Source organism: Lampris incognitus, chromosome 10, assembly GCF_029633865.1.
Source record: "Lampris incognitus isolate fLamInc1 chromosome 10, fLamInc1.hap2, whole genome shotgun sequence".
Taxonomy (NCBI): domain Eukaryota; kingdom Metazoa; phylum Chordata; class Actinopteri; order Lampriformes; family Lampridae; genus Lampris; species Lampris incognitus.
This window is the reverse complement of record NC_079220.1, coordinates 32,484,943-32,629,121: the sequence shown is the minus strand read 5'-3', so window position 1 is coordinate 32,629,121 and position 144,179 is coordinate 32,484,943. Positions and strand designations below refer to the sequence as shown.

The following is a 144,179-nucleotide window of genomic DNA, read 5'->3' as shown; positions in this document are numbered from 1 at the left end:
CGACAGAACCGCAGTCGGCGGGCAGTCCTGTCCCAGGTGAGAGACAATAGGGTGGACCTAAACCAGCCCCAGAAGCAGGAGGTGAGAGTTGTACACCTAGAGTCTGCCATCGCTTACCTCACACGCCAGTGCCATGTGATGCAGGTTGAGGCAGAGAAGCGAACTTTGGAGCTGGCGAATCAAAAGAGGAAAGAGCTGGAGCAGCTGAAGTTTGTGTGCGCAGAACTCAAAGAAGTCCAGAAGTCCCAGCGGGAGATGAAGCTACTGCTTGACATGTACCGCTCAGCACCCAAGCAGCAGAGGGACAAAGTCCAGCTTGTGGCGGCTGAGAGGACCAAGTCGGAGGCAGAGGAGCTGAGGCAGAGGCTGAAGGACCTGGAGGAGAGGGAGGGAAGGGAAGGCGAGAAGATGGCGGACAAAGAGGCCCTGAGGAAGATTCGCTCTGTAGAGGAGCAGGTCAACATCCTCAACAAAAGCTTTCAGTAGTGAAACAGGAGGATGCCTTGCTCAGTGAGATGGATGTGACAGGCCAGGCATTTGAGGACATGCAGGAGCAAAACATCAGACTGATGCAGCAGCTCAGGTAAAAGGACGAAGCCAACTTCAAACTGAGAGAAGAGGACTACCCTCTTGAATACCAACCCAGGATTTGTATTTATGGGAGGGGATGTTACGGCCCCAGTGCTGTGTGTTGTGTGCAATTACCCTCGTGGGGTTTGTATTTATGGCAGGGAGTGTTACGGCCCTAGTGCCGTGTGTTGTGTACTATTACCCTCTTGTGTACAAACCTAGGGTTTGTTTTTATGGGAGGGGGTGTTACAGCCTTAGTGCTGCGTGTCTAATTTTCCCTCTCCAGGTAATGCCCCGCCTCCTGTGGAACTGCAGATTGAGCCCGGGTGACCCCAATTGCTCATCAGCTCGGTATATACCTTGGAGAGAGACACCCAACAGTGCCAGTGGGCCATTGTTGGTAGGCAGAATGAGAGAGAGAGAGAGAGAGAGAGAGAGAGAGAGAGAGAGAGAGAGAGAGAGAGAGAGAGAGAGAGAGAGAGAGAGAGAGAGAGAGAGAGAGAGAGAGAGAGAGAGAGAGAGAGAGAGAGAGAGAGAGAGACAGACAGACAGACAGACAGACAGACGGCCAGCCAGCCAGTGGGCTATTGTTGTCAACCAGAGAGCGAGTGCTTGTGTCGATACCCATTACTCATTGAGACGGAGCGTGAAACTTGTTCGTTTGTTTCTTTTTTGGTTTGATCGTTGTTTTTGTTAGCTAAGCCTGGTTAGATAAGAGCCAGCACCTTCAGTTGCCTTTTTATTCTATATTTCATCTTGGGGTTATTTTTTGTTAATGTTTGTTTTTACACCTGGTTCCACCTCCAACCTTTTTTATTCCCCCGGGACACTTATTTTCTTTGTTACTTCCCCTCATCCCCTGGACTTTTAATGGGGAACGTAACAATGAACATGACGACATGCGGTTTCTCTCAAGCTGTCGGAGTTCTGGGAGTCGTCTGCCTCAGTTTGGTTCGCCCAGACAGGAGCGCAGTTTGCATGTGGCGTGGTCACGTGGGTATGGGGGCATTTGCCTCCCCACTTTTGTCAAAAGATGGTCCTCGAGATTCCTCCAAAACAGAGGAGAAAATGCCTGGGTACTGTAGAATGACTCGCATGGAGGCAAGTGTTAGCGTCTAGGCTTAACATTTAATAATAATTGCAGAGGAACTCAGGTACAGTGTACAGGCATGTAGCTGTTTTTATAATGCCGCCGCTAGGCTGCATGATCACGTGACTACTATGTAAGTACGGAATGCAGGTCGGTACAAACATAATGCTACAAGGTTATCTACATCTTCCTTCTTTAGTTCAGAGCTGTAATTATGTTTTCAAAATGTTCACTGTGTTTCAAAGTAGCTTATATTTAGTAAAGCAGTACTGGCTATCTTGTGCTCGTTTTACACGAACTATGCCTGACATGTAACGCTGCAAAGGAAGCTAATCTGTGTTAATGTAACATTAAACATTTCAACAACAAGAGAAGTATACTTATGACGGTAGGTAGAATTTAACATTTCAACCAACAAGGCAAGTCAGTTCTTGTGTCCATGCACTCTTCATTCAGTGTATTTTGGGTTGGGCTTTGAAATCCTCCCAGATCTTGTGGTATAGGGGGATTGAGATTGTCCAGGTGGCTCCACGACTGGTGGTGGCTCTCCAATGGTCGCTTGAGTGCCATGGTCTGGCTCTCTAGTGAGTACTGATGGAATGCATTCCACTTGAGTGCCATCCTTGTCTGCTCTCTGGTAAGTACTGATGGAACGTGTTCATTTTGGTCGAGGATATGTTGGGGTTCGGATACTGGCAGAATGTGCCGTCGGTTTCTCCTGTATTCCTTTCCTTCCGATTAAGCGATGTATGATCTAGGTTCGTTGCACTTCCTTTTGATCATCCGATCTTGTCATGTCCCTTTGTAGTCTGAAGACGGACCATTTGGGACGGTTCCAGTGCAGGCAGTGGTCTGCTTGACTTGTCATAGTGAACTTTCTGCATTCCCCGTTTCTTTGACAGCTGAGCCCGGACCGTTACAGTGTTCTTTGACGACGGCGCCAACAGCTGCTGGCTGGCAGGTAGGGTGGTGCGTGTTCTCCTAGATAGGAGACGCTGAGCGGGCGAGCCCAGGGTTGTATCTCGTGGCACGTTCCGAATGTTCAGCAGATTCAGAAGTAGCTCTGTCCCATCTCTCTTTGAAGTTTCAAGCAGCCTCTTCGCGCTTCGAACTGCCCGTTCTGCCAGGTCCTTTGCTTGTGGGTATTCAGGACTGCTCGTGGCGTGGTGGAAACCCCAGGTTGTGGCAAACTCACGAAAAGTCTGACTGGAGAACTGGGTGCCATTGTCTGAAAAGACAGTGTCAGGGACGCCATGAACTGAGAAGTGCCGCTTTAGCTTGTTGACCACACTTTGTGAAGAGAGGTTTTTAAGTGGATCGATTTCAAACCACCCTGAGTACGAGTCGACCAAGACCAGGTAGTGGTGACTGTTCCACTCGAAGATGTCTGTGGCGACGGTGGACCAGGGCAGTTTCTGGGATTGGGGTGGGTTGCAGTGGCTCTTTCTGTTGATGTCTTTTTAGACTGTTGCACACACTGCAGGCTTGGACCATGTTCTCAACATCCTTTGCCATGGATGGCCAGAATGCAACATCACATGCTCTGCGTTTCATTACTTCGGCCCCAGGATGTCCTTTGTGTAGAATGGTCAGGTACTCAGACTGTAGTGTTTGGGGAATGACCACTCTTGTTCCTTTCATTACAAGGTCATTGTCGATGGTGAGCTCATCCCGGAATGCAAAGAAAGGTCTTGCTGCGGCTGCAGTACTGCTTGCTCGGTCGGGCCATCCTTGCTTTATAGCGCGGCAGAGAGCTTGCATTGAAGAGTCTGCAGCTGTGTGTTGTCGCAGCTCCTTCAGACGATTTGATGAGATGGGCTGGACTGCCATCACTTCGAAGTCGTTCTGTTCAGTTTGATGCTGTGATGTGCTCTTCCTTGGTGCACGAGACAGTGTGTCGGCCAAGTACATGAACTTCCCTTTCTTGTAGACAAGCGTCAAGTTGAACTTGTGCAGCTTCAGCATCATGCTTTGCAGACACGCTGGTGCGGTGTGGATTGGTTTGTTCAGGATTGTGATGAGGGGCTGATGGTCAGTTTCGACTGTGATTGGCTTACCGTAGACATAGTCGTAGAACTTGAAACATGCAAACACCACCGCCAGCAGCTCCTTTTCTATCTGAGCATATCTTGTCTCAGTCTCCGTGAAGGTGCACGAGGCATATGCAATGGGTTCGCCTCCCTGTTGGCAAGCTGCACCAAGGCCATACTGTGATGCATCACAGGTGAGTGTGACAGGCTTTCTCACGTCGTAATATTTCAGCACCGGAGGGCTTGATATGTGGGCCTTCAGTCTGTTGAATGCATCTCCGTGTTCCTTTTCCCAACACCAGGCTATGTCACATTGCAGCAGCTGGCGGAGTGGTGCAGACAGTTCGCTGGAGTTGGGGATGAACTTTTCAAGGTACGTATGTCCTAAGAATCTCTGAAGAGCAGCCTTGTCTTCAGGTGGGGGTATCTCAGTGATTGCTTTTATCTTCGCAGGGTCAGCTTTGAGTCCCTGGTCTGTGAAGACGTGTCCCACGTAGCTCACCTATTTGAGTCTGAACCTACATTTCACCGGATTCAGTCTGAGCTTCACTTTTCGAGCCCTGTCCAGGACCTTTTTGAGGTTGGCATCATGTTCCTCTACTCCGTTCCCGCCCACGATGATGTCATCGACGATGATCACACATGGATAGCCTGTGAAGACCTGCTGCATTGCTTGTTGGAAGACCTCTGATGCCGAACTGATTCCAAAGGGCCTTCTCAGGAATCTGAACCTCCCCAGGGGTGTGGCAAATGTTCGGATGGAGGATTCTGTGTCTAGTTTGCATCCAGCACCGAAAACACAGTGGCGTCAGACATTTGTGTAGCCACCTCTTCGACCGTGCGCATAGGATGGTGAGGGCGCATTGAAGCTTCATTCAAGTCACATGGATCGATGCATATGCGAATGTTGTCAGTGTCCTTCTTGTGTGTGGCAACCATTGCAGAAATCCATTCTGTGGGCTCTGTCATTGGTGTGATTACTCCCAATGTCACCATCCGATCCAACTCTTTTTTGACTTTGTCCTTCATCACTACGGGGATGCGCCTTGGTGGCCTCACGACAGGTGTGACATTTGGATCGACTTTCATTGTGTATGTTACTGGTAGTGAGCCAATCTCGTCGTTGAACAGGTCAGCATATTCAGAGAATATTTTGTGTGAAAATGTTGAATCCTTGCTGACGTCGACTTGATGTACGTCGTGGTTTAGAGTGATTAAGTCCATCTTTAGGCAGTCTGGTAGGCCAAGTAGTGGTTGGGCATTGTTTTTCACCACATGGAACTGCAGTGTGTGTGTCTGCGTCCTCATTTGACAGTTTAGCAGCGCAGTGCCTTCTGTGTGGATCACGGTTCCGCCGTATGTGACTAGTTTGGCTGTCTGTGTCTTGTCGATTTTCTCTACCTGTTCTATGAAGTTGTAAGTGTCTGAGGAGATGACATTACACTTGGCCCCAGCGTCTACTTTTAGTTTCAATGGTCTGCCATTCACTGTGACGGAGCAATAGATCTCCTTTTTGTTCTTTATGTTCTCCAGGTTGATTGTGCTGATTTCTCTAGTGCAGTGTTTCTCAACCCAGTCCTCAAGGAACCCCTATCCTGCAGATTTTCATTGTAACCCTGCATAGCTCTGCTTGTACTTACTCAACCAATCATCTCACAGCACTTAATTATGCAAGGTGTGCAAACTCTGACATTCACTGCTGAATTACTACAAACAGGTACCTATTCAGGGTTGCAAAGAAAATCTGCAGGACAGGGGTTCCTTGAGGACTGGGTTGAGAAACACTGCTCTAGTGTCTAGTGATAGTCCATCTACATGAAATGAGCCATCGCTGCTGTCTGAGTCCTCTGCTGTGACCAGATGATTGACAGGTTTGTATGCACGGGTTTGTCTAGCGGACCTGCAGTACCTTTTGAAATGGTTGTATTTCTTGCAGTTGTGGCACTGCTGCCCGTATGCCGGACAGTCCCTTGGCGGGTGATTTCCACCGCAATTTCTGCAGTTGGTGATCCCTGTTGTTGAAGTTTATTCACTCTGCGACGTTAATCTGACTCCCTTCTGCTTTTTTCTAAAAGCTTTTGGATATTGGACAGCATCCACGCTGACTGGGCCATGCATTGGAGTGGTCAGAGTTTTGCTGTGTTGCTCAGCTAGTTCACTTATTTGACACATACGAATAGCCTTAGCTAGAGTTAGCTCACTTTCCTTGAGTAGTGCTTTTCTGACACTATCACTGGTAATGCCACATACTAAACAGTCTCTGATCAGCTCCTCCAGGAGAACTCCGAAATGACAGCTTTTAGATTTGATCTTGAATGTACTCACATATGCTTCCACTGTTTCCCCAGGTTTCTGGTTTCTGGTGTTGAAGGAATGCCTCTCCATGGTGATGCCTGTCTGAGGGTTGCAAATTTCCCTGAATTTTCTTTTCAAACATTCCGGGTCTTCTCGTGTCTCTGCCCGCCTTATGACGACCCCATCTTCTGCTAGCACCGTTGGTAAATACGTGAAAGAGCGTTCACGTTCGATCGCCTCTGCTCCTGCTAAATTTAGCAGTATGTATGCTTGTGTTTTGGCGGGTTTGTCATTGTGCGCTGCGGCGATGAATATGTCATATTCCTGCTTGAATATGCGCCAATTCTCTGTTACATTACCATCGAAGGTAAGAGGGTCTGGTCGCCGAAATCCGCCTGCCATTGTCGTCCTTCTAGCGAGTTTTTTCTTCTTTCGTCTTTGTGGAGTTCCTTACGTGCAGAGGGAACGGCTACGTTAGTTAGCCAGTGCCGCTAACTAAACTCACTTTGCCGAACAAGGTGTCGGATCTAACCATGTACCTTTCGAGTCGGGAAAGTATCACGTTTTACTTCTGACACCATGTAGAATGACTCGCATGGAGGCAGTGTTAGCGTCTAGGCTTAACATTTAATAATCATTGCAGGGGAACTCAGGTACAGTCTACAGGCATGTATCTGTGTGTATAATGCCGCCACTAGGCTGCATGATCACGTGACTACTCTGTAAGTACGGAATGCAGGACAGTACAAACATAACGCTACAAGGTTATCTACAGGTACACAGTAAAAAAACGGAGTATTAATTTAACTCCGAGAGTGTACAAATGGATCCTTTCGGGTCCATTTGTGCACTCTGAGTTAAATTAACACTCAGGAAGTTAAATTAACACTCAGGATTTTACTGTGTATAGGTTGAGCAGTGTAAGAATTTTTCGCAGAAATGCTAGAAGAAGATTACGCAAGTGAATTACGTGAAGGCCATTTGTAGCGAAAGTGCTCCTTTCATTTGAGCTAATTGTGAGGTGATGTGAGGTCATACATCAGTATTGGGTTGCTTTCATCACACAGACATTGGAAGCAATGGAAGGTATTCAAACTTTAATCCACAAAATGAGGTGTTTTAATCCACATAATGGGGTACTTTATTGATATAAACTATGACAAATTGACCTGTGTCGGTAGAAACTGCAATTAAATAGCCTTCCCCGTTCAATTTACGCAGTACCACGTGACACATTTATTGTGTTCTATACCTGCACCAGTAGGTGGCACCAATGTTATGAATACCCTGTTGCAGAGAGAAGAGAAGAGAATGAGAAGCGATTGATCATTACTGCTGTATGCCGTGCTTTACTTACTTACTTATACATACACTGCTTACACAACACACATCCAAACAAAACTATTGTATTTAGAAATCACGTCAGGACACAGCGCTGTCGCTCGACACAACCTCTCCGTGGCATTCTTTATTTAGACTGACACAGCATCAAAGGCAGACCCGATCAAACAACCCAGAGCCCGCAGGCATCACCAATCGATCCCAGCACAATAGAACAGCACCAAATCAAATGCAGCACTGTCGATGTGTGCATACATAACAAAAACATTACAGAATTTACGTTTTTAGAATAGAAATGTGCAAATAAAAGGGGAACAAAGGAATGGTTTTTCTAACTTTTCGCAATGGCTCCAAGTACACTTCGTGATCCTACGACAGAAAATGTAAATATCGACCAAGTACTCGCGCTTGGACCCATACGACATGTGCTCGATTTCCCTGCTAAAAAGTATGGAAGTAGGGAATATAGGTTTCAGAAAAAGTGGTACAGTACATGTGACTGGTTGGAGTATTTTCTAGAAAGAGGTGCAATTTACTGCTTCCACTGCAGGACTTTCGGGACTCGTAGTAAGTGACAGTTTTTTTTTTTAACTTTGTTTACCACCTCTTCTTTCTTCAAACTTCGGTTAATCATAGCATGCAAAAGCAGATACACTCACTGAAAAAAATACCAAATGCCATAGTTATCGAGAGCTATACGACACGTATATGTTAATCTGCTTCTCTTTAAAAGTGTATATCATTGTCTACGATGGAAGAGAAATAAACAATGGTGGATAATCATATCAGCTGATTTATAGAGTAACTGTTACAAAATTGTCAAATTTTCCATTTTAGCACTGACAAACATTGGATCAAGAGAGGCCTTCTAAGCCAAAGTAAAGCATGTTCTTCAAAAATTTACCTTTGGGTGCTGATTTATAGAATAACTGAATGGCAAACATATCGGGAGATGCATTCTAAGCCAAAGTAAAGGGCGTGACCCCAGACCCCCTCATTTTTATTATATACCCCCCCACCCACTTCATTTACTCTGGCCACGCCGCTGCGATTACCGCAGACGCCACAAAATACTATTGTAACGTGCATGGATAAGTAGACACGTTGGTCCTTGACTAACGGGGCGGAGCCTTTAGTCGACCGGTTAACGTTGTCGCTTGCGGAGTGGGAGACATGGGCTCGCGCCCCGACCGAGACAGGTCCGGGACTGCCCCCCCCGAACCTGCCACACTGGTGTCAGAAGTGGGATGGTGAGACCGTGAGGTCATCGGAAGCGCTTGCGCCCAGAGGCTTTTTTAAAAAAATATTTTTATTGAACATTGTTCATATTCATGTACAGATTCTTGAAGAAAGTTCATTATAAAACAACCATGGCAAATTTACATTCCATCCAAAAATACATAGATATATCCAAAGTGCCAAAGGGAACAGTATGTAAACATTTCTATACAGTATATCAGGAAGTACATAGAGGTTGAATGTCACATGAAAAATATACGGTAATGTATTATGAAAATAAGGGTACAAACAATAATTAAATACATGACATACACTAATTGAAAATAATAAAACGTAGTCCATCATACAAGGGAGAATTAATAAGGATATCAGTCTTCTATTTCAGTGGGAAAATGTTTTAACACCTCATAAATCTTCAGAGCTTTTGTATCGGTCATTAGTTTCAAAGATTTCAAGCATAATCTAAATTCATTTTAAAAAACAACAAATTTGGGGGATGACTTAAAGTATCTATTTTTATGAATAAAGAATTTGGCTAAGCAGAGGATTACATTACAACGGAGTTCATCGTTTTTGTTTTGCAAAATCATACCAAATGTTATATTGTCTCTAAAAATCGAAGTTGGAAAGGACAAAATCCTTTGCTTTATCCATTTGTGAACGTCAAGCCAGAACACAAGTACCACACCACATGAGAAAAATACATGGTCCGTAGTTTCTATGTCATTTTCACAAAATGAACATATATTATCGTCAAAACCAAACCGTGATCTAAGTAGTTCTTTGGAGGGATATATGTTATTCATAATTTTGAAGTGTGTTTCCTTCGCTTTGGGAGGGATAGGAAATGTTAGATACATTGTTCTCAATTTAATAATTGAATCTTTATCAAATTTGTGTAAAATGTCATTTTTGTTTTGTCTTTCAGGGAATAAGTTTTCAGTGAGACAGTTTCTAATAAAATGATTATCACATTTTTTGTCAAAGATTAAAAACCCTTGAATTGACAGTGGGGCCAATCGTGGCTGTATAGGTTGGTGAGTCATTATATTTGTTATCAGAGATACAAATTCTTTGGGGAGTGCTTTATGTAATTTAGTAAAGTCTGGTTTGGAAGGCTTGAAAGTATGTTTTGTCTGGAATTGTTCATAATTTAATAAATTACCACTAGGATCCCTTAGATCAACTATTGAAAATATATTTTCCTCATACCAATCTTTAAAGAATAAAGACTTGTCCCAATATAATATATATCTATTATTCCAAAGTACAGTTGTGTGGGGCGAAAAGTTATGTACATATAACATTCTCCAATACAACAGTATCTGTTTATGGAACTCTGATAATGAAACAGGAAGTTTATCAATATTATAGTCAGAACTGAGTAGAAATTTCAATCCTCCAATTTTATTGAATAAGTGATTTGGAATACAGTACCAGAAGGATTTACTATGTTTGATCCAAGATTTTAGCCAATTTATTTTTAAAGTTCCATTAAGGCAATCAAAATCAATAACTTTTAGTCCTCCATCCTTTACTTCTTTAACCATATGGCTTTTCTTTATATAGTGTGGTCTGTTTCGCCAAATGAAATTTAAATTAATCTGATTGATTGATTTGATTATTTTTTTTGGAATGGCGTGAGAATAGGCTGGGTAAATACACCTTGATAAGCATTCTATCTTAGTTAAATAAATTCTGCCAAGAATCGATAGGTCTCTTTGGAGCCAGATGTTTAGCTTTGATTTACATTCCTTTAACTTATTTTCTACATTCAAAGACTGACTTCGTTTTTGGTCTTTTGAAAGGAAAATTCCCAGGTATTTGATTTCCGATTTAATAGGAATATTACAGATTTCTTTTAGTGGGGTGTCATGTACAGCCAATAGTTCACATTTTTTTAAAATTTAGTGTTAATCCTGAAGCTTTAGAGAATTTTTCAACTTTTTCAATAGTTGTTGGAATTTGGTGTCTATCTTTTAAGAAAATTGTCATGTCATCTGCTAGTTGGCTGATGATAATATCTGTACCTAATACATTTAGTTGTGTAATGTCATCACAATTTTTGAGGTAAATTGCTAACATTTCTGTAACTGGTATGAATAAATATGGAGAAACCGGACAACCCTGAGGAATCCCTACATTAACCTTAAAACTGGGGGTGGTGCCAGCAGGTAGTATTCACAGCTGGTAATATTCTGATACAGTCCACTGACAAAATTCCTAAAATTAACTCCAAATCCAAAATGTTCAAGTACCAAGATGATGAATGGTTGCTCCACAGAGTCAAACGCTTTATAAAAATCTAAAAAGAGGAGAAACCCATCATCTTCAGTTTGGTTTCTGTATTCAATAATGTCCATTACCAGCCTTATATTGTTGTGGATTGATCTTCTTTTTAGAAAACCTGATTGTGTTTCTGCAGTAAGATTCAAAATCCCTGTTTGAAGACGAGTAGTGAAAATGTAGGTTAGGAGTTTGTAGTCTGAATTTTTAAGAGTGATGGGCCTTCTATTATCTATAAATCTGGGGTCTTTTCCAGGTTTTGGAATTGAAATGATAATCCCTTGTTTCATTGTAGGTGGAAGTGTGCAAGTTTCAAATATTTCCATGAAAACTTGATTTAGTAGTTCTCTAATATCTTCCCAGAAATGTCTGTAGAAGTCACCTGTGAGGCCGTCTGACCCAGGGGCTTTATTTAGAGACAAGCGACTAATAACTGCATCAAGTTCTGCAATTGTTATTTGATGATCGCAAGTTTGTTTGAAACCATCTTCAATTTTGGGAATATAACTTGCTATATCCTTTAAGAATGCATGACAATCCTCATTAGAAAATTTAGAGCTGTAAAGCTGGCTATAGAATTTAAGGATTTCCGAGGAGATTAATTTTTCATCTGTGGTTTCCATATCATCAATTATCGAGGATTTAATGTTATTTTTTTCCTGCCTTCTTTTTTCAAGGTTACAGAAATATGCTGAGTTTTTTCCCCCTCCTCTATCCATTTAGCTCTAGACCTAATAAAGGCTCCTTTTGCTTTCTGAGTGTAGATTTCATCTAAATTGGGTTGAAGGTTTAATATTTTCTGTTTATCGTCTTCAGTGGGATTAGGTTTATTGCAGTAAACATTAAGCTGTTTAATTATATCTAGTTCTTTTCTTTCAAGATCTTTTTTAATTTTTTTACTGAATGAGATGGTGAGTTGGCGTATTTTATATTTTAGGAACTCCCATTTCTTGACAGGCGTTGTTAGTTCTTCAGAGTTTATGATCTCTTGAATCAATAGTTTAATTCTTCTACAGTAATCAGAATTTTTATTTAGACTGGAGTTACATTTCCAATATTTGTGAGAATAAGTACTCCTGTAGAGAAATAATGCTGTGATCAGTAAGTGGAGCAGCCGAGATATCAGAGTTGATATCATAGCACAGCAAGTGGCTTGCAATTAACCAATAGTCAATTCTAGATTTTAAATTTGAATTTGGGCTGAACCATGAGTATCTAAATATTCCTGGATTTAAATATCGCCATGCATCAATCAGATGTTGTTCATTGCAAAAGTTAGAAAATATAGAATTAGGGTGACTGGCAGAATGTCTAAGAGGATATTTATCAAAGAAATTATCCTGGACTAAATTCAGATCCCCTCCAACTATAACATTATCAGTTGAGTATGATAATTTTAAGTTGTCTAATTGTAAGCTTATTTGATCAAATAGTCTTCTGTTTTCTGTGCTATTGTTGTAGCCATAAACATTAATCAGGATGAATTTCAATTCATCTATGTTTAGGGTAAGAATCAACAAGTGGCCATGTTCATCTGCCTTGTGGGATATAACTTGACCTCTGACGTTTTTTAGGAGGATGGCAACCCCTGCTGATCTTGAAGTGCCATGGCTGAAGAAAGCATCATCTCCCCATTGTTTGAGTTTCTTGTAGAAAAACAACATTTGCATTTTTCCCTTTACAGAATAAGTTGAAGCTTTTCCTTTTTGTCATGTCTCTTAGACCCCTTGCATTAACAGAAATGACAGATATATCATTTTTTTAGACTAAACATAGAACACAAAAAACACAGATAATTAACTGAACTGTTAAAGAACAAGAAAAATGGGTTATCTGCTAGTAGTTACTGAACTTTGTGTAACAAAACCCTAAGCATTTTTTCTATTTATAACTCACTTGTTTTAGGAATCAACATTCCAGGTTATTTAGGTCTATGGTGTGACTCTCTGTCCGTTAATGAACGCATATGGGCCACGGAAAAAAGTCTTCATACCTGCCCTCCTTGCTTGCTCAACTTTCGGCCAAACAGCTTGCCGTGCCTCCCTGTCTTCTTTGGTGAGATCTTCTGCGAAGCGGACGTTGAGATTCTTGCAGACTGGGTGAAGTTTGGTGGTTCGCCAGAGTTCATCCCTGTAGAGCCGTCCAGTGAACTGCATGATGATCTGACGAGGGCAGCTGTTGTTGTTCGGCCCCAGACGGTGCACAGAGTCCAGGATGAAATCCATCTTCTCCTTCCAGTGTGGAACAATCTTCCCGATGATTTCAGCGACGAGCTGTCGCGTATTCTCCTCCTTTTCCTCTTTCAGGCCGTTAAGTCTTAAGTTCCATCTTCTCTGGTAGCGCTCCAGTTCTGTAGCTCTCTTTTCCACCTCTGTAGCTCTCTTGTCCAGCTCTGCGTTCTTCACACGGAGTTGTTTTATTTCTTCATCCAACGCTTTGCTTTTAACCTTGCACTCTTTGCGATGTTAGCAATGGTCAGTGTATTTTGTTTCAACTCCGTCTTGAAATCCTCCATCATGTTGCGGAGAGTACCGATGGCAGCTAAGATAGCAGCATTCGAGGTATCCTCGGCATGGGCTCCAGCAGTTGTGGACTCGTCTCCTTTTTGTTTTTTCTGAGGACCTGGCGGCTTAGCCGGAGATGTAAGGGTGTTTTTTGTGCCTTTGGCGTTTCTCTCCATTCTCTGGACCGCAGTGGTCGTGCATTTGGAGAGCCTTTAGCTTCGCGTTAGCTTTAGTCATTTTTAGTTTAGAGTGTGTTTAGAAAGTGACCGAAATGACCTACTCAGTTCTAAGAGCGACTCCGATAGATTCCAACGCAAACAAAGAAAGTTTCCTGTGAGTGTTTTGTTCAAGTTTGTCGGTTTCAGGGTTTGTTACGTGAGCTGTTTATTTCGCGTCCGCCCCCTCCGCCATCTTGCCCTCTTGCGCCCAGAGGCGTGAAGGAGCTGAGATGCTTAAGCGCGGGGACGCGCTTCCCGAATGAGCGGGGGTAGTGTAACGTGCATGGATAAGTAGACACGTTGGCCCTTGACTAATGGGTTGGACCCTTTAGTCGACTGGTTAACGTTGTCGCCTGCGGTGTGGGAGCCACGGGTTCGCGTCCCGGCTGTGGCGACGGTCTCCCAGACTGCCCCCCGAATTCGCTACATTGGTGTCAGAAGTGGGATGGTGAGACCGTGAGGTCATCGGAAGCGTGTTCGCCCAGAGGCGTGAAGGAGCTGATATGCTGAAGCCCCCCCCCCCCCTCCGAAGGAGAAGGGTAGTGTAACGTGCATGGATAAGCAGACACGTTGGTCCTTAACTAACGGGTCGGAGCCTTTAGTCGACTGGTTAACGTTGTCGCTGTTACGGCTCGCCCACCCCGCGCCGTGGCCCGCCCACCCCGCGCCGGCAGCCAATCAGCTCGTCAGGGCCGGGCTTAGTCGTCAGGGCTGGGCTTAAGTTTGCTGGTCTCCCAGTGCCCCTTGTCAGTGTTGAGATGTGACGCCAGTGTATTTGTATGACTATGTGTTACTGTGTACTATTATTTTGTTTACGACTTTGTTTGTCCACAAATGGGCGGTGTTGCGCTTGCATGCGCGGATTGATTACGTCACTGAGACGCTGTTCATTTTCTTCTTCTCCCAAAACGACCGAATAAACGAAGGCTGCATTTTTCCCTCCAGCAGAAGTTCGGTAGTCAGTACGATTCTTTATAACGGTTTAATAATCCACTTCATCTGCGCAGAGATAGACATAAAGTATTAGTCTAGTCTTCTAACAGGTTATGGGCCCAGATAACGTTGGATTATTTAGTAGTTTGATAAAAGAAGTACACGAAGTGTGATAACCTCGGATGGCGGGATGCGCGCAGGTTAGCACGGAGTAGCAAGTTAGCAAGTGTGAAGCTAGTTAGCATCGAGAGAGACTATCGGGAAGCTAACGGAACGCTAAGCTAAGCTAACGCTACCTAGGGAGATGGAGCGGAAGAAGAGCAGGTGGCCCACATTCAACGGACAGGCCGATGAGTATGAACTGTGGGAAGAGCGAATGCTCTGTTGCATGCATGGTGTGGGGCTGAAAACCACCATTCTTACCGAGCCCGTGGGACCTTTGACAGCGGAAGAGCAGGCCCTAGACGAGGAGCGGAACGCGGACGCCTACTGCGCATTGGCGCCTTTATTGGACAACACAAGCTTGGGACTGATCTTCAGAGAAACGAAGAACAAAGGTAGAGAGAGTCTACGGGTGTTGCGGGAACATTACATTGGTAAGGGCAGACCCCGGATTGTCACTCTGTATTGTAACGTGCATGGATAAGAAGACACGCTGGCCGCTGGCTCGCGGATCTGACCCTTTAGTCTAGCGGTTAGCGATGTCTCCTGCGGCGCGGGCGATACGGGTTCGCGTCCCGGCCGCGGCAGTTCCTGTGGTTGCGTTGTCCCCCGAATTCACTCTGTATGTAACATTGACTGGGCTAAAGAAAGCTGATAATGAGACGATAACCGAATACATTATCCGAGCTGAGCAAATCATTACGGCTCTCAAAGAGGCGGGAGAAGCACCGAGTGAGGGACTAATGATGGCCATGGTGATGAGGGGGTTACCCGAGAGATATAAGCCATTCACTCTAATGGTGACACATGGCGACAGTGAGTTGACATTGGGACAATTTAATTGGCCTTAAATTGAGGCGGCTGAAGATGTAGCTAATGCTACAGCATCGGACGAGACGTCCGAGAGGGTGATGAAGGCCCACGCAGCGCCTAAGAAAAAGCCAGTAAAACGCTGTGAGGGAGATGATGAACAAACGGTGTGCTGGCGATGCGGTGACAAAGGCCATCGGAAATCGGACTGTTCACGCAGCGTGTGGTGCAGTCTGCCGGGTCAAGGGTCACACGGACAAAGTGTGCAAGAAGAAGGACCGCGCTGATGGAGCCAGGTGTGCACTTGAGCAAGGTGGCGGCGGTGGTGGTCACGGAGCAGGTCGAGGTCAGGGACCGGGGAATGCTGCGGAAGAAGAGAACTACATCCTCAGAGTGCAGGCTGGAGAGACCAGCTCAGCAGGACCAGGACGACGGCAACAGTTCAAACCAGGATTGATTGTGGACTGTGGGGCTTCTTCCCACATAGTCAATGATAAGAAGAAGTTCAAGACCTTTGACAGCTCGTTCGAGCCAGAGAAACACTGCATGGAGTTGGCGGACGGTAAGCGCACCTTTGGTGTGGTGCAGGGCAAGGGAGATGCTACGGTATGTCTGCTCGACAGTGAGGGGCGACGGTGTAGAGTGACACTGCGGAACGCACTATATATTCCATCGTACCCCCAAGAGCTCTTCTCTGTGAAGTCTGCGACAGCACACGGAGCCAGTGTGTTCTTCGAAGAGGGCAGAGGTGCCTTGATGTCACCGGATGGTACCAGGTTTGACATTTTTGTACAGGGGAAAATGTACTATTTGCAAACTCAATGTGTTGTTGAAAAGTGCCATGTGAGCCATGATATAGAAACTTGGCATGAGATAATGGGCCACTGCAACTATGACGATATCATAAAGCTACAGGATATCACTGATGGTATGCATATAAAGGGTAAAGTGTGTAAACCTGACAAAGAGTGTGCAGTATGCATAGAAGGGAAGTTTACCCAAAACAGGAACAGGAAATCCACAGACAAGGCCAAGACACCACTGGAGTCGGTAAACACTGATTTAGCCGGTCCTGTGGCAAACGAGTCCATTTATGGTTTCAGGTACATGCAGTCATTTACAGATGTGTGCACGGGGGCTGTGTGTGTTTATTTCTTAAAAACAAAGAGTGACACAGTGCAAGCAACCGAGAAATTTCTGGCAGATGTAGCTCCCTATGGGACAGTGAAATGCATAAGGTCGGATAATGGAACTGAGTTTACAGGCAAGGAGTTTCAAACCCTGTTGAGACGGAACAAAATAAGACATGAGACGTCCTGCCCATACTCTCCCCATCAAAATGGCGTTGCAGAGAGAGAAGGACGCACACTATTCGAGATGGCAAGGTGTATGCTAATAGATAGTGGTCTACCAAAGAGCCTCTGGCATTATGCTGTACAGGAGGCAGCCCACACCAGAAACAGATGCTTCAACAAGCACACAGGCACTACGCCATACATTGATTACGTCACTGAGACGCTGTTCATTTTCTTCTTCTCCCAAAACGACCGAATAAACGAAGGCTGCATTTTTCCCTCCAGCAGAAGTTCGGTTGTCAGTACGATTCTTTATAACGGTTTAATAATCCACTTTATCTGCGCAGTGATAGACATAAAGTATTAGTCTAGTCTTCTAACAGTCAGTTCGTGCCGTATGCTCCTCGCAGTGGTTACTCTTCCCTCCCGGTACATTTCTCTCCGAGTTTATCTCAGCCCTTGGTTTATGGTTTTCTTTGTAAAGGTTCCCTGTGGAAGTACCCTGCCGTGTTCCCAGTTTGGATTACCCGTGAGTTTTGTTCCTTGGACTTCCCGTTTTCTTGTCGCTCATTACCCTCCTGTGTTTGACCATTGTACGAGCAAGTAATAAAGTACGCCAGTTTCGGCTAACCCCATCTCTGCCTGGTGTCGTGCGCTTGGGGTCTTTCACAAACCCTAACAGTCGCTTGCGGAGTGGGAGACACGGCTTCACGTCCCGGCTGTGGCGGTTCCCGGACTGCCCCCCGAATTCGCTACACTATTGTGGTGTTGGCCAGTGGCGTAGGCAGAAATTGTATTTTGGGTGGGCCAGTAAAAATTGGATGGGCCAACTTTTCCTAGAAAAAAGGACTTAAAAACTAAAGTAGAATAAACTAAATGAGAAACATAGACAAACTGAGGAAACCGACACTTTTATTTGTAATATTCTGCTTTACAAAATCAATAATAGCAAAACACTGCCTACACAACATGCTCAATCAACAGAGCTCAGGAAAGGCTGTGCACAACACTATAGACAAAAACCTGTCTATTACATCATAGTAAAATATATTTGCTTCTGCAGAAACAGCTCTACAGCGCATGGCACTGTTAACTATTTTATTGCACAAAGTTGCAAACTAAACATGAACACAAACAGCAATTGCATGACATGGCATACATCAGACTTAATTGCACTACTGTAATATATCCCTTGTGCATTAATTACAGCCATTGTCACTTCACTACCATGGACAGCTCACAAATGACAGCAAATATGCAAGCTGTTCTCATAAATCAGCAGTAAAAAACAAAACAAAGAATGAAAACACTCAGCTGAGCATGAGATGAATTAAGAAATAACACCCTCCTTCATTTCTACTAACTAAATCACACATACAGTGCACCCGGAATGTATTCACACCCCTTCACTTTCCCCACATTTTGTTATGTTACAGCCTTATTCCAAAATGGATTAAATTCCTTTTTTTCTCATCAATCTACACACAATACTCCATAATGACAAAGCGAAAAAGGCTTTGTAGAAATTTTTGCAAATTTATTAAAAATAAAAAACTGAAATATTGAATGTACATAAGTATTCACACCCTTTACTCAGTACTTGGTCGAGGCACCCTTGGCAGCGATTACAGCCTCAAGTCTTCTTGGGTATGAAGCTACAAACTTGGCACACCTATATTTGGGGTATTTCTCCCATTCTTCTCTGCAGATCCTCTCGAGCTCTGTAAGGTTAGATGGGGAGCGTCGCTGCACAGCTATTTTCAGGTCTTTCCAGAGATGTTCAATGGGGTTCAAGTCTGGGCTCTGGCTTGGCCACTCAAGGACATTCACAGACTTGTCCCGAAGCCACTCCTTCGTTGTCTTGGCTGTGTGCTTAGGGTCATTGTCGTGTTGAAAGGTAAACCTTCGTCCCGGTCTGAGGTCCTTCGCGCTCTGGAGCAGGTTTTCATCAAGGATCTCTCTGTACTTTGCTCCATTCATCTTTCCCTCGATCCTGACTAGTCTCCCAGTTCCTGCCGCTGAAGAACATCCCCACAGCATGATGCTGCCACCACCATGCTTCACTGTAGGGATGGTATTAGCAAGGTGATGAGAGGTGCCTGGTTTCCTCCAGATGTGATGTTTGGCATTCAGGCCAAAAAGTTCAATCTTGGTTTCATCAGACCAGAGAATCTTGTTTCTCATGGTCTGAGAGTCCTTTAGGTGCTTTCTGGCAAAATCCAAGCGGGCTGTCATGTTCCTTTTACTGAGCAGAGGCTTCCGTCTGGCCACTCTACCATAAAGGCCTGATTGGTGGAGTGCTGCAGAGATGGTTGTCCTTCTGGAAGGTTCTCCCATCTCCACAGAGGAACACTGGAACTCTGTCAGAGTGACCATCAGGTTCTTGGTTACCTCCCTGCCAAGGCCCTTCTCCCTCGATTGTTCAGTTTGGCTGGGCGGCCAGCTCTAGGAAGAGTCCTGGTGGATCCAAACTTCTTCCATTTACGAATGATGGAGACCACTGTGCTCTTCGGGACCTTCAAAGCTGTATGATTTTTTTTGTACCCTTCCCCAGATCTGTTTCTCGATACAATCCTGTCTCGGAGGTCCACAGACAATTCCTTTGACTTCATGGCTTGGTTTCTGCTCTGACATGCACTGTCAACAGTGGGACCTTATATAGACAGGTGTGTGCCTTTCCAAATCATGTCCAATCAATTGAATTTACTACAGGTGGACTCCAATCAAGATGTAGAAACATCTCAAGGATGATCAGTGGAAACAGGATGAACCTGAGCTCAATTTTGAGTGTCATAGCAAAGGGTGTGAATACTTATGTACATGCAATATTTCAGTTTTTTATTTTTAATAAATTTGCAAAAATTTCTACTAAACCTTTTTCACTTTGTCATTATGGGGTATTGTGTGTAGATTGATGAGAAAAAAAGGAATTTAATCCATTTTGGAATAAGGCTGTAACATAACAAAATGTGGGGAAAGTGAAGGGGTGTGAATACTTTCCGGATGTACTGTACATTGAAATCTGGTTGAAATTTAGCTTCTGTGAGGAAACAATTAGCAACTCGTTTAAAATAAACAATGTAGCATAATAACAGCAGGCCTACATGTATGTGGCTACTACACAACGCACCGTTATTTAAAGTGAAATCCCTTCACATCACAAATATGTAGCAGTGGAAAATGAATAAAACAGGCCTACCTTTTGTTTTCATGGCCTACAAAACAAGGCGCACACGCCTGGGTTTTGCATTGAATACAGTGATGATCTCATCATAGTTCAACGAGTCACAGAGTTCCTTTTCAAAGGACAAAATGGACAGGTTGTTGAGACGGGCAGTACTCATGGGTGCTCTGAGGTGCGTTTTAATCCGACCTGCAGTGGAAAACAGTCTCTCAACACTACAAGAAGTCATGGGAAGAGTGGTGATGACTCGAAGTAGTTTATTGAGGTTAGGAAAAACATCAGAAGCACAAATGTCCAAAACTTCCATGAGGAATGGAAATTCAAGCCCGTTGGCTACTTTCCGACGCAGCTGCTCAATGAATACTGTTAACTCAGCATCCTCAACCGAGATGTGATAGTGATCACATGGGGTCTGCAGGGACTCCCTCTGCACAAATGTCTTAGAGTGTGGAAGAAACGTTGCTGCTGCCCTCATTATTCCATACCGATCCTCTTGGAAACGAGTGTCCAGCTCTGTCAGTTGTCTGTCAAGAATGTCATACCAGAGGTGTCGCAGGTCATCATCATTTCTCACACTTGTTGCTTTTCCCAAACTAGTTGTGACCACAGATTCTGCGAGCCTCACTGGGAGCCTTCTCCCTCTGGCCCCGGCTGTGATGTCCCAGCTCGTGATTTCATATTTCTGCATCAGCTCTTCTGTCAGCTTCATCACTTGTTCAAAACCACACTTTGAATTGTCTCTGAACCGAGCAAAGTTCTCTTTTAGTCCCTCAATGAGGTCGATGCACTCAGAAACTGACAGTGTCGGGCTTTGTAAACCCCGTGTAGCAAAATCGCTGGTTTGAAATAATTTCCCTAATGTGACGAGTAAGAATGTGAACTTTTTTGCTTGCATCTGTTGGAGCAGGGACTGCGCCTCAACCTTCGTTGGTCCGCTGCTTTCAGCATACTCAGCGAGTACCTCTAATATTACATCGAGTAACGTCAGTATTTTGCTCACTGCTCCAGATTTGGAGCTCCAGCGCGTGTCTACTGACCGCTCAAGTTCCATGCACGCGCGTCCTCGATGCAGCTCCTTTTGCACCTCCACAAACCTTGCGTGTCTGCTGCTGCCTGTCATGAAACTATGTATATTGTTCACTGTGTCAAAAAAATGTGCTGACATGCCCGGAAACTTTTGATGCTGCACAGCGTACCAAATTCAGTCTGCGAGAATTACAGTGGACATACACAGCCTGAGGAAACGTTTGTTTTAGAATAACACCTCCCTTGTGTCCTGACATAACGGATGCCCCGTCGAAACTGAAGCCAACACAGAGAGATGGGTCAAGCTGCAGTGGTTCAATCACCTGCAATATTTTCTCTGAAATACCCCCTGCGCTCATGTCACTTGTGTCCATGAACCCGATCGCCCGTTCTTTTATTTTTCCTCCGTGAATGTATCTCACACAAACAGCTACGAGTTGACGTTTTGACTCATCCTTGCATTCGTCTGCCATGAGTGCATAATAGGTGCCCGGTTCACATATCTCTGCTTTGATCTTGCGCAACAGCAAAGAGGCAGCTGACTCCAGCAGCTCATTTTGAACATCGGGGCTCATCAAAGTTCCGTTTCTGGGCAGCTGCTCTTGACGACTTTGGATCTGTGGATCATATTTGCACATGAACTTGAACAGCTCAAGGAAGTTTCCTTTATTGAGAGCGTCCACATCCTCCCTGTGTCCTCGCAGGGGGATGTCCTGCTTGGCACAAAACAGTACAATATTCAAAACGATTTTTAGATGCTCCCGATTCCTCTCAATGACTGAATGGTCCATGGCATCACGGTTCATTTGGTTTAGCACATTTCCCCGGCCTGAAGTTTGGTTTGCCCGGTAGCTTAGAAACTTTTCCAGTGAAACTGGGTGAGGCTTACTCCTCTCGTGTTTCTCACATGCCTGACGCAGGTGTTACCAGTCCACAAACCCCTCTCTCACAAGTGGGCCGTCAGCTCCGCTGGGGAAATGTCTGCACATTTTACAGAAAAGCGCGTCCGTTTTCACACTGTATTCCAACCAAGAAAACTGTCCATACCACTTGGATGAGAAGCACCGTGACTTTTCATTTTTAGTAGTGCAGGGAAATTCCTTCAGATTTGGCTGTTCAGGTGGTTCATCAATTGCTGATAAATCGGCGGGTAAAGCCACATTAGGCTGACCGGCAGACAGCACTGGCTGCGGGTAGCAAGTGGCTGGGGTTGGCGCCGGCGAGCTAACCGTCTTGTGGGCCGATGAATCTGTAGAACTGGGCTGGGTGGACTCAGTTGTTGGAGGCAGTTGTGTGGCTTCCTCCTCGACTCTTGCTCTTTTAAAGTAACCCATTAAGGAACTTTGTTTAGCCATTGTTCTGGCAGTGACGCTACGCCAGCTAAAAAATCCCTATGTCACTGTCAGAATTGTTCTGGAGGCTTCCTTCAACTTGTTTCAGCAGTTCCGTTTTAATCAGATGACGAATTAAACACTCATAACAAGTCAACAATAAATCAGTTTTATATTTACTTCTTTTCATATATGAGTTTTAATTTATTTTAAATTTATTTTCTAACAAATTAATGTATTTTGATCAAACATTGATGGTTGGGCCAGTGACTAGTTTGGGCGGCACTGGCCCACCTGGGCCCATTACTGGCTACGCGCCTGGTGTTGGCTCTCGGCAGTTCAACAGATACCAGAGTGGTGAGCCTCCTCAAAAATCCTCCGCAGCAGGATAAATACGAGACACTAAAGGCTCACCTGTTCAAAACGTTTGAACTTTCTATCGCTGAGTGAGCCAGTCGGCTTTTCTCTCTACAAGGCCTCGGTGACAGTAAGCCGTCTGAATTTATGGACAGGATGCTGGATCTCCTGGGAGAGCACAAGCCCGATTTCCTCTTCATCCAACTGTTTCTGCGACAGCTGCCTTCTCAGGTACGGGCTGCTTTAGCCAACACCGCCATCACTGCCTGTCGTGCTCTGGCCGAGGAGGCTGATAAAATTTTCCTGGCGTGTCAACAGCACTGATTTTGGGCCCAAACATTTTCACCACTTCCTGGAGACACAACGGTTGCCGCCGAAGCAGTAGCTCCTCAACGGCGGCAGGACCACGGCTTGTGCAAAGTTTGGACCCAAGGCCAAGCGGTGCCCATCTCCATGCAGTTTCAGCGCGGCGGGAGACGCCGGGGCCGGCGCTCAGTAGTGGCCATGTGCGTCGGCTGAACTGGCAGGCTGCTCTTCATCCAAGATACTATTTCTGGACGACGGTTCCTGTGCGACATGGGCGCGCAGAGGAGCGCCCTGCCCGCATCGAGAGTAGACATCCTGTCCTGCGGATAGCCCCCCCCCCCCCCATGGACGGCCGCCCCATCCGCACTTATGGCACTAGGTACGTGGAGCTGTGTTTCGGAGGACAGCGGTTCGGTTTGTCACAGCAAAAGTGGCCGTCCAGCTCCTCGGCGCAGATTTTCAATGCGCCTATGGGCTGCTGGTGGATGTCAAAAACCACCGCTTGATCGATGCTGTCACTTGTTGCTCTCAGCGGAGCGAACTCCATCAGACTGTCTAGCATGCTCTCCGCCGCAGACGGTTTTCTCCGGCTTCTCGCTGAGTTCCCGGTCCTCACTGTAATGTCCGTAGACGCCTTGTCTTACTGACATAAGAATAATTCAAGAATGAGCCGACTTCGTAGGTTCTTAACTGTGTAGCTTTTACTAGCGTTTCGTTCATCATACAACCTTCATAACATGCGCGTCTAACTTCCTGTATACGTCACACGCACTGCACGTACACCCGTGAGTAGGTCAAGTTAAACACATGACAGGACCTTCAAAATAATAACGTCTTTCATTCATTACATCTCCCCCTCTAAGATGATTTTCTAACCTGTATATCACCCCCCTTTTCACAAAAAAAATAAAAAATCCCCCACAGTACACAAGTCCATACGCCTCACAAATCCAGCCGGATTGCTGGCTTGCTCACCCTGCCAGAGCGAGTAACATATGGTGTGGAAGTTGGCATTTCTGCTGCTCGGGACTCATCCGTGTTTCCATTCTCCCCTGGAGTGACATGGTCAGGATCCCTGCTGACAAAGGTGAGTGTTTTGGGTGTGGCCAACAGGTGGCGCCTGTTCCTTCTGTAATGTTCACCTTGAGCTGTCTCTACTATGTAGGATCTGGGAGTGGAGCTCTAACTGTGAACAACTGCTGGCATTGTCCATGTTTTCTGTCCATCAAGTTTGGTGAGTACTGCGTCACCCGAGTTCAGTGGGCGCAGTGTCCGCACGCCGTCCCTGCGGTTGTAGTAGAAAGCCTGCCTCGATTTGGCTGTGGCGTCAGCGGTTTTGATCAGTTCCTCTTTAGGCCAGGCCGGTTTCAGGTTATGCTGCAATGTGGGTAAGGTGGTTCTGATTCTCCTACCCATGAGCAATTCCGCTGGACTGGCTCCAGTGGAAGAAGAGGGTGTAGCTCTGTATGTCAACAGGGCGAGGAGAGGGTCTTCCTGCCTTAATATGCTTTTGGCTATCTGAACAGCCCTCTCTGCCTGTCCATTACTCTGGGGGTAGTGTGGGCTTGAAGTCACATGGATGAAATCATAATCCTCACTGAACCTCCTCATCTCTTCTGAAACTAGCTGTGGCCCATTATCGCTAACTACAATTTCAGGGATACCAAAACGTGCAAATGTAGCCTTCAGCCTAGCTACAACCTGACTGCTAGTAGTTGTTGGTAGATTTAGGATCTCCAAAAACCTGGAATAATAGTCAGACACTATCAAGTAGTTTTGCTTTTTGTACTCACACCGGTCTATGCCAACTTTCTGCCATGGTCTGGATGGGAGCTCACTTGACATTAAAGGCTCTTTTCTCTGTGTGTTCTTGTGTTCTCTGCAGAATTGACATTGCTGTATCTTTGTTGTAATGTGCTCTGTCATTTTGGGCCACCACACTGACTGGCTAGCTCTCTCTCTGCACTTAACTATCCCCTGGTGCCCGTCGTGTATTCTGTCTAAGATCACCTCCCTCATCTCTGTGGGAATGACGATACGACTGCCTCTGATGACTAAACCATCTACCGCAGATAACTCCCCTCTCACCTGATAAAAGTCTCTGACTGTCTCCGGCAGTTTATCGACATACTCAGGCCAGCCATGTCTGATGAAGCCCAACACTGTCTGGAGCTGCAGATCCCCATCCGTGCTCTGTTTTATCTCCTGCATCCTTTGAGGTGTGGCAGGCACCTGGCACACGATGGCATCGATGTGTGCCGCAACATCATCATGAGAAGCACCATCTCCGTAGCGCTGCTCTGGGCCTCTGGAGAGTGCATCAGCCACAGCTAACGTTTTGCCTGGTGCGTATTCAGCCACTGCATTGAAACGCATCAGCCTCATTAACAGTCTCTGGCACCTAATGGGCACATTATCCAAGTCTTTGCTGTTCATGAGAGGCACTAGTGGTTTATGATCGGTGACAAGTCTGAAATTGTCAAGCCCAAACAAGTACTTCTCGAACCTTTCACATGCCCAGACGCTGGCTAAGCACTCTTTCTCGATCTGTGCGTACCTTGTCTCTGCGTCACTCAGCCGTCGGGAGCAGTAGGCCACGGGCTTCCAGTGTTCCCCGTGCTGCTGGAGCAGAACGCCCCCCAGCCCGTAGCTGCTGGCATCTGCTGACACCACCGTAGTCTTAGTGACATCATAAAAGGTGAGTACCGGGGCGGTGGCGAGTGCTGCTTTAAGGTCTTGGAATGCTGTGTTCTGTGCAGGTCCCCACAGCCACTCTGTCGTTGCTTTAAGCAGTCCATAAAGCGGCTGACCTACAGTGGACAGCTCTGGGACGTATTTTGCCAAATAGTTCACCATCCCGAGGAACCTCTTGAGTTCCGTCACGTTCTGGGGCTGAGGAAAGTTCTCTATTCCGGCCACTTTGTCCGGGTCAGGTCTGATGCCTGCCTCGTCGATGATGTGACCAAGGAAGCGGACTTGTTTCTGTTTGAACTTGCATTTTGCTTGGTTCAGTTTGAGACCTGCTGTTTCAATGACCCCCAGCGCCTCTGCTAGGCGCCGGTCATGGATTTCCTCAGTCTCTCCATGTATAAGGATGTCATCCATGTACACCTCTGTGCCCTCTAGCCCGGTCAGAGTTTCCGCCATCTTTCTCTGGAAAATCTCTGGAGCACTCGTTATACCAAATGGAAGGCGGCTGAAAGCATACCTTCCAAATGGGGTGATGAAAGTGGTGAGCCCCCTGCTGTCTTCATGCAAGGGGATCTGGTAAAACCCACTTGCTGCATCCAACGTTGTGAAGAACTTTGACCCTGCGAGCCTTGGCATTATTTCCTCCATAGTGGGCAGCACGTATTTCTCACGTTTCACCGCTCGATTCAGCCTCCTGAGGTCAGCGCAGCAGCGAACCTCTTTCTTGTTCGGTTTCAGCACCGGCACCATAGCGGTGCACCATTCTGTGGGCTGAGTCACTTTTTCAATAATGCCCTCATTTTCCATGCGCTGCAGTTCTTTCTTAACCAGTGGTACAAGTGGCAGCGGTATCCGTCTGGCTGTATGCACCGCGTATGGCTGGGCACCCTCCACTAGAGCTATTTTCACTGGGTCTGTTTTCAGCAGTCCACTTGAACCGAAAACTCCACTGACTTCATCCACCCGCTTCACTAGACCCATCTCCACTGCCTCTGGACGACTCAGCAGACAGCTGCCTCTCCCCTTGATCACATACACTGGAAAGGAGTATTGTTTCTCCTTGTAGTTGGTTGTGGCTTGAAACTGTCCTATGCAGCTGATGTTTCCACCTGGGCTTATGAAGCATGTGTCAGGAGGTCCCAGTTTTATGTTTGGCTTCAGCTTTTTAAATGTCCCTTGGTTGATAACAGTAGCGTCAGCCCCCGTGTCAATTTTAAAGGTTATTGGTACATCACTTATTGTTAAACTAACAGTCCAATCTTCCTGACTGCTCTCTTTGCCAACTTCTCCCAGAAAGTACAGCTGTTTAACCTCTTCAGTGACTTCTCTCACCACTTTAGAGTGACATACACGCTCCCAATGTCCCTTTTTATGACGCTTGTTGCACTTACTGTTCATTGCAGGACACTTCCGCTCATCGGTGTGCTGCGTCTTGCCGCACCTCCCGCATTCATCTACTTTGTTGGTTGCAGGACTGCTGCCACCATGACGCTGTCCGCCCTTTTTCTTTTGGCGTCCGTCCCGCCGTCGGACAACATTGACGTTAGCCAGCTGGACCTCTGGTTGGTTAGCTTGGAGGCTGAGCTGCTTTGTTATTGCCTCCGCCTGGCGCACTTGTTCAATGACTTTCACCAGAGTAAGGTCCGCTGTGAGCTGGAACTGACGGGAGAGCACTTTGTCTTTTATGCCCACTACCAGACGGTCTCTGATATGTTCATCCCTCTTGTCCCCAAACTCACAGTGTTCAGACAGCTCATACAATGTCCGGATGTACATCTCCGCTGTTTCTCCTGGCTGCTGGCTATGTTGATAGAAGCACGCCCTCTCATGTATGATGTTACGGCAGGGAATAAAGTAGTCGTCGAACTTTTTCAGTACGATATCATAGTCCACTTTATCACCCTCCGCCGCGAAGTCAAACGAGCTGAATATCTTTTCAGCCTCGCTTCCCATTGCATAAATCAGCGAACTCACTTGAATCTCCCCGTCGTCTTTATCCAGCTTTGTCGCGAGCCTGAAGCGCGAAAACCGTTGTTTCCACTCCGGCCATTCAACGGGGCAGTCAAACTTGAATTCACTCGGCGGATTAAACTTCGGCATGACCGCTCGTGTTCAGATACACAGACTATTCTGACACCATGTAATGTCCGTAGACGCCTTGTCTTACTGACATAAGAATAATTCAAGAATGAGCCGACTTCGTAGGTTCTTAACTGTGTAGCTTTTACTAGCGTTTCGTTCATCATACAACCTTCATAACATGCGCGTCTAACTTCCTGTATACGTCACACGCACTGCACGTACACCCGTGAGTAGGTCAAGTTAAACACATGATAGGACCTTCAAAATAATAACGTCTTTCATTCATTACACTCACGCTGCCCACCTTCTCGTCTTCCACCGCCAGGCATGGAGTGGAGAACCACATCGCTACCACTGGCCCACCAGTGCATCATTCGCTGCTCCAACAGCCCGTGGGCTTCACCCCTCCACATCGTCCCAAAGCCTGGCGGCGGGTGGCGCCTGTGCGGTGATTACCGCCGATTCAACAATACTACAACACCAGACCACTAACCAGTCTCACACAGCCAGGATTTTTTCCGCCCACCTAGCTGGAAAAGTCATCTTTTCCAAAGTGGCCCTCGTTCGTGGATACCATCAGGTGCCCGTCCACCCACTGGATGTCCCCAAAACGGTGGTGATCACCCCATTTGCACTGTTCGAGTTCCTGCGCATGCCGTCCGGCCTCAAGAACACTGCGCAGACATTCCACCGCCTCATGGATTCGGTGCTACGGGACCTGCCTTTTGTTTTTGTCCATCTAGATGACATCCTCGTCGCCAGCACCTCCAAAGCGGAACACCTGTCCCACCTCCGGACTCTTTTCGAGTGGCTCAGCCAGAACGGGGTGATCATCAATCCAGCCAAGTGCCAGTTTGGGCTAACAACCATCGACTTCCTTGGACACCAAATCGCCAAAGACAGGGCGGTACCCCTCCCGTCAAAGGTGGACGCTGTCATGAACTTCCCCCGACCGCTTACAGTCCAGTCCCTACAGGAGTTACTCGGCACGGTGAACTTTTACCACCCTTTTATCCTCCGAGTGGCTCAACTCATGCGACCCCTGTATGAGGCCCTGAAAGGCAAGGCCACCAAACACACTGTGGACTGGTCTGCGGAGAGGGACAAGGCGTTTGTGGACACTGAGACTGCTCTGGCTGTTGCAGCAATGCTGACGCACCCGTCACCCAAGGTTCCGATTGCCATTATGATAGATGCTTCGGACTACGCAGTCGGGGTAGCAGTGGGTGAACGACCCTTGGCAGCTGCTCGCTTTCTTCAGTCGACACTTACGCCCCAGCGAACGGAAATATAGCTCCTTCGATCGGGAGCTCCTTGCTCTCTACCTTGCCGTTCGACACTTTCATTCCCTATTGGAGGCCCGCCAGTTCAAAGCATTTGTGAATCACAAACCACTGACATTCACCATGGCCAAGGCAGCTGAGCCGTGGTTCGCCCGCCAGCAATGACAGCTCTCTTACATCTCGGAGTTCACCACGGACATACAGCATGTTGCTGGCAAAACCAATCCTGTCACCGACTGCCTCTCCAGGGCCATGGTAGGGGCCGTCCACTTGGGTCTTGACTATGCCCGCATGGCAGCTGACTTGGCTGCCGACCCGGATGTGCAGGCTTTCAGGACGGCTGTCACAGGGCTGCAGTTAGAGGACGTGGCTTTCGACGACGCTGGCACCATGCTTCTGTGCGACATCACCACGGGTCGGCCCCGGCCATCATTCCCACTCGCTGGAGGCGGCATGTTTTTGACGCTGTCCATGGCCTCTCTCACCCTGGCAAAAGCTCATCTCAAAAGACTAGCGGCAGCCAAATTCATATGGCACGGGCTCAAAAAAGACATGAGAGACTGGGCTGGCACCTGCGTGGAGTGTCAGTGCTCTAAAGTGCACCTCCCGCTGCCTGAAAGGAGGTTTGACCATGTAATTGTGGACCTAGTGGGCCCCCTGCCCCCCTTCCCACACTTTTACTTACCTCCTCACCATGGTGGTCAGGACCACTCAGTGGCCAGAAGCCATCCTGCTGTCATCGACGATGTCCACTGACATAGCCCGGGCATTCATCGGGACCTGGGTCGCCCGGTTCGGCACATCATCTGGCCTCTCCTTGGACTGGGGCTCACAGTTTGCATCTGAGCTCTGGAATGCAGTTGCAGAGAGCATTGGGGTGAAGCTCCACTGCACCATTGCGTACCACCCACAGGCCAATGGGTTGTGCAAGCGGTTTCATCGCTCTATGAAGGCCGCTATTCAGGCCAGCCTCAAGGATAGCAGCTGGTTCGACAGACTCCCGTGGGTCATGCTGGGCCCCAGGACCACCCCTAAGAAGGACCTCCAGTCCTCGTCTGCTGAACTGGTTTACGGACAGCGACTGCAGTCCCCAGGGGATTTTGTCCCCAACACCAGGGTCCCCTGGTCTGCAGCCCATCAATCAATCAATCAATCAAGTTGCATTTTTAAAGCACTTTTCTAGCTGCAACAGCCACTCAAACTGCTCTCTCCCAAGACAGACAATGTGCAATGGATGTTGTATTACACAATTCAACGGACCATGCTCCTGGATATCGCCAGAGCTTTTGTACTGGTCCCCACTTCGCAACACGGCCTCCCACAGTCTCACATCCCTATAAGTCTGCAGTCGGCGGAATACGTTTTCATCTGCCACAACACCCACCGTAGACCCCTGCAGCCTCCCTACGACGGGCCATTCCGCGTCCTGGAGATCGGACAAAAGCACTATGTCATGGAAGTCGGCAACAAGCCAGAGCGCATTTGATTGGATCGCCTCAAACTAGCTCACCTGGACTTGGACTGATCTGTTGGTCTTGCCCAGCCCCCACGGCAGGGAAGCCCTCCTACCCTGCCCCCACCCCCCAACAAGCCACCTAAGGTTCTTCTGCCCAGACCCTGCCGCAGAGTCCCTCAGGCCCCTCCGCTGGGCACCCCGGCCTGTACACCTGTTCGGCGAAGCCGTTGCAGCCGGACCATCTGCCCCCCTTCACGCTGACTTATGTTGAATTCTGGGGGACGTATGTAGCTGACTCTGTGGACATAATTCCCAATAATCGATTCTGGTTGCTTTATGAAAGTGTTTCCGGGTTAACAGGGTGAGCTACGATGATGATTGGTTGGGGCAGCGCCATGTTGCTGGGGCTGTAGATTTTGGAGAGACACACGTTTGTGTAGTCAATGAGAGAAATTATCCATTTCTTCTTTCTTGCAAGTTCCACACCATCTTCTTTCTGCCACTTCTGACACCATGTAATAAACCGTTTTGGTGTTTATTGTTAAAATAATCCAATGTCCATCTTAGGATATTCATTTTGTTAACCTGTACTTAGCGTACGTAACTCAAGCACTACATTCACTTAGCACAGTTGTAGTTCTGCCCACGTCCAACCCCCTTTACGGCTATACCACTCTGTTTTAAATCACCCACACTGTTGCAATCAAGCATACCATTACACCAATGAGTTGTTAAAAGTTATTAGTTATTAAAGTTAAAAGCAAGCAGAGCAACAGACAAAAAAAACCCCGCCTGCTTGGAACCGGATGTTACAGGTCTTAGGGGTCTTGTCTCACTTTGCTTCCTCATATTTCTCTATGCCACGCCACTGGTAAATGCAAATTCTACATGGAGGTTACAACAGTAAGGAACTGCTCAGCAGTAAACAGTGCAACATTTTGTTTCTAAATGTTGAAGGTATAGTTTTTACAGTCTGGGGAGTTTTTGTTTAGAGTGTGAACATTGCTAAGTATAGAATCAAAATTCTCTTATCACTGGATTCTTTGATTTCAGCTTCACACAAAAAAGGGTATTTTTGTTGATTGTCCATTTTTATGTATCTTTAATTTACGACTATTTCTTGGCACTGTATTTAATTATAAATTGTCTAGAAGTCAGTGGGTAGTGTGTGGGTTTTGAGGTTGTTGGTTGGAATCTAAGATTGCTGGTTAACTTTGAAAACCCAGTAAACAAATGGAAGCACTGTGAATGAATGACAAAAAAAAAAAAAAAAAAAAAAAAAAAAAACAAGAATGTTTTCCGTATTAGTCCCCACACTTTCTTTGACACTATTCAAGAGAGTTCAAAGAAGTGTAGTGGTCCATTTGCTAAAGCATGAGGTGACATCAATTTTTAAGTGTTGGTTTTATAACTTAACGTTTGATTACATTTTATTATCATCAACTAAAATTTTGAAACGTGTGACCATTGTTTTATTATAGGCCTGATGGTCTGTTTGAGATAGACATTTATTTTAGATTCATTGAAGTGAGTTGTAGTTTTTGCTCATAGTACAAGTACGAAAGCTTTTATCCACACCAAGCTCTACGTTCACTTTTTGTGTGTTTTGTTGCTCAATTCAAAAGTGAGAAAAAATAAGGGAATGCACACATAATTAAGAAGTGTTTGCCTTATCTAGTGACTTCAGTGCAGTAGATGGTGACACGTGATACAGTAGTTTAGCGCAAATTCTTTCAGAATATGACAGTTTTGGCGTCCACCCTGTTGATTACCACGTGTGGATGTATTTGACTAGTAACATGGGAAAACTTAACAATGAATTGCACATTTGCCAAAGGTTTCTTTGACAACAATTTGTACTTAGTTATTCAGTAGGCCAATAAAATGCAGTTCAGAATTGTTGAGTCTTTCTTATCAGACACTTTGGACAGGTACGTCACCGGTCTATCACAGTACTCAATTGGTACCTAAGCACAATTTATATTGTCCACTTCACCAACTTGCGTGTGGTTGGGGAGAAACCAGAATAACCTGAATATGGGGTGCAAACTCCAGATATGGCTTCGCTAAAACCGAGGAACCTCTTGAGGCATCGGTGCTAACAACTAAGTTATTCTCCTGCCCCAATCAGTTTGCATCTTGAAACACACCTCTCATGTCTCTTCAAAGTTGCAGACAAGAGTCAGTCTGAGCAGGGTTTTCTCTCATCGCTGATTTTGCCAAGCCCGTTCCCTTCCAAAGTTATAAATGAATTTAGACTTCACATAAGAGATTTTACAGTAACGCTTGGTGGCACTCTTTGAGATCTCTTTTACGTCCTCATTGATGTCACCGTGAACGGCTGGGGGTGGAGCAAAAAATTAAAGACCGAGTCGGTGTTTATCCAATCAAATGCGACGACGCGAGTTGTAAATCCGACTGTTCTCCAATCGGAATCGAGGAAATCGAAAGCACAGCTCTGAATCAACCTCCTCCCAAGGTTGTGAAAATTACGGCCCTGTTAAAGTTCCGCGGTGGGGGGAAAGTAAGGGGGGCTGAACTACGAGGGAAAAGGGGACAAACTTGAGCTCAGAGGATACATTTTATTGTTTGAATATTCCCCGGGAGGACTATTGTTCAGTCGAAGTCAAGGTTGGGTAATGATTCATTTGTTAATAAGTTATATTAGCCAGCTACCGTTGGCTAGGTTACTAGCTACGACGGCTTAGCATTGGCGTTAGTTTGAATGTGCTGTTGTTGTACGGCTAGTGTAGCTAACGCGTCAGCTCATTGATTGTCTTAGTCCGCTATCGTTGCTTGATTGTGAGAGGTACTCCCTAGCTAACCGGCGACAAAATGTACTATGTGTTATGATGCGTCGATCATAATCATTCATCTTCTTGTAATTGAAGGTTCATCACAAAACCAAGGTCCTGGTTCCCAGAGAACGTCAAAAATAAAGAAAATGGCGGAGCCGGACAAATTAAACATCGACTCCATAATTCAGCGTCTCTTAGAAGGTGAGGAGGGCCCGCATCTCACAGTCCGAGTACAGTCATGCAGCTAATCTATTTTGTGCATTATTGACTCACATTATTTAAATGTGCATTTCTTTTAGCAATATATTGGTCGGCTAATGTTAGCTGGGGTTCACGGAGGTAGCGTTGACGAAACTCGGTGTGCTCTTACACTCTGGGCGATCATAGCACTGGTGTTGGGATTTGAATTTAATAATGTCGCTAGATAAACACAAACCTTTGCATTTTGTTTAGTGTTATCAGATGTTGGATTAGAAAACTTAGTTATAACGTCTTATTGGTCATTTATGCTTTCGTGAAGCAAGCGATAATGTGATTGCGCTATATATGCAAAACCATTGTTATATGGTGTCAGCCTGTTAGTATTGCAATACCTATTGGTGTTGTAAATGTGAAGACATTTTGAAGTTTCTAGTTTTGTGCTTTCGAGATGAGACTGGGCTGGTGCTCTTATATCGGACTAATATGTGTACTGTACCTTATCAACATGGATCATATCAGTTTTGTTAAGTATGTAAATTATGAGACTGAGGTAATCATTGAGCATGACCTTGATTGCATACTTTGTGCAATGTGGAATTGATGGCCTTATGTAAAACAAATATTTGCACGCACTGATACATGCAGCTTACAGGAGTGTATCCTCTTCATTCATAAGAGTTTTAGGTCCCTTTGTTGCCTTTTCAAATGATTCTTCTCAGTTACACGAGTGGAGGACAGTCACTTTACTTCTATTGCTGGTTTAGTTGCCCTGGGTGCAAATTTTTCCAGGATTTGGCCAGTTTGCAGCGAAAACATTTCTTATATAGAATTCTTGAAGGATGGTTTGATTGGCATGTATTTATTCTTAATGTTTGTTTTGTTTTTGTCTTAATCTGGTGCTCCAGCCCAGTTTCATGAGGCTAAATGTGAAATTCTTACATCATGTTGCTCACCACACAGTGTCGAATTGTATTGCATTAGTTACCATAAGTTATTTTGACATTTCAACTACAAGACATGGGAAAAAAAACATTCCCCTTTATGAATTCATGTGGTAAACAAATCTGCAAAAAAAAAAATTGTGAGAAAGAAACTTGTGAAACCTACTCAAAACTGATTGAAAGATTTGTGACTGACTCTACAAATCCTAGCTGGAGTGTTCTTATTAGTTAGGGAATACAATGTCTGAATGCCCTCTGTACACAAAAACATAGATTTGTCTTGCTTGCAGTTGTATGTATGAGGGGAATACAAGGCAACTCTATCTTCAGATCCACATGATGATAATGATTGTGTAACAGGAGCCATGAGGATATTACTCCCAAGTATAAATGCCCACTTGACTCCACTGTACAGTAAAGAGCACAGGGAATGAGGTTGTGACCTGCTGCAGAATAGATTCCCTCTATTACCTACTTTTCCTATGAAGCAGTTATACAGCGCACTGGTATCATAACAGCTTCACTATTTGTGTTTCCTTATGAGCTTGTTAGCAAGGGCATAATTATTTATGTTTGTCTGTATTTGACTGGAGCAGAAATAATGGGTTTTGTGCACTTTTGGATTAACCGATTCTGTAAAGTTTTGATTTATAATATTTTTACTTACAAAGTTATTCCTGAATGACACAAGTTTCTGAATGATCATTCCTAAATTGAGGTTAGATTTAGTTGTCTTGATTGTGTAGTCATTTAAATTTAGTGCACTGTTGCTTTAATGGGTATAACGCTTTGGTAAATTTGGCCTACACTTTCTCTTATTTACATTTCGAATATACATAGGCAGTAGTCGCTTTGTAGGGTTCAAGGTTAATGCCTGCCAAGGGCCAAATGCGGGTACTTTTTCCCTCTTGACCCCTAAATTCCACAGTCCTGCATGCCACACCCTGTATAAGAAAAATTCGATCCAAAAATCTCTTTGGGGCAAGTGAATCTAAAATCAATGTATTTCTAGAGTGAGGAAATTAAATTGCACAATTAGGGCAAACACCTTGGTCCTCTAGAGAAACCATAGCTTGTTGTTCCTTTGTCCTTTGAAAGATCATTCAAGATCAATGGATTCATATTCTGCTAATGTGTCGGCCAAATGCAAAGGAAAAGCAGACATAATTTGTATTGGTGCAAAGTGGAGGAAACTGGAGAGTATTAAAAATGTATTTGAAGCATTTATGGAATTTATTGAAAATTGCATATTGGACTATCTAAAATAATATGTAAGTGGTATTGCAGTTGAATTGTTTTGCCTGGTAAAAAATCCGGCAGGTCTTTTTTTTTTTTTTTCATCTACCCACCACTTTGGCAAGGAAGCTAAAAACTTAATTTTGGACCCTGTTAGCAAATGACTGGGATTATTTGCAAATATGTATGTGACACCAGGGCCTTGTGGGGATTTGACTTTGACTCTGGGCAAAACCATGTTTTGTACACGGACTGTTTTACTTTGGCCTTGATAAGGTTGTCTGCCAAGCGCAGAAAACAAACAAGCCTGATAATGGCAGTATTTATATCCTCTTATATAACCAGCTGACCTTTTTCTGTCTCCACTTGTGGCTTTACCAGTGAGAACAACTAATCACTTATTGTTCATGTTTTGTTTACCTCATCTTTTCAAGTCTAGAGTTGATTTATTTAATGATAGTTATAACCACCCCACTGCTGGATAAAATTGTGAACTTATCCAATGCCAGCATTAAACTCTGTCGTGGATAGAATGAAGAGCTACCTGTCTGCTGACTGTGCTTAAAGACCAAGCCATTTAAATGTGTTTGGATAGTGAGTGGTTTCAATTGGATTAGCTATGAGGAGTTAGTCCGGCATGAACTCTGGGAGTCTGTCAGTGTTGCTAATAGCATGTCTGATGGCATGACATCATTTAAGCCTACCCAGACTGACTAGCATTTAGTTGGAGGGTGGGGTCTGGGGTGAACGGCTGGGGATTTCAGTGCTCCCTACACCCCAACGGCTGCACCATTATGCTGGCCCTATTTTTTCATTCCCCCCCTGCGATCAACATAGCGGAAAGCCTTTTGTCTGTAACCCACACATACACATGCCTATTCTAAGCTCACTGTTGCCCATTGGCTATGTGGCTAACTTTGGAGTAAGCTTTGTCAGGGCTTAGTCGGCTGTAATCCAGGTTTAAAGTGACTAGCAGCATTGCGGTATTTATACCCACTTTCACTGAGGACCACGTTCTTAGTTTTTGGTGTCTATCAGCAATAAAGTTTGGGGTTCTACTGAACATTCTGTCAATTATTTCTATATAAATCAACCCCACAGGCCACTCAAATGCCCCACCACCAAGTACAGCACAGTGTGCACTTGGAATTGTCCTGTTATTATATCACACATTTCAGGCCTGCTTTGTGTTGCTTATTTAGCGTTTTTGAGCCGTCAGCATTTGACTGTTTATTAACTGTTGAACATCTGACAACTGTTCAGTCATGCCCACCCACGTGTTTATTACAGCAAGCTCAGCTTGCTCCCAGCCAGGGAATAAATGTGATTTGCGTGGTTTGAGGCGATTCTATCTCCAACATGCATGCCTAAAATTATTAAGAGCCCAAGTAAAAACGCTGTAAGAATCAGGCCTTCCGCAACATTAATGCACAGACTCACTCACCAACCTCCTTTGACTGATCATGTATAGCAAAACATAATCAGTCATCTGTGAGAATATCAGGTTAATATTATCAAAGAATGACCATGCTTGGCATCAAAAAGCAGTAGCTATTGGTATTGTGCCACATTTCTGGCATTGATTTCAACAAGCTATCCTAGCTTCAGAGTGTTGGACTCTTACAATAAGTCAAATTTTCTCCGGGTCTTTGCTGATGCTATACTGAGGAAATTAACTTTGTACCAGAGCAGATGTAATGCCCAAATATAACATAAAAAATCATTTACTACATAAGCTGCTTTTATTTACCAAAGAAAGCTGTTGAAAAGCTGCAGTTGCAGAGCTGAGATTGAACTTGAAATATCTGAAGTGGTTTTACTATTGAAACATTTCCAACAATAGCTCAACAACAGCTGAAGATGAGCTTTGTGATTCCCTAAAAGGACTACAAGAATAATAAAGACATCTGAAGGAAAAAAACTGACATGACTTGCTCTAGCAAGGGTAAAAAAAAAAGCTACTGTACTAAAGATGGTGATACTTGCATGATTATTTGTGGGGGACCAATTTAAACAAAAGTTTTGTTGTAACTCATACCAGCCGTTACTCAGTTTGACAGTGGAGATAAAATGGAAACCCCACTGGCCTTATTTGACAAACCCAAAATATTTGGTGAAATGGTTTCTCTCTTTTAGATTATTTTTTTCCTGGTAGGCATTTAGTCAGTTTAGTCCTCCCTAAAATAGACTTACTTGTGAATGAGTTTTTGTTTGAGTAGATCATCCCTGTAACGGAGCTGCACTTGTGATTATTTTATGACTGGGTTCTCCCAGTCGACATCTGAGACCTTGATTCCTGACCTATGCCATATGAATTTAAATTTATAGTTTAATGTATTGCACATTCAATAACTGCTGTTTCTGATTTGAGTGAGGGGAGAAGTGGTTTCAGAATGGACAAGGGAATCTTTTTTTTTTTTAATGCTTTTCAAAATCCATTGTTTAGATCATTCAGTCATGGGTTTTAAATTATTAGAGGAGCAAAATTCTTGTGGCGGTACTGTCGTGTACCTGCTACTTCTTCTAATTTTGCTGGTCAGGACCTTTACAGCACATACAAGCGTACACAGTCCTTTAAATGTAAAGTGTCTGGGTAGAATTGGCTGAGGATGGCCAACTTTAGTTTTTGTCAGACTGTTAGTTATCATCTACCACCAGTTCAGCACAGAGAATTCATAATTATATAATTTAATGTCCGAGTCAGTGTCTCTCCATTGCTGTTCATTTTCTGCAAAAGTATCATTTTAATTTTCTGACAAACAGAATCCCTGACAACATTTGTGTATGGATGATTTAATATTACCTAAGCAAGGGGGACACGACAAACTAGCTGAATCGCCCTACAACTGCCGATAACCACTCATTATTATGTCCGCCAGGTGGTAGCCTGTGTGTGCGCGTGCGTGTGTGTGTCCGCCGCTAATCTCTCATACTACTGGATCCACAGCCAAATAATTTCTGTGCACAGTTATGACTGAATGATCAAGAACCTCTCGTGGTTGTGGTGATTCAAAAACTTTGAAAAACATTTGTTCTCGCTACCTCCACTCCCTCTCTTCATTCACTCTCTAGCTCGCTCGACCAATGCTGCTCCCTGTTGCTGCCCAATCTGAGTCAACTGTAGATGTGAGTTCAGCATGTGCACGGTTGACTCCGATCCGGCAGCGACAGTGTATGGCCCAATCCCAATGTCCACACTCATGGACTCAACGGACTTTGAGGTACATCCCCGCTAAGTCCGTAAGAGCTTTGGGCTATCCCACTGTCAAATCGTCAAGCGCATGAGGGCTCTCTCGCAGACATTTTGAGCCCTCTATGCACACTTTCAATAAGTCTGCATTTCTGCACACTTTGCCTGAGAGAATTACCCAGCGTTCATGGTGTTGTGACATTAAAAACAGGGTTACCAGAGGAAGTCCGGAAGCGTTTAAAAAAAAAGTCAACAAACAAGCATGGAAGGACACAAAGGTGCACTAGTATGCCTAAATTTACAAAGAAACACTACAATAACAAGGATTTAAGATGGTACGTGAAAAAACACATGAAATCAGCGGAATGCAAGCATATGCTAATTTGCACACCTAGTTTATTCATCAACCATGTTTTTTTTAATTGTTGCTCTATTAAGCTGTTTTGACAAAAACAAGTAAATTGATTATTTACTTGTTTTTGTCAAAACAGCTTAAACAGCCCTTAAACAGCTATTAAGCTGTTTTTGTTTACGTCCTGGGTAAGACGCTAAACTGCAACCGCAGGCTGTAGTGGGGTAGCACCTTACCTCAGCAAGGGCCCTTTGGCTAAAGACGATGTCCCTACTGATAAATCTGGTCCTCCTGCATGCCTGTATGGTACTTCTCATGGTTCCCAGTCCAGCCAACACATTGGGACGGAGAAGGGAACTCCTTGTGGGTTGATGCCTGTTTAGGCAAAGGCTAGGAGAAGGTAATTCTGAATTCAAATCTCTGGGCACAGTCTACCTAGCTGTCAGCACCCAGAAAGGGTAAACCATTCCCTGGGCGCTGCACAGCGGCTGCCCACTGCTCCTAGCTACACAGCTAGGATGGGTTAAACATAGAGAGTGAATTTCATTGTATGTATGTACAAATGACAAATAAAGTGTATTCTATTCTATTTGACAATTATCTCTCTTCCATTCTGTAAGGCAGTAGCCTGGAAGACGTTCAAATCAGGCCAAATCAGGCCCTTAAGTGCCTTGGCCGTGAAGAAAGTAAAAAACGTAAAATTAAAAAGTCCCAAACCCACAATATGAAACACGCTTTGGCGTCATCAAGGTAACATGATATGATATATAACGTGATATATCTTCCGCTTCCGGGGTGGGAGGATGGCGCCACGAACTTGGGTTTGCGGCAGCCTCACCCAGTACCATCCGTGCAGTGTCTTGGTCCACATCTGCGTCTAAATTTGTGTCTTCGTTTGATGGCTGGGAGAGCTAGTGCTGGATTGGCTGGGAGAATTTGGTGTGCTGCATCCTGTGGGCCCAGCGACCATGGCCCTGACTGGAGCTGTGCCCAAGGAGGAAACACCGAGGGCGGTCTGGCGGGACGCGGAGGCGGGTTGGGCTGAGCTAGCTGCTAGCCCATGCAGACCGGCAGTTCCGATGACATCAAGAGTGGTCTGGCTGCGGCCTTGCCTAGCGTTGGCTGAGTTTTTGGTGTCGTCATGTGGAGTGCAGGGAGGTGTGTCGAAGGTGTCTAGCTGGGAGAGCTGGCGCTGGATCGGCTGGGAGAGCTTGATCTGCTTCGTCCAGTGGGCCCACGGCCCATGGCCCCTGTTTTGAGCTGTGCCCGAGGGGGAAATATTGAAGGCAGTCTGACAGGAAGCGGGGCGGGCTAAGTTAACTGCTAGCCCATGCAGACCGGCGGTTCTGACTGTCATTCTGGCTGGCGTTTGTTCCCTTGGACAATGATTTTTTTTCTTTTTTTTTTTTTTGGTTTAGTATGTGTTAGTTTGGATATGTGTGTTCTTGTAGTTTTTTGATGTGTTTTTCTCTTTTTGTTGTGCTACTGCTGTGGGCTGGGGCAAACGGCATTTCATTTCATTTCATATAGGGAAGTACATGAAATGAAATGACAAAGTGTTCCTGGTTCCTGATTCCTAACTGCTAGCCCATGTAAACCGGCAGTTCCAACAGTCATCCTGGCGTTTGCCGTCTTGGACAGCGATTTTTTTTTTTTTTGCATATGTTGGCTATATGTGTTTTTGTAGTTTGTATATATGTGTTCTTGTAGTTTGGATATGTGTTTTTGTCTTTGTGTTGCACTGCTGTGGGCTGGGGGAAACACTATTTCGTTTCATCTCGTGCGCAGGTGCAGGGAATGAAATGACAAATGTTCTTGATTCCTGATGTTGCAAAGTGCTGCCCCATTCCTATTTATTTACCATTTAGAGCCCTTGCAGCCTCTCACATTCAAGCACTTACTGGTCGATGTCAATTAAGTGCCGCGAGGGTTCAGGGCTTAGGACTTGGGGAGGACATTGGGATCGGACCTATGAATCTTGAAATTAACGAAAAGTCTACCGTATTTTGTAAGTCAGCAAATCATTCACTACTAATCTCAGCACAGGAGAACTGGAGGAACACTGGAACAGAAATAATAACCTCTGTCTTTATTTTCATAATACAATAAAGCTGGGCAAACTGTTCGCGCTCGCGCATGCGCAACCTCACATCTATAGTTGACTCAGATTGGGCAGCAACATGATCAAAGGTTATTAAAAGAATTTTGATAATCCAAAAAATGCTAAGGTTATAAAGGAACAACTTCCTCTAGGTTGCAGTCATACATGGTTTACTCATCTTTATTATATTATGAAAATAAAGGAAGGGTTAGGGTTAGACTAAAATGGTCGCATAGCAAACCTTCTTTTTGGAAAGTGCAAGTTCATATTATACTATGTCGCATGCATGCGAGGGTCCACCTAGGAGGCTGCACATCCACAGACTGACAGACAAAACATTTTCGTTAGGTAGAATTTTTATCTTAAGTGCTGCATATTAAAAACTTTTTTTTCCTCATGTTTTCCATTCAAACTTTTTTTTTCCATAGTTCCTGTCCAATCGATTTGGGCGCTGTGCAAAAGTCTTATAATGGCAGGAAAAACACTGTTTTTTCTCTGTGTGTGTGTGCGTGAGAGAGAGAGAGAGAGAGAGAGGGAGATTGTCCGCTGTTAATCTCCATACTACCTGGCCTGTCAGCCTAATGATTTTTGTGCAGTTATGACTGTATGATCAAGGACCTCTCATGGTTGCAGTGATTCAGAACTTTTGAAAAACCAGTTTTACATCACAATTGAGGGCTAACTCCTCAGCTGGTTTTTTCATCTTCAGTCCAAGCACCGGAGAAGGGGAGATACACAGGCAATGCCTCTGTATTTTCCGTTCTCCCAGTAGGCAAAGCAAGGGGTTGTTTTGTCGCCAAGCCTGAGCACCAGAGAAAGGGAGATATGGCTGGCGGAGATCTGTACTGTGCTGGGTGCACTATTCTAATTAATTCTGCATTTAACAGTCATTTTCATTTATTTTTTGTCTTTTTATTATAAAATGGTATCACAGCCTTCTTTCCCTTCTCACATGTGAATGTGTAACCATCATAGCTATGGTTACGTCAGCAACTAGCAGCACGAGTTGGTGTAGTTCATATGTTTATCACAGCCTGGCTTTGTTCAGCTATTTAAGCACACAGAACAGCATTTGCTGCAAGCTACCCTTCCATCAGCCCTTAGTCAGTATTGTTCCACAATGATGTCCTCAGCTTAGGCCCGCTAGCTCACTTTCTGGTGTCTGTTGCTCAAAATTGTGCTGTGGCTGAAGTTTGTTGAGAAAAGGAAACTTGTTTTTTTGTTTCTACCAAGACAGATTTTGAACTTAACTAGCCCACAGTTTTAAAAATAGTAATGGCCCTTCAGCAGATGATTGGTTTCCTGTCGTAATAGCTTGCGGACTGAATGTTCAGCCACCTGGCTAGTGTTACCATCCCAGCTTGGTAGGGAAGTGCTCAAATTTTGGTATCAGCCTTTTGATTATTGTCCTTCATGTCTGACACATCCTGCAGCTGTGACTTGAAGTCAGAGCATGTCTGCTTGTGTTCTCCCGCAGACAAGTGGCTTATACCTGTTGAGTATGTTTCCTTCATTTCTAATCCCTGGTCTGTATCTCCTCCTCAGTGAAGGGCTCTCGGCCAGGGAAGAACGTCCAGCTTACAGAGAACGAGATCCGTGGCCTTTGCCTCAAGTCTCGTGAAATTTTCCTCAGCCAGCCAATTCTGCTTGAACTGGAGGCTCCCCTCAAGATCTGTGGTGAGTCCTAATTCAAGGGGGCCAATGAACAGCCACAGTGCTCCAGAACAATGTTTTATGAAGTTTCAAGAGGGTACAGTAACTGCTTGCTCTGTAAACATAAGAAGATAGCTATTGCTTTAAAAGTCTATTATGAATTACGAGACTGACTGCATTTTTAAAAAATATATAATTTCTATCGTATAGCCACCATTTCCCACATTGCTTTTAAGATTTATTGTTTCACTTGTCTCTTTGCTTCGCCCTGTAGGTGATGTTCATGGTCAGTACTATGATCTGCTTCGATTGTTTGAGTATGGGGGCTTCCCTCCAGAAAGCAACTACCTATTCTTAGGTGACTATGTTGACAGAGGGAAGCAGTCCTTGGAGACCATCTGCCTGCTTCTAGCGTACAAGGTTAAATATCCAGAGAACTTCTTTTTGCTGCGTGGCAACCATGAATGCGCCTCCATAAACCGTATATACGGCTTTTATGATGAGTGTAAGTGCAAAGGAACACCATGGGCATGTGTTACACACAAAAGCAAAGCCATACTTTTAACTATTAGGTGCATTCCTCATTTTCCACCCTCTCATTCTCAGGTAAGCGACGGTATAACATTAAGCTGTGGAAGACCTTCACAGACTGCTTCAACTGTTTACCTGTGGCTGCCATTGTAGATGAAAAGATCTTCTGCTGCCATGGAGGTAGGTTTTTACTGCAATGCTTTCTTTTTCCATTGTACTTTGGTTGATTTAAATGTCCTGACACCCTAATTATGTCATGCTGTAAATTGCTCTTATGATGTGTGGTTGTTCTCTATCAAGGTCTGTCCCCTGATCTCCAGTCAATGGAGCAGGTTCGCAGAGTAATGCGACCCACAGATGTGCCAGACCAGGGCTTATTGTGTGACCTGCTGTGGGCTGACCCGGACAAAGATGTCTTGGGTTGGGGAGAGAATGACCGTGGTGTTTCTTTTACATTCGGGGCGGATGTGGTGGCCAAATTTTTGCACAAGCATGACATGGACCTTATATGCAGGGCACATCAGGTAAATGTCGATTAGACGTACTATAAGGCTGGAAGCCTAAAGGGTCTCTGATTGAAAGGCTTTTGTGTGAGGTGATCACTGGGGGTTAATATTGCTCCTCTTGAGAGATATATATAGATGTAGATATATATTTGTTAATCATTTATGATTACCAGTAATGGATTGACTATTAAGTGATTAAGTGCGAAGTATATATTGTTTTCATTCATCCACCCATACATCCGTCCAGTTGGCAGACGAGATTATTGGTGATATCATTAACATATCAAACATCACATGCTTTCATGCTTAGCCACTGGTGAAGGATGATGGAAGAGAATGATGATGTCCCTTTACTGGCATTGGCTTTTGTGTCATTTCTAGCCTTAAATAGTTTTTGTCAGTGAAAGTCACAGGTGCCAAGACGTGAACTAAGATGTAATAACTGTGTGCTATGCAGTGATGAATCACTGTACCAACAAAGAGGAACCTAGTTTATGCTCTTTGTTCTTTTTTTTTTTATCCTGCTTTGTTACATGTCATTTTGACGGCTCTTTAATCTCATTTAAGGTGGTAGAAGACGGCTACGAGTTCTTCGCAAAGAGGCAACTTGTTACTCTTTTCTCAGCTCCCAACTACTGTGGAGAGTTCGACAATGCCGGTGCCATGATGAGTGTGGATGAGACACTCATGTGCTCCTTCCAGGTAAGTCCCATTGGATGGTTTTTCACTCTGAAATCACTGAATCTTTTTCCAGTTTTGTCCCAGTCTCCTGCCTATAATGCACGCCAGTGTTGCGTCCGTGTGCCTGTGTGTTGCCCTGTCAAAGCGTTCCTCTTCTCTGTTTCTCTTCCAGATTCTTAAACCAGCAGATAAGAAGTTGTATTCTTATGGTGGTGGTGGGGCAATGGGATCGGGGAGACCAGTCACTCCACCGCGAAATTCAGCCAAGGCTGCAAAGGCCAAGAAATAGCACCCACCGGATCCCCTCCCCAGAACCGACCAACCCCTCCATTGCCCCAACGTTCTTCCTCTACCTCCCGACTTGTCTCTCCCTCTGACACCAAACGGCAATGAAGTAAACCGTATCCAGGGTTCAGTCTTGTTTCTTTTTTTTTTTTTCCCTCCAAAATATTTTTTAACTTTTTGGCTGTTTGCGTGTATATGTGTGCCCATGTGAGAGAGCGAATGAGAGAGGGGTTTGTTGTATTTAGTTTGTGTGTATGTTTTATTATTTTTCTCTCCTGTACTTCTACTCTGTTTATCCTATCACTTTATCAATTTACTGAGTTGAAACCCCTCAGTGATGTAAATGCACACCTGGGCACTGGGGAGGGTGGAGAGGGGTGGGGTGGGTTGGGGTAGGGAGGAGCCTTTTCTGTTTATGTTAAGGCCCTGCACTGTTTAATGCTAAACACAAGCTTTTGTACATCCTGTCTGAGATGTTTATGTGTTCGTATGGGGGTGGGGGGGTTTGCACGGTCAAGTGGTGACAGCACATACCATACGCCCAGTGCACAGGTGGGTGAGTCCTTAAACATGCGGATTCCCTAAGAGATAGAAACTTTTTTTTCTCTTCCCATTTGAAACCAATGATTTGGAAAATAACAGTCATGGATGTGAAATAGTTTTGTTCTTTTTTTTTCTTTTATCGATTTCTCTTTTTTTTAGATGCATTTAAAAGCCACAAATGGTATGAATTTTGCATTCTTAGTTCTGGAAGTCAAATGATGAATAAAGAGAACCATTTATTTGAAGTATGCTACCATACTGTCCACTGTGTTACCATTGATTTGTCATGTTTATCTCTACTCGGCAATCTCTGGCTTATCGGGCAGACTGGAGAATATATTTACAGTACACTGGTTAAAAACGTATGGCTTACATAACTGGGTTTGAAGAGATATCTAAAGAAAGGGATGTTTAAATGCAGTACAAAAACAGGTGTGAGTGAAGATTTGTTTTTGTCCATCTTGCATTTACAAAACGTTTGCTTCATTGTGCTTTGAGCCAAACAGAGAATCTCATACCATGTGACCCAAACAAGCTTCAGACCAGCCAGCCAGTCGTGGAGACGGCATCTAGAAGTTTGGTTCAAAACCAGATGTTGCCAGTTTTAGCTACAAAACTTTTTTTTTTGTGGATCCCCCCCCCCTTCTTTTTTTTCCCCCCAATTGTACTAGGCCAATTTCCCTAATCTTCCGAGCCGTCCCGGTCGCTGCTCCACCCCCTCTTCCGATCCGGGGAGGGCTGCAGACTGCCACATGCCTCCTCCAATACATGTGGAGTCACCAGCCGCTTCTTTTCACCTGACGGTGAGGAGTTTCACCAGGGGGATGTAGCACATGGGGAGGATCCCGGACAGGCGCCCCGACTGACCAGAGGAGGCGCTAGTGCAGTGACCAGGACAAATACCCACATCCGGCTTCCCACCCACAGACACAGTCAATTGTGTCTGTACGGATGCCTGACTATACCGGAGGCAACATGGGGATCTGAACCGGGAACCCCGTGTTGGTAGGCAATGGAATAGACCACTACAGTATCTGGATGCCCCTAGCTGCAAAACTCTTAAATGGGAAATCTCTTCAATGCCAGACATGAAACGGCTCAATTTTTAACTAGTGTAAATTGGTTGTTTGATTTGACTCATCTTAAGTGATTGTGAAGTCTTGAGATGAAACACAGGTTCTAAAAGCCAGTGATGCTAAAAGTCAGTCACACTTCTTTGTTTCTCATTGTCATCTACTTTACAATGCCAATCAGACAACGTGTAAAGGCTCATACTGCTTATACAGTATGCAGCAGAAATACACAAACGTTAAACACAATCCTAAGTAAAAACAAAAATCAACCCCTTAGTAAAGAACGATATTCTCTTCAGTTTTTTTTTCTTGGATTTTAATGACGTCAAACAGATACCACACAGATATTTGTCATGTAATAGGCACTGATAGTTTGAAGGGGTACCATGTGTGTTGCCTTGGTTTTCACTGCTGTTGCAGAACTGTCAGAAGGAGTCACCACGTCGCCACAAACGATTCGGCCCTCTGCCCGCCAGCTGTCCAGGGTATTGGGGCAAAACAAAGCATCTGTCCTCTGGGCTCTGACGGTGTGGGCAGCCTCAATTCTGATTAAGGGGCCGTGATCAAGACCATCTCAACTGGGTTTTGAAGAGGATGCCAAGACGGGGCCTGTTTGAGTAGGAATCAGAAACCACGACCAAACGCAAGTGGAGAAAGGTGGTGAACACATCTTATTTAACAGGGCAAATGCTTGGATATTATAGAAGCCTGAAAGCTCAATATGAATCTAATTTACTAAATTTCTGTATTAATGTTTTTGCTTTTTGTCTTTTTATTGCAATGAGAAAAAAATTGTGAAAACAATTACTGTACATCAAACTTGTCCTCGTTGAAACTGGCTCTTATTTCGCTTGTAATTTGAGAAAAGTGCCAAGCGTAGTCAGTAGTTTGGAAGGCAGGTTTTTAAACGTTTGCTGATAGTTTTTCTTCAGAGCTGTATGTATGTATGTAGTAGTAATTTATCAGTAGGGTGTTGTTGAACAAACACAAAAGCCATATATTTCTCATAATAAATCTGGGTTGAATGGTGTCAGTTCTGGGAAGAAATCAGACCCCCATGCAAATGGCAAAGCCATGAGAGGAGGAGGTAGAGGAGGATGGACGGAGATGATCCGGCCTGTGTGTTGGCATCAAGATGGCACAAGAAACCCATAGCCCAACAGACTTGAAGGAATATTTTTGTGAACTAGTTCAGGTTCCTACACTGCCCATTTCTACTAACCGAACACAGCTTTTTGTAATATAGACGTGGTGTCTGGCTTCCCCTATTCTGTTTGTCCCAGTGAGAAGCAGACAGGGATGGCTCTGCAGCAAGACATCTATCTGTCTAGCTTTCTCCTCATCCACTGTTTTCCTTCTGCTTTAATCGACACGTTTTCCAACTCAATACCTCAGTAACTGTCTTTTCTACCACAGTTCTCTTTGCTTTTATGCCACTGACAGTAATAGATTTATTCATTTTTTCCCTTTGAATAAATGAATTGCAGCCTCTGTTACCAATGTGAAGTGACTAAAATGAAAATGACTTGACCCGGACTACCACATGAACTTTTGCTTTGTGTGTTAAGGAGTGATGTTTTTTTTTCTTTTAAATGTGTTATTTTTGTACATTATATATAATCCACTCTTTTGTTCTAAATAGGTACAATGTTAATATAGAGTCTGTTGACAAATAACACGTGGATTTGGGAGAAGTATATGAGGGGGGGTAGAGAGCGTAAGCCTTTGGATGGAGATGTTGTAGTCCATCTTCAGTACGGAAATAGTTCATGTTTTGACAGTGCGAAGCCATGGAAGGGTGCTGTGACGTCCAGCAGCACGTCCCTGGGACACGCCCACATGACTCTCGCGCCTTCCGGTTCCCACAGCTGCACAAACCTCTGCTATTGGTCCATATAGGCACTGTTAAGTCTTATCACGAACAATGATGATCCGCTGTGGCGACCCCTAACGGGAGCAGCCGGGAGTAGTAGTAGTAGTAGTAGTAGTCTTATCACGAACAATCTGCATTTGAATATAATTGCTGATTTGTTCTTTCTACCTATTTTTTTCCTAGTTATTGCAAGCTTATTAGTAATTTTATTTTATCAATCAGGGACGTTTTGCAACATGTATTGCCGCTGGAAAGACATGAAATATTAGACTAAAATAACATGTAACGATTGATAAGAAGAATGCTATTTTTATTTGTAACCTGTTTTCAAATGAATACGCAAATTGTGTCTTACAAAGTAGAAATAAAGCTTAGAATTTGTTATACTTGTGTCTGTTTGCCGTTTGTGAACGTTAATGTGTTAATGTGACATAACGGATGGACAACCAGGAGGGTTTGAAAAGTAGAGGTGCAATATGGTGTACAAACGGTGGTGGTTTATAGCCTACGTATATCCATCTCGTCAACTCGCTCCTTTTTTCTTCTGGCCGCTGCTGTCTGTCAAACGCATCAGCTGGAGTCTGCGTGGGTGGCCTCTGTGTGCCTGCTCTCTTATTTATGTATTTATTATATGTCAGCGTGCTCCGGCAGTGCCTCCTTTTCATATCAGAAGTAGCTGCTCTGTCGGAGACATAATCAGTGCATGCAGTTTTCTCTACACACACACACACACACACACACACACACACACACACACACACACACACACACACACACACACACACACACACACACACACACACACACACACACACTTGTTATAAGGCGGTGCAAGGTGATTCCCCATGTGCTTTACCTCCACTTCTAGGTTTAACAGAGCTGCTATCTCTCGTGTCTTTGTAGTCTCTTCTGCTTGCTCGTCTTAATTCTTTTTAAAAAAAAATAATTTGCTAGTATTCCACGTGTGAGGAAGGCTCCAGGTAAAGCTATAAGGTTGCAATGATAATTTTTGGAAAAAAAATCAAAACCAAACGTATGTCTTTTGTAGGAAATCTTGTGATTACAGCCTTTTACAATTGGTTACACTCTTTTCTTCAATACGGGTGATCCGCTGTGGCGACCCCTAACGGGAGCAGCCGAAGGTAGTAGTAGTAGACACTCTTCTTCAATACTCAGTTCACTTTTTCCAAACCCTTCTCACTGTCCTCGTTGCCAACATGCAAAGCTTGGCACTACAGTTAATCTCCCATCCAAAATGCAACAACACCAACACTTCATACATGTCATATAATCATCTCCTACCAGAACACTAGCAGAAGTTCTCTCCCAACAGAACCGTGTCACTCAATACAATGACCTAAAACACTGGCATGTATAGCTTTATAAGATCTATCGTTATTTCTTTGAAGTATGTTTTATTTCTTTTGTGCACAGTTATAACTGTATGATGAAGAATCTCTCGTGGTTGCGGTGATTAAAAACCTTCGGAAAACGTTTCGCTATCGCCGCTCCCTCTCTCCATTCACTCTCTAGCTCGCTCGACCAACGCTGCTCTCCGGCGTTGCTAGGAAACGATCAAGCGCCGTATCAGGGGCTTCAAATGATCCTATTTTGAGGAAAATTACCGGATGCGCGTCATAACCAAGAGGGAAAAAATGGGCGTAAACAAATAAGTTCAGAAAACGCGTATTTATTGAGACGAACGACTTTTCGATACCGCCTACAAATCTATCTATTGTTTTAAAAACTTGCTGACGTAGTTATACGACGCGTGAAAGGGGGCGGTCTTTCGGGACTCCAATAAAAACGTCCCAACATTGAAAACAAAAGCAGAGCTGTTCAATAAACTATGGCTATAATAGTGAACTACAACAAAAAGAGCTGTAGCGAATTCAGCATCTACATGGAAATTAAATAAATAATTTGATATCAATAACTTTGCCCTGTGATGGCCTGGCGGCCTGTCCAGGGTGTCTCCCCGCCTGCCGCCCAGTGGCTGCTGGGATAGGCTCCGGCATCCCCGCGACCCTGGCAGCAGGATAAGCGGTCTGGATGGATGGACATTAATAACTTACCTTAGCTCAAGTTCCACATACCCATCTCTGTAACAGCGGGTTCCGGGGTCGACCTGCAGTTGCCTTCAAACAGCCTGCCGACCCCGTGTCCCTCCGCTGCTCATTTACCATGTAATATCATGACGATAACTGCATTGCACTGGGTAAATATAGTACTGGCCTGCAAGTTACTACATTCAATATAAAATACCTAAAATTTCCGATTTGTAAAAAGGGTTTGATTAATGGTTACGATAACAACAGCCGTGATCGTGAGTCACGTTCATCATCACAGGCATGATTGGCTGGAAAGATGTCACGTAGGAAAAAGATGGTAAACGCACATGTAGGATCCATATTTTAGGAGTCATTTGGTAGTCTGCAGCCCTCCCCGGATCGACAGAGGGGGTGGAGCAGCGACCGGGACGGCTCGGAAGAGTGGGGTAATTGGCAGGATACAATTGGGGACAAAAAGAGGGGAAAATAAAAAAAAAAAAAAAAAAGGATCCATATTTTACTATCCTGGTCGTGTCGGAAAAAGAGATAGCCCTGGACTGATTAAAACAAATAATACTAATAATAATAACAACAACAACAACAATAACAATAATAATAATAATAATCTGCAGGAGTTACAAGATCAAGACGACTGAGAAGAAGTACAAACATCAGCCAAAAACGCCCACTGAGAACAATGACGTCACCATCCCCTGGACACGCCCATCCACAGCCAACAAGCCCGACATCGTTGTCAAGGAGAAAAGAGGTGCATGCTCATCGACATGGCAATACCACCTGGAAAACAATAAAAAAAAATTAAATATTTTTATTGAACATTGTTCATATTCATGTACAGATTCTTGAAGAAAGTTCATTATAAAACAAACATGGCAAATATACATTCCATCCAAAAATACATAGATATATCCAAAGTGCCAAAGGAAACAGTATGTTGTAGAGCCGAAGGAACGGAGAAGACCGTAGGTTCACACTTTAGCCAACTTTCTTTAATCAACGGTAAATCAGAGAGACAACCAAACCACAGCTCGACTGAGCGGAGGCGGCAAGAATAACCAGAAAACTGGCTGAACAACCATAACTTAACCCTGCGTTAACCTGCCAGGGCAACCCTGACTTAACCCTTAGTTCCTGGGGTGAATTCTATCCCCAATACGTGTCCACCACATGAGCCCCCCCAGAATTCGCCCTAGTAATCGAAGTCAGGCAGGCGCGGGGGGATGACAGGCCGTCCGCGGCGGCTCCGGGTAACAGGGGCCGGAGTGTCTCTGGGAGGCATTGACGCGGGCCTGTGGAGGTCGGCCTGAGGAGCAGAAGAGGCAGCGCGGGCCTCCACGAGGGGAAGAGGCGGAGCCGGGGGACGACCGCGACGAGGCGGTTGGGCTAACTCCAACGGCTGCGTCAAATCCAGGTGTGCGGGTTTAACTCGGTCCACTGAAACATGCTCGGCCGTGCCCCCAAAATCCACCACCAGGTGCTTAGTTCCCCGTTCCAGGACGCGGAAGGGGCTGTCATAAGGGGGTTGCAGAGGGGGGCGGTGTGCGTCGTGACGGATGAACACGTAGTCCGCTGACTGCAGACCTGGGGGCACCTGGGACACCGGAGCACCGTGTTGGGCGGTAGGGACGGGTGTGAAAGCTCTGACCCCGTCCAGCAAGGAGGCTCGTTGGTCCACAGCTGACCAGGGACGCGTTGCGTTGGGCATGAAATCGCCGGGGACTCGCAGCGGCGTGCCGTACACCAGCTCCTCAGAGGAGGCTTGTAGGTCTTCCTTCAGGGCGGTCCACAGGCCCAGCATGACCCATGGGAGCTTGTCGACCCAGTTGCAGTCCTTGAGAGTAGCCCGAAGCGCAGCCTTCATGAACCGGTGGAAGCGCTCACATAGGCCGTTCGCCTGAGGGTGGTAGGCGGTAGTGCGGTAAAGCTTGACGCTCAGAGCCTCACCCACAGCATTCCATAACTCTGAGGTAAACTGTGGCCCGCGGTCAGATGAAAGGTCGGAAGGCGTACCGAAACGTGAGACCCACGACCCAATAAAAGCCCGGGCCACATCAGCAGACGTCGTGGATGCCAGGGGAACAGCTTCAGGCCAGCGCGTAGTCCTGTCCACCACAGTGAAGAGGTAGGTGAACCCATGGGAGGGGGGTAGGGGACCAACCAGGTCGACGTGGACATGGTCAAATCGTCTCTCCGGCACTGCGAAGCATTCCAGGGGCGCCTTAATGTGGCGGTGTATCTTAGCCCGCTGACAGGCAACACACGAGTCGGCCCACACTTTCACGTCTCTCTTAAGTCCCTCCCACACAAACTTAGCCGAGGTCAGGCGCACGGATGGCTTACCGCCTGGATGAGAGAGGCCGTGCACAGCTTCAAACACGGGGCGTCTCCAGCTGTCCGGGACGATGGGCCTGGGCTGTCCTGTGGAGACGTCACACAGGAGGGTGACACCTGTGTCACTGAAAGGAACGTCCTGCAGGCGGAGCCCCGTGTCGGAGGTCCGGAGACGGAGGATGCTCGAGTCCGTGGCCTGGTCAGCGGCCATCTGTGCATAGTCCGGGCCTAGGTGGACCGCTCCAATCACTGTCCTAGAGAGGCAGTCAGCTACCTGGTTAGACTTACCAGCGACGTGATGGATGTCAGTAGTGAATTCCGAAATGTAGGAGAGTTGTCGCTGCTGGCGAGCAGACCATGGCTCGGCCGTCTTGGACATGGCAAATGTGAGGGGCTTGTGGTCCACGTACGCAGTAAACTCGCGGCCCTCTAGCAGGAACCGGAAATGCCGGACGGCGAGCCAGAGACCGAGGAGTTCCCTGTCAAAAGTACTATACTTGCACTCTCGGGGTGTAAGCTGGCGACTGAAAAAGGCCAAAGGCTGCCAAGCCCCCCCCACCCACTGCTCGTGAACCGCACCAACAGCATAGTCCGATGCATCCGTGGTTATGGAAATAGGCGCTGTAGGTGAAGGATGCGCTAGCAGGGTAGCCTGGGAGAGCGCAGCTTTAGTCTCGCTGAACGCACGGTCCTGCTCTGCTGTCCAGTCGACCGCCTGGTTGGGGGACTTGCCTTTCAGCGCCTCGTACAGTGGCCGGATGATAAAGGCGGCTTGGGGAATGAAGCGGTGGTAGAATGTCACCATCCCGATGAACTCCCTGAGCGCACGAGCTGTTTGGGGGCGCGGAAAGGCCGCTACCGCTTCCACCTTTGAGGGCAGGGGGACCGCCCCGTCCCCAGTGATGCGGTGCCCAAGGAAATCAATAGCCGTCAGCCCGAACCGGCACTTCGCCGGGTTGACGATCAGCCCATGCTGGCTGAGGCGTGTGAAGAGGGCGTGAAGATGGGACAGGTGTTCTTCCTCGGAGGCGCTGGCGATGAGTATGTCGTCCAAATAGACGAAGATGAAAGGAAGGCCACGGAGCACTGAATCCATTAGCCGCTGAAAGGACTGGGCCGCGTTTTTGAGTCCAAATGGCATTCGTAGGAATTCAAATAGGCCGAATGGGGTAGTCACCGCTGTCTTGGGGATGTCCGAGGGGTGCACGGGAACTTGATGATAACCCCGGACCAGGTGGACTTTTGAGAAGACGCGTTTGCCAGACAGGTTTGCAGAAAAGTCCTGGATATGCGGGACAGGATAGCGGTCGGGCGTGGTGGCGTCATTTAGTCGGCGGTAGTCCCCGCATGGGCGCCAACCTCCATCAGGCTTAGTGACGATGTGGAGTGGGGACGCCCACGGGCTGTCAGAGCGGCGGATGATCCCCATGCGTTCCAGGTGCTCGAACTCAGACTTGGCAATGGCGAGTTTGGCGGGGTCGAGACGCCTGGCTCTGGCATAGACCGGGGGCCCCTTCGTAGCAATGTGATGCTCCACCCCATGCTTAGTGGTGGGTGCAGAGAAGGTAGGCTGGGTGAGGTCAGGGAACTCAGCGAGGAGGCGGTTGAACTTGTCTGCCTCTGAGAGAGAGTTGGCTAGACCTGCATAGGCCGCTTCCCCCTGCGTACATGCAAAGGAGGAGAAGGTTAAGGCGTCGACCAGACGGCTGTTCTGAATGTCCACTAGCAAACCGTAAGCGCACAAAAAATCAGCTCCGAGGAGGGGACGCGTTACATTGGCCATGACGAACTCCCACGTGAAACGTTGTCCACCAAAACACAGTTCTACAGACCGCACGCCGTACGTGTGGATAGGGCTGCCGTCAGCCGTCGCCAACTGGGGGCCCCGCTCCCCGCCCATGATGTCGACGTCAGTAGCAGGGAGCACGCTTCTCTGTGCGCCCGTGTCACAGAGAAATCGCCGATCGGAGATGGTGTCGAGGATGAGGAGTAGCCTGCTCGTATCGCCAACACTCATGGCCACTACTGAGTGTTGGCCCTCTCGTTTCCCGTCGGCCTGTAGTTGCAGGGGGAACGGCACCGTTTAGCTTTCGCATCAAATCGAGCGTGGTACATACAGAGTCCAGAGGGCTTGTAGCGGTCTGACGCTGTGGCGCCACCGTCGGGCCACGCCCGCGATGTCGGCGGGGGGCCAGTGAAGGTAGGAGCCAGCACCCCGGCATGGGAGGAACGTTGTGTAGCGACGAAGAATCGGTCAGCCTCCTTTGCCAGCTCACGGGGATCAGTGATGGTGGAGTTAGCGAGCGCAGTCTGGACGTGGGGCGGCATGTTGCGCAGAAACAGCTCCATAAACAGGAAACATGGCTTTTCTTGACCCGGTAGATTTAACATCCTGCTTATTAGCTCCGATGGTTTGCCATCTCCCAAGGCCTGAATTGCGAAGAGGCGACGTGCTCTCTCCGTTGTTGACAGTTCAAAAGTTTCAAGGAGGAGATGTTTAAGTGCGGCGTATTTACCATCGGCCGGTGGGTTGGTTATGAAACCGCTTATCCTGGAAGCCGTAGCGCACCCCAGCGCTGCCAATACGTAGTAGTACCTGGTCTCGTCTGCTGTTATGTCTCTGAGCGCGAACTGTGCCTCAGCCTGCGCGAACCATGTAGCCGCGGAATACTCCCAAAACTCCGGCAGTTTAATTGCAACGGCGTTCGTAGCCATAATGTGTGTGGTTTCAGAAAACTTATCCGAAAACCCACGTCGGGGTCACCAGTGTAGAGCCGAAGTAACGGAGAAGATCGTAGGTTCACACTTTAGTCGTGTAGGCAACTTTCTTTAATCCACGGTAAATCAGAGAGACAACACAACCACAGCTCGACTGATCGGAGGCGGCAAGAATAACCAGAAAACTGGCTGGACAACCATAACTTAACCCTGCGTTAACCTGCCAGGGCAACCCTGACTTAACCCTTAGTTCCTGGGGTGAATTCTATCCCCAATACATGTCCACCACAATGTGAACATTTCTATACAGTATATCAGGAAGTACATAGAGATTGAATGTCACATGACAAATATACGGTAATGTATTATGAAAATAAGGGTACAAACAATAATAAATTTAATACATGACATACACTAATTGAAAATAATAAAACATAGTCCATCATACAAGGGGGAGTTAATAAGGATATCAGTCTTCTAATTCAGTGGGAAAATGTCTTAACACCTCATAAATCTTTAGAGCTTTTGTATCGGTCATTAGTTTTAAAGATTTCAAGTATAATCTAACAAAACAACAAATTTGGGGGATGACTTAAAGTATCTATTTTTATGAATAAAGAATTTGGCTAAGCAGAGGATTACATTACAACAGAGTTCATCGTTTTTGTTTAGTAAAATCATACCAAATGTTATATTGTCTCTAGAAATCGAAGTTGGAAGGGACAAAATCCTTTGCTTTATCCATTTGTGAACGTAACAAAAAAAAACACCTCAGTGAAAGTCACTGAGAAGCTGGCCAAATACAAAGACCTGGAGATTGAAATCAACAGGATGTGGAGAATGAAGACCGAAACAACACCAGTGGTCATCGGAGCTCTAGGACTCATGAATAAGGGAATGGAAAAGTTCACCAACCGTATCCCAGGCAACATCAACATCCATGCAGTCCAGAAGATCGCCCTACTCGGAACAGCCCACGTATTACGACGAGTACTGTCAATCAAGTGACATCTGCCCTATATAGTTCCTCAAGTCCATAGTTTGGACCTGGCTCTACAGGATGTAAAACAGGAAACACGAAAGAAATAATAATAATAATCATTATGATCATCATTTATTTAAAGGTGCCTTTCATGGCACTCAAAGTCACCTCACATCAAAACAAAACAAAGCAGTAAAAACCAGTGTAATCAACAGTAAAACACGCAAGTGACGAAGAGGAGTCCTGACCAAGCATCCATATGTGACGAGTTGGGAGTGAGACTGTGCTGAATATAGAGCATACATCAGCAGGAGTTAAAAAAAAAGATGAGTTTGATGCAGTTAATGTTGTTAAAGTGAGTACACTCGTTTAAAAAGGTGGGTTTTAAGAGCAGTTTGAATTCTGTAATGGAGTCCAGTATGTGGACGTGATGGGGAATGGAGTTCCAGAGTTTGGGTGCAGCATAGGAGAAAGCCTTTGCACCTATTGCGCTGAGGCTGATAGCTGGTAGTGCCAATAGACCTGCTGGTGAAGCCCGCAGGGAGCGAGATGGATTGTACGTCTGAAGGAGGTCTGTGACGTGAGCAGGAGATAGATTACGAAGAGCTTTGAATGTTAATGAAAATGTTTAAGTTAATCCGCTGTGACACAGCAAGATATTGAATCAGCAGGGGAGAGACGTGGCCAGTGGACTTTGAACGCCTACGGTGGCTGATACCAACTACCAATAATACTGAGTGTCACAGAATAACGACATTATGGGACTTTTGGCTTTTTTTTAACATAAAATTATTTCTGATTTTCCCTTTTTTCTCCCAATTTAGTGGCCAATCGATCCCTATTCTAGTTCAAACACCCACCCTCGTATTGCATGCGTTCGCCAACTGCATCGCTCCTGCCGGCTTCTCGAAGGAGACGCCTCGCCACTTTCGTGACAAGGCGAATCCAGGCCGAACCCCTGCTTTTTCCGATACACAGAGAGACGCATTCATGTGACGAACACAAGCCGACTCCGCCCCCCTCCCGAAGACAGCGTTGCCAATTATCGCTGCTTTATCGAGTCTGGCTATAGTCGGATCTGACAAGACCGGGGCGCGAACCTCGGTTCCCAGTGGGCAACTGCATCGACATAAAGCCGATGCTTAGACCGCTACACCACCGCGGACCCAACTTTTGGCACTATTGATCGTATATCGTACAGATGGAAAAATCACCTTACAAATACGATAATTGTCGTCTTGATGCATGCTCAGTAATCCAGGTAAGAAAATCGCATAATGTTAAATTAGTTCATCTGGATACAACAGATATGTTTCATCACTCATCTAAGTGACCTCTTCAGTCTCAACTGACTGCAGGTATCCCCACCCTTATAAACAATACAGTGGCATAATGACCCAAACCAACGATCAGTTTCATATGCAAATTTCCGTGACCATTAACTAGAATTACGATGTGTACTGTAGCGAATTCGGGGGGCAGCCCGACCGGACCGTCACAGCCGGGACGCGAATAGGATTTCCTGCACCGCGGGCGACAACGTTAAACAGTTGACTAAAGTCGGACCCTTCAGTCGAGCGGTTAGCGTTGTCGCTTGCGGTGCGGGAGCCCCAGTTCGCGTCCTGGCTGCGTCGGTTCCCGAGCTGACCCCCCCAAATTCGCGAATCCAGAAGGAAGGGGTCAATGTAACGATCACGGATGAATAGGCTCGGTCATAGGCCGCGGAATGCATTTCGAATGGGTAGGGCCAAAAATGACGTGACGCCCCCCCCCCAAGCCACACTCGTAACGCATTACTTTATTTATTATTGCCGTTTTTATTTGTCCTGATTATAGCCTACACTTGAGTCACAATCAAATAGTATAATCAGTATGATTAGAAAGCATAAATCATTTGACACATTAAGTCCAGTTGCATAGGATTAGAAAATGTCAACGCTCATGTTATGTATGCACACATCGACAGTGCTGCATATTGTGCTGGGATCGATTGGTGATGCCTGCGGGCTCTGGGTTGTTTGATCGGGTCTGCCTTTGATGCTGTGTCAGTCTAAATAAAGAATGCCACGGAGAGGTTGTGTCGAGCGACAGCGCTGTGTCCTGAGGTGATTTCAAAATACAATATTGGCGACGAGGATGGCTGATATCTCTCTCCCACCACCTGCCCCCTTCCTGGCATTACCTGGCGAGCCTCCGGTACCATGGACTCGCTGGCTACATAGTTTTGAAAATTACATCATCGCCTCAGGGCTCGACGACGTGAGCCAGGCTAGGAAGACGGCTCTGTTGCTACACTGCTTGGGAGCAGAGGGTCATCGTGTGCTCGGGTCTCTGGGGAACGTCACAAGCTTTGCCGAAGTTGTGGGACTTATGAGCACCCATTTCGCTGCTCCACAGAGTGCCCTCCTTCGGCGATTTATATTCCGTCAGCGACACCAACTGCCTGGTGAGTCTGTGCGGCAGTACGTAGCTAATTTGCGAGGGCTAGCTAGCTCATGCAAGTTTGGCGCGCTTCAGGACGAGATTGTTCGCGACCAGCTAATCGAACACACCAACAGCGCAAAGGTGCGTGAGACTCTCCTGCTGGAAAAAGACGATCTGCTGCTGTCCAGAGCAATTACCATCGCACTACAGGTTGAGGGAGCAGCTGAGTGTGCTGCTATGCTAAATACACAGCAAGTGGCCACCTCCAGTCAAGCTGCCAACGACTCCTCCCTCTACTCACGGCTGCCCCTCGGGACGCAACCCAACCAGAGCGAGGCGGGCGCCGACTCCACTGGGGACGTCTTGCAACTGCAACGACGGCGTTCTCGGCCCCGCCCTCAACAGTCCTGTGGTAACTGTGGGTCTCGGTCTCATGTTTCAAGGGCTCAGAACTGCCCTGCCCGTGGCCAGACATGCCGTAGCTGCGGTAAGCACAATCACTTTGCCAACGTCTGTCGATCTTCCCCGGCTGGGTCAGAGGGCCACACCCCCCAGTCTTCAACCGCCGTCATTCACAAGGTGAGCTCTGGGCCAGTGTCATTCAAATCATGCACAGTCAACATTAATGATGTGTGCATCCCCCTGCTGTTGGACACCGGTGCAGGTGTGTCTCTCCTGAATGTTGATACCTACAGTCAATTTTTCGGTTCACTGCCACTGTCCGCACCCTCAGCTGTCCTCTGTGGGTATGGTGACTCCAAAATCGATCTGATTGGCTCTCTCCAACTGACTGTCCGCTATGGAACCAAGCTGGTGCCCAATGCAGTTTTTCATGTGGCACGCCGTGGGGCCAACCTGATGGGCCTGGACCTGTTCTCCGCTCTGGGGTTCTCCCTCTTAGACACAAGGGGGGCAGCAATCCTGACTGTCGCCACACCTTGGCAGCAGAAGTGGCCGTCGCTGTTTATGGGGCTGGAAGCTGGCATCATTGAACCGGTGGACGCGTCACCTTGGGTCTCAAACCTCGTGGTGGCTAAGAAGAAGTCGGGGGGCCTGCGTGTCTGCGTCGATCTACGTGCAGTAAATAAGGCAGTGGTCCCTGATAAGTATCCACTGCCCACCTCAGAAGAACTCACTGCTCAGTTCTATGGCTCTGAGGTGTTCTCCAAGCTCGACCTCAGACAGGGGTACTTACAGGTGCCCCTCCACCCCAGCAGCCGAAACCTCACAGCCTTTGTGACACATGCAGGAGTGTTTCGCTACACCAGGATGCCTTTCGGTCTCAGCTCCGCCCCTAGCTGCTTCCAGAAAATCATGGTCTCCGTGCTGGCTGGCATACTGGGCGTGGCCATTTATCTGGACGATATAGTGGTACACGGGCCCACCAGTGAAATCCACGACAAGCGCCTTAACATGGTCTTCGCAGCCCTGTCCAAGCACAAGCTAACTCTCAATGCTGAGAAATGTGTCCTCTCTGTGCCAGCCATCGACTTCGTGGGGTTCCGGCTGTCAGCGAGCGGTGTAACTCCACTACAATCCAACGTGGACGCCATTCAGGCCATCCCTGAGCCCAGCTCGGCCGCCCAGGTCGCCTCCTTCCTGGGTATGACAAGTTACTACCTGAGGTTTCTTCCCCAGTACTCTGCGACCACAGCCCCCCTGCGCCAGCTGCTGCGTAAGGACGAGCCATGGGTGTGGTCAAAGGCATGCAGTGACGCTGTGCGTGATCTCAAGACTCAACTGACTTCACCACCAGTGTTGGCTCACTTCGACATTTCCAGCTCCACCTTTGTGACCTGTGACGCATCAGCCACAGCGATAGGGGCCATGCTGTCTCAAACCCAGAACGGTGTGGAGAAGCCCATTGCCTTCGCCTCCCGTGCCCTCAACCTGACCGAGCAGCGGTACTCCGTGGGTGAGCGTGAGGCGTTAGCCTGTATCTGGGCTTGTGAAAGGTGGCACCTCTACCTCTATGGCCGCTCCTTCACCCTCAGGACAGATCACCAGGCCCTGACAGCGCTGCTGTCCACATCTGGGACAGGCCACAAACCCCTGAGGCTGCACCGCTGGTCTGACCGCCTCCGCCAGTACAACTTCAGCCTGCAGTTCACCCCAGGCAGAGGCAATGTTGTCGCCGACCTGCTCTCTCGCTCTGTCTCCACCCCAGCTCCACAGACGGACACTGACTGTGTGGAAAAGGACATTGTCCAAATGCTACACACACCCCTCCAGGCCAGTCTCTCTGCAGGAGCTGAGGGCAGCCTCCGAACAGGACCCTGTCCTCTCCCAGCTCCGCACCTACATCCAGAACGGCTGGCCTCACAAGGTCCCAGAGGAGCTGGCTGCGTTCGCCCGAGTCAGACAGGAGCTCTCCTGCTGGAACGACACCTGCGTGGCACGTGGGTTTTGCACAGTGGTCCCAGCTGCTCTCCGTGCACGTGTTTTGAATATGGCGCATGAAGGCCACCTGGGCATTGTGAAACTGAAACAGCGCTGCTGAGACCTGGTGTGGTGGCCGGGGATAGACAGAGATATTGAGGCTCTGGTGAAGGACTGTTCTGCCTGCCTTGTGAGTGGCAAGACTGGCCACCAGGCTCCCCCACCCCTGCAACCTCTCGCCTGGCCCTCTCAGCCCTGGGAACACCTGCAGTTAGACATTTGTGGTGAGATCCATGGAGTTCCCCACCACCAACGCTTCATGGTGGTCGCCTACGATCTACACTCAAAATGGCCTGAACTCACCACTTCCGGCACTGTGACCTCACAGATCATCATCGACTTCCTGGACTCTCTTTTCTCTCGCTGGGGCCTCCCAAAGGCCATCACCACTGACAATGGCCCTCAGCTGGTCTCTGCTGAGTTCACTGCTTATCTCGAAAGCAAGGGCATCCGGCATATACGCACTGCGTACTACCACCCCCAGGCCAATGGCGGCGTTGAACGTTTTCACCAGTCACTGAAGAACGGCCTCAGAGCACACATGGCCCAAGGGTGCTCTTTCTCGCAGGCCATCCGTCACACTCTGCTGCACTATCGGGCCACACAGCACTCGACCACAGGCATCTCCCCAGCCTCTCTCATGCTAGGCCGGGAACTGTGCATGCCCCTTGACAGGCTCCGCCCCTCCACACCTCAGGCACCTCCCTCTGGGGTCAGAGCCTCAGTCACTCGTCAGCAGACGCGGATGAAGCAACGGTTTGACCAGTCAAAACGAACCAAGGTGCCAGACATCAATGTGTCAGACTGGGTCAGGGTCCGCAGGCCCCACAGGGACAATAAAATGGCTTCATACTGGTCCTCTCCTCTCCAAGTCACCCGTCAGCTGGGCCCAGCCACTTACCTCCTCAGCGATGGCACTCGGTGGCACTCCAGTCGTCTACGGAAGGTGTCAGCTCCGCCCCACACAGCTGGTGACACAACCATAGCCATTCCCTCAGCATGGCGAGACGCCCCGGGGCTTCATGCAGCTCCTACACGGGCCCCAGACATTTCTGGGCCTCAGCTTCCCCTGCCATCTCCCTCCCCACCTCGGCCTGCCCAGCCTCAGGCCGCCCCGTGACCTGTTCGCACACGTTTACGCCCTGGCCACCTAGAGGACTTTGTGTCAACCTTTCATGTTTGAAATCCTGCCGGGGGGGGGGGGAAATGTTATGTATACACACATCGACAGTGCTGCATATTGTGCTGGGATCGATTGGTGATGCCTGCGGGCTCTGGGTTGTTTGATCGGGTCTGCCTTTGATGCTGTGTCAGTCTAAATAAAGAATGCCACGGAGAGGTTGTGTCGAGCGACAGCGCTGTGTCCTGACGGGATTTCAAAATACAATAGCTCCCCACCCCGTCTTAAACGTTCCCAAAGAAGTTCCTCCGTCTCTCGTTGTGCTGGATGACGTCACTGGCAATGGCGAGACCATCCACATTGGCCACAGCATCCCTGTGTGTGTGGCTGCACATCAAGTCATTGAGTCTCCTTTGAGTCATTGTTGACCTTAGATAAGTCTTCATACGACGAAGGGTTGAGAAAGACCTCTCGGCGCTGGCAGTTGACACGGGAATTGTATAAACCAAATTTCAACAGCCTGTGTACATCTGGCGATAGGCTCATAACATTGAGGGTAGCAGCGACAGTTAGACATTCTACTTCTGGTTCCTCACAGGGCTCATTGAGGGCTGGAGTGACGGTGGTTTTCTCAGCTACCTTGGTTAACTTTGACCCGAGGAAATCAGTTATTGTTCGACGCTTCATCATTCATTTTAACGTTACTATTGCTTAAAGTTTAGCGAACACACTAGCAGTTAGTCTACTTACATAGAGCGCTGGTATTTTGTTCCGTGAAATTCACGTCCGTGTGACGCTAAGCTCACGTGACACAAATAACCAATCACTCATTAGGAAACGGAGTTTGTTGCTTGTGATAGGCTACGTACTGTACGTAGGCTTACAGCTAGTGGACATTAGCCCGGGAAGCGCGCAAAAGTGCAATATATTAAGAATGTAACGTCTTTGCAATTTGAATTTTTACACGTTTATGTTTGATGCACGCCAAAGTAGGTATGGCCATGGCCCTACTGGCCATACCGGTTCCGCGGCCTATGGGCTCGGTAGCCTTTGGCTAACGGGTCAGACTCTTTAGTTGACTGGTTAACGTTGTCGCCCGTGGTGCGGGAGATCCAGGTTCGCGTCCCGGCTGCGCCACTTCCCGAGCTGCCCCCTGAATTTGCTACAGTACTATTCAGAAAGTATTGGGAATAGTTGCAATCACAGCATTATAAAATAGTGACGGATGTACTCTTACCCCCCCCCCCCCCGGTTTAGGAACAGTTGCTCTCTTTTCCCTTCAAAGAGGTCATTTATGCTTTTATAAGGGTGGGGACACCTGCAGTCAGTTGAGACTGAAGCGGTCACTTAGATGAGTGATGAAATGTTTCTCTCAATAAATGTTATGTCTAGATGAACTGATTCAACTTTCTGCGATACAATTATTCATCTTGCAATGCTGCTGTTCTTTGTCGCTGCCCGAGGGAAGGCAACGATGCGCATGCGCGACTCACATCTCCGGTTGATTCGGATCGGGCACCGGCGTGATCAAACGTTATTAAAAGAATTTCTCTAATCCCAATTATCCAAAAATGCAAAATTTATAAAGGAACAACTTCCTCTAGGTTGCAGTCAAAACAGGATGTGTTGCATATTCTTGTCGCTGCCCGATCTGAGTCAACCGTAGATGTGAGTCGCGCATGTGCGAGCATAAATGGTTTACCCAGCTTTTATTCCATCCACCATTATCCAAACTGCTTAATCCTACTCTCAGGGTCGCGGGAATGCTGGAGCCTATCCCAGGAGTCATTGGGCAGCAGGCGGGGAGAGACAGGCCTTCAGGCCATCACCCACACCAACACACACACACACACACACACACACACACACACACACACACACACACACACACACACACACACACACACACACACACACACACACACACACACACACACCTAGGGACAATTTAGTATGGCTGATTCACCTGACCTACATGTCTTTAGACTGTGGGAGGAAACCGGAGCACCCGGAGGAAACCCACGCAGACATGGGGAGAACATGCAAACTCCACACAGGACGACCTGGGACAACCACCAAGGTTGGGCTACCCCGGGGCTCGAACCCAGGACCCTCTTGCTGTGAGGCGATCACCGTGCTGCCACTTACCCAACTTTATTATATTATGAAAATAAAGAAAGGGTTAGGGTTAGACCAAAATTGTTGCACAGCAAACATTTTCTTATTGTGAAGTACAAGTTCATATCAGACTTGGTCGCATTCGTTTGAGGGTCCACCTAGGGGGCTGCACATCCACAGCCTGACAGACAAACCGCACATTAACCCCCCCCCCCCCAATATTTCCCATTCAATTGACTTGGGCAATGCGCAAAAGTCTTATAATGACAGGGAAAACACTGGTTTTTCTGTCTCTCTGTGTGTGTATCTGTCTGCTGCAAATCTCCATACTACTGGGCCTGTCAGCCTAATAATATTTGTGCACAGTTATGACTATATGACTAAGGACCTCTCATGGTTGCAGTGATTCAAACCTTTGAAAAACCTGTTTCACACCACAGTTATGTGCTGACTCCTCAGCTGTTTTTTTTGTGTTCGTGTTTTTTTTTTTTTTTTTTTTTTTTTTGACGAAGTCCAAACAACGGAGAAGGGGAGATACGCCTGGTGGAGATCTGTACTCTACTGAGTGCACTCTTCTAGTTACTGTATACCTAGGACCAGGATAGACAGAGTAGTTTATTTTATAGGAATTAATTAAAAAAAATGCTGCAGTATGTCTCAATATGCTTTATTTTTCCCATTTTTGGCATAGAGTAACTCCAAAATATACAAAATGAAACTACAGTAGTTTCATTACTGTACTGATAAGTATAGCTATAGATAGGCAGGCAGGTCCGACAATGGGGGGGGGGACTTTTGGGGCCCAGCTGCTGCTGGGGGAGGGGTATGGAGACCAGCAATAATCATGTTCATCCTAAATATAACATATGACAATGGCAGTACTTGCCATTGTGTGAGAACTGGCTAAACAGATGGACTTTAAAGACATTCCAAGATAGATAGATAGATAGATAGATAGATAGATAGATAGATAGATAGATAGATAGATAGATAGATAGATAGATAGATAGATAGATAGATAGATAGATAGATAGATAGATAGATAGATAGATAGATAGATAGATAGATAGGTGTACTTTTTTAATTCCCTTGGGGAAATTCATCCTCTGCATTCATGCCATTCCATCACACATGCTGGAAACAGTGGGCAGTTGCAGCGCCCGAGGACCAACTCCAGTTCTTCTTGCCATGCCTTGATCAGGGGCACAGACAGGAGTATTAACCCCAACATGCATGTCTTTTTGATGGTGTGACTGCGCATTAAGTAAGAAAAGGAAGGCAGCTGTTTAAGAGACAAAGATGAAGCCATAAAGTAAGAAATTGCATTTTCTACTAAGAAATGTGTGGTGTAAGTGTAGCAGGTCTTTGTTGACCTTGGTGTGTTAAACACTAGAACAACCGGAATTTCACTCCTACCTAAAATGACCATGGGCAGTCAACATAACCACCAGTTTTTAAATCAGGTCAAGTTACGTCAATTTTATTTGTATAGCCCAATATCGCAAATTACAAATTCGCCTAAGTGGGCTTTACAGCAACACAGCATCCTGTCCTTAGACCCTCTCATCGGATAAGGAACAACTTGTTAGGAAACTACTGACACCAAAATTAACATTTTGACGACTTTACTACCATTTTTAACGAATTTAAAATGGTCGCTGTCCAACACCTGTAAACACTGCAACGCCTCCTTGGTAGTTATTGTGCGTCTGAAAAGGCGTCTGTAACCACACATGTTGGCTACTACTACTATTTCCGGCTGCTCCCGTTAGGGGTCGCCACAGCAGATCATCTGTTTCCATTTCTTCCTGTCTTCTGCATCTTCCTCTGTCACACCAGCCACCTGCACGTCTTCCCTCACCGCATCCATAAACCTCTTCTTTGGCATTCCTATTTTCCTCTTCCTTGGCAGCTCCATATTCAGCATCCTTCTCCCAATATACCCAGCATCTCTCCTCCACACATGTCCAAGCCATCTCAATCTTGCCTCTCTTGCGTTGTCTCCAAACTATCCAACTTGAGCTGTCCCTCTAATATAATCGTTCCTAATACTGTCCTTCTTCGTCACTCCCAATGAAAATCTTAGCATCTTCAACTCTGCCACCTCCAGCTTTGCCTCCTGTCTTTTCGTCAGTGCTTCTGTCTCCAAACCATATAACATAGCTAGTCTCACAACCTTCCCTTTAACTCTTCCTGGTACTCTTCTGTTGCAAATCACTCCTGACACTATCTTCCTCACATCTCCCCTGCACTCCCCTAGCTTTGGACAGTTGACCCCAAGTATTTAAACTCATATGCCTTCGTCACCTCTACTCGCATCCTGACCATTCCACTGTCCTCCCTCTCATTCACGCATATGTATTCCGTCTTGCTCCTACTCACTTTCATTCCTCTTCTCTCCAGTGCATACCTCCACCTCTCAAGGCTCTCCTCAACCTGCACCCTACTCTCGATACAGATCACAAGGTCATCCGCAAACATCATCGTCCATGGAGACCCCTGCCTGATCTTGTCCATCAACCTGTCCATCACCATTGTAAACAAGAAAGGGCTCAGAGACGATCCTTGATGTAATCCCACCTCCACCTTGAACCCATCTGTCATCTCAACCACACACCTCACAATTGTCACACTGCCCTCATACATATCCTGCATCACTCCTACAGACTTCTCTGCAACTCTCGACTTCCTCATACTATACCACACCTCCTCTCTCGGCACCCTGTCGTATGCTTTCTCTAAATCCACAAAGACACAATGTAGCTCCTTCTGGCCTACTCTATACTTCTCAATCAACATTCTCAAAGCACACATCGCATCTGTGGTGCTCTTTCGTGGCATGAAACCATACTGCTGCTCGCTAATCGTCACCACTCCACTTAACATAGCTTCTATTACTCTTTCCCATATCTTCATGGTGTGGCTGATCAACTTTATATCTCTGTAGTTGCTACAGTTCTGCACAACGCCCTTGTTCTTGAAAATCGGTACCAGTGTGCGTCTTCTCCACTGTGCATCCTCTCACTTTCCGAGATTGTGTTAAACAATCTAGTTAAAGTCCGCGGTGGTGTAGTGGTCTAAGCATCGGCTTTGTGTCGATGCAGTTGCCCCCTGGGGACCGGGGTTCACCTCCCGGGCTCGTCAGATCCGACTATGGCCGGACTCGACGAAGCAGCAATAATTGGCAACGATGTCTTCGGGAGGGGGGCGGAGTCGGCTTCTGTTCGTCACATGAATGCGTCTCTGTGTGTATCAGGAAAAAGCAGTGGTTCGGCCTGGAGTCGCCTTGTCATAAAAGTGGCGAGGCAGTGTCCTTCGAGACTGTCGGCTGGAGAGACGCAGTTGGCGAACGCATGCAGTATGAGGGTGGGTGTTTGAACTAAAATAGGGATCGATTGGCCACTAAATTGGGAGAAAAAAATCAGAAAATAAATTTATTTAAAAAAAACAACAAAACACTGCCATCTCTCCTAAACATCTCCATGCCCCCACAGGTATGTCATCAGGACCAACTGCCTTTCCACTCTTCATCCTCTTCATAGCTGTCCTCACTTCCTCTTTGCTAATCCACTGCACTTCCTGATTCACTACCCCTACATCGTCCAACCTTCGCTCTCTCTCATTTTCTTCATTCATCAGCCCCTCAAAGTATTCCTTCCACCTTCTCAGCACACTCTCCTCACTTGTCAGCACATTTCCATCTCTATCCTTGATCGCCCTAACCTGCTGCACATCATTCGCAGCTCGGTCCCTTTGTCTAGCCAATCGGTACAAGTTCTTTTCTCCTTCCTTAGTGTCGAACCTGTCATACAACTCACCATTTGCCTTTTCATTTGCCTTTGCCACCGCTCTCTTCACGTTACGCTGCATCTCCTTGTACTCCTGTAACAATAGGAACTATTGTTAGGAACCATTGTTTAGTTCCTTGTTTACACAGGGGTCGTTTAGGTTGTTGCACCTGGAATAACAGACCGAGCATGATGCATAACCTTACGTGCCGAAGTTGTTATTAAAGTTTATAGCCCAGTGGGGTTGAAACGAGTTGTAACGTCTCATTTGTAGAAGGAAACAACACACTTTAACATGGTGGCAGCGGCGGACGACTCGGTTTGAAGTTTGGTGCGGAAAAGTTTCTAGGAGCGGGAGAGCGGTTAGTGTTCCTAAGCAACGTTCAGTATATGTTAGCATTAGCTGCTAGCGTCAGACTGCCGTGTGACATGGATGGGCTAAAACCACCGCAAACGTTATGTCTGGACTCAAGCAACCTTTCGAAGACATGGAAGGCCTGGAGGGACGAGTTTGCTCTGTATGTGGATTTAGCCATGGCTGACGCCGATGACAAACAGAGGGTGAAACTGTTCAGCTATCTTGTCGGGGAGAGCGGCAGGGAACTTATGGACACGTTGCTGGGCGACACACCGAAGGATGCATGGAAGTTAGATGACGTTATCAAGAAGTTTGATGATCACTGCGACCCCAGCGTTAACGAGACTGTGGAACGTTATCGTTTTTTTACAAGAAACCAGGGCACCAGTGAAAATATAGACCATTATGTCATGGAACTGAGAGTGTTGGCGAGAACATGCAACTTTGGGACAGTGAGAGACTCGCTCATTCGGGATCGGATTGTGTGTGGAGGTAACAACACAATCGTAAGAGAAAGACTGCTCCGAGAGAAAAACTTGACACTGGACACATGTTTGCAGCTGTGCAGAGCCGCTGAGCTCTCAAAGGACAATGTGAAAACCATCTCGGGATCAATGGTGGAAGAGGTACATGCAGTGCAAGGAGCACAGTATCGGAAACAGACGAGCAACACTGTGGAGTGCAGATATTGTGGAAAAACGCATGAGAAAAGTAAACAAAAGTGCCCAGCGTTTGGGAAGAAGTGCACAAAGTGTGGAAGAGAGAACCACTTTGCAGCAAAATGCAGAGTAAAACCGGAACTAAGGAAAAAGAAATATGTGAGCAAAATAACAACTGAATCTGAGAGTGATGAATATGAAGATATTATCACCTGTGTAAAAGAAACTGAGAAAATGAAGAAAACTCAGCTTCTCTATGCTGGCATGCTTCTAGGCAAGGACATGATCAAATTCCAAATAGACTGTGGTGCCAGTTGCAATATCATCCCAATTAACCTGCTGAATCCAGATGCCAAATTAGAACACACGAAGAGTGTACTAGTAATGTACAATAAAACCAAATTAAAACCACTGGGAAAATGTAAAGTGAAAATAAGAAACCCGAGAAACAACAAGCTATATCGCTTAGAGTTCCAGGTGGTGAATGCAGCTGGTACAGTGCCTCTGCTGGGTAGGAGAGCCAGTGAGGCCATTAAATTGATAAAAGTGCAATATGAAAACATCATGACAATAGACAGTATTGTCACAACAGAAACAACAACAGGACAGTGGATAATGGGACAAATTAAAGATGAGTATGCTGATGTGTTCATTGGCGATGGCTGCCTCGAGGGAAAATACAAAATAGAGGTGGACAGCACAGTGAAACCAGTACAGCTGCCAAAGAGGCGGGTCCCAGTCGCCATGATGAAACCACTGAAGGACGAGCTACAGGACCTACAGCAAAGAGGGATCATAACACCTGTGGAATGCAGTACAGATTGGATCAGTGCAATGGTGGTGGTACAGAAACCAAGTGGGAAACCAAGAGTGTGTATCGATCCCAAGCCTTTGAACAAAGCTCTAAAGCGCAGTCACTTCCCACTGCCAACCATTGAGGACATTTTACCGGACTTGTCAAAAGCAAAAGTGTTCACAGTGTGTGATGTCAAGAGTGGATTCTGGCATGTGCAGCTGGAGGAGGAGTCTAGCTATTTAACAACATTTGCCACTCCATTCGGACGTTACAGGTGGCTGAGGATGCCAATGGGGATAAGTCCGGCCCCAGAAATCTTTCAGAGAAAGCTCACACAAGCGCTGGACGGTGTACCGGGCTTGTACATTATAGCTGACGATGTACTGATCACAGGCCAAGGGGAAACACAGGAGGAAGCTGAGCATGACCATGATGGAAAACTGAGACTGTTTCTTGAAAGATGCAGACAAAAGAACATCAAGCTGAACAAAGACAAATTCAAGCTGAGACAAAAGGAGACCACATACATTGGACACCGCCTGACGGCTGATGGACTCAGGGCGGATCCAGAGAAAGTGCTTGCCGTTGAGAAGATGCCGGCACCGACTGATGTGAAAGGAGTGCAAAGGCTGCTAGGTATGGTAAATTATCTAGCCAAGTTTTGTCCCCACCTCTCAGACCAGTGCATAGTGTTGAGAGATTTGACACACAAAAACAGGGAGTGGAACTGGACAGCACAGCACGAGGAGGCTTTCCTCAAATTGAAAGAGACTATAGCAAAGGACCCAGTACTGAAATATTACAACCCAGATGAGGAACTCACAGTGCAGTGTGACGCTTCAGACACAGGCTTAGGCGCAGCGCTCATGCAGATGGGTAAGCCAATAGCATTTGCAAGCAGAGCACTCACTCAAACAGAGCGTTGGTATGCACAAATAGAAAAGGAGTTCTTAGCAATGGTTTTTAGCATGGAAAGATTTCACCAGTACACATACGGCCGAAAAGTGACGGTGCAAAGTGATCACAAGCCGTTGGAAACAATAGTGAGAAAACCTCTACTAAGTGCACCCAAAAGGCTGCAGGGAATGATGCTGCGCATACAAAAGTATGATCTAGATGTAGTATATGTGCCAGGTAGAGACATGCTGCTAGCAGACACTCTGAGCAGAGCTTATCTTCCTGAGAGTGCACCGGATCTAGAACTAGAGACTGTCAACATGGCACAACACTTACCTATCGCAGCAGACAGGCTACATGATATACGATCTGCCACAAAAGAGGATGAAACACTGCAGCTTCTCATCAAAATGATGCAGCAAGGATGGCCTGACGATAAGTCAAAAACACCAAGGGAAATCAAGCCCTACTTCTCATTCCAAGAGGAGTTAAGCCACCAAGATGGAATAGTGTTCAGGAGTGAGCGCGCTGTCATCCCTGATGCATTGAGGAAAGACATCACTTGCCGCCTACACGCATCACATCTGGGTGTGGAAGGATGCCTACGGAGGGCTAGGGAGTGTGTCTATTGGCAGGGCATGAACGACCAAATAAAATCATATATAGCAAAGTGTGACATCTGCAGATCAATGGACATTAAGCAACAAAAAGAAACACTAATGTCACATGATGTGCCAAGCAGGCCGTGGGCAAAGGTGGGCACGGATCTGTTCATGTTTGAAAACAAAGACTACCTCATAATTGTTGATTTTTTCTCAAATTTTTGGGAAATAGATTACCTGGCAGATACCAAGTCAACCACAGTGATACAGAAGCTGAAAGCTCATTTTGCCCGCCAAGGTATCCCAGATATTGTAATCTCGGACAATGGCCCACAGTATTCGTCACAAGAATCCCAGAAGTTCAGTCGACTGTGGGGATTTCAACATAAAACCTCATCACCAGGTTACCCGCAAAGCAACGGCAAAGCTGAGTCAGCCGTTAAGACAGCAAAAAGACTCTTGCTCAAAGCCAAGGCTGCTGGACGGGATCCTTATCTCGCCCTTCTGGACCACCGCAACACACCATCACAGGGTACTGATACCACACCAGCACAGCGGCTGCTCAGTCGCCGTACCAAAACACTACTGCCAACCAAGGCAAGCCTGTTACAGCCGAAAGTTGTGCAGGTGAAACAGGATTTACAAAATAACCAACAACGGCAGAGGGCATACTACGACAGGTCGGCTAAAGACTTGGACACGCTTGCCCCAGGTGAATGTGTGAGAGTTCAGCCTCTCGCACCCCACACTGGCTGGAGAGTGGGCAAGGTGCTGAGGCCGGTCGATAGGAGATCCTATGAGGTCCAGCTGCACACGGGTGGTGTCATCAGGAGAAATCGCAGACACCTCAGGCATGCACCAGGGGCAATCTTCACTGACACTATGGACATGGAGATCAGCAGCCCCAGTCAGCCAGAGAGTGTTGAACCCGGACATTCAGAGAGTGTTCCTTCTCGCAGTGTCTTAGCAGGAAACAAAACCAAGGACACTGGTGACAGGGCCAACCCTGTTACCACCAGATCAGGCCGCTCTGTTGTGCATCCGCAGCGATACAAAGACTTTGTGACCTCACACAGATGAATGGATCTGTAGCACTAATGGACTTTGGGGGGGTATGAATGAAAAAAAAAATGAAAAAAAAGTGAATCACAAATGTTGTGCAAATGTATTAAAGATTCTAAAAAAAAGAAGAAACTGAAAAGAGAAAGGATGTAACAATAGGAACTATTGTTAGGAACCATTGTTTAGTTCCTTGTTTACACAGGGGTCGTTTAGGTTGTTGCACCTGGAATAACAGACCGAGCATGATGCATAACCTTACGTGCCAAAGTTATTATTAAAGTTTATAGCCCAGTGGGGTTGAAACGAGTTGTAACGTCTCATTTGTAGAAGGAAACAACACACTTTAACAACTCCTGTCTACTTTCTTCATCTCTTTGACTATCCCACTTCTTTGCCAACCTCTTCCTCTGTAGAATTTGCTGTACATCCTCATTCCACCACCAAGTCTCCTTGTCTTCCTTCCTCTGTCCTGATGACACACCAAGTACCTTCCTAGCTGTCTCCCTCACTATTTCTGCAGTGCTTGCCCAGCCATCCGGCAATTCTTCACTACCACCCAGCGCCTGTCTTCACTCCTCCCTGAACTCCACACAACGGTCTTCCTTTTTCAACGTCCACCATTTGATCTTCAGCTTTGCCTTCACTCGCTTCCTCTTCTTGGTCTCCAAAGTCATCCTACAGACCACCATCCGATGCCGCCTAGCTATGTTCTCCCCTGTCACCACCTTGCAGTCTCCAATCCCTTTTAGATCAGGCCTTCCACATAAGATATAGTCCACCTGTGTGCATCCAAAGGAGTTGAATCAAGTGCAACTGGACTTGGTATATATCCGTGGAGACGTTTCGCCTCTCATCCAAGAGGCTTCCTCAGTTCTTGCCTTTCTGACTAGACACAAAAGAGCCACTCATATCTATGGCTCTGTTAGCGACGGGCGTTGGTAAACATCGGATCACAAAGAGCCACGCATATCAATAGCTCTGACAACGACTCCTAGAGGATAAATTCTGAGTCTCATCACCAGCCAGTCAGACTAGCTTGGTCTAATCAGAAAGGCATGAACTGAGGAAGCCTTTTGGATGAGAGGCGAAACGTCTTCACGGATATATACCAAGTCCAGTTGCACTTGATTCAACTCCTTTGGATAACCATGACCTGGATGAATGAGAACATTCACAGACACCTGTGTGCACTTTCCTCCACTCTTGTACATCACACTGTGTTCCTCCCTCTTCTTGAAACATGTATTCACCACAGCCATTTCCATCCTTTTTGCAAATCCACTACCATCTGTCCTTCCACATTTCTCTCCTTGACACCATACATACCCATCACCTCCTCATCACCTCTGTTCCCTTCACCAACATGTCCATTGAAGTCCGCTCCAATCACCACTCTGTCCTCCTTGGGTACCCTCTCCACCACCTCATCCAACGCACTCCAGAATTCTTCTTTCTCTTCCATCTCACACCCAACTTGCAGGGCATATTCATGGATAACATTCAACAATACACCTTCAATTTCCAGCCTCATACTCATCACTCTGACACTCTCTTCACCTCCAGCACACTCTTGACATACTCGTCCTTCAGAATTACCCCTACCCCATTTCATGTCCTATTCGCACCATGGTAGGAGAGTTTGAACCCACCTCCAATACTCTTGACCTTACTCCCCTTCCACCTGGTCTCTTGCACACACAGTATGCTTACCTTTCTTCTTTCCATCATATCAGCCAGCTCTCTCCCTTTACCAGTCATAGTGCCAACATTCAAAGTTCTGACTCTAACCTCCACACTCCTACCCTTCCTCCTCTCTCGCTGCCTCTGGACATGCCTTCCCCCTCACCTTCTCCTTCACCCAGTAGTAGCATAGTTTCCACCAGCACCCTGCTGGTTAACAGTACCGGTGGCAGTCATTGGTAACCCGGGCCTCGACCGATCCGATATGGACCAGACATGTTGGCAATAATCAAAAATCGAGTTTAGACTATTTCTCTGCACTTGAGAACACTAGTGTGTTTCAAGTACAGAGCAATGAACTTCGCAAAGGAAATGACGTGACCAACACACGTCATAAATAGTGACATGACATGCACGATCACGTGGAGATTATGAGCTGTCTTTTTGACCACTCATGGTCATTTTTGGTAGATCTTATCATAACTTTTTTTGGTGCAATTGATTTAAAACTAATTTTATTGCACATATATGCAATTTTAGGAGCATTCACGGACGACAGGTCTATATATTTTTTTCACAAAGTTATTAAACTTTGAAAATCCAAAACGGCCATAATGACCGTCTTGGTGTGTATCCCAGATAGCAAAATTGCTGTGGCCGAGACTCATCCCACACCCGACACTTTCATCTGGCCCACATACCTTGTGGAATGATGGCACTTGGACGGTCCGCTCCTGTTTGCCAGATCTGGGCCAGAATCAAGCCATAGCAATACCACAAGTGCCACATATTTGCCAAAGGTGGCCCATATTTGTTTTGTGATATTTGGGCCATATTCACCATTTACCACATGGGCCACCTCAGGGTCACTTCCTTTTTTCAGGGCCAGAAGAAGGCCATCAGTGCCACGTCATTGCCTGAAGTGGCCCACATCCGGATGCTATCTTCTATTATGGTGCGTGTGTGTGTGTGTGTGTGCGTGTGTGTGTGTGTGTGTGTGTGTGCGCATGCGTGTTTGTGTGTGTGCGTGCGTGCGTGCCTGCCTATGCCTATGTAAGTCAGTTAGCCCCCGTTACTGAGTAAGCCTCTCTCAGTTTACATTTATGTGTTTAGTAGGAGAGAGGACATGTGCATGCATTATGAGTAAAGCGGTTGTGGGGGGGGCATTCACTGGACCTTTTCAGGGGCCAAGCTATTTCTGTGGGTGGGCCTGTATGTAGGTATATAGATGCAGATACAGATATATGCTAGTCAGCCTTGTCTTTTGCATTTGACCACAGGTTCTCATCTACATCACATCCCTGGCAGTCTTCTGTAGATATGTCCAAGCATCCAGCCTTCAATGTATCCAGTTGGGAGATCTGAACATGTGGACAGTGGTCATAAACTTTTCACCTCCACGAGGAACAGAATTCCTCTGTGGGGTTGAGGAACAGAGAGTAAGGTGGGAGAAAAAGTGACACCGTCCTGGAAACAGCTGCAAACCACTCTGTGACAGTATGAAAGAGGGGAAAAGCCACAGCAGCCTCTCTTGTTGATCAACCATGATTTATGGCATGATCAGTTACAGCACGCTTAATTTCCTTTGAGATTGCAGCTCTTGGTCTTACTCTCAGGCATACAAACTCCTCTCACTCTCCAAGCCCTTCTTCCTCTCTGTCAGCCACTTCTCTATCTCTGGCTTGGCCTCATGTTTATAATAATAATAATAATAATAATAATAATAATAATAATACCCCTCCAAGAATCGCCACCTTAACATGGTGGAGGGGTTTGTGTGTTCCAGTGAACCTGGGAGCTGTATTGTCGAGGGCAAAAGCCCCTAGTAGGGTCTCCCAAGGCAAATTGGTCCCAGGGGAGGGGCCAGACTAAGAGCGATTCCCAAGAAACCCAATGAAATTACACCAGCAGAGTTACAACACCTTGCCCGGAAAAGGGAAACCGGGGCCCCCTCCTGGAGCCAGACTTGGGAGGGGATCTCACCGGTGAGTGTCTGGTGGCCAGGCTTTTTTCGGGCTGGGCTCGGTCAGGCCCAGCCCGAAAAAACAACATGGAGCCACTACCCAGTGGACCCACCACATGCAGGGATATGGTGTAATGCAGGTCCGGCAGCAAGCAAATGAGGGGACCGGGGGCATGCTGACTTCCGGTATCGCAGATTGGTCCTTGGGACGTGGAAGGTCACCTCTCTGGCAGGGAAGCAGCCTGAGCTGGTGCGGGAGGTGAAGTGTTACAAACTATATATAGTTGGGCTCACCTCCTGGAGAGGGGCTGGACTCATTACTTTTCCGGAGTTGACCAAGGTGAAAGGCGCCGGGCGGGTGTGGGAATACTCACAAGTTCCCAGTTGAGCGTCACTGTGTTGGAGTTTTCCCCAGGGAATGAGAGGGTCACCGCTATATGCCTGCGAGTCACTGGGGGGAAGGCTCTGACTGTTGTGTGTGCTTATGCACCGAATAGCAGTTTGGAGTATCCGGCCTTTTTTGAGTCTCTGGGTGGCGTCCTGGATAGGGGCTCCGCCTCGGGACTCTATAGTTCTGCTGGAGGACTTCAACTTATTGGACTTCTGTGCGAGTCATGGATTGGCCATAACAAACACTATGTTCAAACATAAGGTAGTTCATAAGTGTAATTGGTACCAGAACACCTTAGACTGAAGATCGATGATAGACTTCGTGGTCATATCATCAGATCTGCGGCCATATGTTTTGGACACTCAGATGAAGAGTGTAGCAGAGCTGTCAACTGATCACCACCTGGTGGTGAGTTGGATCAGATGGTGGGGAAGGCTGCCAGACAGACCTGGCAAACCCAAACGTGTAGTGAGGGTGGACTGGGAATGTCTGGTGGAGGTTCCTGTTCATGAGGTCTTCAACTCCCACCTCCGGAAGAAGTTTTCGTGTATCCCGAGGGAGGCTGAGGACATGGAGTCTGAGTGGGCCATGTTCAAAACCTCTATTGCAGATACAGCAGGCAGGAGCTGTGGTCATAAGGTCATCGGTGCCTGTCGAGGTGGCAACCTAAGAACCCACTAGTTGACACCGGTGGTGAGGGAAGCCGTCAGGCTGGAGAAGGAAGCCTTTCAGGCTTGGTTGGCCTAGGGGTCTCCTGAAGCAACAGACAGGTACTGGGAGGCCAGAAGGGCTGCCGCTTCGGCGGTCACGGAAACAAAAACTTGGGAGGAGTTTGGCGAGGCTATGAAGGAGGACTTTTGGTTGGCCTCAAGGAAGTTCTGGCGAGCCATCCGATGACTCAGGAAAGGGAAGCAGGGCTTGACTCAGGCTGTGTTCAGCCGGGGAGGGGAACTGTTGACCTGGACTGGGGATGTTGTAAAGTGGTAGAAAGAACATTTTGAGGAGCTCCTGAACCCAGCTAACACATCCTCAGTGGAGGAGGTAGAGTCTGAAGACTCGGGGGAAGCTCCACCCCTATCCCTGGCAGAGGTCTCTGAAGGAGTTAAGAAGCTCCTCGGTGACAAGGCGCCGGGTGTGGATGAGATTCGCCTGAGATGCTGAAGGCTCTGGACACTGTTGGGCTGTCTTGGCTGACACACCTTTTCAGGTCGGGGACAGTACCTGTGGAGTGGCAGACTGAGGTGGTGGTTCCCATGATTAAAAAGGGGGACCAGAGTGTGTGCTCCAATTATTGGGGCATCACATTGCTCAGCCTCCCTGGGAAAGTCTACTCTAGGGTGCTCGAAAGGAGGCTCAGACAGATTGTCGAACCTTGGATCTAGGAGGAACAATGCAGTCTCCGTCCTGGCCAGGGAACAACGGACCAACTCTTTACCCTTGCAGAAGTGTTGGGGGGGAGCATGGGAGTTTGACCATCCAGTCTACATATGTTTTGTGGACTTTGACAAGGCTTACGACTGTGTAACCCAGGACTCTCTGTGGGGAGTACTGTGGGAGTGTGGGGTATGGGGCAGTTGCTACAAGCCATCTGGTCCCTGTATAACCAAAGTGAGAGCTGTGTCTGCATTCTCGACACAAAGTCAAACCCGTTTTCGGTGGGTGTCGGACTCTGCCAAGGTTGTACATTGTCTCCGATTCCGTTTGTGATGTTCATGGACAGGATCTCAAGGCGCAGCCAAGGTGAACAGTGTGTCCATTTTGGGAACCTCAGAATTGTATCTCTGCTCTTTGCAGATGATGTGGTTTTGTTGGTTTCATCAGAATGCGACACCTAGCATGCACTGAGGTGATTTGCAGCTGAGTGTGAAATGGCTGGGATGAGAGTCAGCACCTCCAAGTCCGAGGCCATGGTTCTCGACCAGAAAATGGCGGATTGCTCCATCCGGGTTGGGTATGAGTTGTTGCCTCAGGTGAAGGAGTTCAAGTATCTCGAGGTCTTGTTCACGAGTGAGGGTAGGATGGAGTGGGAGATTGACAGGCGGATTGGTGCAGCATCAGCAGTAATGCGGATGTTGTATCAGACCGTTGTGGTGAAGAGGGAGCTGAGCCGGAAGGCAACGCTCTCAATTTACCAGTCAATCTTCGTTCCAACCCTCACCTATGGTCATGAGTTTTGGGTAGTGACCGAAAGAGTGGGATCACAGATATAAGCGGCTGAAATGAGTGTCCTTCATAGGGTGTCTGGGCTCCGTCTTACAGATAGGGTGAGGAGCTCAGACATCCGGAGGGCGCTCGGAGTAAAGCCACTGCTCCTTCGCATCGCAAGGAGCCAGTTGAGTTGGTTGGGCATTTGATTAAGATGCCACCTGAGCGCCTTACTTTGGAGGTTTACCGGGCACTGCCAACTGGGAGGAGACCCCAGAGTAGACCCAGAACTCGCTAGAAGGGGTACATGGCCTGGGAACGACTTAGGATCCTCCAGGAGGAGCTGGAGGGCGTTGCTGGGGAGAGGGACATCTGGAGTGCTCTACTTAGCTTGCTGCCACCGCGACCCGACCCTGGAGAAGCGGCTGAAGATGAATGAATGAATCAATGAATAATAATAATAATAATAAACTTTATTTATATAGCACTTTTCTAAACAAGGTTACAAGGTGTTTGGTACTTTGAATGTTGTGTGTCATTAACAAACCCACTAATGTGTTAATCAGAACCCTAACTGCTTAAAGGTAGGATGGATTACCAATAAGTTTATGCAAAAAAATCAGTTCAACTCATTCCAAAGATGTCCCTTTTTGTAGAGGTGGTAATAAAATTGAAAAACAAGAAAAATCTACCTGGGCATGTCTTGAGCTAACATGGGAATGAGCAGCAATTTGATTTATTTGATTTATTTTTCTAATTTAATTTTTCTACATTTTAATTTTGATTCGAATGATATGAATCATATGATATGATATGAATTTTGATTCGATATGGCATCTCTGTAGAAATGTAGTAAATTGCTGTCTGATGGAATTTTGTATTGTTAGGTTTTGAACTTAAATTTAACAGTTTCGAAAAGAGTATGTAAATGTGCAAAATGGGCTGTAGACAAATAGAGTTTTTGTGGTGGCTGAGTTTGAGTGAGAAATTAATTAATGAATTTTGAAAGATGTGGAAGGTATTTTTTGTCAAAGCAATTAGAAATGATCCACAGTTTTGTTCGCATTAACTGATGTGCTAGTTGTGTGAAAGGTTTTGAAAAAGTAAACTCGGTATCGAGGAATGCATGTAACCAATTTAAAAAAAATGCAATAGTACTAAACCCTGCTGCATTCTGCAGCCTAGAGGCCCAAATATATACTGAAAACTCATCGATTTGCTTTCATGCATTTCTTCATAAACAAGAAATTATGTAAAATAGAACATTTAGAAGTGAAGAGGGAGCAAGCTGAGGATGGTTTTGTTATCATAGGAATGGTTAATGGTGATAATGGCTGCAGGTTATAACAGCATTGCAATGATAAGCAATGATTCCCTTTGTTAACCCATCCAGTGAGATTGTGGGATACTTAAATATCCTCTTGTATAGGGAACAGGTCACAGAAAAGGTCTTGTGGGATCCTTAAACATAATGTCTTTTCATAAGATAAGTTTATACTTGACAGTGAGGATATTTCAGTTGTAGGCTATATAATTGATTCATTTTCATTCATTATCCAAACCGCTTATCCTGCTCTCTGGTCAAAACTCTGGCTGTGTAAGCAGAGACAGACAGACATCATCGGATGAACACCAAACTGCTTGCAGCTCCGGCTACCGACTAAGTAACTAACCCCTCCTATGATGTCAGTCTGCACTTCCTAATAACAACACATTTTCCTATATGTACGGCAGGTAGCATGCTTGGTTGCATTCCTCATTATATCACCAGAGTGTATCACTTTCAGGGTATCTATCAGTAAGTTTATTCTTCTTTCAAATTCCTTTATCTGTATGAACACCTCTTCAAATGAACCTGTTATATTTCAATACTTTTTAAGTATGCTGCCTTGTGCAACAGTTGATGTTATGTCTTTGTGATCTATGTTGCCTCTACCATTTTGTATATGAAGTAAATTTAGCTATTGCAGAACATGAACCCCAAGTTAACACATTAATTGCATAGAGCTACAAATATAAGTGATAGAGTTGCATCATGACTGACAAATTTCAGAGGGAACCCTCTGCAACTGGGTGCTGGACTTCCTCACGGGGAGGTCACAGTCAGTGCAAATTGGCAAGATCACCTCCAGGACCATCACACTGAGCACTGGCACTCCACAGGGCTGTGTATTCAGTCGCTCTTGTTCACCCGGCTGACTCACGACTGCACAGCATCATCCACCTCCAACCTGATTATGAAGTTTGCTGATGATACCACAGTGGTAGGGCTCATCAGCAGCAGTGATGAATCATCATACAGAGCAGAGGTGGATCAACTGGTAGTGAGGTGCAAAAACAACAACCTGTCCCTAAATATAGGAAAAACTAAGGAAGTCATTATTGACTTTAGAAAGACCAGCACCCACCATACCCCTCTGACCATCAATGGTATGGATGTGGAGAGAGTCAGCAGTGTTAAGTTCCTTGGAGTTCACATCACAGAGGACCTCTCCTGGTCCTCACATGTCACTACGCTCTCCAAGAAGGCCCAGCAGCATCTTCACTTCCTGTGGTGGCTGAAGAAGGCGAGTCTCCCCCCACCCATCCTCATCACATTCTACAGAGGCACCATAGAGAGCATTCTGACCAGCTGTGTCTCTGTCTGGCATAGTAAATCAAAGGCCTCCGACCACAAATCCCTACAGTGAAGACAGCTGGAAAGATCATAGGAACTGCTCTTCCATCCATCCAAGCCATCTATGATGCACGGTGCACCCGGAAGGCTCTTAGCATCGTGAAGGACCCCACCCACCATTCCCACATCCACTTCACCCTCCTACCCTCTGGCAGGAGGTACTGGAGCATCCATACTGCCTCCACCGGACTATGCAAGTTTCATTCCTCAGGCTATGAGGTTCCTCAATAGCCTGAACACTTGGACCAGGGGTGGCTAACCATGTGCCATGGAAAGTCATGTGTATGCAGGTTTTCATTCCAGCTGGACTCGACACCAGGTGATTTCACTGATTAGCAACGCTTCAACCTAAGAGGAAGAATGTATCAGTGAAATCACCTGCTGTGGAGTTAGGTTGGAATAAAACCTGCATACACATGGTTCTCCATGGCACATGGTTAGCCACCACTGAGTTAGACCTTCCATAAAATGACTTTTTGACCTTCTTACTTACTGTCCAGGTCAGGTGTGCTTGTGATGTTTAGGTCTGTGAAGTAATATTAGTTTTTAATGCACTTTTTGTTTTTAATATTTATTGTGTGTCATTTGTTTTTATGTGGCACTGAGGTCCATGTGAAACATAATTTAATTCCCTTGTATGTATGAGACATGCATAAAAGGCAATGACAAATAAAAGCAGTCTAAGTCTAAGTTTAAGTTTAAGTAACTAATTGTATGAGACACCATTTGCCCCACAGACCAATTCAATATATCATGTCTTTGTTTTTTTATGGTGCACCTGTTGGCTTTGTTTTATTTAAAATTCAGATAAGACATATAACTGTTAAAACAACTGTCCCATACCATAATGTTAACCGGCAAGAACATGAAGAGGCTGTCAGGAAACACTGAACAGTAATTCCAACATAAACTTCATATCCACATGCCCTCCCGCACTCTCAGATCCTCTTCTGCTCTTCAACTCACTACACCTTTGGCCTGCTTGACTACCATGGGGTCTAGCGCCTTCAGTCATTCTGCCCCCCGCCTATGGAAGATATTCACAAAATTGACTCTCTTTCAACCTTCAAATCCAATCTCAAAATGTACCTTTTCAAACCGGCATATTCAGTCTGATCCATGCTTCATTGAGTTTTGTGCAGATGATGATTTTATACTTATCTGTTATATTAACTTTTTATTGTCTACCCTGCTTTGTTTAGATTTTATGCTGTCTGATACAGTGCTGCTTGTTTTTTTTTATTAACTATGTTCTGTAAGGTGTCCTTGAGTGCTCTGAAAGGTGCCCATAAATAAAATGTATTATTATTATTAATAATACATTAATAATAATATGTCTTTCAGCTTCCATCAAATGGTGGAAGTTGAAGAAGGAAGACTGTTGTGTGGAGTTCAGGGAGGAGTTAAGACAGGTGCTGGGTGGTAGTGAAGAGTTACCATATGGCTGGGCAGGCACTGCAGAAATAATGAGGGCGACAGCTAGGAAGGTACTTGGTGTGTCATCAGGACAGAGGAAGGAAGACAAGGAGACTTGGTGGTGGAAGGGGGAGGTACAGTAAATTATACAGAGGAAGAGTTTGGCAAAGAAGAAATGGGATAGTCAGAGAGATGAAGAAAGTAGACAGGAATACAAGGAGACGCAGCATAAAGCGAAGAGAGAGGTGGCAAAGGCAAGAGAAAAGTCGTACGGTGAGTTGTATGACAGATTAGACTCTAAGGAAGGAGAAAAGGACTTGTACCGATTGGCTAAACAGAGGGACTGAGCTGCGAAGGATGTGCAGCAAGTTAGGGCGATCAAGGATAGAGATAGAAATGTGCTGACAAGCAACAAAGGTGTGCTGAGAAGGTGGAAGGAGTACTTTGAGGGGCTGATGAATGAAGAAAATGAGAGACAGAGAAGGTTGGATGATGTCGGGATAGTGAATCAGGAAGTGCAGTGGATTAGCAAGGAAGAAGTGAGGGCAGCTATGAAGAGGATGAAGAGGGGAAAGGCAGTTGGACTTGATGACATACCTGTGGAGGCATGGAGATGTTTAGGAGAGATGGCAGTGAGGTTTTTAACTAGATTGTTTTACACAATCTTGGAAAGTGAGAGGATGCCAGAGGAGTGGAGAAGAACCATACTGGTACTGATTTTCAAAAACAAGAGCGATGTGCAGAACTGTAGCAACTACAGAGGTATAAAGTTGGTCAGTCACAGCATGAAGATATGGGAAAGAGTAATAGAAGCTAGGTTAAGAGGAGAGGTGATGATTAGCGAGCAGCAGTATGGTTTCATGACACGAAAGAGCGCCACAGATGTGATGTTTGCTTTGAGAATGGTGATTGAGAAGTATAGAGAAGGCCAGAAGGAGTTACATTGTGTCTTTGTGGATTTAGAGAAAGCATATGACAGGGTGCCGAGAGAGGAGGTGTGGTATTGTATGAGGAAGTCGGGAGTTGCAGAGAAGTATGTAGGAGTGGTGCAGAATATGTATGAGGGAAGTTTGACGGTGGTGAGGTGTGCAGTTGGAAAGACAGATGGGTTCAAGGTGGAGGTGGGATTACATCAAGGATCGGCTCTGAGCCCTTTCTTGTTTGCAATGGTGATGAACAGGTTGATGGACAAGATCAGGCAGGAGTCTCCATGGACGATGATGTTTGCAGATGACATTGTGATCTGTAGTGAGAGTAGGGTGCAGGTGGAGGAGAGCCTGGTGAGGTGGAGGTATGCACTGGAGAGAAAAGGAATGAAAGTGAGTAGGAGCATGTCTGTGAATGTTCTCATTCATCCAGGTCATGGTTATCCAAAGGAGTTGAATCAAGTGCAACTCTACTTGGAGCAGTAGGAGCAAGACGGAATACATATGCGTGAATGAGAGGGACGATAGTGGAATGGTGAGGATGCAAGGAGTAGAGGTGACGAAGGCTTATGAGTTTAAATACTTGGGGTCAGCTGTCCAAAGTAATGGGGAGTGCAGAGGAGAATTGAAGAAGAGAGTGCAGGCAGGGTGGAGAAGAGTGTCAGGAGTGATTTGCGACAGAAGGGTACCAGCAAGAGGGAAGGGAAGGTTTACAAGATAGTTGTGAGACTAGTTATGTTATATGGTTTGGAGACAGTGGCACTGAGTTGGCAGAGTTGAAGATGCTAAGATTTTCATTGGGAGTGACAAAGAAGGACAGGATTAGGATTAGAGGGACTGCTTAAGTTGGACGGTTTGGAGACAAAGCAAGAGAGGCAAGATTGAGATGGCTTGGACACGTGTGGAGGAGAGATGCTGGGTATATTGGGAGAAGGATGCAGCCAAGGAAGAGGGAAAGAGGAAGGTCAAAGAGGAGGTTTATGGATGTGGTGAGGGAAGACATTCATGTGGCTGGTGTGACAGAGGAAGACGCAGAAGACAGGAAGAAATGGAAACAGATGATCCGCTGTGGCGACCCTTAATGAGAGCAGCCGAATGTAGTAGTAGTAATATATATATATATATATATATATATATATATATATATATATATATATATATATATATATATATAGTGCTTTGTTCCGAACCGTCAATGGTGTGTAGTGCTCGACTAATGAGGAGGGGAATATCAACACGGATACAGGAAAAAATATTTTAATGCATAGCAGTACAGCCCTGTTTCGTGATGAGTGCGAGACACACGAAACAGGCCTGTACTGCTATGCATTAAAATATTTTTTCCTGTATCTGTGTGTATATATATATACACACACACACACACTTGGGAGAGACACTGAAAGCTCCCCATGGCAGAGTCTTGTTTCTGGAATGGTGAGGAGCCAAAGTCAGTGGACCGGAGACTACGGAAAGGAGACGTGGAGGATGTTGGATAGGTATGACAGGGCAAGGCCATGGTAGGCCTTGCAGGTGTGCAGCAGGATCTCGGATTTTAATAGGGCGGCAGTGGTGGTGCAGTGTAGTGGTGATGTTTTTCCAGGGTTTGGAGCATGTGATAACCCTGGCTGCAGAGTTCTGGATATAGTGGATACTATCCAGGGTTTTGCCTGACACCCCAAATAAGACGCCTTTGCATAACTCCGGGCGAGATGCAACAAAAGCATATATAATCCTCGTATAACAACTCGTATAACAGACCCTCCGCTGCAGGGTCTGTCGCAGTCGGGAAATGTTACGGAGATGGAAGAAAGCAGATACGGAGACAGACTTAATGTGGGGCTCAAACGATAAATAGAAAATATACAGTCATGGAGAGAGGAGGAACAAAATCACCCCTACTATGCATCAACAGTGCGAAGACTAACCATATATCGCCCAGCCCACATTTAACATAACCAATCAAAACACCGGAAGCCACGTTCTGGGGTTGTCTGTAAAACTGACACCGGCCTGAGCGAATAGCGCGGCGCAGCTGCGCTGTCAATAGTAGTTTGGTTACGCTGTGTACGTCGCTCGTTAACTTCTGGTACAGACCAGCCAGGAGCTAAGCTAGCTAGCTAGCCTTATAAGAAACAACATTCTTTCATCGGTTGTTTTTCTGGGGGTTGATATCGTTCATTTGTCATTCATAACGCTATTTACAATAGTTAGGTAAGCAACACAAGTGAAGAACAGACGGGAATTTTACTTGACTGACCAGACCAGCCAAAAACGGCAGAAACTAGCTGGTCAGCTAGCTTAGCTAGCTAACGTTACCTGTAACGCTAAGACATTGCAGCCATTTGTCTTGTGTGACCTGACGATAATTCCGCTGACATCCAAAGACTCCCAGGTAGGCTGCCACACAACCAGTTACAACTAATATGCCACATTACGTTAATCTTTTGTTGAGCATCCCACATATATGCATCTTTTTGGGTTTTATGTGCAAACTGATGCAGTTAGGTAGCTAACGTTCCCAATTAGCCTCAGCTAGCTTCCTCATTCCTCAGCTGATCCCTTAGCATATTTTCTTATCAAGTTGTCTTGATAAAACCATGTGCTCCGCTAACGGGACGACGTTATATCGTACAGCATCTTAAATCACGCTTGTATATTGCAATAAACAGCTCAGCTACATTATAGCGGTAATGGCTAATGTTTGCAAATATGGAAGTTTGCGGACTTTGATTTCAGAGGCCATGATATTGATACTCACCACAGATAACAAATATATATAGTTAGTATCTAACGCAAGTTTGCAGCAGCGCCATTCTCAGCTGTGGTTTAAGGTTGTCATGTAATGTACAGTAAAGTTCTTTGACCCCTGTGCTTTCAGCATGCTGATGGTGGGAGGCGATGGACGGCTGCACTAGAATGAGTGTGAAGGAGCTGTGTGAGACTGATGACCTGGCTACCCGTCTGGTGCTGGACCCCTTATTGGGGTTTAGCACCCACAAGATGAACATCAGGTAGTTAATATTTTCTTATTCACCAAGATGTCAAATCCAGTAGTATCGAAATTCTAGAAAACGTTGGTCCAGTGCGACGGTATTTGAAATGTTTTTTCGTACTTAATGATAACTTTATAGTTTGTATCTGTATAGCACACATGTTCATTCATGCTTTCTTTGCACTGGCGAGTGGTAGTTTGGCTGGATGGGTTATCAACATCTCTTCAGTCTCTGACTTAGCACCAGGTGTCCACGTCTCTGTACACACAACTGCTGAAGGTAGCCATTAATTTGAATGTAGGTTACATAGCAAAACCAAAATATGTAACTGTTGTTGGTCAGTTCTTACAAGTTTTGACACTTTGCTGTTATTATGTATGTATGTATCTATCTATCTATCTATATATATACTTTATTGACAGCTGATGATTGCTTATGGCATGAAACAGGCTTGTACTGCCTCAAAGAATTTACTTGAATCACTGGATTTTATATATATATATATACACACACACATACATATATAACCCAGTGCACTATACTATAATCACTATATATATATATATATATATATATATATATATATATATATATATATATATATAATCCAGTGATTTATATATATATATTGTTTGTCTCCAACATGGCCACCTCACTTCCTCACTATCCTCTTTCGGTGTTGTATTCTGTGAATTATGTAAACAACATCCATTGCACGTTGTCCATCTTGGGAGAGAGACCCCTCTTCTGTTGCTCTCCCTGAGACTTCTTCCTATTTTTTTCTCCCTGTTAAGGGGTTATTTTAGGGAGTTGTTCCTTATCTGATGCAAGGGTCTAAGGATAGGATGTTGTGTTGCTGTAAAGCCCCTTGATGCAAATTTATAATTTGTGATATTGGGCTATACAAATAAAATTGACTTGACTTCATGCACATTAAATACAAACACACACACACTGTCTCCAAAATTTTTATACCGTACTACACTCCAATATTGATGCACTAAGCCCCTCTTGAACTGTCATGAAGTCTGTTTTGAACTACATGAATCAGTCACATAAATGCCTGTAGATTGGTTGCTCTTTTGTTCATGATTAAGTTGTTTCTGTTTCTGTCTTTTATGAAATCTGTTTGTCTATTTCATCTGGCCAGTCGCTGGAGCCCCTTTCACACACAAAACTTGTTTATGACATGAGCTACCGAGCACAGATTCACACTGCATAGCACCCTATAGTCACGGGTAAATACCTGGTCATTTGTGTTCACACAGAACCAGGATCCACAACTTTAGTTCTACACACATCACTGCTAAACAGTGGTTGCATTTCGATGTAAAAGTAGTCGTTTTAATGTTTTTGTTACAGTGGAGATTCAACATGGCTAATGGTGTAAATGATCCGATATATGGTTATGCAGTTCTTGAATTTGCAAGATGTTGTTTTTTTCTTTTACCTTATAAAAAGTTAATGCAACAACATCTGGCTCATCTGAACTTTTTGTATTTATGCCATGTTAGTGTACCTCAGACCATAAATTTCTTGATAAAAATGCACATAGAGCAAACCCATGTTCCCTCTTTTTATGCCAAAGCCAAGCAGTGTCAGACTAGTGCCAAGGGTTGCAGATCGAGGTTAGATGACTTAGGTTTGGTGGTATAACAGTGATATGGTATCCTGGGGTATTTAAAAATAACAATGGTATTCATTTCAACACTGATGTACAATTTCTGCACCACATCTTAACTATAGCCTAACTCAGAAAGTTGAATCAGTTCATCTGGACACAACGTTTATTGAGAGAGAAACATTTCATCACTCATCTAAGTGACCTCTTCAGTCTAAAATGACTGCAGGTATCTCCATCCTTACAAACAGTACAATGGCATAACGACTGAAAATTGTCGGTTTCATATGCAAATTGCTTTGAGCATTAACTAGTTTCAATCACCATGTGTACTATTCATAAAACATTTGGGAATGGTTGAAATCACAACATTGTAAGATGGTGAAAGGTATACTCTTAGCCCCCCCCGGTTCAGGGATGGTTGGGTCCTCTTCACATAGATGGTCTCTTTGACACCCCATTCAAACCAGCGTTCCTCCCTATCAAGGATGTGCACATCCTCATCCTTGAAAGTGTTGCCATTGGCCTGTAGATGGGTGTAGACTGCAGAGTCCTGGCCTGACATGTTTGCTTTTCTGTGTAGTGCCATCCTCTTGGCCAGCGTCTGTTTGGTTTCCCCAATGTACAAGTCACGGCAATCCTCCTGGCACTTAACAGCTTACACTATATTGCTCTGTATAGACTAACTGTTTGTCCATTCACCATCTATAACAGTGCTCACCTGTCTATTTGGTCAGAGAATTACAAATGTTTCACTTTCTAATTTCAGCTTGGACCTTTACAACCAACTATAATAAGTGCTTTCACAAAAACAACTAAATACAGATGGAACAGTGTGCAATGGAAAACCTGTACTGTTGGTGTTGCAAAATGTATTACCAAAGAAATAGCAACATTACACATGGTGGACAAATCTACATTTAAAGCCATGATTTAAACTCTTGATCCATTTTATGCGCTACCTAGGAGTAATTTCTTTTCCAAAACCGCCATTCGCAAATTTGACAGGATATCCAAGTTTATAAACAACTGTAAAAAATTGATGATTGCCATGACCAAATTTGCATGTTGGTGTTGCAAAAATGGTTCCTTCTGACATCTTTTTTTCTTTAAATGTCTGTTTGTTTGTTGGTTGGTTTTAAAGCTGGTAATACCGCGTATATATGTGCATATATATATATATATATATATATATACACACACACACACACACACACACACACACACACACACACACACACACACACACACACACACACCCTGGTAATATTAAGAGATTGTTTGATGGTATAAAAAATAGATACTGCCTAACCCTAGGATGACCCATTCATACCAGTGGCAAACAGGTTATTGCTTGGGTGTGAAAGAGTTATAGATGACTGAAGTAAAAATGAGTGATGGGGTTCTTTCTCACATTTCATGGTTATCAATGTTGGATGAAACTGAGTCCAGGGCACTTTGAATTTCAAAGAATATAGTAATTTAATGGGGCTATAAAACCACACGTTATTGTTTGCACAGGCCTAGATCAATGAAGTGTCCATTGTAACAGATGAGTGATATAACCCATTGAGTGATGAAACATATGTCAATAAACATTGTATCCAGATGAACTGATTCAACCTTCTTTGATTTTCTTACCTGGGTTATTGAGCATGCATCAATACATTGTAGTAGATGTTTTTCAACCCCAGCACTTTCATCCTCCAATTAATCACAGAAAGTTGAATCAGTTCATCTGGACACAACGTTTAAGGGAAGCCTTTTCATCACTCATCTGTTCTGTTTCCCAGATGTACAAGTCACGGCAATCCTCCTGGCACTTAACAGCGTACACTATATTGCTTTGTTTGTGTTGGGGGACCCGATCCTTGGGGTGTACCAATTTCTGGGACATCGTGTTCTGGGGTTTGAAAGCAATAATAGTACACATTGCCATTGTAATTCTAGTTAATGGTCAAGGCAATTTGCATATTAAACTGATCGTTGTTTTCGGTCGTTATACCAGTGTATTGTTTATAAGGGTGAGGATACCTGCAGTCAGTTGAGACTGGAGATGTCACTTAGATGAGTGATGAAACATTTCTCTCAATAAAGTTCTGTGTACTGATGAACTGATTCAACATTCTTTGATTTCCTCACCTGGATTATTGAGCATGCATAAAGACGTCCTCTGAATAAGTTTGGATACATTGCAATATATATATATTTTTTTTAAAAAAGGTCTTGTCTTCAGGAAAGTGTCTCCAAAAATTGCTTTGGAATTAATATATTAAACCTATGTGATGGACACACCTTGGTCTAATGCAGAATGCATACAGGTTAAGATGGTACACTCCAGCTGTGAAGTTTCATGCCATGTGTGGTTATGCTCTCTCCTGTTCCTTATAGTCCGCCTCCAGAGATCCGTCGTTGGGGTAACCTCAAAGAGACTTTGTTACGATTCCAGCGTACACATGACTTCCAGGCAACATTTGAAGCACTGACGGTTGGGGAACTGGCGGGTGACTACTTCACTGAGCTGGGAACCCATCGGCAGGAACTGCTGAGACAACATGTGGGTTAACTTTTTTTGTCTGTCTCCAGATATGGTTAAGTTTATGTGGACTGGTGTTACAACAGACAGCCTTAACTATTCATGGTGTTCACAGGTGTATCGTTACCTCAGTGCCTTCCTATTGGACAGTGGAGTCAAAATAGAGTCTTGTGACAGATACTCCTCAGAGACCAACGGAGCAAAGATAACTTCAACAAGGCACTGGTAAAGGCATATAATATTCCATGCTACTGAAAGCTTGCTATGCTCCAGTCTGTAAATGGTAGACAATGGACAATTGACATTTGAATTGTTGACCACAGGTTTGTGGGTGAGCGCGTGGAGGTTCTGTTGGGCTGTGTAGCGGAGCTGAGCCCTGCCGACAGCGCCGTTCTTCGGGCCGGAGTTAATGACTTCAGTGTTATGTACTCCACACGCAGGCGGTGTGCACAGCTCTGGTTGGGACCTGCAGCTTTCATTAACCATGGTGAGTCATATTACTATTTACTCTCTAGTCTCGAAACGCATATATACACAAATGTATCATACACATCTTGCTTTTTTGTATTCCTCCATGTTGTTTAGGTATACTCGAAGCTGAACATAACAGGCAGAATCTTGTTCTGACAATTTTTTCATAGTTGTATTGCCAAAAGCGCTCTAGATATCAACATTTTAAATTAAGGCTGGGCTTTTTTTTTACACTCTCATAGGCTAAAAAGGCAAGCATTAGCTAACTTGTTTTTGTGGCATTAGCTGATTTACCTCTCCATCTGATTCCATTTGATTGTTTCTAGTTTTAAGAATCACAGTATACAGATAATTGCAAATGGCTTTTCTCCCTGACAAATTATGCAGACTCTTTTATACTTCTTGTAATTCAGCATGTGTTGGAGCTGCCACCAGTAAGATTCTGATTAAATGTAGTCTTTATAATTCACATGCTCTTTCGGTGCTTGCCGGAATATAAGTCAGTGTTTTTTGGAAAGCTGTACCAAGGAGAAATGCAAGCTCGGAATGTCAACTTAGTGCATCACAACATTCAAACAAATGTAAAACAAAATCTTATTTTTTGTGAGAGTCAATTTACCTGGGCAAGCTACCAAAATGGTATAAGCATATCGGAAACACTGTACAGGATGGGCACAGTGCAATGGCTTCGTGGTTAGCGTTGTTGTCTCACTTTAAGCAGGTCCTGGGTTTAATTCTAAGCATTTTGGTGTGGAATTTGCATGTTTTTATATTTGTGTGACTCTCCTCTGGCTCTTTGTGCTGTCTTGTACAGTTCAAAAGACATTCTCTTAGAGGCATTGAGACTCAAAATTGCCCATATGTATGAAAAAGGGTGTAAAAGATTGTGATGGTCACTCCTCATTCATGCTCAACTAGAGCTAGAGGCTGTATAGACAGCAGACAACATGGCTTGGAATTAGATATTGTCCTGTGACTCTGGGTTTGATCACAGACGGAAGCTAGTTCCTATCTTTTATCCAAGTGCTCATCATAAAAAAAGATCTTGAATGCCAATGTGTCACTCCCGACCTCCCGTTGTGTTACAGCCTCTTTGTACCAACACATACAAGTTATACGTATCTGTTTTGGCTAAAAAGATAAACAAATTAAAAAAAGAAAGCAAAGCCCTTTATTTTTTTAATTCTTTATTGTTCACATCAGTATATATTACACATTGTATATCAAAACAATAACAGTTTCATTTTCTTCTGCCATTCAGGTTTTTTTTTTATTTACAAGAGAAAGTAAAAAAAACAAACAAACAAAAAACTATATATATATACACACACACACAATTACATACACACACACACACACACACACACATATATATATATATATATATATATATATATATACACACACACACACACATACACATAAAAAAAGGCAAACTTTACGAACTTTATACAATTTGGGAGAGGTAACGTGTGTATATAAGACTATATAGGAGAGAGGTGATATGAGGATTCCCAGTTTGTGGTAGGGAGAGCGTGAAGGTTCCCAATGCATGGTAGGGAAAAGGAGTGTGAGGGTAGAGAGAGAGGGTGTATTAAAATCTAATTAATTCGATATCTCCACAAAATCTTGCCTTAAGGGCCTCACATATTTGACCCACTTGGTCCAGAATTTAACAAACTTATTTTTCTGAAGATGGAGGGAAAAAGTAATCTTTTCCATAACATAAATGTCATTTACTATATCTATCCACTCCTGTATTGTGGGGGGTTCAGGAAGTAACCAATGTCTTGTGAGTGCTTTTTTTTTACCAGCACATGTCAAAATACCAAATAATTATTCATCCGGCCGTCCTGCCTGGAAATCGGCATTTCCTAAGAATATTGTGGAAAATTGCAAGGGCAGATCATTATTAAGTATGCTTTTCAATGCTTTGTGAAGCTCTGCCCAGGCATAGCCCTTTATTATGGTCAAAATATGTAATTATTTGTTCTATCGCATGAGTCAAAATGGGCTAAAATATGTAATTATTTGTTCTATCGCATGAGCCATCACTACCAATAAACACAAGAAGCCTGCTTTTTACAGAGCGTGTCATTAACACGAGAACAACCGGGATTTCACTCCTACCGAAAATGACCATGGGCGGTCAAAATGACCGGCGGTTTTAAACTCTATATTCTGTCAAGATAAATACCCAGTTGAGATATTAATGCATTGCATATGTTAGTATGTCTGTTAGGAAATGACTGACACCAAAATTAAAATTTTAACAACTATTTTTAAACAATTTAAACTTCAGAGACACATATCAAACTTGAAAAGCAAAATTGAAAAAGTGAAAATATTACCTGAAAAACAAAACGGAAAACACATATTGCTAATCTACCAAACGCAACAAGGCCTATAAAACGTGAAATGTAAAAACAGTACTGAAAATAACCATTGAAACAGTTCCAAACAATGACTGGAACTTAAAAACTATGATAACGACCATGGGCCGTCAGAATGACCGCCACGGTTTTTAAACTCTATATTCTGTCACGATAAATACCCAATTGAGACATTAATGCGTTACATATGTTAGTATGTTGGTTAAGAAACGACCGGCACCAAAATTAACATTTTACCAACTTTAATACTATTTTTAAACAATTTAAAATGGCTGCTGTCCAACTCCTGTAAATACTGCAATGCCTCGGTGGTAGCCATGGTGCGTCTGCAACGGCGTCTGTAACCAGACATGTTGGCAATAATCAAAAATCAAGTTTAGAGTATTACTCTGCACTGGGGAACGCTAGTGTCTTTCTAGGACAGAGCAATAAATGATGTGACCAACACACATCATAAATAGTGACATGACGTGCACAATTACGTGCAGTTGTTTTGACAGCTCATGGTCGTTTTAGGTAGATCTTATAACTTTTGTTTTTGTGCAATTGATATAAAACTCATTTCAATGCAAATATGTGCAATTTTAGGAGCATTCAGGGAGCGGCAGGTCTGTGTCTTTTTTTCCCCCCACAAAGTTATTAAACTTTGAAAATCCAAAACAGTCATTATGACCACCTTGGTCATTCTAGTGTTAATTGTGTAAACACAACATCCATTGCACGTCTGTCCATCTTAGGGGAGAGATCCCACCTCTGTTGCTCTCCCTGAGGTTTCTTCCTATTTTTTCTCCCTGTTAAAGGTTTTTTTTTTTGTTAGGGAGTTGTTCCTTATCCGATGTAAGGTTCTAAGACCAGGATGTTGTATTTCTGTAAAGCCCCCTGAGGCAAATTTGTAATTTGTGATGAGCTATACAAATAAAATTGACTTGACATTGTTGTCTGTACAGAATTTTATGTAGATTAAAATGTCAATTGAAATTCTTGTTTTGGGTGGTGTCCTGGTTGCTCAGCAAATTAAGTGCATAACATGAAGGTGCAGGCCTGATCGCAGCATCCCGGGTTGGAATGCAGCCACAGGACCTTTGCTGCATTTTAGGGCATATTTGCTCCTATTCTCCTCACCCTGTGTTTCCTGTCTATCTCTGTCCTGTCAAGTAAAGGCTGAAAATGTCAAAAATTGTAAAAAAAAGAAAAAAAAAGGGGGAATTGATAATCCAAATAAACTCCTTTGGGTTCATTTTGAAAAATTTACATAAAAATTTCTCACTAGGTCAATGTTTTGGCACATGTTTTGCTTATGCTTTGGAGTTCAGCTTTGAGTTGGGAAATAAATCACAAGCTGGATCATCAGTAAAGTGCTGCAGCTCTTATTTATATGTGTACTTTTAGACTGTCTAAACTTTTAAAGTCTCTCTCTCTCTCTTTCTCGTGCTGCCTGTCTCTCTGGGTTGAAGACTGCAGACCAAATTGCAAGGTAATCGTCAATATTCATTTATCAGTTTTATTTTAGAGGTTGGAGAATTATTTCAGTTTGGCATATAACTGGCATATAACATGCTGTATTTGCTAATCTCTTATTCATGCTCTTGTTCTTGTTTATGATTATATAAATAAGTATGGAAATAAAAATCTCATCGTTTCCATTCACTTTGTTTTCTCTTTCTACTTTAGCTGCTTTATCCCATAGGCCAACAAAATATCACATTTCTCTTTGTGTGTGTGTGTCTCACTCTCAGTTTGTCCCTGGTGAGAAGAATGGTGCTTGTGTTGAGGTGATCCGACCTATCTCACCTGGGGAGGAGATCACGTGTTACTATGGTGCCAGTTTTTTTGGTGAAGGCAATGAAATGTGTGAATGCTGCACCTGTGAAAGGTGTGTAGAGCATCAGCTCACAATCCTCTTATTTTGCTTACTTTTTGCTGAAGTTTGTTTGAGAAGCTTTTGCTGCCAGACATGATCACAACATTTGTGAGTAAAGTGGTTGTCTAATTTACAAACCTTTTCTTTAGGATTGGAGAAGGTCACTTCAAACACAGAGGGAAGCAGCCGGATTGTGAAGAAACAAAGGACTCTCTGGGGCAGAAGTACCGTCTGAGAGAGCGATATCTTCGTCAAAACAGAGAGAAGGTTCACTGTCCTACAAGACCCACACTTCCAGGAACACACTCAGGTATCTTTAAAGGTAACCAGTGCAGGATTTCCATTAGAGATATCTTTATCAAATAAGGTGTTTTGAATACAACAAACCCATATTACCACTATTATTAATAGCAACTTGTACAGAACTGACAATTTTACAAAGAGCTGTTTACATAAATGAAACAGCTCTATTACAGAAACCATTGCAGTCCACTCAACCCAGCACAAGTATCGCAACACATTTAAACGGGAATTTACCCTAACAATGGAAATGCATACTAGAACAGTGGTTTGTAGCAGTAACAAGAATTGGCGCTAACACCTTAAAGAGTAAAATCATCCCTCAGTGTCAGTTGTGTGCCGTACCTTTTTATCTTTGAAAAATGTTCAGAAATAGGGCGGTTTGTGTGGTTTGTTTGTGCTCATGGAACAGACAGAAAGGGAGGAGTGGTTTGTTGGGATCAGACTGTCTCTTCCATCAGTGGGTGTGGTAAAATTTGTTCTTTGTTTTGCACATGATGTGACCATGGACAAAATTACTTGAGCATAGACCTTTGGAGACTACATGGCGATGGCAGAGTACAGCCAACAGGAGAGCACCATTAGCAAATTTATCACAGGAAATGCAAGTATTTTCACAGAATTCAGGAGTGATGTCTTAATTGAAATGAAGTCATATATTTCAGGTTTTCACTTAAAATGATACTGACATCAAAATATGAAAATTGCTATTGATAGGCTATGTTCCGAGTTGGAATGTGACCACGGAGAAATTCAGTAGCCAAAACAACGCGTCTGCGGTCACTCGAGAGAGATCTGTGATTGACTGTAGATGGTGTCCGATGTCAAATTGTGCCCGTGGATACGTAGACACCAGTCAATTTGCATATTGGGTGTGTCCGTAGCGAGATGCTGTAACACCACAGAGAAGCCGTTCTTTCACCCCCTCCTGCTAGCTACTTGGCTCGAGTTTGTGCTATTTTGCTGAGACTTTATTATCGATCTTGCTACGAAATATTGCTATCTATCTATCTATCTATCTATCTATCTATCTATCTATCTATCTATCTATCTATCTATCTATCTATCTATCTATCTATCTATCTATCTATCTATCTATCTATCTATCTATCTATCTATCTATCTATCTATCATCTATCTATCTTAACAGTTATTTGTATCATCGAACATATTATTCGCCAAGTTGTGTTGCACTGCCGTGCTATAGGCCTACCACCATTTTTTTCTACGGCAAGTGACGAGCATTACCGAGCCCCACCCATGCAAACACCCAGGAAGACAGTAGCCAATAGCTTTGAATTCATAAAACCACTCCTATTTTTGGTTGTGATTCAAACTCCCAATGTTAAAAAATGTGTTCAGAAAGGGTATGTCAGTCTCTCTTTTAAAAACTTTGTATGCAGAACTGGTTTGACAATGCATTTGAAGTTGAAAAGCGGCTTTGTTGTTGTTTTTTTTTTTTTTTTAATTTAAAAATGTAGAATGATAAAAGCATTATCTAGTTATCGGCTAAATAGAAATTTATCGTAGTCCGCGGTGGTGTAGCGGTCTAAGCATCGGCTTTGTGTCGACGCAGTTGCCCACTGGGGACTGGGGTTCGCGCCCCGGTCTCGTCAGATCCGACTATGGCCGGACTCGATGAAGCAGCAGTAATTGGCAACGCTGTCTTCAGGAGGGGGGCGGAGTCGGCTTGTGTTCGTCACGTGAATGCGTCTCTGTGTGTGTCGGAAAAAACAGTGGTTCGGCCTGGAGTCGCCTTGTCACGAAAGTGGCGAGGCGTCTCCTTCGAGACTGCCGGCCGGAGAGATGCAGTTGGCGAACACATGCAGTACGAGGGTGGGTGTTTGAATTAAAATAGGGATCGATTGGCCACTAAATTGGGAGAAAAAAAAGGGAAAAATCAGAAATAAATTTAAAAAAAAATAGAAATTTATCAGATTGAGCTTTCAGTTGACAGAGACACAGAATTGGCAAATGGTAGCATGTTGTTCAAAAGTTTGGGGGCACTCACTGTAAAGGCACAATCACATGTACTTATTTATCTGTTTGTTTAATTCTTTTAAATTTACACAAAGAGAACCTACAATAGTCACAACAGCAGCTTAATGCAGTTTGTGCAGCAGGGGAAAAAAAGCCCAAGGCTAATCGTGTGTGTGTGTGCGTCTAAGCTCCATCCATTGAGCAAAGGTAGGCTAATCTCACCAACGTACCTTAAAACTGCATGCACAAATATAAAAACTTCACAAGTTTGTCTGACCCTGTAAGTAGGACAAACCCTAACTATCCCTTTAATGTTAAATGGAGAGGACCTTAAGTTTATTTTACTGCGGGGCTGGGGTTCAATACGATTTTAAAAGAAATTGTTTTCCTGTTCTTGTTTAAAAATTGTTCTTCATTAAGAGTATAGTTTTGGAGCCACCTTAGGGCATAACTTGATAAGCAGAATGTCATGAGTGCCTGTGTCGAATGTTTTAAAAAGTAAAAAAGAAAAAAAATACAACTGTGTTCAATTTGTTGAGGGCAGCTTTGACTCTTGATTGAGTAAAATACAGCAGTATGTTTTTCAAAAGCAATACATATTGATGAGTATAAATTATGATCATTCCATTGTTTCATTAATCAGCTATGTGAATCTCCTTTGTTTTTTGAAATGCAAGGGAGGACAGATTGACTTACAATTATTGAAGGCTCAGCTACCTACTACTACTACTTTCGGCTGTTCCCGTTAGGGGTCGCCACAGCGGATCATCTGTTTCCACATCCATAAACTTCCTCTTTTCCTCTTCCCTGGCAGCTCCATATTCAGCATCCTTCTCCCAATATACCCTGCATCTCTCCTCCACACATGTCCAAATCATCTCAATCTTGTCTCTCTTGCTTTGTCTCCAAACCGTCCAACCTGAGCTGTCCCTCTAATATACTCGTTCCTAATCCTGTCCTTCTTCATCACTCCCAATGACAATCTTAGCATATTCAACTCTGCCACCTCCAGCTCCGCCTCCTATCTTTTCTTCAGTGCCACTGTCTCCAGACCATATAACATAGCTGGTCTCACAACCATTTTGTAAACCTGCCCTTTAACTCTTGCTGGTACCCTTCTGTCGCAAATCACTCCTGATACTCTTCTCCACCCTGCCTGCACTCTCTTCTTCACCTCTCTTTTGCACTCCCCATTACTTTGTACAGTTGACCCCTAGTAGTTAAACTCATATGCCTTCGTCACCTCTACTCCTTGCATCCTCACCATTCCACTGTCCTCCCTCTCATTCACGCATATGTATTCCATCTTGCTCTTACTGACTTTCATTCCTCTTCTCTCCAGTGCATACCTCCACCTCCCCAGGCTCTCCTCCACCTGTAACCTACTCTCGCTACAGATCACAATGTTATCTGCAAACATCATAGTCCACGGAGACTCCTGGCTGATCTCGTCCGTCAACCTGTCCATCACAATTGCAACCAAAAATGGCTCAGAGCCGATCCTTGATGTAACCCCACCTCCACCTTGAACCCATCTGTCTTTCCAACTGCACACCTCACCACTGTCACACTTCCCTCATACATATTCTGCACCACTCCTACATACTTCTCCGCAACTCCCAACTTCCTCATACAATACCACACCTCCTCTCTCAGCACCCTGTCATATGCTTTCTTTAAATCTGCAAAGACACAATGTAACTCCTTCTGGCCTTCTCTATACTTCTCAATCAACATTCTCAAAGCAAACATCGCATCTGTGGTGCTCTTTCGTGGCATGAAACCACACTGCTGCTCGCTAATCGTCACCTCTCCTCTTAACCTAGCTTATATTACGCTTTCCCATATCTTCATGCTGTGGCTATGGCAACGTCAGCTGTGGTTTGATTCCCACATTATAAGAAACATTACGAGAGGTGAATGAGTCTTGCTGAGCACAAATTAACTTATTTAAATTTTTTGCTTAGATATTAAACATAGATGAGTGTGCATTAAAATTTGATTTAAAGTAAAATTAAAGGCTTTTAAGAAGACACCACGTGATCTGTTTGTGTTTTCAACAGTTGCCGTCACTTAAGTCACCAGTTAACACGGTCACTTGTTAAACTGAAACATAGGGATAGCGGGAGTCTTTCCTTCTCTAAATACCTTCAATTCTGTTTATTTAACATGGCATAACATACAAAATGATTGTTTAAACAAATCTATGTTCAAAAGCAACAAAGGTTATGTCCACCTACCCACAGCTCCCCCAAGCTGTATATCTGCTGTAGATGCATTACCATTGCTTTATTACTGCACAGTGCTAAAACCACAGATGAACATTTAGTCTACAACTATGCACAGTGTTGACTAGTGGTTTTGATAATCGACTAGTCGACTATTCTGTGAAACCCCTACTGTACACCACACGCAGCTTGAGGAAATGCACTTTATAAGCAAATATACATCAGATGTTTGAACCATATAGGCTCAGGCTTCATAATGTCCCATTTAGCAGCCTCTACTTGTATCTTCTGGCTGTTGGCTACTTGATGAGCACACACATAATTTAGTAATTGAGAGATGATAAATGTCCGGTCTACTTTTAAAATATCACTTTTCAAATGGAAATGGTTTTGTCAATGAATTACTTAAATGAAAATCGATGTTCAGTCATTCAGGCTTTTGCATGCAAGCAGACATGGAGATTGCGTGACGGTTCCATGGCCGTTTTACGTGCTATGTAATTCCGGGGTAATACTATGTGCATAGGAAGCTAAAGGCTGTATAAATAATGAGGGGGACCAAGACATTTTGGGGTTTGGATTTAACTGATCAAACTCTATTAATTTTTTTCTTTTTTTATAAACTAGAAGCTAGTGTCCATCCATCCATTATCCAAACTGCTTATCCTGCTCTCAGGGTCACGGGGATGCTGGAGCCTATCCGAGCAGTCATTGAGTGGCAGGCGGGAAGAAACCCTGGACAGGCCACCAGGCCATCACAGGACTAGAAGCTAGTGTGAGATAGCTAAACCATAATTTAAGCCATCACCCCTTTCATTTGTCGCTAAAAGTTCAGCAATTGCTTTTCTGAGATTATTCCTAACCAAAGAATTAATTTTAACAATGAATAAGGCAACGGTAACAAATCCGAGAGGGAACTAAAAGAAAGTCTATAAATTGAGTTAGAAATCGAGGTAGAAATCGAAGTAACTGCAGATTTGTTTTTACAAATTGATTTTAGCCCTTCATATCCAGTGGCCTCAAAAATTACGAATAAGGGGATTTTTGAGGTATCCGCAACATTTTAGAAAATTGAGAAATCCAACATTTTATTTTTTTTTCTAGACAAGCTGTAAGAGTGTCAAAGCTGCTTTTTCTAACACCAGTGTATCACCATGTCGGCTACGGAAGAGTGCAGCACAAATTATTATTTCCAAAAAGGACATATAGACAGTAATATAGGCATTCATTTGAAACTTAAAGGTACTCAACATCTTGAATAAGTAAGTAAAGTTTATTCATATAGCACCTTTCACAGACACAAGTCACAAAGTACTTCACAGGCAAATAAAACAAAGAAACAACAGATAAAAGTGCTTCACAGTCAAATAAATAAAACAAAGATTAACAACATATAAAACACACTGGGGGAAACTGCGATAAACTCAAGTTAAAACAGAAAATACCGCATGCTACCTAAATATCTGACTGAACAGATTGGTTTTTAGTTGCTTTTTAAAAAATCCACAGATTTTAGAGACCTCAGGACTTATTGGGAGACAATTCCAAAGCTTAGGTGCTGCCGACTGGAAAGCATGATCTCCCCGAGTCTTAAAAGGTGTCTGAGGGATACTTAGAAGACCCTGGTTAGGGGACCCAAGAGCTTGGCTCGTGGTTTGGGGTTGCAGAAAGTCAATGATGTAATGGGGAGCCTGGCTATGTAGGGCTCTCTGATAGCCCTTTTCGACCAAAATAGCTCTGGTTCAGGCACCGGTTCCATTCAGGATTCTGAGAACCTTGATGTTGTGTGGCGCACAGGCCTGCATTTTGACCAGTTTTTAGTGGAACCATTGTACGTCATCAATAGGGAACTTTGTGTATTGCACACCGGATGTAAACATTAGGTACATCCCACTGAAACCCACTAGCTAGCAATAATATGGCATCATATTATTACGTCATCCAGCTCCACTTTTGGACAGCTCTTTTTTATCGTCTCGGTAGTCCTTAAGTTTTTTTTTAACTTGTTGATAATTTGTTCTTGTGTTCGAGTGAACCTATTCTTGGCCATCTCTTCTGCTAATTCGCATACAACTTATACTTTCTCATGCTACTCTCTAGTTTTTCCTGAAACTTGGGAGATGCCTAATAAAAACCAAACACTGAGTTTCCTCAGCTGACCACTGCGCACCTTTGTTATCTACCGATTTCGCCATTACCTACCGTTAGGCTATCTCCTCTTTTCTTCCTCTGGAATGTCACGTGCCCATTGATGTCATCACGGTTTGTGCTGAAAAACCTGCTATTTTTTGGTGCCGGTTCAGAACTAGCTTTTCGGGTTCACAACCCATTTATTTTTGATCGAAATGCTCTGAACTGTTCAAAAAAGGGTTTGCGAACCGGCACCAAACCCGTTCCCTGTTGGTGGCAAAGGGCTATAAATGAGCACCAATATTTTAAAGTGGATTCCGAGATTAACAGGAAGCCAGTGCAGAGAGTTTAAAATAGGTGTAATGTGTGACCATCTGTTGGATCGTGACAAAAGCCGAGCAGCAGCATTTTGGACGGTTTGTAAAAGGTCCAAAGACGATTTATTTAGACAGGTAAAAAGAGAATCGCAATTTAATGAGATAAAAGCATAAATTAGCAACTCCATTTCAGCCCTTGACACAACAAACCTGAGTTTGGCTGTGTTTCTTTAGTGAAAGAAACATGATCGTGTCAGTGTCCGAATGAGTGTCAAAATTCATTAGTCACCAATCTTGGTGTGTAATCTTGGTGTGATTAGTCAAATCGCACCAAGATTACAGAGACTACACCGAAAAGATGAGGATAAGGCACCAAGGTCCTGCCTGATCATGAGTGAAGGTTATCAGGAGCGATCAGTACTTTATTTTTATCTGCATTTAACTGCAGAAGATTATTTGCCATTCAGTTCCTAATTGCATTTAAATAAGTTTTTCAGTACAGAAAGTTTTAAAGTTTATCAGGTTTGAAGGAAAACTATAACTGGATGTCATCAGCGTACAAATGATAATGTTGCTGAAACTACTGATAATCTGTCCTAGAGGAAGCATGTATATGGAGAATAAAATGGGCCCAAAGACCAATCCCTGGGGGATGCCGCATGATAAAGCAGCAGCATCCGACACATTTACCTGCAGAGACAGAGTCCGATCTGTGGGGTAGGAGGAGAACCACTTCAAAGCAGTCCCAGTAATTCCCACCAGGTGTTTTAGTCTATGGATTAGTTTGTGGTGGTCATCGGTATCAAATGTTGCACTAAGGTCCAATAAAACTAAAACTGGACACTCTTCAGCATCTGCAGCCATTGAAATGTCAATTGAAACCTTAAGAAGGGCCATTTCAGTGGAGTCTAGTTTACAAAAACCATACTGAAATTTGTCAAACACCCCATGCAAATCCAGTGCTTGAACAAGTTGCTTTTCAACAACCTAACATTTTAGAAAAGAATGGAAACCAAGTTTGCTCTTATTGTAGATTTAGTAGTACCCCTGGGTCTATAGATGGTATGGTTTAAATTAATCCTAATGGGAATATGAATATTGTTGATGGAGGAGTGCTCAGCAGAACCTAAGGAGAGATGCTGATCAATGTGGGTGGGTGAGGCCACTGGTACAAGGTTGTGCTGGGCTAGGTATCAGTTGGAATTAAAAGCAGTATGCTGAATGAGGTTTTGAGAAAGTTGTTTAATGCTCTTTGTGTTTGGGTGCAGGCCATCCGATTTGTAGAGGTCATGTCTGGTCCAAAAATGGTAAAAGTTGCTAATAAAACCATCCCCACTTGAATGCAGAAGGTTTTCAGCCATTCATGCAGACTGTAGAGATGGCTAAAATGCTCTGGGCTTTTTGAACTAGAGGGAATGGGACCAGAAGAAATGCAGATTTTGCCTAGGCTCTAGATTGTGGTTGCAAGAACCTCTAATAGTTTGTGTAGTTTGATTGATAGTTTATTCATAATGTCACTCCTGCTCACATGGTTAATTGAGAGTATGAGCTGAGGGGTGGAGGTCTGCGAGCACTGGAGACAGTAGGTGATAGCGCCTGGGAGTTCAACAGATCTTATGATGGAGTCACCAATAACAGGGTTCCCACACGTCCTGGGATACCTGGAAAAAAATGACCAATTTTCCAGTTATGGAAAACACATGGAAAATGAGAGAAAAACTAAAATGTCCTGGAAAATTTTGTGTTGTCCTGGAAAATTATTTCAACATTATTCTATTTTCCTTTAGCTTAGAATTAACTAATAGGTGATCTATCAGAGCTCATCAAAATGAATATTTCCCATATTTATCACCTGCTTCACACTGAGACACACACACACACACACACACACACACACACACACACACACACACACACACACACACACACACAGAAGCCCACATCGAGCTCCCAGTTCTCGAGTCATCATGCGCTCCATTTGGTCTTGTTGTTAATGTAGCTTATTAAACTAAAGACGGCAAGTAGCCTATGGATTGCCAAACCTCCCCGACCAATTTTGATTGACAAAGAAAACAGGAAATATTAGCTACTTCACATTTGAGGCGAATAATCCAGGAAAGGCAGAGGATTCCAGCAAGCCCCTAGCTATTGTATGCAAGTGATGCTACAGATCAAGTTCACACTTTAAGGGCCATACATTGTTGGGTTGTTGGAGGAAAGCGGTCTGTCAGCAGCTTGATCTATAATTGTGTGAGATGTCAGAGGCTGCACAGCAAACGGGAAGAGCAGAAGATGGCAGAGCTGCCTGCTGATCACTTGAAGACAGATCCTCCATTCACCTCTGTAGGATTAAATGTCTTTGGGCCATGGTGTCACCTCAAGAGGGATGCATGGTGAGCTGGCATACAGCAAGTGTTGGGCAATCATCTTCACGTGTATGAGCATACACATTGAGGTTATTAAATCAATGGATTCATCCAATTTCATTAACACTCTTAGACGTTTTTTTGCAATTAGGGGACCTGTTAAACAACTGAGGTCTAACTGCAGAACTAATTTTATAAGAGCCTGCAGAGAACTTCGAATCGACTGCAGAGGTTGGAACAATAAGCAAGTGACAAACTACCTCTCTGATCAGGGTTGCGTGTGGCTATTCAATCCCCCACACTCCTCGCACATGGGAGGCAGCTGGGAGAGGACGATGTCACATGTCACACATTGGATCCTTGATGCGATGTTCCTCATGCTTGGGCCTACAAAGGTCACACATTAAGTCCTGATGACCATTATGGCTGAGGTCATTGCTATAAGTCAACTCTAGACCACTTACCTTGGTACCTACAGATCCAGATGAGCCTCTTATCCTCACTCCTACTGTGCCCCTGACACAGAAAGTTGGCGTACCTCCAACACCCACCCCCCAGCAAGTTTGATGACGGTGACTTCTTCAGACGTCAGTGGCGACACGTTCAAAGTTTAGCCACATTCTGGGAAGACGGAGGAGTGAGTACCTCAGTGGTCTCCAGGGTTGACGGAAATAGACCAAATTTCCTGGATGGAGGAGATGTCCTGCTAAAAGACAACATAGTCAAGAGAAATGACAGGCCCATAGGACTGATCACAAGAACCATTCCTAGTGACGATGGAAAGGTTGAAATGAAAATTGTCAAAGTCGGTGTACCAAAGGAGCAGAGCTGTCAACTGATCACCACCTGGTGGTGAGTTGGACCAGATGGTGGGGAAGGCTGCCAGACAGACCTGGCAAACCCAAACGTGTAGTGAGGGTGAACTGGGAACATCTGGCGGAGGCCCCTGTCCGTGAGGTCTTCAACTCGCACCTCCGGAAGAAGTTCTTGTGTATCCTGAGGGAGGCTGGGGACATGGAGTCTCAGTGGGCCATGTTCAAAGCCTCTATTGTAGATGCGGCAGGCAGGAGCTGTGGTCATTGGTGCCTGTCGAGGCAGCAACTCAAGAACCCGCTGGTGGACACCGGTGGTGAGGGAAGCTGTCAGGCTGAAGAAGGAGGCCTTTTGGACTTGGTTGGCTCAGGAGGCTCCTTAAGCAGCAGACAGGTACCAGGAGGCAAGAAGGGTGGTCACGAAAGCAAAAACTCTGGTGTGGGAGGAGTTCGGCGAGGCTATGGAGGAGGACTTTCGGTTGGCCTCAAGGAAATTCTGGCAAACCATCCGACGACTCAGGAAGGGGAAGCAGAGCTTGACTCAGGCTGTGTTCAGCCGGGGAGGGGAACTGTTGACCTGGACTGGGGATGTTGTCGAGCGGTGGAAAGAACACTTTGAGGAGCTCCTGAACCTGAATAACACGTCTTCAGTGGAGGAGGTAGAGTCTGAAGACTCGAGGGAAGTCCCACCCATATCCCTGGCAGAGGTCTCTGAGGTAGTTAAAAAGCTCCTCGGTGGCAAGGCGCCGGGTGTGGATGAGATTCGCCCTGAGATGCTGAAGGCTCTGGACAATGTTGGGCTGTCTTGGTTGACACACCTCTTCAGTGTCGCGTGGAGGTCGGGGACAGTACCTGTGGAGTGATAGACTGAGGTGGTGGTTCCCATATTCAGAAAGGGGGACCGGGGGGTGTGTTCCAATTATCGGGGCATCACATTGCTCAGCCTCGCTGGGAAAGTCTATTCTAGGGTGCTCGAAAGGAGGCTCTGACCGATTGTCGAACCTCAGATCCAGGAGGAACAATGCAGATTCCATCCTGGCCGTGGAACAATGGACCAAGTCTTTACCCTTGCAGAAGTGCTGACGGGGGCATGGTAGTTTGACCAGCCAGTCTACATGTGTTTTGTGGACTTGGAGAAGGCTTACGACTGACACTCTGTGGGGGGTACTGCGAGAGTATGGGGTACCAGGGCAGTTGCTACAAGCCATCCAGTCCTTGTATAACCAAAGTCAGAGCAGCGTCTGCATTCTTGGCACGTGGTCAATCAAGTTTTCGGTGGGTGTCGGACTCTGCCAAGGTTGTCCCTTGTCTCCGATTCTGTTTGTGATGTTCATGGACAGGATCTCAAGGCGCAGCCAAGGTGAGGAGTGTGTCCATTTTGGGAACCTCAGAATTGCATCTCTGCTCTTTGCAGATGATGTGGTTTTGTTGGTTTCATCAGAACGCGACCTCCGGCGAACACTGGGGCAATTTGCAGTGGAGTGTGAAATGGCTGGGATGAGAGTCAGCACCTCTTATATTTGAGGCTATGGTTCTCTACTGGAAAATGGTGGATTGCTTCCTCCAGGTTGGGGATGAGTTGTTGCCTCAAGTGAAGGAATTCAAGTATCTTGGGGTCTTGTTCATGAGTGAGGGTAGGATGGAGCGGGACATTGACAGGCGGATTGGTGCAGCCTCAGCAGTAATGCGGACGTTGTACCGGACCGTTGTTGTGAAGAAGGAGCTGAGCTGGAAGGCAAAGCCCTCAATTTACCAGTCAATCTTCATTCCAATCCTCACCTGTGGTCATGAGCTTTGGGTAGTGACCGAAAGGGTGAGATTGCGGATACAAGCGGCTGAAATGAGTTTCCTCCGTAGGGTGTCTGGGCTCAGCCTTAAAGATAGGATGAGGAGCTCAGACATCTGGAGGGAGCTTGGAGTAGAGCCGCTGGCTCCTTCGCATCGAAAGGAGCCAGTTGAGATGGTTCGGGCATCTGATTAGGATGCCTCCTGGGCGCCTTCCTTTGGAGGTTTTCCGGGCACTGGGAGGAGACCTCGGGGTAGACCCAGAACTTGCTGGAGGGACTACATGTCCAATCTGGCCTGGGAACACCTTTGGATCCCCCAGGAGGAGCTGGAGGGCGTTGCTGGGGAGAGGGACGTCTGGGGTGCCCTACTTAGGTTGCTGCCACCACAACCCAACCCCAGTAAAAGCGGCTGAAGATGAGATGATGAGGTGTACCAAAACTGTTCTTAAGGCCAGTCTCTGAAGTCACCCTTCTGTTGCGAAGGGACTCGGTCAAGTGACTTGATCGGGGTTATAAACTATAATCTGTTCTAGAGGAAACATGTATATGGAGAATAGGCCCTGGGGGATGCTGCATGATAAAGCAGCAGTGTCCAACACAAATTCACCTACAGAGACTGAGAGAGTTCTATCTGTGCAGAAGGAGAACCACTTCAGAGCAGTCTTAGTAATGCCTACCAGGTTTTTAGTCTATGGATTAATACAGGGATGGGCAAAATAATCCAGAAAGGGCCAGTGTGGGTGCAGGTCTTTGTTCCAATCAAGCAGTTACACACCTGATTCTATTAGTCAACCAACAGTCTTGTTCCAACCAAGCAGTTGCACACCTGATTCTATTAGTCAATCAATAGTCTTTGCTAAGGACCTTGATGTGTAAACTCAAGTGTGTAACTGATTGATTGGAACAAAGACCTGAAGCCACACCGGCCCTTTCTGGAACATGTTGCCCATCCCTGGATAAGTATGTGGCGATCAACAGTATCAAATGTTGCGCTAAGGGCCAATAAAACCAAAAATGAACACTCTCCAGCATCTGCAGCCATTAAGATATCAATTGAAACTTCAGTGGAGTGTAGTTTATGAAAACCAGATTGAAATTTGTTAAACACCCTGTGCAAATCCAGTGCTTGAACAAGTTGTTTTTCAACAACCTAAAATTTTAGAAAAGAAATTAAGTTTGGAAATAGACCTCTGGCAGGGGGGAGTGCAGGTTTGGTTTCTTCAAAAAAGTTTGAACAATAGCTTGTGTTCTGTCCTCGCTAAGTGCTGTCCCCATGAACGTATACCAGCTATACAGACAGCTAAACACTCTCCTAATCAAGCTCCAAGGAACAGACAGCTGAGTTGAATTTGGCAGTTAAATCAGGATTAAGTGTGAAACTTTAGACAAAGAACAGGGATATACAAACGAAACTGTTACACTACTGCACAATATCACACAAGGTTTAGCTTAAGGGCTATATGACATCTTGCACCACCACATGTTATAGGCTAAGTATGAGGTAAGTCTGTAAATGCAAAGCAAGACCATTTACTTACATGTCAGTATAACAAACGATTTGATTTTACTGTACTAAACAACAAAGAACAAAGTCAACCATTGCTGACTTAGGCATGGCTAATTAAACACCATACATTTTCAAACAAATAATGATGCACCCATGTTACTTTTATGCTAATAAACAATGCAACTTACAGATGATGCATGTATAAGCTACGAAGGAGAGGGTGGCATTAGATTGTAGCCAGCAGTAACATGCGGCTACATGGGGCAAGATCCCCAGGGGAAGTGAAGCACTTCCTGTTTGCAGGGTTAACAACAGGAACTACTCTGAACAACCACCAGGGGGTGGCAAATGCAATATGAAGCAAACTAGAAGAACCCCGCTATAATGTAGCAGTTTGGTTATCCACCCGTCTAAATCTCCTTCCTCTTCATCCTGCCAGCTAACCGCCTTCCCCCTGGCCCTAAACCCCCCCCCACTCCAACTCCCTCCCCCCAAATGCTCAGAAGCATCTGAAATGCCGAGAAAAGTGGTTTTTAGCCATTTTTAGAAAATGCACATTTTGCATAATTATGCATAATTATTACAATTATTTTAATTTTCTGCTATTTTTCTGGTCCTCTCTGGAACAATACCTACCACCTCCAAAAAAAATTAGGATCATAAGTGCATTTTTGCAAAAATGCATATATTTTGCATAATGCCAAAACATTTCTAAGTCCCAGAAAATTTGTTTTATATAGGTGAAAAAAATCAAAGATGCTCAGAATCATCTGAAATGCCGAGAAAAGTGGTTTTTAGCCATTTTTATAAAAATGCATATTTTGCATATTTATGCATAATTATGCATAATTTTAATTTTCTGGGATTTTTCCCTTACTCTCTGAGACAATACCTACCACCTCCAAAAAGAATTATGATCATAAATGCTGTAGTTTTCGGTCCCGCTATCTACACTAACTAACACACACACACTAACACCACACACACACACACACACACACACACACACACACACACACACACACACACACACACACATTACGAAAATATATGAGTAGATAGGGTTACATCACAGCCTGCTTAAAATACCTGGGGACACACCCTGATAAAAGAGAGCAGTTTAAAATATTAACTAAACAGGGACCGATGAGATTAAAAACCTGTAAGAACAGAGATGTTGGTAGGGCTTGAAGAGGGTTTAATTTTTCCTAACAAGGCTATAATATCTATAGAAACAGGAAAAAATGAATTCAAGAGTCATTTCTTTTTTCATTTAAGAGTTGTGCCTGAATTTTCTGCAGGGTGTGATAAACAATGTCACAGTCATCACCAAGGTCACACTGGGGTGGTAGTAAAAAATTGCCGGATGGCAATTCTTAACTACCACCCCAGTGCCTGTCTTAACTCCTCCCTGAACTCCACACAACAGTCTTCCTTCTTCAACTTCCACCATTTGATCATTGGCTCTGCCTTCACTCTCTTCCTCTTCTTGGTCTCCAACATCATCCTGCAGACTACCATCCGATGCTGCCTAGCTGCAGTCTCCCCTGTCACCACCTTGCAGTCTCCAATCCGTTTCAGAAGACTGCACCTCCTATATAAGATATAGTTCACCTGTGTGCAACTTCCTCCACTCTTATACATCACCTTGTGTTCCTCCTCCTTCTTGAAATATGTATTCACCACAGCCATTTCCGTTCTTTACACAAAATCCACTACCATCTGTCCTTCCACAATCCCCTCCTTAACACCATACCTACCCATCACCTCCTCATTACCTCTGTTCTCTTCACCAACATGCCTATAGAAGTTCGCTCCAATCACCACTTTCTCCTTGGGTACGCTCTCCACCACTTCATCCAACTCACTCTAGAATTCTTCTTTGTCTTCCATCTCACACCAAACTTGCAGGGCAAATGCGCTGACAACATTCATCATCACACTTTTGATTTCCAGCCTCACACTCTTTACCTTCAACACACTCTTCACATACTCTTCCATCAGAATTACCCCTAACCCATTTTTCCTCTCATCTGCACCATAGTAGAAGAGTTTGAACCCAACTCCGATGCTCCTGTCCTTACTCCCCTTCCACCTGGTCTTCTTGCACACACAGTATATCTACCTTCCTTCTCTCCATCATATCAGTCAGCTCTCTCCCTTTACCAGTCATAGTGCCAACATTCAAAGTTCCGACTCTCACCTCCACACTGTTATGCATCCTCCTCTCCTGGACATGCCTTCCCCCTCTCCATCTCCTTTGCCCAACCGTAGTATAGTTTCTACCAGCACACAGCTGGACAACAGTACCGGCGGTGGTCATTTGTAACATGGGCCTCGACTGATCTGGTATAGAAATCTTATTTTTGATCTGCATATTTGATTCGGCAAAGGTTTTACGCTGGATGCCTGTCCTGGTGCAACCCTTCCCATTTATCCATGCTTTGGACCGGCACTAAGAATGCACTGGCTTGTGAATCTTCAATGGCTTGGTTAAACAGGGTTAATGTATATAGTTGATATATCAAAGATGCGAATAGGACATGCGAGTTGCGGCAATCGAAGGACAGTGAGGACAACAGCAGCAGACTAAGCAGGTGCATTCAGACGTGCTCATGCATGAGTGACCAGAATTTGCGTCCATGAGTGAGTAACCACAATTTGCGACGCATAGCCCATGGCGGTGTTGTGGTGTAATATGCACCCCAGCCGTGAAATTCGCCTCATTTAGCTGTGTGAAAAGCCTCATGAAATACTTTCAACTTCCCCCAAAAAAATCCATTTCATGTTGTAATTATAGCTGGGGTATATTTCCACAGAATGGCATCGTGGAATAAGAAAGTATTGGGTTGCATTCATTATCATCCGTTATGAATTATGATCTGTCACTCAGTTCGAAAGTGAAGCAATTCGCCTTAATATCGCAACCAAACGAAGGGGGAAAAACTATCTTACACTTCAATTCTTTGTGAAGGGCACAGAAGAGAACATCTGGGGTTTTTTTTCTTTACAAGACTTTTAAAGAGTGTAAATAACCGTTCTTCCATCCATCCATTATCCAAACCGCTTATCCTTACTCAGGGTCACGGGGATGTTGGAGCCACACAAAATCCTTAAAACGCGTAATTCATAACAGATAATAGTGAACACAAACCAATACTTTTCTTATTCCACGACACCACATTCTGTGGAAATATAACCCAGTTATAAATACAAAATGAAATGGATTTTTTTGTTTTTTTTTGTTTTTAGGAGCCAGTTGAAAGTATTTTACATGTTGTTTCATGCTGTTAAATAATCCTTTCTTACCAATTTATAGATTCAAAAGTATGTGTTAGCTTGTATATAGGCTACTCATATATGTCAAAAAACAATATCTTCTGATCCAGAATATCAGCTGTCCTGTAAATGTAATGTGGTCTACCATGAAAGCATTTGAAGTGCACATGCCTATAGCCTACTACAGACAAGTTATGTAATCTCTCTGTATTTCTAATAGATGCTAAACAGGAATCTAATGTTCTGCTTAACTTTTTCTAAACATCAAAGGCCATGTTCCCACCATCACATACTCTTGTTTTTAAGGTATGAAATGTTTTTCTTGCCACTGAAGAAAATGAAATGCACAAATAAATATATCCCCCATCTACCATTGACTTTTCAGACCTGTCAAACTAATAGATATACATATATTGGCACCAAATGTATGCTGCTGTTAAATGTACCTGATGCTGGGGTAGAAAGGAAGAAAATGGGGTTGGGATGCATTTCATGGCAGGCCTTGTTTTGGCCTTGCTGTGAAATACACCCCCTTGCCTAACTTTGACTAGGATGGTGTCACATGCATAAAACTGACCCTGGTTACACATACTATCATCCCCATCTGTACGCTGTGAAAAGCATTTGATGCTGGGATCAACAGAAAACAAAAAGGTGGGGTGCTTTTCACAGCAAGGCATGTTTGACCCCTGCCATGACATGCACCTCCTGCATAACTTGACTATGAAGGTGTCACATCCATGAAAACCACTCTTTACACATATTGGTAAAAAGGAAACCCATTTCATTTTGTTATTATTGCTGGGGTGTATTTCCACAGGATGCAGTGTCGTGGAATAAGAAAGGCATTGGTTTGCATACGGTATTATCCGTAATGTATCATGTGTTTTAAGGATTTTGTGTTGAGAAGAACATCAGTTATTTACAATAGTGACATATCATAATTAATAACTGATGACAAATGCAAACCAATACCTTTGTTATTCCAAAACACTGCATTCTGTGGAAATATACCCAAGCTATAATTACATGAAATGGATTTTTTTATGAAGAAGTTGGAAGTATTTCACGTGGTGTTTCACGTAGCTAAATAGGGGGGTGCATTTCACAGCAGGGGTGTATATTACAACACCCAGCAGTTCTGTGGCGCCATGGGAAAAATAAAATAACATATTTTAGACTGGGAAATGATTTTTATATTACATCGCCTTTACTAGTGATAATTCGCCTTAGAATAGATTTCATTGAGCATGTTTGTGAGACTCAAAGTTTGCCTGCATATGAGGTGCCATTATTGCAGTGAATCCAAAAACACTAATTAAAGCCAAAATCGAATTCGTTGCTCTGTCTGTGGTCAAAGCAATGGTCTTCATGTGTGGGTTGGTAGCTTTCATGTTATATTACAGTATTCCCTGAACAGTCTCGGGCAGACAGTTGATGAGCAATCAATGTGTTCGCATTGTATTGTTGTAAGTTAAATGGCCCAGTGCTATTGAGGGATTGCGAACACCAACCTGATTATTCTGGGTGGTCGGGACTTGAACAGGTTGAGTACCACTGTCTTAGCCCACTGCAAATGCTGTAGGTGGTTTATCATGGACAGGAGAAGTACCCTACATGGTATTCTATGCAGGCGAGTGTGACACTTTGTGTGTACTAAAGTTGATTGTTGTTCCCCACAGTTGTATTGTAATGTTAATTGTTGTACTGTGGCCTGGTGATTACTTGTTATGGGCTGACCTACTCAGTGTCTCCCACATTCATCCACCAAGGGCTGTCTCCCACATAGCAAACAAGTGAAGTGTCTTGTGTTCGAGTCCATCCATTGTCCACCTTTTGAGATTGCCACCTTCGAAAAGCCCGGCAACTCTATTGTATTGGTGATGATCAAACCAGCATTGTTGGCACCAATGATCGTGCCTTTTTTCCCCCCTTTTTTTTTTGCATTTCTGCTTTTATTGACAGTGCCAGTGTAGACAGACAGGAAAGATGGGAAGAGAGAGGGGATGACATGCAATAAAGGTCGCCTGCTTGATTCAAACTGGCGACATTGTTTCCATATGGTATGCACTCTAACCATTTGGGTTCAGAGGTGCCCCGATCATGCCCTTTTTGAAGTGTTTTAGATCAGGGGTTCCCAAACTTTTTCTATGCCAAGGCCCCCTAAATAGCATTAGCTTCTGGCCAGGGCCCCCCTTTTTGCAAGATGTCTTTAAAAACCCATTGACAATACTACGGCAAATGTTAAAAGAAGATTAAAAAAAAAACTCCTGAATATATTTCCTTACTTTTGTTAATGTAATAATAATGACATTTATACTTCAAATTTTAATCCTTCCATTATATTGAATATTTCTGTTTTCCATTATAAACATTTTTTGCTATAAAATATATTTGATCATAATATACACTACCGTTCAAAAGTTTGGGATCACCCAAACAATTTTGTGTTTTCCATGAAAAGTCACACTTATTCACCACCATATGTTGTGAAATGAATAGAAAATAGAGTCAAGACATTGACAAGGTTAGAAATAATGATTTGTATTTGAAATAAGATTTTTTTTACATCAAACTTTGCTTTCGCCAAAGAATCCTCCATTTGCAGCAATTACAGCATTGCAGACCTTTGGCATTCTAGCTGTTAATTTGTTGAGGTAATCTGGAGAAATTGCACCCCACGCTTCCAGAAGCAGCTCCCACAAGTTGGATTGGTTGGATGGGCACTTCTTTGAGCAGATTGAGTTTCTGGAGCATCACATTTGTGGGGTCAATTAAACGCTCAAAATGGCCAGAAAAAGAGAACTTTCATCTGAAACTCGACAGTCTATTCTTGTTCTTAGAAATGAAGGCTATTCCATGCGAGAAATTGCTAAGAAATTGAAGATTTCCTACACCGGTGTGTACTACTCCCTTCAGAGGACAGCACAAACAGGCTCTAACCAGAGTAGAAAAAGAAGTGGGAGGCCGCGTTGCACAACTGAGCAAGAAGATAAGTACATTAGAGTCTCTAGTTTGAGAAACAGACGCCTCACAGGTCCCCAACTGGCATCTTCATTAAATAGTACCTGTTAGAGCCTGTTTGTGCTGTCCTCTGAAGGGAGTAGTACACACCGGTGTAGGAAATCTTCAATTTCTTAGCAATTTCTCGCATGGAATAGCCTTCATTTCTAAGAACAAGAATAGACTGTCGAGTTTCAGATGAAAGTTCTCTTTTTCTGGCCATTTTGAGCGTTTAATTGACCCCACAAATGTGATGCTCCAGAAACTCAATCTGCTCAAAGAAGTGCCCATCCAACCAATCCAACTTGTGGGAGCTGCTTCTGGAAGCGTGGGGTGCAATTTCTCCAGATTACCTCAACAAATTAACAGCTAGAATGCCAAAGGTCTGCAATGCTGTAATTGCTGCAAATGGAGGATTCTTTGACGAAAGCAAAGTTTGATGTAAAAAAAATCTTATTTCAAATACAAATCATTATTTCTAACCTTGTCAATGTCTTGACTCTATTTTCTATTCATTTCACAACATATGGTGGTGAATAAGTGTGACTTTTCATGGAAAACACAAAATTGTTTGGGTGATCCCAAACTTTTGAACGGTAGTGTATGTTTCTGTAAATACTTGAAAATGAAAACATATGTTACAATATACAAAATAAATTATTTTCATTTTTATTAAATAATTGAATGCAATTCACTTATGGTTATCGGTTTGTATAAGCACACATACAATGAAATATTAATCATGAAAAAAATGGTTTTAAGCAGGTGTACTCAAACTTTTGACTTTCCCTGTATATTATAATATAACCCAGGGATATATACCAAGTGATATTTTAGAATTAGATCAAATTATACAATTTTGCCTGATCACTTCAGCAGTCAAAACTAGAATTATGAAGAAAGACGTGTGTGTGTGTGCGTGTGTGCGTGCGTGCGTGCGTGCATGCCTGTCTCTTGCAGACTGTTGATGCCACATGGAGGGGAAAAAACATTTGAAAACTGGCTGTTACAGATTCAGTCCCTAGAATTAACTCATTCTTCTTACAAGCACATGATCTGAGACAAATTCAGGCAGAAACCCTTTTCACTACATTCACTGTAGAACACACCTTGGCATTAGCTGCTGCAGACTATGCCGACCATTGTTTAGGAAGTTGTTTCCCGATAGTGAGATCGCCAAACAATATGGCTGGGCCAGAACGAAGATGGCCTCCATAGTAAAAACACTGGCCAGGAATGATGATGAGTGCATTACAGAAGCAATGAAGCGCTCTCCCTTCAGCCTTACTACAGATGGAAGCACAGATATGGAGGACATAAAAATGTACCCCATTATGGTTAGGATTTTTGATGCCAGTCTTGGGAGGGTAGTTGTGATGTTGCTCAAGATTTGTGAATCAAGAGAGTCTACTGGAAGAGTAATATTTGAATTGCTTGAAGGTGAACTGAAGAAGATAGGCTTACCATGGTCAAATTGTGTCAGCTTTGCAGCTGACAATGCTGCAGTTATGCAAGGTTTGGGAAAAGGCGTAGCAGCTTTTTTGAAGGCACAAAATCCACACATCTACCTAATTGGTTGTACCTGCCACCTGATATACTTAGCTGCAGTGAGGGTATCCAGGCAGCTTAGTGTGAACATTGAGGACTTCCTTATCCTCATTTATTACTATCTGGACAAAAGCAGCAAGAGAAAGTCAAGTCTACATGACATACAGATCATGTGTGATGCAGAGGTGAGGAAGATTCTCAAGCTGACCTCCACAAGATGGCTGTCTTTGGGGCAGTGTGTGAACTGTCTACTGCAACAGTGGGATCCTCTTACTGTTTTCTTTGAAAATGAGGTGGATGCAGGGAAGAAAAAGAAGACGGAATCCCCAGGTTCCTCCAAGTTGCCAAAGCCTCCATCTGGTCCTACCCAGAAGCCTAAAGCCACACCCTCCACCAAGATGCCAGCTACAGTACAGCCCAAGCTCCCTCCCTCTATCCCACCAAAGCTGCCCACACCTCCATCTGGTCCTTCCCAGAAATGTAAAGCCACACCACTTACCAATACACCAGAAGTTATAGTTCCTGCACACCTTGCTGCATAGTTTGACCTAACCAGATTCCCTTTCAAGCAAAATGAAATTGGAAAGAGAGCTGCAAAAGAAAAAACAAAACCCGAAAAACCCAAGAAAGAAGAGAAAAGGGAAAAGGGATCTGGCAAAACCTGAGAAGGTACTTCATTTCCTCACCAACCCCATGTTATAGGTGTATTCACTCTTTCTGAAGAGAGCCGTGCTTATTTTTGACATCAGCACCCAAATACTTCAGGAAGAGAAACCATGCATGCATATCCTGCTTCCAACTTTGGAGCTGCAACTGCAAAAGGTATTGCTTTCTTTTTGTAAGCCTGAGCCTGTGATCACTGTGATGAATGAAATTGGTAGAGGTATCAAGCCAACAAGCACAAGGGAAAATCCGCTACCTGATGAGGAACTCTCAATTTGCCAGGACACCCAAACCTTTATCCAAAGCCAGGGTAACCTAGAGCTGAAGCCATTCATCAGAGATGTGAGGAATTTCTTTTTATCTGCTGCTGACTACATGGTTTCCAAATTTCCATTTGGGGATGAACTGCTTATATGTGCTGTTGTGCCAGACATAGCTAAGAGGCAATCTGAAATTCTGTTCTCTCCGGTTCTTTATCAGCTGCCTTCCTTGTATTCTGCCTGAAGAGATCACTGTGGATCAAGTGGAAGATGAGTTTGGGATGTATTGAATCACTAGCTTTGAGGACAGCATCCTCAGCAAGCACACTGATGAGGCCTGGCAAGACATTGGCCCCATTAATTTCCTAGATTTAGTTAGGATTCTAGCAGCAGCATTCTGAAGCATCTGAAGACTTTTAGAACTAGATTATGGCATTCTTGTGACTGCCATCTTGTGATTGCTCTCCCTGCTGACCAGCAGGTGTGTAACACTGCATTATGTAATAATGTAATACATTTTCACTTCATTATGTACTAATGCCACATTTTGTGATAATCTGCCGCATTTCATAATAAAAACCCTGAACGCAATGTGTAATAAAGTTTGCCACATTTTGTAATAAGTTATTACATATTACGCTGGTTATTACAAAATGCGTAAGTTGCACTTTTTTTTTATAATGAAAATGTAATAATACAGTGCATTATGTAATAATCAACCAAAATGGATGTCTTCATCTGTATCCATTATATTTTTAACAATTAAGCTAAATTAAAATTCCCAAATTAGTCTGGCATTATACTTGACTCTAATCTTAGTTTAAGTAGCCTGATCCTTGAAATTTTTGAATCAGGACCCAAAACCACACTGTTCATGAATGTTTTTAGTTGAATAATTTGAGTGTTTTAATTCATTCAGTCATTCGTTCATCTTCAGCTGCTTCTCCGGGTAGGGTCGCAGTGGCAGCAAGCTAAGTAGGGCACTCCAGACGTCCCTTTCCCTAGCAACGCCCTCCAGCTCCTCCTGGAGGATCCCAAGGCGTTCCCAGGCCAGATAAGACATCTAGTCCCTCCACCAAGTTCTGGGTCTACCCCGGGGTCTTCTCCTAGTTGGCCGTGCCCGGAAAACCTCCAAAGGAAGGCGCCCAGGAGGCATCTTAATCAGATGCCCAAACCACCTCAACTGGCTCCTTTCGATGCGAAGGAGCAGTGGCTCTACTCTGAGCTCCCTCCGGATGTCTGAGCTCCTCACCATATCTCTAAGGCTGAGCCCATGAAACCCTACAGAGGTAAATCATTTCAGCCACTTGTATCCGCGATCTCACCCTTTCGGTCACTACCCAAAGCTCATGACCGTAGGTGAGGGTTGGAATGAAGATTGACTGGTAAATTGAGATCTTTGCCTTCCGGCTCAGCGCCCTCTTGACCACAACGGTCCAGTAAAATGTCAGCATTACCGTTGATGCTGCACCAATCCGCCTGTCAGTCTCCCGCTCCATCCTACCCTCACTCGTGAACAAAACCCCGAGATACTTGAACTCCTTCACTTGAGGCAACAACTCATCCCCAACCCGGAGAGAGCAATCCACCATTTTCCGGTAGAGAACCATGGCCTCAGACTTGGAGTGTTTTAAACTTCTTTTAAATCTTGTTTTTATCTACATCACTGTATATTTATTCATTGTTCTTCTGAATCTTTTAATATTTGTAAAGCACCTTGAATTGCCACTGTGTATGAAAAATGTGTCATAAAATTGCGTTGACTTGGCAGATGTAGAATAAATTGTAGATTGTATCACTGGCCACCATTGACTGTATAAATGATGCGTCTCCATTTCCTACCATTATGCAAAAGGCCTTTTGTTATGTTTTTTCACTGCTGTAAATCATGACGTCGCACGCTTTTTATATTGTCGAATAATAAATAATTTAAAACAAACTTGTCAGAAAAGTGAGCACTTGAACAAACATATAACACCATTATAATAACTACCTAAAATGATAAAACCATCTTTGAGACAAAATTATTTGATATGTAGGCTATGTTGACTTTTAAGTTTAGCTCATGACCCATCCACTAACATGGAGGGGGCAGAATTTATGACCTATACTACAGCCAGCCACCAGGGGACAATTCAAATGTATTGGCTTCACTTTTGGGGAGCTGTCATTTGTAGAGGACTGCGTTGGGATTGGGATCCCGCGGGACCCAATGCAAATCTCGCGGGAGCGGGCGGTTTTAACTTTGCTGCGGGTGGGAGCGGGCAGTCAAAAAATAAACTCCGGGTCCCGTGATTTAGCTAGCGCTAACAAGAAAGATGGAGTCAACAAATGAAGTTGAAAAGAAACTCAAAGTTGGTCATTACAATACCAAAACAAAGCAAGGAAGTCTGATGTTTGGGAAAATTTTCTCAGTTGTGACAAAGATGGAAAAGAACTGGACTTTGTTAGCTGCAACAAATGTGCAAAAGTATTGATGTACAACGGGCACAAGTCTGGCATCTCTGGGTTGAGGTGACATACCTGCTCTGTTCTCCCCGGTGCGTTAAAAGACAGGGAAATGTAAAACAATCTCAGCAAAAAAAACAACATAGGTTCTAAAATAATAAGTCAAATATACAGTTTAATTTTGCCCTAGAATATGTGTACTTATTGCACAGAAGATCTGTAATTATTGCACTAGTATCAATGTAATTATGCACTATAACGTTATTTTGCTCCGTTATTACAGACAGGTATGCATCCCTTTATTAATAGTACACTGTAAAAAAATGTGTTTTCCTGTGGGACGGGAGAAGACACAAAATCAATGGAATTCTACTGTGCGGGCCTGAATGGTCAGAATATTTGCAGGAGCAGGCGGGAGTGTAACACGTACATTGCGGGTGCAGGCGGTAATGGTCAGAAATCCAGCAGGAGCGGGATTAGGAAAACAGGTCCGTGCAGGGCTCAACTGCCATGTCCTCCATCCACTCAGTGTTGGCCACTAATTGAAAGGCAACACGATGAAAGGTATGATATTGAGTGTGAATAAATTTCTCAGCAAAACGGGGTTTAGATTCAGATTCTCTCATTTAGAGTTTACTGTGGAGTAGATTTGCAACTACTATGAAATGCTTAAAGATAAAAGCTCAAACTTTTATGCTAGTAACCTTGTGCTGGTTAGCAATGATAACACTAGCTAAACTAGCAGATTGGTCTTAAACAGTTTTTTTTACATATGAATGTATTCATAGAAATAGTTCACAAATTTTACAAATTCCGATGTTTATTGACTCATTGATAAGAAACTAAGTTGCTGATATGAATTTGAGCATTTTAGAGTAAACTAGTAATTGCTACCAGGCCTGTTAGAAAGTATTTCATACATTTAATCTAACAATGTGATAATGAGGGAAAATAATAATAATAGGAATATAATAATAATACCACCAACATTCTTGATGTTATATCCCTCCACTCCGTTTACATTGGCTGATTACATGACCAACATAGTCTCAAACAAAAAACATTATGTGAATAGAACACATTTCCACAATGGGGATATCTATATTATCACACATAGAACTTATTAAGCATGAGCAGAATCATGCAATATATACTTAATGGAATTTTTGATACATATTCAATTAAATGTACTACTTATTTTTTTGACAAGTTTACAGTTAACCATTATTGTGACCTGTACCCTTTGGGTCTTATGTATAGGATATGGACAACAACAATCGATGAGGGAGGATGTCTACTAAGTCATAGTTAAGAAAATAAAGGCAGCGTTCAATGTTCCTGTCGCCGAACGCACAAGAACGCAACAAAGTGCTCTAGTGGGGCTGTGGAGGAATAGAAATGTCTATTCTCTCAGCCAGGATGGAAAGACCTTATTGTGTGCCGGGAAACCAGTTGCTTTGAAGTCTAAAGTTGGCGGCATGGTTTAAAAAAAGGTCTGAATGATACGAAGGGATCAGGAGCAAGAAGCTGAATAAGTGACTAAATGAGCAATACTCTGGAATTAGTGAAATAAAGGTTCAAAGAATCCTGGACAGCTCCAAACGCTACCAACTCCATAAGACCAGTTTTGGAAATAAACCCATTCCAAGGCCCATCAGGGCCAAAGAAATACAGGGCTGGCATCAGATTGATCTCCGTGATATGGGGAAGTGGAAGATTAGACATGACCATTTTACATATTGATACATACTCGCTGTAGTTGATGTCTTTAGTCGATACACATGGCTGAAACCCAGCGGCGAACCGTGGCCCTGGACCCTCAGTAGGACCACATGTGGCAATAAAAAAAAAATCAAACATAGCAATAAAATTAATAGCCAGAGCCATGTCACATGGAAGTTCAGCTCATTAAAGGTTTCTCTGCCCTAACTGGCTTCACAACACACAAAGGTGATTCTGGAAAACCTTATAATACAGCTTCTATTATACCCCTCTCTGGTCAATCATTTACAAACACACTGAAAATAATTTACACATGCCTCATTTGAACAGCAGACTTCAGCAAAAGTTGCTTAATTTCAAGATAGAATAAAAATAGAGAAAACAAGCCGATTAGTGAAAAAAGCTGCCTACTTGCCAAATGAAGATCGCTTGAAAACAAAGCCCATCCTGCGATCCTTTTTAACAAAGTGTGCAATTGCTGGGTCGTACAGTTTGTCCTTTAACTTCAACTCAATAAGAAGTTCTTTCTCAACTGAGATTAAAGCCAAGGCTGACAGACGAGCCTGTCCAGTACTGTTTCTTGTGTACGTTTTTATCCTTTTAAGTGCTGAGAATATTCGCTCCATGGAAGCTGTGGACACAAGGATGGTTAGGCCAGGCAAGTGAGAAGGCGGAGTTGGGGCGTATTTTCGGTCAGTCCCTTTTGCTGGAAAAAGTGGAGAAGATCAGAAGGGCTCCATCCTTTGCAGTCAGACATAGTGTACATTACACATAGCTCAGTCTTCAGACAGGATGTGTTGAAGTGGCACCCATAACTTTCCTCCAGACTGCCAAGAGCTGTGTTGGGGGCCCCTTGTCGGGATTAAAAAGCACGCAATCCCAGCAGTACAGCATGTTGCTGCGCAGGCTGCCCGTTAGCCACGGATAGCAACTGTGCTAGTTTGAAAATGCCTCTGTTAGCTTTGGTAGCTTGCACCAATCCTGGTAAGGCAAGTGATGGTCAATCTTTCTGGATTATTTCTAGTTTTTCCTGAAAAGGCAATCTGCAAAATGAAGTTTCTGTTACTTCAGCCACACAGTCTTCTTCATTAATTTCCGCCATTTCGCTGCTCTCTGAATCCTTCATTGTGGTTCTGTCGTCTTTTTTTCCCCATGCTCACTCACTGACTACCTTCGCGGGTCGCTTATCAAATTTGCGAATACCCGGAAGACATCGGGATGTTGTCCCGTCCACAACTCAACAAAATATGATTGGCTAAGACAACTGTCACAGTGACTTGAAGTACACATGTCATTCGGTTACAGCTACCAAATGTCCTGGCACGGGGGAGCCGCTGATCCACTCAGATACCATCGGAAGAAAATTTGTGATTGGCCCATTTCTCATTCCATTATATTAACCCACTGTTTGCCAAGACATATTAGTCCAAGTTTATAATGATGATCTAGAAATTATCCCTGTTACTTCAGTGAATAAAAATAAACAATGTTTATTAGGAATACAATTTTTTTTTTCTTGGGGATTCACTGAATACCTTGAAGGACCAGAGGGTTCTCCTCTGCTGAAACTATTAAAAGGTAAAGCTAGCTCAGAGATCGCAAAGCATCTTGAAGATATCTACACTGAACATGGCCCACCTCAAGTTTTGCAGCATGATTAAGGCAGAGAATTTAAAGGAGCAGTACAAAGGCTGATGGAATCAAATCAGTGCAAGTCAGAATAATTGAGAGTTCACCGTACCATCCCCAAAGTCAAGGAAAAAAAGGGAGGACGCACAGAGTGCTAAGGAAAAAGCTCATGTATGATCTTGTGAATTTTCAGAGGAAAGGGGTTAACTGGGTTAAGCATTTGCCAGCTTATTCCAGAGTGCTAAATGAGAACCCCAAGGAAGTTTTACACTGGATGTCTCCATTTGAAGTATACTATGGGAGAAAAAATAACAGAGTAATACATCCCCTGGCAGGGTCTCGTTCCAATGTCAGTAGTGAATGATCCACAAACTAATTTATCCACTCTGAAACAGTGGCTTAGGTTTGAAGAGAAACAAAGAAGACAAAGAAAAATGGCACAGAAAGCCACTGACCACTGTAGTCAGTGGATGATCCGGCATGCATCTAAACAAAATCCACCATCTGTGTATCATGTTAATGATGCTGTTTTGGTCAGGATGAAAGATGGTGCCCATTGAGTTTCAAAAAGGTATCAGGTATTGCCTGGTGGAATTGTGAAATGTAATGTAATACTTTCAAAATACAAAATTCAGTTTCAGATTCCTGGTGACCCCAACATGCAAGAAAAATGGTTCTTTGTATCTGATGTGACCAGTACAACACGACAGCAAGAAAAAAATGCATTTTATATGCATGTTCCGGCCGTCATTTGATGATATTGGAGTCTTCTTACGTTGCAATTGCGTCAACGTTTAAGTAATAAAATTAGGATCCGGTGGCCTACTCTTTCTGTGGAAACTACGTGTCTTGCAGGGAAACTTAACCAGTTATACAGCTGATTAGCAGATGAAAAATATTAGATTATCTTCCAATAAAACCATGGCCAGCGGTAAAGACATGTGGTCCTTTGTTCTCGTTCTTCTTCTGCAGAAAGGGTATCTCTGAATGCTTGCGGGTGCACAGTCCACAGTGAGAGAGCGAGCGAATTTTGATTCTGCCACAGTTTTAAGAGTGAAATTGCATCACTGGATACAGTACTGTTATATCCAAAAATATTACAGTGAAAAGTGGAGCAGAGGGTGGAGATTATCTGTGAGGTTGAGCAGGGAGTTTATGGGTATAATAATCCACGGGCAGTGCTGGTCCAGTGGAATTTCGATTACATCCACTTTTTAAACAACGTAAAATATTAATGCGACCCCCAGTTGCTGGTCTGTAGGCTTATCTCCTTTGGTCAAATGGAAATAGTGAACTTTATAAATACTGAAGTTCAGTCGCACGTGTGCCCAGCTAACACTGTCCACTTCCTTGAACTGAGAGAAACTGCACTACATATTGCAATTTATGTATTTGAGCTTGGCCCCTGTAATTGCTTCTTGCAGCCATATTTTCACTTTTTCCATCTCCACTTTTCTCCAGAGATTCCTGTGTAATTTTGGTTTTGTGAAGCCACTACATAGTGCTTATTGGGAAATAGTGGTGATTTTTGTTACACAAATGTGCAAAGCACATACCTGCAAGCTAATTAACCTGTTATACTGATCATAAGTAGACACTAATAGACTAATTTGTTAATTCATTCATTCATTAAATAACATTATTAAGGATGTTTGCAGCCAAGCATAGGCTATAGCCTTATCGGTACTGGACCCCAGCATTATGATGACAAACAAATAAATACCACTAACTTTTAGTGGTCAAAATAAAATTAACATAACAGGCTTAACTATGCCAGTAAGACCAACATAAATGCAAAGCTGGCTAAATATTCACAAATGTCAAATAGGTGCTCCTTATGCATTTCTGGTCAGAAAGTGAGCATGTCCACCTTGTCTGAGTTCAATAGAGAGCGCCATCGAGTCCCAACATTTCCTGTAGTGCTGAAAATGCGCTCATATGCAGGGCCAGGGGTGCACATACAGAATTATTTTCGAGCAAGTTTTATCACCATAGGGAATGAGTTCTTTCTTTTTTTTTTTTAATCATACATGTAGCATATGGCTCATAATGGGTTGAGTTCGCACATAATTTGCTAATTTATTTAGTCATAGATGCCTATATTTTTATTAACTATTTCCCTCCATTTCCATTGGTAGGTAAGTAGGTGAACTTAGTGGTGAAAGCCTACTCTGTTAAGGCAGTGATTATGAAAACATTGAGTAGGCAATAAAGCGCCTGCTTGCAAACACATATTAAGCGTAAATCTGGCTTAAAATGGTATAAGTGTTAGGGCAAACTATTAGCATGAGTTTATTGATTAATCAAGTTGGTATTGTCTAGCAGAGATGATGAGTGTTATTTATATAAGATGCATTCACTAAAGGTGCTTAAAATGAATTGAACAGTTGCACTCAGTTGGTAATTAATATCCAAATTTGACGATCATCATTCTGATTTTGTTTGCTTTTAATTTTCTATCATTTTGCTTTCATCTATGGTAGGGATCACTCTTTTAATTTTTGGATAAGTGTCAGCATGTGGGATGGATTGGTATAGGTGGCTGGCAATAGGGTTAAAATATTCTGTAAATGTTTACCATATTCACATGAAATAGCTGGTAATATTGTAACGTGCACGGATAAATAGACACGTTGGTCCTTGACTAACGGGTCGGACCCTTTAGTCGACTGGTTAACATTGTCGCTTGCGGCGTGGGAGACACGGGTTCGCGTCCCGGTTGTGGCGACAGTCTCCCGGACTGCCCCCCGAATTTGCTACAATATTTTGGGTAACATTAATATTTCTTTAACTTTATTCATTATGTTGATACTAATTTGAATTATTCTACCTTGTTTCTTGAATTCATTTAGCTATATTTCACTGATTCACTACAGGAAAAACATTCTGCAGAGGATTTCTTAATCCCTTAGATTAAAGTAATGAAAAATATGCCAAATATATGCAGATTAGTCCTATGTCAGTTTGGCAACATAACATAACTAGCTTCTGTTTTTAAGTGACATAAATCTGCAAGCGCTCCAAAAATGTGGAATTGGATTGATATATTTCCACTTTTTGTTGAAGTCCCAACTTGTCTTTTTTAGACTTTCACAAAATTTTTGGATATTTGTCGTATTTGATGTTTTTGGAAAATCTTTCAAGATGTGTGTCCTACATATCTTATGTAGAAGGCGTGATCTAAAAGGGATTGGAGACTGTAAGATGGTGACAGGGGAGAACGTAGTTAGGCAGCATTGGATGGTGGTCTGTAGAATGACTTTGGAGACCAAGAAGAGGAAGCGAGTGAAGGCAGAGCCGAAGCTCAAATGGTGGAAGTTGAAGAAGGAAGACTGGAAGACTGTTGTGTGGAGTTCAGGCAGGAGTGAGGACAGGCACTCGGTGGTAGTGAAGAGTTGTCGGATGGCAGGGCAACCACTGCAGAAATAGTGAGGGAGACAGCTAGGAAGGTACTTGATGTGTCATCAGGACAGAGGAAGGAAGACAATGAGACTTGGTGGTGGAATTTGGAAGTACAGCAAATTATACAGAGGAAGAGGTTGGCAAAGAAGAAGTGGGATAGAGAGATGAAGAAAGTAGACAGGAGTACAAGGAGATGCAGCGTAAAGCGAAGACAAGAGGTGGCAAAGGAAAAGGCGTAAGGTGAGTTGTATGACAGGTTAGACACTAAGGAAGGAGAAAAGGACTTGTACCGATTGGCTAGACAGAGGGACCGAGCTGCGAAGGATGTGCAGCAAGTTAGGGCAATCAAGGATAGAGATGGAAATATCCTGACAATCGAGGAGAGTGTGCTGAGAAGGTGGAAGGAGTACTTTGAGGGGCTGATGAATGAAGAAAATGAGAGAGAGAAGGTTGGATGATGTGGGGATAGTGAATAAGGAAGTGCAGCAGATTAGCAAGGAGGAAGTGAGGGTAGCTATGAAGAGGATGAAGAGTGGAAAGGCAGTTGGTCCAGATGACATACCTGGGAGGCATGGAGATGTTTAGGAGAGATGGCAGTGGGGTTTTTAACTAGATTGTTTAACACAATTTTGGAAAGTGAGAGGATACCTGAGGAGTGGAAAAGAAGCATACTGGTACCGATTTTCAAGAACAAGGCCGAAGTGCAGAACTGTAGCAACTACAGAGGTATAAAGTTGATCAGCCATAGCATGAAGATATGGGAAAGAGTAATAGAAGCTATGCTAAGAGGAGAGGTGACGATTAGCGAGCAGCAGTATGGTTTCATGCCACGAAAGAGCACTACAGATGCGATGTTTGCTTTGAGAATGTTGATCGAGAAGTATAGAGAAGGCCAGAAGGAGTTACATTGTGTCTTTGTAGATTTAGAGAATGCATACGACGGTGCTGAGAGAGGAGGTGTGGTACTGTATGAGGAAGTCGGGAGTTGCAGAGAAGTCTGTAGGAGTGATGCAGGATATGTATGAGGGAAGTGTGACAATGGTGAGGTGTGCAGTTGGAATGACAGATGGGTTCAAGGTGGAGGTGAGATTACATCAAGAGCCCTTTCTTGTTTGCAATGGTGATGGACAGGTTGACGGACAAGATCAGGCAGGAGTCTCTGTGGATGATGATGTTTGCGGATGACATTGTGATCTGTAGCGAGAGTAGGGTGCAGGTTGAGGAGAGCCAGGAGAGGTGGAGGTATGCACTGGAGAGAAGAGGAATGAAAGTCAGTAGGAGCAAGATGGAATACCTATGCATGAATGAGAGGGAGGACAGTGGAATGGTGAGGATGCAAGGAGTGGAGGTGACGAAGGCATATGAGTTTAAATACTTGGGGTCAACTGTCCAAAGTAACGGGGAGTGCAGGAGAGAGGTGAAGAAGAGAGTGCAGGCAGGGTGGGGTGGGTGGAGAAGAGTGTCAGGAGTGATTTGCAACAGAAGGGTACCAGCAAGAGTTAAGGGGAAGGTTTACAAGATGGTTGTGAGACCAGCTATGTTGTAGTTATATTGTTTGGAGACAGTGGCACTAACGAAAAGACAGGAGGCGGAGGTGGAGGCGGCAGAGTTGAAGATGCTAAGATTTTCACTGGGAGTGACGAAGAAGGACAGGATTAGGAACTATTATATTAGAGGGACCGCTCAAGTTGCACGGTTTGGAGACAAAGCAAGAGAGGCAAGATTGAGATGGCTTGGACATGTGTGGAGGACAGATGCTGGGTATATTAGGAGAAGGATGCTGAATATGGAACTGCCAGGAAAAGAGGAAGGCCAAAGAGGAGGTTTATGGATGTGGTGAGGGAAGACATGCAGGTGGCTGGTGTGACAGAGGAAAATGCAGAAGACAGGAAGAAATAGAAAAACGGATGATCTGCAGTGGCGACCCCTAACGGGAGCAGCCGAAAGTAATAGTAGTTTCAAGATGTATGTCCCAAAAACAAAACTGTAGCAGCTGTGCTGGACATCACTTTTTTGAGAGGCAAAAGCTTGTTAGTGGTATGTTAACTGCAATGACGCATTATGATGTAAATAAAAACATATATGAATGATCTACCAATTTTTATACATGCATCTCTTTATTGTGAATGTGTGTAGGTCTAGATAACAATCATACGTGTTCACTGAAACAAATGGGTCTGGAAAAAAATAGAGCTTAATTGGGTTCCTGATCTAGCTGGGGGGGGGGGGTGGACACTTCAACACACACACAAACATACAGTGGTGTGAAAAAGTGTTTGCCCCCTTCCTGATTTCTTGTTTTTTTGCATGTTTGTCACACTTAAATGTTTCAGATCATCAAACAATTTTAAATATTAGACAAAGATAACACAAGTAAACACAAAATGCAGTTTTTAAATGAAGGTTTTTATTATTAAGGGGGGAAAAAAATCCAAAGCTACATGGTCCTGTGTGAAAAAGTGATTGCCCCCTAAACCTAATAACTGGTTGGGCCACCCTTAGCAGCAACAACTGCAATCAAGCGTTTGCGCTAACTGGCAATGAGTCTTTTACAGCGCTGTGGAGGAATTTTGGCCCACTCATCTTTGCAGAATTGTTGTAATTCAGCCACATTGGAGGTTTTTCGAGCATGAACCGCCTTTTTAAGGTCATGCCACAGCATCTCAGTCGGATTCAGGTCAGGACTTCGACTGGGCCACTCCAAAGTCTTCATTTTGTTTTTCTTAAGCCATTCAGAGGTGGACTTGCTGGTGTGTTTTGGATCATTGTCCTGCTGCAGAACCCAAGTGCGCTTCAGCTTGAGGTCACGAACAGATGGCCGGACATTCTCCTTCAGGATTTTTTGGTAGACGGCAGAATTCATGGTTCCATTTACCACAGCAAGTCTTCCAGGTCCTGAAGCAGCAAAACAGCCCCAGACCATCACACTACCACCACCATATTTTACTGTTGGTATGATGTTCCTTTTCTGAAATGTTGTGTTACTTTTACGCCAGTTGTAATGGGACACACACCTTCCAAAAAGTTCAACTTTTGTCTCGTCAGTCCACAGAGTATTTTCCCAGAAGTCTTGGGGATCATCAAGATGTTTTCTGGCAAAACTGAGATGAGCCTTTATGTTCTTTTTGCTCAGCAGTGGTTTTCGTCTTGGAACTCTGCCATGCAGGCCATTTTTGCCCAGTCTCTTTCTTATGGTGGAGTCATGAACACTGACCTTAACTAAGGCAAGTGAGGCCTGCAGTTCTTTCAATGTTGTTGTGGGGTCTTTTGTGACCTCTTGGGTGAGTCATCGCTGCGCTCTTGGGGTAATTTTGGTCGGCCAGCCACTCCTGGGAAGGTTCACCACTGTTCCATGTTTTCGCCATTTGTGGATAATGGCTCTCACTGTGGTTCGCTGGAATCCCAAAGCTTTAGAAATGGCTTTATAACCTTTTGCAGACTGATAGATTTCAATTACCTTGTTTCTCATTTGTTCCTGAATTTCTTTGGAGCGCAGCATGATATCTAGCTTTTGAGGATCTTTTGATCTACTTCATTTGTCAGGCAGGTCCTATGTAAGTGATTTCTTGATTGAGAAGAGGTGTGGCAGTAATCAGGCCTGGGTATGGCTAGAGAAATTGAACTCAGCTTTCCAAAGATGTGATAAACCACACTTGATTTATGTTTTAACAGGGGGGGGGCAATCACTTTTTCACACAGGGCCATGTAGGTTTGGATTTTTCTTTTCCCTTAATAATAAAAACCTTCATTAAAAAACTGCATTTTGTGTTTACTTGTGTTATCTTTGTCTAATATTTAAATTTGTTTGATGATCTGAAACATTTAAGTGTGACAAACATGCAAAAAAATAAGATATCAGGAAGGGGGCAAACACTTTTTCACACCACTGTATATATATATATATATATATATATATATATATATATATATATATATATATATATATACACACACACACACACACACACACACACACACACACACACACACACACACACACACACACACACATTTCTGGATATTCAAGCAATATGTGTTCCCTTTTCGTCCCCAGCAGAGAAACTGTTACATCCAGTGGTGTTGATAGGATGTAGCCAAGCTAGATGTAGTTGTTGTGGTGGTTAAATATATTATAGCAAGTAGAGGTAACTGGGACATATGAACTGACTGTGAAGCCTCGGGAAGCATAGGATCTGCTTTCTTGAAAACTCTTCATTGGAGGAGAAATTATTCTTGATTTTCCTGAAGTTTGGGTAGTGATAACTGTCACCTCTGGATCTGGGGTGCAGAAATCTGGAAACTGCGGAATTGATTTGTGGGAGAGACTTGCTGTTACTGGAAATTGAGGAACCTGTCAGTAGGAAAGGAGACATAACATTTCTGGGCATAGCATGGACGAGAGACCTGATTGGGTGGAGGAATGTAAAACTGAAGAGAAGGAGGAGGAGGAGAGATCTGGCTTTTGGCCAAGGAAGATGATGAAGGGAAGCCTTTACATCGTTTGAAGGACAATTGGGGAAATGCCTTGGTGTCAAATAGAAAAGTGCCCTGCTCTCTTTGCCAGGGATATAAAAAATGCTGCTGACTAATCTTTGAGAAGAATGTAGAGGGGTTCTGACTTGCAAGTCTTGGCCTATCCAGTAACAGAGGATTATTTTTTTCTGAGTTTGGAGTGAAGACACCTGCTTTCTATGAGAAGATGATGGTGATGCATAAGCCTACATCCCTCCATGCCTAATGTTTTGGTTTTTTGACAACATTAATGTTTCATGTTCATGAGTGCAGGTCTTGACAAGGAATGTTCACTCTCCAACTTATTGAAATGCACATCCTTCATATGATGAATAAGAGTATTCTTGTGGCTACTCAGACATTTAAGAGTACATGCACATATTTTGAAAGATAACTTGGTGCCATCACCCATTATTATCTGAGTAAGAGCATCCAGATGATGACGAAAATAAGAAATAATTATTTTTTCGGGATATTTTGCTGCCTTGAGCATAAATGACAACATTGCATGGTCCAAGGGTACTTTTTAGATTTTATCAGCATGCCTGTGTAGATGTTAAGCTCCTCTCAATTTAATTTAAGAGCAGCCATGCCAGCATGTGCCCTGATTCTGCTGAATGACTGAAGTTAAGCAGGTGTGGGCTTGGCTAGTACTTGGATGGGAGACCTCATGGGAAAACTCAAGTTGCTGCTAGAAGGAGTGTTGGTGGGCCAGTAGGGTGCAGTCTTCCCTCTGGTCCTAATAAACAAATCTCCATGCCCCAGTGCAATGGTGGGGATACTGTGCTGTAGGATATGCCGTCCTTGAGCTGAGACATTAAAACCAAGGTCCTGGCTCACTGTGGTCATTAAAAATCCCATGGCACTTATCACAAAGAGTAGGGGGTTCCCCGGTATCCTGGCAAAAAAAAAAAAACAACAACAAAAATCCCAACCTGGCTCTCTCCATCTAGTTCCCTAATCATCCCCCCATGTAATTGGCTCAATGATTCCTCCCTCTCCACCTCAAGCTGATGTGTGGTGAGCGTTCTGGCGCAAAATGGCTGCCATGCATCACCCAGGTGGGTGCTACACATTGGTGGTGGTTGAGGTGAGTTTCCTCCCTTAACTGTGAAGCGCTTTGGGTATCAAGATAAAACGCTATATAAATGTAATCCATTAACATTATCAGTATTAAGAGATAATGTTAAAGGCGCTTTTGGTAAAGGGTAGAGTTGCACTGCAGTCATTAAAATTGTTAAAATTTACATAGTGGCTTTACCGTTTGCTTTTTTTCTTCTTTTTTTTAGCACCAAATTGGATTTGAAAAAAATGCAAATGCTTGGTTTCCTGATTTGCTTTTTCCTGGGAGATATTCGGATAGTCTCATTTTCTTTTTGTTTTTTTTCTTCCCTTTTTCTCCCCAATTGTACTTGGCCAATTACCCTATTTTCCGAACCATCCTGGTCACTGCTCCACCCCCTCTGCCGATCTGGGGAGGGCTGCAGACTACCACATGCCTCCTCCTATACATGTGGAGTCACCAGCCACTTCTTTTCACCTGACAGTGAGGAGTTTCACCAGGGGGATGTAGCACATGGGATGATCACGCTATTCCCCCCAGTTCCTCTTCCCCCCTGAACAGGCACCCCGACCGACCAGAGGACCAAGACACATACCCACATTCAGCTTCCCACCCGCAGACACGGCCAACTGTGTCTGTAGGGACACCCAACCAAGCCGGAGGTAACACAGGGATTCGAACCAGTGATCCCCGTGTTGGTAGGCAGTGGAATAGACCGCTACGCTACCCGGATGCCCAAACAGTCTCATTTTCAAGGAGCAAGGAATTCTGCACGTAATCAGGAAATACACTTGTGTGCCCACATGAAACACTTGATTAAAACGAAAATGAAAACAAAATGACACAAAATGAAACATTGCAGCCTTTTTTAATTTCTTAATTGCAGTTGTCGCTATTTTATATTTCAATCAATTGTGCTACATTTGTTTTGGGACATCTTGTTTCTTAAAATTATACACTAGACAAACAGCTGTAATCTTTCAATTATTTCCGTTAGAGTCAGGCTGAAATTGGCATTTGTCTTGCTTCTAGTGTTTTGTTTTGTTTTGTTTTTTTTTTCATTTTTGTACACTGTTTTATGTTTGGTTTATTGGACATTGGACAAGGAACATTGCCTACGACATCATAAATCATATCAAATATAAGCATGAGGCTGAATGTTGTACTACCTTTTCTAATGGCTTGTTATCAGCTTTGTCTTAATGAGAATGTTGAATGTGCTGATACTGGTATGTTTATCAAATGGATTAAATAATAATAAAAAGAACAAAGAGAACAATAGAGTAGCTTGTCAAAAACGCTAGACCAGTCTAATTTTGGTTAGTTTCGACCATCACAATCGTCTTTCACTAGCTTCATTTTGCTTTGGCAGAGTACCTTATTTTAGAACTTGTAATGACATCTTCAAGTGCAACTCCTTCAGAACTGTAAAAAAGTATTTACAAGTTGAAAAGCTGAATTATGGCAGTGTCTTTTGTTTTTTTTTTTTTTGAGTTGGATGTCAGTGATGTGCTATCACAGTGCCTAAAAGTATTGCAATTTACTTGCCAGCCCTAGACATGTTAAATTAGAATTAGCTATGATTTCTCAAACTTGTCTTTTTGTAAATATGCATAGCACCGTACATACAGTTTTGAAATGTAGTTGCCCCATTTAGATAGTATATTATTTTGAATACATGTTGGAAGAGAAGTATTGCTGTTCAGAAAATCTCCAAACTTTTATGTACTGCTAATCAAAAATGTTATGTTAGCAGTAGAAACAGAAACGGAATTCAATTGTGTTTCTTTGTTCTTTTCTCCCATTTTCAGCCATCCCCTCAAGGAATTCCTTTACCCAGCAGATGAAGAGAAATGCCTTGATGAGCAGAAAATTGACCAAGACAAAGAAGTGGAGATTAGAGAAACACAGATCGGGAAAGAATCAATTTAAACCCTCCTCAGTTACGCAGTGCCTGGGAGTTGCAGATTTATCACAAGTGAAACTAAGAGACCTCAGAATCCGAGTACGGCGCCACACTTTGGATTTTCTATTAAATTGTAAGAACCCAAGAAGCAAAGAACGGGCCTTACTCCAACTGCTGGAAGAAGTGAAGCCCAAAGAAAAACAGCTGAATGTATTATGCTCAACAAGTGAAAAAGTTGGTGATCAGAATCAGAATCAGAATACTTTATTCATCCCCGAGGGGAAATTGGATGAAGGGGATAACAGCAATGCGAAATCTATTGGTGTGGTAAACTTGAAGGCTGTCACTCTAAACTCTCCTGTGTCCCCACTTGAGAAAAGTAAATCAGCGGTTAGCAGTGCAAGCCTTGGTGAGAAGTCTCCCAAAGTGTTGGACACAGAGATCGCCTGCAGAAAGATGTTTTCAAGAACAAGGAGTATGGTTCAAAATGTGTGCACACATTCAACAGGATCCAGTGACACAACTGACACTCCAGCCTTTGGTCATGCTGTTGAATTGGATACCGGCAACAATGCAAATTCTGTCAAACAAGATAAGATGGAAGAAAAGATCACAGATGGTCACAGCAATATGTCCAATGACACCAGGAACAGAAGCAATGTATCCTACAGTAGGACCGACACTGAAGGCACTAGGCATAAAAGTCGCAGGGGTCAAAATCTAGTCACTGAGCAAAACGAGCACAAGACCATAAAAGCTTCAGCAGACCAGTTGGTGAACAAGGCACCTGTGAATAAACACCAAACGGAAATTGGTGAAGTTTGTCAAAGTGTCTTAGATAAATCCAAGAAACCTGGGGACAATCCAAATATATCACTGAAGCAATACCTTACAGTGAACTTAATAAGGGTATCAGTACCAAGAAGTGTAGGAGTGGAGAAAACCTGTGACCAGGAGAAAGAAAAAGTGATGTTAGGAGGAAAGTGCAGAATGACAATGAAAAAAGACCAGCGGACTAGACCATTGACTCTGACAGCACAGGCAGAAACCAGGGTGTCCAGATCTCAGCACAAGCAGGGAGGAAGCTCAGAGATCTCCACAGCTGAAGGTAAGAGAGGGGTGAGGGAAATGTATTTTAAGGCCGTCGATAAAGATAATGTGAGGAAGAGACAGGCATGTGAGGCTCTGGATAGCCAATTGTACAGTGAAACATGGGGGGATGACAAGGTCATTGAAATACAGACAGCTGCAGGGGAAGAATACAGCTGTATGCAAAAACAGCAGGAGGAGCTTGTCAAAGGAAAAGTCGAAGGGCAAAAAGACATTAATATTGCAACAAAAACTAAAGCTGTAGAATGTAAGAGTAAAAGGGTGCAGGAAAAGGCAAAAGAGTCAGAGGGTAATGGTGAAACCCACAGAGGACAAAAGAATGTACAGTGTTGTCCCAAGACGACTGAAGATGCTGTTGAAGACGGAGAAGTCAGTAAAACATCTAAAGGGACAAATAACAAAATGGCTGAGATTGTGAGTAATACATCAGCTATCAGGGAGAAAGAGAATGTTGTCATGAAACGGGCAAGAGTTCTGCTCTCTGATGTTCTCAGGAAAGCGAAACCTGATGGAGATAAGAGATTTGAAGTCAGTAATGTTAGTGAAGAGATTTCTACCTCAGCTCAGATGGAAATGGACCTTGGCAGCAGCATGCTAAATCATGAAGAGACAGGTGAGCCATCTGAAACACCCAGAGATAAATGTCCTTGCCCATTGCAAGTGAGGAATGTAGGAAAGCGAAGAGGGAGATGCAGAGGAGCAAAAAAGAATGCTGAGGATGAACATGAAAGCGATAAGGAATCCTATAGCAAAGAAGTTATAGCTAGCATTAAGACTGAGTTGAACCAAGATAGTCTGAAGATTCAGTCGCCACAAATGAATGAGTCTTTTACAACATGCCCTTACCCACTACCTCCTTATCAAGAGTCTTTGACTCAAGCAAAAGCCATGACTAATCTGCAACCAGAAATCAGCCCACAGACACACATCCAGTCCAACATTCCTCTGAAGAAACGTATGTTTCGAAATTCTGTGGATGTAGACTCAGAACAGGGTTTCAATTCTCCTGTTCCAGACCAGGCTTCTAAAGAAGTCCCTGAATTAAATTCTTCAACACGACATAGTCAGGACCTTTCCCTGTGCTCAGGTGAGAGTAGTGAAGTCACAAAAGATGTAAAATGCAGATTTAGGAAAAAAAATGTTCGGAAATTTATCCCCAAAAGGACACTAAAACCACATTCTTTTTTTCGAGGGCTTCGTTCCAAAGCAGTTGAAATTCAACATAACTATTTGAGGAGAGTTCGAAAGTGTAAACTAGAGAGGACTGATAGAGACCGAATTGACAAAACTGAAGACCTAGGGAATGACAGACCTGCAGAGAAAAAAGATGAGGATCCGGTAAAAAATGATGAACACCGCAGAAAAGAATCAAGTAAAATTGAAGATGGAGTGGATGGTTTGCCCTTCCAAGCATCTTTTATGGATGAGAAGACAGAGCAGGGTCTTAACTTCAAGATCCGTTTTAAGAGAAAAACAGGGAAAGTATGGGAGCTTGAAAGGCCGGAATCTCCGGATTTTTTATTAAACACAGAGGAGAAGCCAGAATTGCAGACATGTGATCCTTTAAAAGCTATCATGGATTCTGTGTCAGTTTTAAACATGGAAATGGAGGCAGCTAAGGCACATGTTCAAGCTAGTAGGAGACCAAAAGACAGGTTAAATCAATTTAAAAGGAGAAGTCAAAGGTTGAAGGAAATTCAAGGGATGGATCTCTCTGCAGGCCTTAATTCAGGTGAAGACCAAAACTCAAAAAGTATCAAATGTGAATATGGACCTGGTGGTTCTCACAAGGACAAAGTAAAGAACAAAGGTATGGGAGTTTTGGGGGGAGTAAAGCAGCCAATAGAAAATATGGAGTGTCATAAAAATACTAGTGAGACTCTCATAGAGCAAAAAACTAAAATTGAAGATCCTATTCTAAAGAAGAGCTGCTTCTTTGAAAATGAGGCACATTACAAGGAAGATCTTGAATTAAAGGTTGACGATCTTTCTTTACCAACACTTAAACTACGGAGGAAAATGGATGACATTTGGGAGGTTGACTACAAGAATGAGAGGCATATAGAGACTGAGTTTAAGATAGAAACGGAGGCAAAAAAAGAGGTGAGCTGTCAAGTTCAAGGGAAAGAAAAAAGAGGATTGGTGGATTTTGGCAAGTTCAAAGAAGAATGCCCATCTATTACCCAAAAGTTGAGCTGCAACTCAGGTCTTCTGAAAACAGAACCTCCCCCTTTATCCTTATCCCTTTCACCATTATCATTATCATCATCTCCTAATGACTGTAAAACTCAAGGTATAGCTTCTGCTCCAGATAAAATGATTGAGAGGCAATTGCCAGAGGTAAATAGTGGAGTAAGGAAACCACGACACAAAATGGAAAGAACACGTAAGAGTGGGACTGAAGAAACGCCTACCCCTTGTCTGAGTCATACCCTCCAACAAATTGACAACAGTCTTTCCAGACTCTCTGAGGGCTTGTGTGCCTCTCAGACCCTGGAAAAGACCACAGTTTACGCCAGTGGATCTTCTGCCATTCAGCCTCCATCACAGACACCTCCTTTCACATCGCCAGATGGTATGCTTTCTACTGAGCCCAACTTTACAAACTGCTGTGATGATCTCCTTGACTTTCAGTGTCTAAACTTTGAGGGTTATTATCAACCACAGACAATACTCCCAACCTCACCATCAGATCTCTGTCCACTGGAGCCACCAACAGATCCATTCAGCAGTCCCCTCTCTCATAGTCCCTCTGATACATGGAATACAGAAACACCATATCTTGGCCCTCCCAGTCCACAAAACAACTTCAGTAGTGAGGATTTACATTTTTTCCCCAATCTTATCTCTAAAAATGACTCTCTCCCACTCGAATGCGACGTGAAGGATGCCACCAAAGACAAAACTCCACTCAACTCCAACTTTAATTTTACAGCTCTAAGTAACGCGGAAGTTACTGCTATGGATCGGTTTCTGAGTAAAAATCCAGGAATGAAACAATGCAAAGAAGACCCCAGAACACAGTCCAATCCTGTTATCAGTAGGCCTCAGCTGTTTGGTGCAACCTCTTCAATTACGTCATCTCAATGTCAGACTATTTCAACCCCACCATCTAGTCAGTGCATTAATTTCAAAAGTGGCACTAGCCATTCAAGGATGCAGTCTCACATTAAATCCCAGGGACCCTTCCATCGTATGAGCATACCCAACAAATCGCAGGCTTTTCCCCTGAGTCAGCCCAACACAGTAAGAGGAGTGTCCCAGAGTTTCTCAAACAAGCCAGTCCATTCCTCTCAGATGGCTAACAAATTGTTGTCTTCTCAACTCTTCAATGCGAAAAATCTCAATTCTGCAGACAGTACCCTCCACTCCCAAGACAAAACCTCTACTGTTATCCAGAGGGTGCTCAAGTTTCAAGGAGAAAAGCAAAGTCAAAATTTGTGTAGTGCACCTTGTAAAGCCAATATGGCTGCTGGCCCTACTGCAGTGTCTAAAACACTGACTGCAGAATCAAGTGATGCTGAAAAGACCCAGCATTGTCTAAAAGTAGGTTTTAATACAGAGTATGATAAAGTGCGTGGAGTGAGCTCAGAAAAGCATGTTGGTCTTCTTAGTTCATCCAACCACCCCATTAGGTCAAATTCTCATATTAATAAAGCCAGCTCAATGTTCTCTCATCCTTTCAATAAAAGTAAAACATTATCTGACAAACCCCAGAATGTTGAGAACAACTTTGCACAAAAAAGCTTCTCTACACTCCCAAGGTCCATTTTCTTTCCCAGCAAAATGTCTGAGAGTAATGTGTCACCACAAGGAAAAAATGGCAACCAGGAGAGATCCACTACAATCCCTGACAAACACCAGCCATGTTATGCCCAACATGACCCCTTTGATTTTACTTTCAGCACATCCCTCTCTCCTATGTCTGAGCATAGTAGCCCTCAAGTGACCCATAATACATCCCCTGGAACACCAACACCTGCACACAAGAGTCAGTCTTCATCCTCCTCAACCGCTTTCCCTTATGGCTGTCAAGGTCCTCCTTATGTACTTAACTTCAGTGGAGATCATTCAGTGACCCTGGGTCTCAGAGATGGGGCTGATGGTCTAACTTACCCAGGCTTAGGTCCAACAAATTATACCTACCATTGTCTAATGGAGCCTTCAGGCACCCAAGGGAGGCTTGTCCTTGAGCCATGTGCACCCCAGCACTCAAACTCAACATCTTTTTCTCTGGGGGGGGTTTCAGGGTTCAAAGGTCAGGACGAACATTGCAGGAAGGACATGCAGCAACAGTGCCAGGCTGGTGATCACGCACCAACACCCCATTATGGACCTGTCAATTCTTCCCACTCCATGGGTGCCACAAAACCCAAGAGAGTGAGGCTAGTGGTGACAGATGGCACAGTGGACTTAGACCTCCAGTATTCAGACTAAATTTTATTCACTGAGGTTCACTGGAATCATAGACTAGATGAACATTGTTTTTCTCAAGAGGATTATTTCTGCTATAAAATGTTTTTGTAACATTGTTATTCACGGTATACCTGTTACTGAAACATGTCGAGGGATTATTGGCATTTTTTGTAATTACTTATTGTGTGGACTGTTATCATGAATGACTTGTTAAGGGTTTTGTGATTTTGGACTGGGCAAATCAATATATTTAACTGTATGTATTTTTGATTAAATGTCACATAATTTGCTGAAAATACCAAATTTAAAATGCATCATGATAACAAAATATGAAATGTTTTAGTGACTGACTTAAAACTTCCAAGCCCCATATAAATTGAAATCCCTATTACCGTACTGTAACATAGATGTATGAATTTTTCTATACAGTGACAGTAGAAACAGGAGCATCACAATACGTTGCTGGTACTTGTGTTTATTAGTTAAAAAAGGCAGTTTTGTGCCTCATCCTTTAATATGTTCTTGTGACTTTTTGCAGCACATATTGACACAGTCTACCCTCATTTTGTATTTACATTAAGTGTCCCACTTTGTATGTATTTCAGTATGTGTGTTTGTGTGGGCATGTGTTTATCAGGCAGTGAGCAGTGAATGTAAGGTACCATATGTTGAGTTCTATTCGATTGGGTGAATGTGTCCATTCCAAATTGAATCAAATTCATAATTGTGCATACATGAAAGGCTTGTGCATGAATAGTGTACTGTAAAATGTTTCCGAATCCTTGAGAAAATTAAAATAATGTTCCAAGACAACCCAACTGGGGGATGACGTGGGACAGAACTGCAGTCTTACGCAGCTGCTCACTGTGTGGCAGAAGGCTGGAAAATGTTCTCGCAGGCCAGTAGTTTTTGGTGGTCCAACATTGCAGATTATGTCAAGTGTAATATATCACACTTGTAAGGTCTTTACACACCGGGGACATGACAAATAAACGACACAAAAATGCAAAATACTCACCCTCAAATGTTTCGTATCAAAATTACTATACCGGCAGCGATACAACTCGAGACACGAGGGGGACGCAACCCAGTGGGTTCAGGTACAGCGGTGCGGGGCGTGGGGATCTCCTCTTCCCTTCAGGGTTGCGGGGATATTCCGCCCGTTGCTGTGCGGAACCCTGCTGGATGCACTTCCTCCATTGCAGTGCAGTGCGCCGGCTCCGGGTCAGCACAGCGCGCGATCAGTGCACATTGTTTGTCCTTGTTTGTTAATCATTTAAGGTAAATGATTAAAAAACAAGTCTAGTGCTGCTGGTCTGAGTCACCAAATGAAATGTAGTTGTATGCATACAATGACAATAAATATCTTGTCTCTTATCCTGATAGCCTAGTTGTTCGGCGATGCTCCTTCACACGTCCTTAAGTTCATTGTCTTTCTTTATAATTTTTGTGTCCTTGGTCATACAATACAGGGTGATGAGAAACGCAAACAATAAACAGGTCCGCTGTTGTCATTAGTTGTGACGTGACGTCTGTTCTGCGCAATGTGATTGGTTGAGGCCTTTATTTGTGGCGCGAAAGCTCAGAAAAATCGACCTCATTCCAAAAACAAATTACATCACTTTTTCACCGCATGGTATTCACGTTTTGTGTTAGAGTACTCATGACAAAAACATTGGTTCAAAAAAATGTATTGACGTGCAAATTAATCGCACGAAAAACAAACACCCCCAGTGTGTAAAGGCCTGTAGTGAGTTTTTAATCTCTTTGTCAGCTGTCAGAATCATTGGAATAATATCACATGTATGATTAGACTGTTACACCTGGAAAAAATGACACCCTGTCATTGATGAAGTCCTTCCTTTGTTGTTGACAGTTCTCATTGCAAGGGTTGAATCACTGTTATTACGATGGCACATAAAGATAAATCAACTGTTACCTAAATAGTTACCGCCTGTTATTTGTCTGTCACAGACAGGGAGACATGATAGTTCATATGGAAATTAGAGCTCTTTTACTTTTGGTTAATTGAAGTCGCGTGAGCATTCCATTCATGTCATAATCAATGCTGCTCCATTTAACAACATGCAGCGAGTGTTCAGTGTGACTACATAGCCTTACATGACTATAATGAAACTGTACTTGCTTTATATGGAAAGGCCAATAATTTATTTTAATATCCTCATTCTTAAAAGTGGTGCTCTAATGTAATTTGATATTTCACATTGATTGTTCAGAAATGTAAAATGTTTGTTTTTATTTAATGGAAAAAATGAGATATAAATATTTACATTGAGTATTTAATTTTACACCCTTTATGACATCCAGACCACCTTTTTAGTTGTGACAGGCGATATTTTCTCAGCCTTTTTGAAAGGGCAGTTCATCTTTCTGAGAGTCTGCTGTAGTACTGTACAAATGTAGCCCTGAATCATTAAAGACAACTAATTCTTTTTGTACATTTTTTTCCTGGTCTCTTTTTCATACCATTTACATGTCTCTTTTTTAATGCTAATAATGGGAGGAGTTGATCCAAGATGAACAAAATGAAATTATTGAGAAGACCATACCATATGACTGTTAAACAAACTTGCATTTCAGGCATTTAGCTGATGCTGTAATCCAGAAATTAACATTTTGTTGTTTTTTTTTTAATTCACGTAGTTTTCTTCCTATAATGGTCAATATGGCCTCACATTCATTCTCTTTCAGCTGCAATGTATTTTTCAGTTATCAAAGAGCAATATACACCAATCAGCCAAAAGATTAAATCACCTGTCTAATGTTGTGTAGGTCCTCCTCGTGCCACCAAAAAAGCTCTGACCCATTGAGGCATGGACTCCACAAGACCTCTGAAGGTGTCGTCTGGTATGTGGCACCAAGACGTTAGCAGCAGATCCTTTAAGTCCTGTAAGTTGCGAGGTGGGACCTCCATGGCTCAGACTTGTTTTTCAAGCACATCCCACAGATGCTCGATCAGACTGAAACCTGGGGGATTTGGAGGCCAAGGCAACTCCTTGAGCTTTCTGTCATGTTCCTCAAACTGTTATTGAACAATTTTTGCAGTGTGGCAGGGTGCATTATTCTGCTGAAAGAGGCCACTGCCATCAGGGAATACCATTGTCATGAAAGGGGTGTACTTGGTCTGCAACAATATTTAGGTAGGTGCTATGTGTCAAAGTAACATCCACATGAATGCCAAGACCCAAATTGTCCCAGCAGAACATTGCCCAGAGCATCACACTGCCTCCACTGGCTTGCCTTCTTCCCATAGTGCATCCTGGTGCCAGCTCTTCCCCAGGTAGATGATGCACATACATCCGGCCATCCACATGATATAAAATAAAATGTGATTCATCTGACCAGGTCACCTTCTTCCATTGCTCCATGATCCAGTTCTGACACTCACGTTTCCATTGTAGGTGCTTTTGGCAGTGGACAGGGGTCATCATAGGCACTCTGACCGGTCTGCGGCTACACAGCCCCATACACAGCAAGCTGTGATGCACTGTGTTCTGACACCTGTCTATTAGTGGCAGCTGGTGCCAACAATTTTTGGAGGGGGTGCAACTTACCTTGGCGCAGCACACCTGACAGCTGCTTTACTGTCCACACAGTCACAGAGTTATTAAGAAGGACAATATAGCCTATAGATTTTATCAGGGTTCAAAATCTATAGGCTACATTGTCCTTAATAACTGTGACTGTGTGGACATTAAAGCAGCTGTCAGGTGTGCAAAATCTATAGGCTACATTGTCCTTCTTAATAACTGTGACTGTGTGGACATTAAAGCAGTTGGCAGGTGTGCTGCGCCAAGGTGAATTGCGCCCCCCCCCCCCCAAAAAGTCATTAGCGCCAGCCGCCACTGCTGTCTATCATAGCCAGCTTTAACTTTTTC

General features: G+C 44.2%; 2 protein-coding genes across 3 annotated transcripts; both read left to right on the top strand.

Annotated features, from left to right (window-relative positions):
* Positions 1-32,981: 32,981 nt before the first annotated feature.
* ppp1caa (protein phosphatase 1, catalytic subunit, alpha isozyme a) lies at positions 32,982-45,324 on the top strand. 2 transcript variants are annotated; one of them, XM_056288711.1, is made up of 8 exons: positions 32,982-33,120; positions 33,381-33,488; positions 42,854-42,985; positions 43,236-43,466; positions 43,568-43,672; positions 43,793-44,016; positions 44,566-44,700; positions 44,852-45,324. In XM_056288711.1, exons 2-8 carry the CDS (start codon positions 33,434-33,436, stop codon positions 44,966-44,968), a joined length of 999 nt encoding a protein of 332 aa, XP_056144686.1. In that variant the 5' UTR covers positions 32,982-33,120; positions 33,381-33,433; the 3' UTR covers positions 44,969-45,324. The 2 variants fall into 2 exon arrangements, with proteins under 2 accessions (XP_056144686.1, XP_056144687.1); XM_056288712.1 differs by having other exon boundaries at positions 32,993-33,125.
* A 40,780-nt stretch (positions 45,325-86,104) lies between these two features.
* Positions 86,105-135,478, top strand: kmt5c (lysine methyltransferase 5C). Its single transcript, XM_056288400.1, has 10 exons — positions 86,105-86,409; positions 86,896-87,028; positions 91,023-91,188; positions 91,283-91,392; positions 91,491-91,654; positions 95,486-95,505; positions 95,768-95,904; positions 96,042-96,202; positions 134,660-135,229; positions 135,402-135,478. The coding sequence occupies exons 2-10, from the start codon at positions 86,916-86,918 to the stop codon at positions 135,476-135,478; spliced, it is 1,518 nt and encodes a 505-aa protein (XP_056144375.1). The 5' UTR covers positions 86,105-86,409; positions 86,896-86,915.
* Positions 135,479-144,179: the final 8,701 nt, after the last annotated feature.

What these genes read in the sequence shown, in the direction of transcription:
- kmt5c (XM_056288400.1), top strand. Translation starts at nt 86,916, where the DNA reads ATGGACGGCTGCACTAGAATGAGTGTGAAGGAGCTGTGTGAGACTGAT. An exon ending in TGCAGCTTTCATTAACCATG is followed by an intron (nt 91,655 to 95,485) that starts GTGAGTCATATT and finishes TCTGGGTTGAAG; the next exon opens with ACTGCAGACCAAATTGCAAG. An exon ending in GAATGCTGCACCTGTGAAAG is followed by an intron (nt 95,905 to 96,041) that starts GTGTGTAGAGCA and finishes CCTTTTCTTTAG; the next exon opens with GATTGGAGAAGGTCACTTCA.
- ppp1caa (XM_056288711.1), top strand. Translation starts at nt 33,434, where the DNA reads ATGGCGGAGCCGGACAAATTAAACATCGACTCCATAATTCAGCGTCTC. An exon ending in GATCTTCTGCTGCCATGGAG is followed by an intron (nt 43,673 to 43,792) that starts GTAGGTTTTTAC and finishes TTCTCTATCAAG; the next exon opens with GTCTGTCCCCTGATCTCCAG. An exon ending in CACTCATGTGCTCCTTCCAG is followed by an intron (nt 44,701 to 44,851) that starts GTAAGTCCCATT and finishes TTTCTCTTCCAG; the next exon opens with ATTCTTAAACCAGCAGATAA.